Source organism: Gopherus evgoodei, chromosome 10, assembly GCF_007399415.2.
Source record: "Gopherus evgoodei ecotype Sinaloan lineage chromosome 10, rGopEvg1_v1.p, whole genome shotgun sequence".
Taxonomy (NCBI): domain Eukaryota; kingdom Metazoa; phylum Chordata; order Testudines; family Testudinidae; genus Gopherus; species Gopherus evgoodei.
This window is the reverse complement of record NC_044331.1, coordinates 84,427,938-84,568,749: the sequence shown is the minus strand read 5'-3', so window position 1 is coordinate 84,568,749 and position 140,812 is coordinate 84,427,938. Positions and strand designations below refer to the sequence as shown.

Sequence of the window (140,812 nt, the reverse complement as noted above, 5' to 3'; positions counted from 1 at the left end):
AGGACCTTCTTTATTTTTTCAGTTTACTTTGACCATTTGACAGCACTTTGTATATGGTTAGTTTAATTGTTTCCCTTTATAGTCAGTCATTATCTCCCGTTATTTTCACAGGTGTTTCACAGAGCAGAGTGGAAAACTTAATTAAAAATAGAACTGCACAAAAACAAAAATTGGGAAGAGGACTAAGGCACAGGTGTGGAGCTGTAACTACACTGAAATTGTTTTTTAAAAATATACTATATTTCAGGTGGATGGTATACCTTTAATTATCCAAGAGAAAGAGTACAGATTCACCACTTCCACTGGGAATCACTGTTTTAGCAAATATAAGTGGGGATGAGGTCTTGCAAAATAAATCTGCACCATCTTCTCACTTCATTGTGATTAAACATGCCAGGAAGCTCTTACTCCAGACCACTAACTGACTTTCAAGTAGCTCCTCCAGAACCTTGGGGATGTCAAATTTGGCAGAACACTGTATGAAATCTCTGTCTATAACATGTATTCTCATTTTAAATATGCTATTGCATGACTAATAAACAATCAAGGGCCACCATTTTTAAGATTACACAGGCAAAAATGTGTGTGTGTTTTACACCTTCAGTTCCCAGAAATGTGCATGCAACTACAGTAAATGACTATGCAGCCATGGATATTATGCTAGTACCTTCTTGCATTCACAGGTCTAAAATCTGACTCTCGGCATCTTTTCGTATTGGTATCAGAGTGCTGGGTATTGGTTTCTTTCATTTTATATGAACTTGCAAAATTAACATGAACATGGTGCATCCGATGAAGTGGGTTTTAGCCCACGAAAGCTTATGCCCAAATAAATGTGTTAGTCTCTAAGGTGCCACAAGGAATCCTCGTTCTTTTTGCTGATACAGACTAACACGGCTACCACTCTGAAACATGAACATTTACTAGCCCAGACAGAAAATCTATTCACATATCTTCTACCATGATCATTTATGATAATAAACAAATTATATTTTATTTATCCACCTAAACAAATTATTTGCCCGCATTTGTAGCAACTAGAAATTTGCAAGGCTTATTCTATACATATTATTCCATATTCAATAAAATCTCAATTTCAAAAATGTTCTGGAATCATAAACCGCCCCTAGCAGCTAATGAGATTTCTTGATGAGCATGATTAATTTTAAGGTCCTGTCTACTCTGTAGAAACTACCATGCTAGAGGAATAGATTGCAATACAGTAGTTCCCCATTGTGATTTAAGTAAACAGGGCCAAGCCATGCTGAACTTTACTAAGGCTGAAATACAGCTCAGGAATAGAGTTAAAACAGAATTCATTCCCAACTACACTACAAAACCAACAATTTTAACCCGTGTTTGGCACTACCATGCTGCAATCTGGTGCTCCACTGCAGTCACTTTTGGTAGTGTAAATGTGATTAAAGGGCAAACAGACCCCTAAAATGGCAACTCCTTATCCTTTCACCCCAAATAGTTGGAATAAGGTATCTGTTCAAGCAAAAGAGGCACCACCATTGTCTGGTTTCAAGGAAGATTTCTCTCTTCTGAAGCCTTGTCAGTACAAAAAGGAGTGAAAATATAACAATGTCATCTGCTTCTTTCAGACTGAGCATCTTGTCTTATAGCCAACTAAAATGTCACTGAGTTAAAGTTCCTATCCTGCACCTACAAAAACAGCTGTGAAAAACTAGGATCAATGTCAAAACTGTTTTTATCCACCAGCTAAATGTAAGGACCACCTGATATTTTGGATATTCTATAGATTAGAGAGAGAGAAAATAGTCAATTTCAATGTTAATCTGTCTTGTGAATCTCATTTCTCAGCTGCATTTAACCACTGACTACAGTGCACCTTAGTAGCACATGCAGTTATGCAACTGCTCTGCAGGGCATTGTGCTTGCAGGAGATTTACAGAGCATTCTTCAGCTGTATTTTTGACAGGAGGCTTTTGCTTATGGGATAAGCACCTTTCTGGTGAAGTAAGCGAAGGATACAATACAAAGGTAAAGTCAGATTCAAGGTCAGTGTGCTTGGTTGGCTTCTCAACTGATTTTCCATACTAAATAAATGTAACCTGTTCTGTTCAAATTATTAGAACTGCCAGTGTGTAGTTAATAGATATTGTTCTCCAGGGGAGTTTATAGTAATCAGAAGGCAATTATTTTGATAGGATTTTGGTCAGAATCTGACCAAGTCTTGGTCTTCACCATCAAACCTGCTTATTCTAGCTTCATTTGAAAGCACTGTTTATACACAATCCTGCATTCCTTTTCTGACATTGGGGCAAGGGGAGCATTTGTGCAATTTGAGATTAAAAAACCCTTTTGTTCCCAAACAAAATATAAGGACATCTGGGAAAGTCTGAGAAACTCTTGAATGAGAAAGGAACTTCTAGGCTTAGCTCTCCCAGTGGGAAGCAAGATTTTATGCAGTGATTAGCTCTTGTGCAGGGCTTTGCATTTCCAACTTGCTTTACAAATCCTGTTAGGAGTAGTTAAGGGTGCTTAGCATTTCACAGAATCAGACTCAAAATGCTCCAAATTAATATGAGATGATACAATTAGCTAACATTTGTACAGCACTTCAAGGATGCAATCCCACAGGATGCTGACCACTCTGGCCCTGATTTAGCAAAATATTTAAGCATGTGCTTAATTTTAGACCCATGAGTCCTCACAAAGCTAATAGCATTATGCACATGCTGGAATGCTTTGCTAGTTAAGGCCAGAATGCTCAGCGCCCTGCAGGATCAAGCCCTAGAAATGGAAAACATGCATAGAGGGTAAGCACTATATACAACTTTTGCCTTCCAGCTGCAGTAGTAACTATAGAAGTATCTTGTTCATTAAAGAGTTTTTCCTCTGGCTTTCCCAGATGCCCTTATGTTTTGCTGTTTGTGAATTAAAAGGTTTTCTTGCTGTTTACATTAATAGAACCAGAGGTTATTTATCCCCTTACAAGATGTGTTCATCATCTTTCAGGCCCCATATGGCTGGCTTTATGCCACTGACACAGACCCCTAAGCCTTCCACTGCTAAATGTCAAGATTTTCTGAAGTATGCACTCACGAGATGTACAATATACAAAACATTCACAGAGAAACCAAACCCAGCAGCAGTCTTGATAGTAAACCCAGCTGCACAAGCAGAATTACAGATATAGCTTCTGTAAAAAAAAACAACAAAAACCAGACATATAAAATGTATTGCTGAAAACTGCCTTTAGCACAACTCACCTGAAACTACTTCATACGTGTTGAGACTCAATTTTAAAGCACCATATATGGGTGTTAAGTTTCAGAGAGGTAGCACGTTAGTCTGTATCCGCAAAAACAACAAGGAGTCCTTGTGGCACCTGTATTAAATTGTGGGGAGGGGCAGAATTAGCAAACTAAGGGCCAGTATTCAAGCTAAAACTTTTAAATAAGGAGCGGTCCAATCATTTGGAACATTTAAAATGTACGTACAGGTGCATTTTCCAGTATAAATTACCATAGGAGCAATTACTATAGGGAGTAATGTACGAAATGGACTGGGGTCTGTCTGTTGTGTTAATTTAGATGGAATAAAGGTGGAATAACCAGCCCAAGGAGTTAAAGGTGTTAACATGACCCTGAAATGTTCCAACATTAAACAGTTTTAAACAAGGTTTGGGGTTTGGTCAACAGAGACCTCAGTCTGCTTAGTACCCTGGCAAACACGTTAGGACATTCTTGCTAAAGGTTAGAAATGTATTGATTGAAACACATACATGGAAAAGAATCAAAACGAGGCAAAGAGCATTGAAACTGAAATTGAGTAATTATGCGAAACAAACAATTAAAGCCTATCAAAGTACCCAATATTCACTGTCTCCAAAAAGGGAAAGTCTCTTATTCAGTCAAGCAGACCTTGTTGGTGGGGAAGAAAAGATTATTTCTGTTGTTCAATTCTGCGACTGGAATGATAGTCACACTTTGCTGCTTTAGATAAAACAGATAGACCCAGAAGGGAGAGAAGAGATAGGATAGTAAAGATGGAGGTAATATGGCTTTTGCTGATGTTCTCCAGACACAAGATGGCTTGTGTCATGGACAGATGCTTTGGGCTGGCAGACAAGCCATGACAGCCGGCAGTCTGGACTCTGACTCACCTCCTGGTCAGGGACATCAGCTTTACTATCCTATCTCTTCTCTCCCTTCTAGGATGAAGTAGGCAGAGTTACAGAGTTACAGGGATTGGAGATGTGCGAGGACAAACATTTGGTTAAGAAAAAAATCACATCCTTGGGTATTCCATGGCTTCAGAAGCATTCATTATGCTTATACATACTAGCTTCTCATCTAAAACTTTGCTCCCTTATAGTAAGACTGAACTTAACTTCTAATATGCTTCCATTATAATGAGGATCTAGTTCAGAAACAAACCACAATGCACAATTTTTGCAATTACAGCTGGCTGCAATACAGAATACAGCAAACCTTTCTTTCCTTACTGCGATACAATAACCTCCACCCTGCCCTTTTGAAAGCAGAGCAGCACCTTGCATCATAGATCTTAAGCAAGGTTTAAACTCAGTTTCTTTCCGTCTGAATAATCAGCCAGCAGCTGATTAGAAAGGGAACAGGAATGCATGACGGAAGACCAGAACACCACATAAGAAGGCCTGATCCTGGCTAAATTGTGTTGCTTCACACACTCTGTATATTTCCTTTGTGCTCAGTGGAATTCCACTGCATGTGAATGAGAGCAAGAGTTGTCCTCAAACTAATAATTCTCTACGTACCTGAATTCCTCTTGCAGTTTCAAGTTAATACAGGGTTCTTCTTCATTTCCCATCTTAAACTATTCAGTAGCATTGTTCCTTATGAATAAAATGTTGAGTTTAACTTGTAAGTTTGGGTTCTCCAAAACCCTGCTGATCTGCTTACAGACTCCTCAGGTAAGAGGCTTAGGGTGATGGTGATCAGGATGCACTATGGTCTCTCCTCAGTTAAGATGTGGGGTGTTTTTTGAAGGAGGTATGGGCCAAGGCATCTCACTTTGAAAACAACTCTGGCTGCTGGACCATAAGGTGGATGGCAAGGAAATCATTAATGTCTGATAGATTGGGAAGAGGGGGCTTAGAACTGGAATAAGGTGAGGATCTGAAATCTGTACATTCACCATCTTAATAAGGGACGTTGTCACAGTGCAATATAGAGGCTGTGTCTGAGTTTTGACCCCCAGGTATCAAGAATAATCTTGATTTGAACCCACATTATCAATCACTCAATATCCACTCAATCATGTCCATAATAATCAGAGAGGTAAAATGTCCTTTGTTCATACATGGCAACCGATTCACTCGAATGTTCATAAAGGAAACAAATTGTAAATTTCAAGGAAAACAAAGCTTAACAAAAAACTACTTAACTAGAGATGCTGAAATATTCAATGAAAAAAGTCTGAGTTATAATAGAGGCTCCTTTCAGAAAAAATCCACATTTGTCTCTGTTTCCAGCCAAAATCAATAACCATAAATATTTACGATCAAGAGAAATTATCAACTAAACAAACTGATTTACAATCAATACCATTAATAAACCATTCTGCCTAGTACTTAAAGTATAAATTAGAACTCTTACATGTTGGATGAAATATTTAAAATGTGATAAACACCATCTCCATAGAAAACACCTGTCATTCCAGAGAAAACACCTGTCATTCCTTGCCTTTCCACTGCAGTGCGGCATTGGCCTGAAGGAGCCTGCCCTGAACTGGTTATGCATCTGAGTGGGGAATATTAGTTGGGATGGGAGTCACTTTGCTGATAAACATTGGCAGTCCGTGCTGCTGGCACATCTCTCCATGGAGAATGTTGTCATTCCACCAAACACAGCTGTGGCTCCTTGTAATTCCATGAGATATGGGTCTGTCTTGCGATTAATCTGGTTTGTTTCTTTAAAAGTTTTGTAGGAGTCCATCTGTTTTCTGTGACAGTCAAATGTGTGGGCATCCCCCCAACAGCAGCATAATTACCTCCCTCCCTTCAGTGTAACCACAAGTAGGCAATCCTCACCTCCCACACTGTTACTACAGCTAGGTAGTTCCCATCTCCCACCACGGACCACTGGCAGTCTGCCTCCATCCCCAATTGCCACCTTCAGACACTGTCGTCAGACGTTTTGGAGCATGAGCTTTTGTGGGTGAAGCCGTGTTAGTCTATAAGGTGCCAGAGGATTCTTTACTGCTTTTACAGATCCAGACTAACATGGCTACCCCTCTGACACTGTCGTACCAATACATGGCTCACTGATGCTAAATACTGGCAGAGAGAGTCCTAGAGTCTGAACATCAACTCCATTTCCTCCCCAGCTCCCTACACACGCCAGGGTCTTTCTGTGCAAACACTACTTTGCTGGTGCCCAGGGGATGCTGTGATAAGGGAATACCTGCCAAGTGCTACCCCCTCCCCACAAAGAAGGTGCCACTGGAGACAGGAGGGGCAGGCCCAGCTGAAACCTGCAGAGGGAAAGGGGTGAGGGTTGATGAGAAAAGAGGCTGCAGGGGAAAGGAGAGAAAGGGTGTTCCAGGGGAGAGGGCGCAGAGCGCAAGAGGGAAGCAGTGAGGGGGATGGAGGTGTGGAAATGGGGTGCAGAGGGAAAGGGGTGAGGGTTGATGAGAAAAGAGGCTGCAGGGGAAAGGAGAGAAAGGGTGTTCCAGGGGAGAGGGCGCAGAGCGCAAGAGGGAAGCAGTGAGGGGGATGGAGGTCTGGAAATGGGGTGCGGAGGGGAAGGGGTGAAAGGAAAAAGGTACAGGGGGAACCGGGGAGGGATGAGGGGAAAGCAGGAGAGGCAGCTGTGTGAAAGGGGGAGGTTGGGGGTCTGAGGGAGGGCAGCAGGGTGTGTGAGGAGGGAGGTTGACATCTGAGTGGGCAGGGGGCATGAGGGGGAAGAAGTTGGGGTCTGAGGGGCAGTGTGTGTGAGGGGAGGATGGGTCTCCGGGGCTGGGGTGAGGGAGAGGCAGTTGGGGTCTCTGGTGGTGGAGGCTTGGGAGGGCGAGGAAAGGAGTTTGGGACCTCCGGGGGGGTGAGGGGAAGAGCTTGCGGTGTTGGGGGGCAGGGGGAGAGGGGGAGGAGGTTGGTGGTCTGTGGGAGGAGGCTGGGGTTGGGGGGTGAGGAGATTGGGTTCTCCAGAGAGATGAGGGGGTGAGGGGGGAGGAAGTTGGAGTGAGGGGGAGGAGGTTGTGGTGGGACGAGGTTGGGGTGAGGGGGGAGAAGTTGAGGTGTGAGGGGGTGGAGTGTAAGGGGGCAGGGTGAGGGGAGGAGGTTGGAGTGTGAGGGAGTGGGGTGAGAAGGTAGGGGGAGGAGGTTGTGGGGAGGTTGTGGGGGGAGAGATTGGGGTGAAGGGGCGGGGGAGAGGGGAAGGGGTAGGGGTTTGGGGGGTGATTGGGGGCAAAGGGGCAGGGGGAGGAGGTTGGGGTGAGGGGAGGAGGTTGGGGTGAAGGGGCAGGGTGAGGGGGGAGGAGGAGGTTGGGGTGTGGGGGAAGGGGAGGGGTGTGGGGGTGATTGGGGTGTGAGGGGGTGGGGGGTTGGGTGAGGAGGAGGTTGGGGTGTGAGGGGGCAGGTGAAGGGTGAGGGAGGAGATTGGGGGATGAAGGGGCAGGGTGAGGGGGATGGAGCTTGGGGGTGAGGGAGCGGGTGAGGGAGAAGGAGGTTGGGGTCAGGGGAGGAGACTGGGGGGGTGAAGGGGCGGGGGAGGGGAGGAGATTGGTGTGTGAGGGGGCAGGGGTAGGGGCAGGGGGAGAAGATTGGGGGTGTGAGGAGGCGGGGGAGGAGGTTGAGGGGAGGGATGTGGGGGTGATGGGGGTGTGAGGGGGCAGGGGAGGAGGTTGGGGGGAGGGGCGGGGGGAGGAGATTGGGGGTGTGAGGGGCGAGGGAGGAGGTTGGGGAGGGGGGAAAGGGGAGGGGTGTGGTGTGATGGGGGTGTGAGGGGGCGGGGGGAGGAGGTTGGGGGAGGGAGGAAAGGGGATGGTTGTGGTGTGATGGGGGTGTGAGGGGGCGAGGGAGGAGGTTGGGGGAGGGTAGGGGGAAGGGGAGGAGTGTGGTGTGATGGGGGTGTGAGGGGGCGAGGGAGGAGGTTGGGGGAGGGTAGGGGGAAGGGGAGGAGTGTGGTGTGATGGGGGTGTGAGGGGGCGGGGGAGGAGGTTGGGGGAGGGGAGGAGGAAAGGGGAGGGGTGTCGGGGTGATGGGGGTGTGAGGGGGCGGGGGAGGAGGTTGGGTGAGGGGAGGGGGGAAGGGGAAGGGTGTGGTGTGAGGGGGGTGTGAGGGGGCGGGGGAGGAGGTTGGGTGAGGGGAGGGGGGAAAGGGGAGGGGTGTGGGGGTGATGGGGGTGTGAGGGGGCAGGGGAGGAGGTTGAGGTGAGGGGAGGGGGGATGGGAAGGGGTGTGAGGGTGATGGGGGTGTGAGGGGGAGGGGGGAAGGGGAGGGGTGTGGGGGTGCTGGGGTTTTGAGGGGGAGGGGGTTGGGGGAGGGGAGAGGGGAAGGGGAAGGGTGTGGGGGTGATGGGGGTGTGAGGGGGCGGGGGAGGAGGTTGGGGGGAGGGGGGAAGGGGAGGGGTGTAGGGGTGATGGGGGTGTGAGGGGCAAGGGAGGAGGTTGGGGGAGGGGAGGAGGGAAGGGGAGGGGTGTGGGGGTGATGAGGGTGTGAGGGGGCGAGGGAGGAGGTTGGGGAGGGGGGAAAGGGGAGGGGCGTGGGGGTGTGAGGGGGCGGGGGAGGAGGTTGGGGGAGGGGAGGTGGGAGGGGCGGGGAGGGGGGAGGGGGCAGGGGGAGGAGGTTGGGGGAGGGGAGGGGGGAAGGGGAGGGGTGTGGGGGTGATGGGGGTGTGAGGGGGCGGGGGAGGAGGTTGGGGTAGGGGAGGGGGAAAGGGGAGGGGTGTAGGGGTGATGGGGGTGTGAGGGGCGGGGGAGGAGGTTGGGGGGAGGGGAGGAGGGAAGGGGAGGAGTGTGGGGGTGATGGGGGTGTGAGGGGCGGGGGAGGAGGTTGGGGGAGGGGGAAAGGGAGGGGTGTGGGGGTGATGGGGGTGTGAGGGGGCGGGGGAGGAGGGGGGAAGGGGAGGGGTGTGGGGGTGATGGGGGTGTGAGGGGGCAGGGGGAGGAGGTTGGGGGGAGGGGGGAAGGGGAGGGGTGATGGGGGTGTGAGGGGGCGAGGGAGGAGGGGGGAAGGGGAGGGGTGTGGGGGTGATGGGGTGTGAGGGGGCGGGGGAGGAGGGGGGAAGGGGAGGGGTGTGGGGGTGATGGGGGTGTGAGGGGGCAGGGGGAGGAGGTTGGGGGGAGGGGGGAAGGGGAGGGGTGATGGGGGTGTGAGGGGGCGAGGGAGGAGGGGGGAAGGGGAGGGGTGTGGGGGTGATGGGGTGTGAGGGGGCGGGGGAGGAGGGGGGAAGGGGTGGGGTGTGGGGGTGATGGGGGTGTGAGGGGGCGAGGGAGGAGGGGAGAAGGGGAGGGGTGTGGGGGTGATGGGGGTGTGAGGGGGCGGGGGAGGAGGTTGAGGGGAGGGGGGAAGGGGAGGGGTGTGGGGGTGATGGGGGTGTGAGGGGGCGGGGGGAGGAGGTTGAGGTGAGGGGATGGGGGATGGGGAGGGGTGTGGGGGTGATGGGGGTGTGAGGGGTAGGGGGTTGGGGGAGGGGAGAGGGGAAGGGTGTGGGGGTGATGGGGGTGTGAGGGGGAGGGGGAGGAGGTTGGGGGAGGGGAGGGGGGAAGGGGTGTGTGGGGGGGGTGATGGGGTGTGAGGGGGCGGGGGAGGAGATTGGGGGGAGGGGGGAAAGGGGAGGGGTGTGGGGGTGATGGGGGTGTGAGGGGGCGGAGGAGGAGGTTGGGGGAGGGGAGGGGGGAAGGGGAGGGGTGTGGGGGGTGATGGGGGTGTGAGGGGGCGGGGAGGGGAGGGGGAAAGGAGAGGGGTGTGGGGGTGATGGGGGGTGGGGGGGCAGGGGGAGGAGGTTGGGAGAGGGGAGGGGGGAAGGGGAGGGGTGCGGGGGGTGATGGGGTGTGAGGGGGCGGGGGAGGAGGTTGGGGGAGGGGAGGGGGGAAGGGGAGGGGTGTGGGGGTGATGGGGGTGTGAGGGGGCGGGGAGGGGAGGGGGAAAGGAGAGGGGTGTGGGGGTGATGGGGGTGGGGGGGCAGGGGGAGGAGGTTGGGAGAGGGGAGGGGGGAAGGGGAGGGGTGTGGGGGTGATGGGGGTGTGAGGGGGCGGGGGAGGAGGTTGGGGGAGGGGAGGGGGGAAGGGGAGGGGTGTGGGGGTGATGGGGGTGTGAGGGGGCGGGGAGGGGAGGGGGAAAGGAGAGGGGTGTGGGGGTGATGGGGGGTGGGGGGGCAGGGGGAGGAGGTTGGGAGAGGGGAGGGGGGAAGGGGAGGGGTGTGGGGGTGATGGGGGTGTGAGGGGGCGGAGGAGGAGGTTGGGGGAGGGGAGGGGTGTGGGGGTGATGGGGGTGTGAGGGGGCGGGGAGGGGAGGGGGAAAGGAGAGGGGTGTGGGGGTGATGGGGGTTGGGGGGGCAGGGGGAGGAGGTTGGGAGAGGGGAGGGGGGAAGGGGAGGGGTGCGGGGGGTGATGGGGTGTGAGGGGGCGGGGGAGGAGGGGGGTAGGGGAGGGGTGTGGGGGTGATGGGGGTGTGAGGGGGCGGGGAGGGGAGGGGGAAAGGGGAGGGGTGCGGGGGGTGATGGGGTGTGAGGGGGCGGGGGAGGAGGTTGGGGGAGAGGAGGGGGGTAGGGGAGGGGTGTGGGGGTGATGGGGGTGTGAGGGGGCGGGGGAGGAGGGGGGTAGGGGAGGGGTGTGGGGGTGATGGGGGTGTGAGGGGGCGGGGGAGGAGGTTGGGGGGAGGGGGAAAGGGGAGGGGTGTGGGGGTGATGGGGGGTGGGGGGGCGGGGGAGGAGGTTGGGAGAGGGGAGGGGGGAAGGGGAGGGGTGCGGGGGGTGATGGGGGGTGAGGGGGCGGGGGAGGAGGTTTGGGGAGGGGCGGGGAGGTGGCTCGCGCCCCGAATCCGCTCCCTGCGCCGCGCGCTCCCGCCGCCGCTCGTGCCCGCGCCTGGAGGGAGCCGCCCGCCTCAGCCGCGAGAGCCGCCCGGCCGCATCCTGCGCCGCAGCCCGGGTAAGTGCGCGGGGCGGGGGGCCGGGCCCCCACCCCGCGGGCGGCGCTCGGGGCGCCCGGGGTCTCCTGCGGCTCCGCTGAGCGCGGGCACCGCTGCCGCGTGCCTCAGTTTCCTCGCCGCGCTGCAGCTCGCAGGGCTGGGGGACCCCCTGCCAGCCCCATAGCCGGGCCGGGGCCGTGCCGCCCCCACCCCCGCTCCCGGGGTCCTCCCGCTGGGCATTTCCCGCAGTGGCTCCTGGACAAAAACCGCTGGATGAAAGGTAACCAGCTGCGCCCGGCAGGGACTGAGCAGGGGGCTGTGCCCTGCTCCAGCAACCTGCAGGCAGAAGGTGCTGGCTGAGGGCCTGGGTGAATAATCCCCCAAATCCCAATTCCTGCAAGAATGTTTCTATCCACTCTTAGAAAATGTGCAGAGATGAAATTGGCAGAGTGACTGATTGTTCTTTGGGAGTCACTAGCTCAGCTGCGGAGCTCGCTCACCCTCGGGAGAGCTCTGAGATGAGCAGGAAATTGAGCCCGGATTGACATGAGCTGTCAGCACTGGGTTCCCTTGGACCAGGACTGGAGCTCCTCTAAACAGCACAAAACTGTCAGCACCATTACAAGAAGCATGGCTTGGAGGGAACAGCCAGCTTGCAGTTTGTATTTCATACACACTGGAACGTGACATGGTTTTTTCTGGCCAGGTCTGTCAGGCATGAATGATAGAGGATGTTCTCCATATTGGGTTTTCTGGTAAAATGTGCAGCAGGCTGAACTCCAGCACACTGACATAGCCTGAGCAGATAGCTTTGTGTAAGGTGAGGCAGGGAGAAGGAGGCCCTTATTGGAATGACAGGATGTATGAGATCTGTTCAGGAGCACAGCAGGTGTGACTTCTCTAAACACTAGGCAGCTGTCTAATGATTAAGCATGAGTGAGGATTTGTGTGCATGTCTTGCTTAATTAAGATGAAAAACTTATTAGCTCCATGTATAAATGAGGGCAGAGTAGGGGTGTAGCATACAGAAAGGAAACATCAAAATTCTAGGGCAAGGAATTAGTCCTAAAATTGATTGGTATCACTAGAAGAAACTCCCAGTATGGAAGATTTCTACAGGCCATGATGAAAAACCTATCTATATAAGAGGAATACATTTTAAAAAGCCATACAAAAGGCATGAGGTAGTTATCATTAAACTGGCAATAGAAAACCTCAATTTGTGCAAACATTCTGGAAATACTAATGCAAAATACAAGTTTTCAGTACTTTACATAAATCAATAAACCCCTAACTCCGGTGTTCACAACATCCTTAATATGTCCCTAATGGATTTTATCTTATTATAAGACAGATCAATTTCACAGGAATAATCAAAGTTCAGGATCTCAGTGGACTAATTTGAACAAATAAGATGTGTGTTTTGTTTTTGCCTCTGTCAGCAAATGATTTGCTTCACTAACATAACAAGAAAGAATCACTTATTTTATCTCCTTCTGTAATATGTATATACCAATGTTTTTGGAATAGAAAACTTGGCACTCAGGCATGGTGCTTTTTAGTGTTTGATCTGCTGATGGGGACTTGAGGTCTTTCAATTCTTTTACACTTTGGCAACACTTGTACGGGCTGTCATGCCAGTAGAGTATACTGAATGTGTGTATAGTGCAGTAGGTGTAATGTTTCCTATTTAATTTGTATTAACCTCTGGGGTTTTTATATTTAAATCTCTGTGACTAAAGGAATGAAGTTAGAGTTTTGGTTTTCCATATACATCAGTGGCCATGTCCTTTGTTCCACGTGTCCCATCCATCCCCAAACGGCTGTCACTTGGATTTTTCATCAGAAAACTATCCCCCTTGGGGATGTATGATGTGTTATCTGATATATCCCTGATATAGTGTTACGGTAAAGCACTAAGAAATCCAAACTTGTGAGGGAACTGCAGGTTAGAGCTCTGGTTGCTCTAGTTACAAGTCTTCTCTTCACACTAGCATGTGTCTGTTGATATGTATGATACACAGATGTAATTCTCAACATCTTCCTCCTCACCAAAGCTCACAAAGAATGTGGTTCCTTGGCTTGTTCTAAGTGATTGAAAGGCCACTGACTCTTACAGAAGAAACACAGGATTTGTATGTCAAGAAGGGACGTTTCCAATAGTTGAAGAAGAAAGGCCAAGGCGCTCCCCGCTCTCTGTGTGGAGTTAAGCGTGCTTAGAGCACACCTACTGGATGGGGCCCAGCAGGCAAGAGAGGCAGGGGCATTCCTGTGTTGTCCTAGTTTGAATATTATGCGTTGGGACTTAGGCAAGAGACAAGCATCCAAAAGCCTGGTTGAGGTAGCAGTGTGCAGGCCCACAGGCCGAAACTTAGGTGCCTAGGGAACGTTTATGGCAAAAATGTCGGTGCCGTGACGCCTACGGGGTTAGATGGCAGCTGAGTGGGGGAGTTGTGGATTGCAGTGGTGCTTAAATCTTGGTGTTAGGTGCCTAAGTCCTTATGTAGTTCTGGTTCTAAAAGTACGGTAATTTTTCATATTGGAAATAGACTGTTGTTTTAAAAATGTGATCCTTTTTTAAAGTCTTCTAATGACATGTAACACACACAGCCCATCCCCCGTTAGCATTAAGCTTTGTGTCTAGGAGAACAGACCCTACTACAGGGAGGTTGGATCTCATTCAGAATTAGCCAAGATATACACAATAATGGAAGCAAAACCTTTACTGATCAAGTTACACATCACACGGGTTCAGTAAATGTTTTTCCTACCTGTTAAGAGTATGTACACTTCTGGTTCCATCTTTGTTACACTGCCTGTTCATCTGCAAAGTGGTACTGAAATAAAAGTGTTTCTACCTCTAGTTGCAACAGTTAAATCAAAATAGAGTAAAATCCTTTCTGTAGGAAAACAAGGCTACAGGTGATTTCTAGCCACATTTTGTCTTTGGTTCAGGCAGTGAAAAAGGTGGCATGTGATCAGATGAAGATTGGAGAGGAATTGTTGTACATTTCAGCAAGGAAACTATAATAGAGGATATTCCAGGCCTGTCCTAGTACTGGAATCATGTTAGCAGCTGGTTATTAAACAAGTCATTACCAACAGACTTTTTGTGTAGCCTCCCTAATCAGCGTGGACTGGGACTTTTTAAAAATGAGAACTCTGCTAGCCAAACCCTATTGCAGACTAATAGGTAGTCTACAGCATGATTTTATAACATGGAGTCTGATCCTATGGGCATCATCAGGCACAGGGATGTCCCCTGGGACTTCAACAGGAGCAGGACTGGATTATGGGTCTCAGGGTACGGTGGGAGCAGCCTCTCCATAATGCTGAGGCAAACCATTCTGGGACCATACACACAGATAGGGCCTCCATGAATGTGAAGTGCATACGGCTCCTTTCGTGCTACAGAAGCCCAGCATCCAGAACTGATTTTCAGGGTCAGTTATTGAACGTTATTTCAGATCACACATTTATGGTAGCAGATGCCAGCAAGAGCCAAACTTTTAACTGTGTCCGGACAATGCTGGAGGTATCATTTGGTGTAGACAACTGCTCCATTGCTGACTGAAGGCGTCCATTAAAGTTTGCTTTGTGCTTTGAGATCCTCAGATAACTATAAAAGGGCAGAGTATTGTTACATTGTTGAAGAAAAATGAAACTAATTTCTTATTTATGTATTAGAGAAAAATCCTTACAACCCGGGGCAAAGTGAAGATCAGCAGAAGAGGAGGAGATAAGCATCTGGTAGACACTTTACCCAACAGTGCCCAAATCAGGGGTGGGGAAGGTAAAACAGTAAAACAAGAAGCTTCTGGAAGCAGCAATAGAGCATCATAAAGTGTCCCACATGGCTGCAGCTATTGCTGCATGCTGCAATTTTGCTAACAGTGCGATCTAAGGGAAGCAGCAGGGACAAATACATGCATTATCCCATGTTCATCCGCTACTGCAGTATCCTGTGTGGAGTTCTGTCTGGCTCCTGCCACCTTCAGTTCTCAGCCCTACCCTCCATTTGGATGTAGGCCGGGGGAGGAGAAGAGTATTGTGCTGCTATGTTCCCTGATTCAGGGTGTGGGGTTAGTACATTTATCTGTGCAGTAGTGGTGGGTGGGTGGGTGCCAGTTTCTCACTTATCACCTGTGAGCTTTGCACTACATGGTACATCCCAGCTAAGGGCAGAGCCGGGCAGCCTGAGGGGTTCCCAGAGAAGCCGTTGACGTACCCCTTTAGAAAACATGAGCCACTTGAACTCCTCCGACATTCAGCTCAAGTGAGCACAAGGAGCTGTCTCAAGGATTGCAGGCGTGACTGCAGACCTGTAGCAAGCTACCCTGGCCCAACCCGGCTGCAGAAGTAAGGAAAGAGTAAGATTTCATCTTAGAAAAAAAGCTTGTAGAAATTAAGGTAAGGAAATGTGTTAAAGTTGTTGGAAAGGTTAAAAACAAATGTAAGGTTACTTTCCTTCTGGAAAAGTGACCATTTGTGTGTGTTAAAGTGCAACTTTTCTTTTTCTCAGCCAGCTTTGCCCTTGGAAAGCCATGCTTACTCTGGCCAGAGGGAGGGAGCTTGGCTCTTGGCCTCTTGCCACATTAGAAAATCCCTTTAAAATGGTGTTTGTTAACCAGTCTATTGTGCTGCCAGCATTGGGCAGAACATTGTTCAAATGTGTTGGTTTTTTGGGTTTTTTTAGAGCCCCCAGTTGGGGGAGGGAATATCTTTTATTGGACCAACTTCTGATGGTGAGAGAGACAAGCTTTCAGGCCACATGGAGCTTTTCTTCAGGGCTGGGAAAGGTTCTTTTAAATCAATTTATGGTCAGTTTGCTAACCTAGCAGCCAGTTTAGTCTTCAGTCCTGTAAGATGCTGACCACTTTAGCCCTGATCCAGCAAAGCTTTTAGATACATGCTTAACTTTAAATCTTTGAGCAGGGTCATTGAAATCAGTGTGCCCAGGGTAAAAAGCCTGTTTGCCTCCTGTGGGATTTGGTTCTTAGAATATGAGTCCCCACTAGTATGTTATAAAGTGATAAAGTGAAGGCAGGTTATGTTAAACTCATGCAGGTAAAGACTGACTCCCTCTGCACTGGGGATAAAACTTTTTATGAACCGTTTTAAACACTGTTCAAAACCAGTTTGGGCTAATCTTCTTTCCTGGTCAACATGGGCAGGGTTAAGTATTTCACAATCATGTTTAAAAAGCTCCTGGAGACCAGTGTTTAGGCCTAGTGCACATAAACCCCATCTTCGCGAATGGGTTGTAAAATGGGATTCAGACTGATTTGACTATAGAAAGATCTGCTGACTATATTCCTGTATAAAGTCTCTTGAAATAACAGCTGTTATGATTATTTTGTTTTGGATATTTACCTGACAAGGATTTAACCTCCCATGTAAATAGTTTTTTTAAATGATTTGGATAAACAGTAATCTCCAGTAGCCTGGTTTACACAGCATTTTTTGGTGCGGGTAGAGAGGAGATTTCCCCACCCTTGTATTACTCTACCTGTTCCGCTCCATTGGTGGGTGCTTTAGGGTATGTCTACCCTGAAACCGGACGATGTACTTTCCTGCTCAAGTGGACGTGCCAGCTTGATCAGTGTTGGTGCAGCCATGCTAAAATAGCCGTGTCATCTCGGTAGTGCAAGCCGCTACCCTGTCATCCCCTCTGAGATGTTAGGTGTGTACTTGGCCAGCCAGCCCTCCTGCTGCTACACTTCTCTTGATGGCTACTCAAGCTGGGAATTATGGCTTCCTCCTCAACAGGGCAGAGCCCTTTTACTACCATGCCATCCAACTCAGCTCAGAGCAGGTCTTGATGATAGGAGGTAAAAATTCCTCTGCTTTGCCTCCAGTAGCTCTCCCACCATTTCTGTCACCAGCAGAGGTGCACCAGTGGTTCTGCAAAGATGGGTAGATTTCCTCAAAATTGTTATTGAAGTCACAGCAGATGTGGGCAGAGCCTAACTCTAGGCTGGAGCCAATTCAGGGCACTTCCCATGTCCAGAACCAGGGCATGTCTCCTCAGATGGATTTAGAAATGTCAGTTGTGTTAAAATCTATAAAGGGGCATGGTCAAGATTAGTCCTAATTAAAAATCCTCTATTAATAATGTCTTAAATTATGAATATAAAATTCTCATTTCATTTTCACCTTTTATGCTGTTTGTTTTTTCTCTTCACGGATGGTCCAACCCTGCAAAAGTTTACTCACATGAATAATTCTCTCTCAGGCAAGCACGTCATTTGACATCAGTGGGATGTCTCTTGTGAATAGGAATTGCAAGATAGTGTCCTTAGGTTGAGCAATAAAACAAACCTGGTCAGATTAGCTGGTTTTGTTTATATTAGTAGTTATTTTTCTGCTTCTTGTGGGGTTGTAACTAGTATAATATAATGGAAATGAATCCCAAAGAAAATTTTAATTGAATATTTAGAAAATAATGAAAAACATTAGGGTAAGTAAATAAACAATTACATGTTGTGTTTGAACTACTTGACATGGTTTTAAATAACAGGAAAACATTATAAAATAAGTCATCTGAATCTAGGATATGATGGCTAATTCTGTGAAAACAACTAGTTGCAAGAGAATACAAAAGGGTGCTGAAAGTACTGGAAATATGAGCTACAAAGTCACTTTTAAAAGGGCCGTTTGTTAGATGGATAAATACAAATACATTCAAGATAATGACTGCTGCAAAATTGTGAACAAAGAAATATAAGTAAACACTTTAGGGGTTTTAATCTGAAAAGGATAAGTATTCAATGATGTACATATGCTGCATTTTAACTGATTGTAATTTTGTAAATGAAAAGGTTTAAATATTCAGAAGACTATAGAAACATTGTAGTTTATTTTAAAGAGAATACGTTTGTTATGAAACTTCTGCTTGAAAAGAAACAAGAGGAAACCCTTCAATCCTGGATGTAAGAAACATAGGCTTTATGGTATTGCAATATTAGAGTTTATGCACGTGTTATGAATATGAATGGTGGCTGTCTGGGTAGTAAAGTGAAAGGCTAATTAATGAACAGTGATGTTCCTGAGTGTATCTGCAATTTCAGATTACTCAGAACATTTTTGAAAAGCACCTGTAGTTCAGAAGTCTGTGCCGTGATCCTGGCTGACTAGGATGATTGGCAATAAGGAACCTGCTGTTCACCCAAGTCACTGGTTCTTGATCCAGTCCTGTTCAGTAGTAACCAAATATTACGAGTGCCTTAGTGGAAAGAGGTTGGGTCTCTGACAGTTCCCAGTCAGATGTTGACCTAACTTTCACAATAGAAAGAAAATATCTTAGTGTCTCACCAATCTCATGTTGTTAATAGAAAGAACAAGGTGAGCACAAGTTCAGGCAATGAGTGAACAACAAAACTGCCAAACCAAAGATGTGAGGGAGAAGAAACATTTGAATATAGTTGGGGCAAGCCATGGGCATCTAGACCAAACTATTAGCCACCTGATTGGGTAAATGATTCTGTGAAACCCTGAAAACATTCCCACTTGTTGTGCAAAGCTTTCTGGTTTATATAAACTGTAATTTGCTTCCCTAATTTGAAAATGTTGTTATTCCCATATCCTGCAGAGCTGTGAACATGTTATCCATGTGATGGGCAATCACTGTGTTTCCGGCAGGAATGGGGTAGCTCACGTTCTAATTGAAGTGAGCTAACAAGGGGTTGAGTTGTAATTTGATCTGTTCTTAAAGCCTTCTTTACCATTTATTTTCAGAGTTCAGAGCATTATTTCTTTCTGGATGGAACTGTCTGAATCCTGGGTCTTAGTTCAGTGTGTCTGATTGAACCCTTCCAGGAAATACCCACAGGAGGGGTTTGGGAGAAGAAACTCTATTGTGTGTCCTCCCAAGGTTTTCACTTGAGAAGTGTGTGTCGGGGATGGGGAGAGATTTGTCCCCACATGGACCTAACACCAAAGCAGAAGGTTTAGCCCCCACCCCCCGATCTGCTCTCTGCACAGAGACGACTCTGCACTAACTCCTGTTGTTCTCTCTGGTGGCAGAGCTCTGCTGAAGTTGTGCTGACAGGACTCCAACCAGCTTCTTCCACTGAGACCTGAAAGAGGAAAGTTCCCTTGCACAAAGAGGACTAGCTAAAATGTTCGGTTTACACTGCAATAACTTTATGGTAGCCTCACTGCTGGTTTGATGGGCTATAGGGGGAGGAGGTTTAGAGGAAGGGCTGTGGATACATTTTAACCACGGCAGCAAGAGGAGTGAAAATATCTGGCCAGGAATGTACAAGTTACTTGAACAGGGAGAAAGCATTGAAAGGAATCCATGGCCCCTCTTACAGTAACAGTTATCTCAGTGAGCTATTCCAAATAGGTGGCCAGCAGAATGCATTTCCCATCAGTGCACACACACACGAGAAAGTAGCAGAGTTGCCATGTGCGTTTTTCTTTTTTAAAGCTTCTGGGGATAATTAGGAGCAAACTTGCACAGCTTTGCCCTTTTTCAAAATGGTTGCCACTCTATTGTTCTTAATGAGGTGAAGCCACAAAACTGTCCTCAATTAAAATAGCCTTTGCAGGCAGCAATGAGGCTGCCCTTAGCAAAGATGGATGCTACCTCCCATTGTTTCCAATTGGACTAATGCCAGATTGGGCTTAATAAAAACGGCCCCTCCTTTGTGCTATCAGGAGGCAGCGAGAGGGATGAATGGCAGTGGGACAAGGAGTGACAGTGGGAGAAGCAGGTCATGGGGGGGGCAGGGAGGGTGCTGCAAAGGGCACATGAAGGGGGCCAGCACAATCTAGTAGAGTAAGGAGGGTGGGCTGTAGGAAAGAGGAATGGGGCACCAGGGAAGACTAAAGGGGGCAGAGGAACCCATGGGGTTAGGATGCAGTAAGGTGCAGCAAGGAATGGGGGGCAAAGAAGAATTCGAAGGGTGGGAGGCTGAGGGGGACAGGTGGGAGTTGGGAGACTCTGGTGGGGCACGGAGGAGAATGTGAGTGGGGCAGAGATCAGGAGGGAGAAAGGACAGTGTATGTGGGGAAAGGAGAAGGGGAATCTCCCGTCAAGCAGTCAGGAGGGAGGACAATTGTGTGTATGTTCATTTCAGGGTAACGTTTGAATCTCAAAATTATCAGACACAATTGGGGTCAGGCAGCTTCCCCATAAAGCTGAGCCCCTCAAGTAAATGAGCCATTGATACACAGAGCTGTGTGAGCTCAGGATCCCCTTCAGTGGTAGATTTTTAGAACTGAAACAAGACCAGACTCTGCACCTCTCAGTTTCAAATTCTTATTTGATCAGTGGGAAGAGTGAATAAACAGCGGAGCAAACGCAGATCCCAGGGCATCCAGCTAGTCTGGTCTATCAAGTATGGATTGGATGAATGAACTATAAGGTGGACAGAAAGCTGGATAGATTGTTGGGCTCAACAGCTCAATGTCTATAGTTGGCAGCCGGTATCAAGCAGAGTGCCCCAGGAGTTGGTCCTGGGGCCAGTTTTGTTCAACATCTTCATTAATGATCTGGATGATGGGATGGAGTGCACCCTCAGCAAGTTCACAGATGACATTAATCTGGGGGGAGAGGTAGATACACTGGAGGGTAGGGATAGGGTCCAGAGTGACCTAGACAAATTGGAGGATAGGGCCAAAAAAAATCTGATGAGGTTCAACAAGGACAAGTACAGAGTCCTGCACTTAGGACAGAAGAATCCCATGCACTGCTCCAGGCTGGGGACCAACTGGCTAAGTGGCAGTTCTGCAGAAAAGGACCTGGGGATACGGTGAATGAGAAGCTGGATATGAGTCTGCAGTGTGCCCTTGTTGCCAAGAAGGCCAGTGGCATATTGGGCTGCATCAGTAGGAGCACTGCCAGCAGATTGAGGGAAATGATTATTCCCCTCTATTTGACACAGGTGAGGCCACATCTGGAGTATTGTGTCCAGTTTTGGGGCCCCCCACTACAGAAAGGATGTAGACAAATTGGAGAGAGCCCAGCAGAGGACAACAAAAATGATCAGGGGCTGGGGCACATGACTTACGAGGAGAGACTGAGAGAACTGTGCTTATTTAGTCTGCAGAAGAGAAGAGTGAGGGGGGATTTTATAGCAGCCTTCAATTACCTGAAGGGGGGTTTCAAAGAGGATGGAGCTCAGCTGTTCTCAGTGGTACCTGATGACAGAACAAGGAGTAATGGTCTCAAGTAGCAGTGGGGGAGGTTTAGGTTGGATATTAGGAAACACTATTTCCCTAGGAGGGTGGTGAAGCACTGGAATGGGTTACCTAAGGAGGTGGTAGAATCTCTTTCCTTAGAGGTCTTTAAGGTCAGGCTTGACAAAGGCCTGGCTGGGATGATTTAGTTGGGGTTGGTCCTGCTTTGAGCAGTGGGTTGGACTAGATGACCTCCTGCAGTCTCTGCTAGCCCTAATCTATGATTCTATGATCAAAGTTGGAAATTACCCAGTGGAATTCAGGTGTGTTTTAATTTTAATCTAATCTAATCAATCTAAATCTTTTAATGGATTTTTTTAAAAGAGGGGGAAATATTTACTAGTTTGCTTTTGCCAATCTCTCTGGCTTCCAGTGTATTTTGGTTATGCCAGTTTGTGAGACAAGGGGTTTCCTGATCCGGGATTTAGCAAGCAGATGTCTAACTGGTGGCAGGACAGCAGAGGTGAAAAGGCCACATGTAATAAACTTCCAGCCTTTCTCTGTGCCACAGGCTTGTTTATTCCTCTGGAATTGCCTGCTCAGAGGGGACCTTCTGCTTGGACCTCTCCTGTCTTCCACAGGGATGAGTTGGGATTCAGCGAAGAGTCATTGCTTCTGCAGCACCCCAGCCCCTGCAGAGGTCTTCTGCAGGGTCAGGCATCGATGTCTGGAAAGTAGAAGAGATAGGCACGAAAAGTGCCTATTGCCCGCCCTCATCCTCACCACAGACCTGCACAAAAGCCAGTGGGAAATTAATCAAACCTAAAGGCCCCCTTCATGCTGAAGAAACTCTTGAGAGCGGGGGGCTCGGAGAGTCCTTCCTTGGTATTGTAATGTCATTGGAGTAATGCTGTCAGGGAGGCAGAGAGCTGGGGGCCCCAGGTCCCCTTTGTAGATTCCATGAAATCTGCTGGGCGTGGGGACAAAACTTCCTCCTGTTCCCAGGAGGAAAGAATCTAAGCCCTGTCCCTGACAGAACAATCCTAGGAAATCTCTGGAATGAGATAGTGCTAAGGGGGAGGGACGGGAGGGTTCCTCCCCTTCAGAGCTCCTTCGCATGGGTTTTCCTTAGGGAAGAGGTAATCTGGGTCTCATGACATTTGATATTGGGTGATGAGGAGCTGTTGGGGCATGGCACAGGATTATGGGGCTGTGAGTAACTGGAGACAGATGGGAGTTTGACTCCCGCTCAGCATGAAGCTGTGAGACGTCACAAAGTCAGTGAATCATTTTCAATCTTTATCAAACTCATTGCACTTGTAATCTAGGCCAGATTTGGAAGGTGTCCTCACCACTCCCATAAACAGCTGAGCCTGTGTGAGTACACAGTTACTATCCAGTTCCTCGGCTTGGCTAGGTGAGGTTTCAGACTGATGCAGTCATCTCACCAAATAGGCCCAAGAGAAAAAGACCATCTAACCGAATGAAATCAGCCTGCATTGCCTTCCCATTCTAGAGGTGTAAAGAGATCTGAGTGCCTGACCTACACCCCAGCAACCTGTACAGCAACTTTCCTTTGATATTTTATTTACATGGGATTACATTTAGTAAGAGTAACATTGCATAAAAGCAGAATTTGTTCTTCTGAATACTGAAACGTTTCTAGTTTTACACCTTCAGTATTACTGTTCCCAGTATGCTTCATACCATATTTAACATGGGTCTTCAATCCTGACGTTCTACATTTTAAACCTCTGAACGATTTTCTACTTAGCTAGATCTCTCTTTTGTTGTGAAATTCTGCTCCGGGATATAAAGATTTAGTAACATGCATTCTCAACTTACAATAACAGCATAAAATGTACCATGTACTCACAATACCAGTCCAAAATATGCAGCATCCTTCATATCAGCAGCACAAAATGTACTGATACTATCTTAAAACAAAGGAATCTGAAAAAAATAAATAAACCTACTGTTCCTTCTCTTGCAGGCACCCCTTGCTACTTTGATATTTTTAGTCTTGAAAAAGGACACTTTGGGTCTTTTTCTTATATAGGCTCCTATTACCCCTCACCCCCTGTCCCAATTTTTCACATTTGCTGTCTGGTCACCCTAGGTCCCTTCTCCAAGGATCTTACACAGTGTAGGCTGTAATAGGCTCAGAATGGGTTTGCAAGTATGACTTGCCTTTCAATAACTGCATGTTTTCCGTTACCCATGTCTAGGTGGGAAGGATTTTCAGTATTGCTGGAGGAGGCCCAGCTCTGGAGCGGGACAGTAGGAGGTTGAGAGGTCTCTTTCAACACAGGTAGTGAGAGGCTGAGAATCTCATTCACATTTCCCTCCTGGCAACAAAGACCACAACTGCTAGGGCATAGGTGAGATCACTACCCTGTGATCTGTGAAACCCACCTGGAGAGCTCCCATGTGAAGGACTCCTACAAGCAGAATACAGCAAGTAATTTAAATCCCGCCGCCTAAGATTAACCAGTTCTGTTTCCCCCGCATGTTCACAGGCATTACAATGAACTTTAAAAGGTATTTCATTAGAGTGCTGCACCGTCTCCAGAAGGGGCCGGGATACACATACAAAGAGCTGCTGGTCTGGTACTGCGATAACACCAACACACATGGACCCAAGCGCATCATCCGAGAGGGGCCAAAGAAAAAAGTCATCTGGTTTTTCCTGACTCTGCTCTTCGCATCTCTCGTCTTCTGGCAATGGGGGATCCTCATTGACACATACCTCTCCTACAGTGTCAGTTCATCTCTCTCTATAGGGTTTAAGACCATGAAGTTCCCAGCAGTCACGGTCTGCAATGCCAGCCCCTACAAGTGAGTCCCCTGTCTGCACCAAATGTGAAGCTGACTTGATCAGAGACATTTCCAGGGCCTAGCACTATAAATCTTTTCCATCTCAAATTGCAAAGATACGGGATTTCTGAAAGTGTGCATTGTCATTCAGCAAGCCCTTAAACAAATGAAAACAAAAGAAATGAATGAAAACACTTTCTGCAACCCAACCCCATTATCTGGGTGCCACAAAAGGCCAATATCTGCTCTCGGTTACTCCAATGTAAATTCAGAGTAACTCCTGTGAAATCAGGCAGTCCAATGACTTCACTGGACATACTTTAAATTTACATCAATATGACAGAGCAGAGGCATGATCCTAAGTGTAAAGGCCAACCCAGTCTATCTCGCAAAACTCAGAGCAGACCCACAATGAGTGGGTTGATTTTTGTATCTTCTCCTTCCAGAGTGGCTTCTGGGTATGTTAGCCCACTGCTGACCCAGAAACCTGAGTTATTTGAAAGATGATATTATTTCTGTAAACACAGCAAGTCATCAGTAAAACACTGATTGTTTAGCGCCTCGCTAATTCTATATCTGGTTCTTGCTCCAGGGTCTGGCAGGTAGGATACATATTCTAGCATAGATCACACTTCATGCATGGACTTCATTCATTTTTCAGTAACTCTTTATGAAGCTACCTAAGGCCCGTGTTCTCTATAGAAATTCAATCTACTGCAAGCCACTGCCATCTTCCCAGCAACTGCTAACTGCTCTTTGTCCTTCAGATACTCCAAGGTGAGGCATCTATTGAAAGAGTTGGATGAGCTCACTGAGGCAGCCCTGGAAAGGATCCTGCAGTCCAAGCATGGGGACGCAATCTCAACTCCCCCACTACACTCCAGTGAGACTGTTTCTCAGAGGTTAGACTTGAAGCTCTGGAACCAAATCCCCTTGGTTCTGATTGATGAAAGTGACCCAGACCATCCCGTCATTATCGATCTCTTTGAGACCAACCAAAGTGGCTCAGGAACCCAGCCTAACAATTCCACTCCCGCCCTGTCCAACGTGACGTCAGAAGCGAAGAAACACAAAGTGGCAGTGAAGCTGGTAAGTGGAGGTTTATGGCTCCCTGCGGACGTGCTCTGCACTTCGCTCGAGGACACGTTACATTGTGAGCTGCTTGGAGTAGGAATTGTCTTTTTGTTCTGTTTCTGGACAGCACTAGCACACCAGGGTCCCGGTTGAAGACCCGGGCTCCTGGGTGCTATGATAGTACAGAGAATAAATAGAGTTAGACCCTGGAAGCAAGGCAGATAGGGCTTGTGATGGGGGCTCCACTCACCGCTAAGGTGGCATCTCCTGGCCGTTCCAAGGAATAGCTCACAAGGTTACTGCCGCTTCCCACCATTACACGCCATCTGTCCGCCTCTGGGTCTGAGCTCCACAAGCTGCTACTGCCTCTTCGTGACTCAGCCCTCCAGCCAAGTCACTATACGTGTGTTCCCCTTCTGGGATATCAAAGTCTTTCCTCGCCAGCAGTCCTAGGCAGTCTTCCCATTCGCTGCCTCAGAGTGCCACTTCCTCTGTGGCTGGCAGGGAACCCAGGCCTACCCTCTTGCCAGCTGTCTAGGTCTGTTCCCTTCTAGATCTTACAGCCTTTCCATGAGTCCTGTCCTATGTTCCTAGCTCCCAGGTTTGCCAGCCAAAACACACCTCCCTTCTCCCAGGGAGCAACTGCAGACTTCCCAGGAGCCGCCCCTTATGCTTCCAATTTCCTGCCTTTATAGTCCCAGCTCAGTTCATTCCTCCTCAGCTGGGCTCCCTCCCTCAGTCAGGGGATTGCTTAGCCACATGATTCCCGTCAGCTGTGGCTTCTAGGGTTCATTAGTCCCCCCATCCCCCCCCCGCTTAGTCTTCACTAACCCTTTCAGGACAAGTGCAGGGTGAACACCCCATCGCAGGGCTCTCTCCATCCAAGAGAGGCTTCAAATGGGGCCTCTGGATTTTGTTTCTCCACCAGGGTTCTCTCTTGAAAAGCTGCATCGTGTGTTCTGGGCTGGCTCACAAAGGGGCCTTGGCACAGCTCCGTGCATCATTTCCAGCCATTTTCTCTCCGTTTAGAGCTGGTGGGAACTGAACACTGACCCCATGTCAAATGATTTCCCGCACAGGGACACACTGGGTGCATGGCTGGGGGCTGCTCCGTCAGGCTGGTGCATCTCTAAAGGGTTGTTCCATAGGACTCGCCGGTGTATTGGGGGGCTGCTACGTTTGAGATTTTTTAATCACACCAGCATAGAACCAGTTTGTTTCACTTCTAATCTTTTGGGCCTGATCCTGCCCCAGGCGACACACCCGGGACACTGGCTGCAGTCATTCATTAGGGATTCTGAGGATCCCCACCAGGATTGAACACTCAGGGCTTGTGTGGATGAACAGTTAGTGCACAGAAAGTTGGCATGTAAATCTCTCTCATGCTAGTGCGCTGCATACTGATGGTCTGCTTGGACTCTGCTCCTGCACCCGGAAAGCTCCTGAGTACACTGCTATCCACCCCATGGCAGGAGTGCAGGGCCACATGGTAACTGAGCTAGGTGCAACCGACAGCAGATGGGTTCCAAGGTGAAATTCACCTGTGGTGTTAGGGCAGTGTTAGATACACCAGTCCACTGAAGCCTTGCCCTGGGGACCATGGGCAGAGCTGCACTTAGATGTCCTTGCTCTGCAGAAAGGGCCTCCATGCCAACCATGCAAATGTCATGCGGGCAGTGGCGATGGAGTGGGCTGGGGGGTGGCCACAGGATTTACATTCATGTATGCTGTGACCCCAATACCCTGTGAATGCTACAGAGGGCCACAGTCACTACTCCAGCCCATAGGTTATCCCATCCCTCTGAACATAAGGCCAGCTGCCTGCTGGTTGTCTGTTAGTTACACATTAAAATCTAACTCCATGTGTCTTCAGTGCCACCACAAGGACACCCCCCAGTGCATCTACTGGAACTTCACCAGCGCCGCCCAAGCGGTGACAGAATGGTACATTCTGCAGTCCACTAGCATCCTCTCTAAAGTCCCGCTGCAAGAGAGGATCAGGATGGGCTACCAGCCAGAGGACATGATCTTAGCATGTCTGTATGGGGCAGAGCCCTGCAGCTACAGGTACGTGGAACCCACCGAACTTTTACTTACTCTCAGGGTCGCTTGAAACTATACAGGGCAAAAGAAGTATGAAGCTCTTCAGAGCAGGGACCACTTTCTTCTGTGTCTGTACAGTGCTGAGCACAATGGGGTCCTGGTCCATGATGGAGACTCCTAGATGCTGTGGAAATAGGAATAATTACTACTACTACGAATTATTAAATCACGTACAAGCCAGGGCCTCACACAGATGTGTGATTCCTGCTCTTTTTATTGTCTTTCTAAATATTTTCATTGTACAGAATCAAGTCCGTAAAAGGCAAAGAAAAATGTTTAGCTAGAAGTCTATATTAATCTGTAATAGAAACAGCACACATGTCTCACTCCTTTCAGCAGTGAATTGCAATTCGGCTTTAATCCATTCAGTGTTGCTGGGTGCTTGTTAGCTTGAATAGAGCAGGGATCTCAAAACAGAATCTCAAACCAAATTATGAAATGGCCTAAACTGGAACTAGGTATGACCATCGCAGTTTCCCCATTCAGAGTGTTACTGGATCTCACTTGGTTTAAATTGTAACCAGTCCCTGTTAAAGCCTCCAGCCAAAGTAGTTAGTTATTTTAAAAAATAAAAAAGACACCTCAGTTCGTGCTGCAGCTCTGTCTCTGTGATCCAAGCTAGTGGAGAGTCTCTGCTTGAGCCGATTTCACGAGAGTGAAGTGCAGCAGGGGAAACAATGCATATAATCAGCTTTATGGCAGAATATTTTTTAATTAAAAAAAAAACCACCTCAGTTCAAAAACTTCAACCTCAAAGACCATTCGCCTGACTGGTAATTAGTGATAGACAAAGCTACTGCGATAGGCTTCAGCAGCTCAGGGGGTGGCTGCTTTTCTTAAGCTTTTCTCAGTGAATCATGAGATTGCCAATGCTCCCTAGTTAACACTAGAGCAATGTATCCCGCAGGATCTTCCCAGCTGCAGTGGCAGAGTAAAATATTCTCAGGGCGGGGTTGGTTTGAGTTCTAGAAGCAGGTTCAGGTTGGTCTTTATTTGATCTGAGTTTGTTCACTTTCCCTGCTTATAGTGTCTCATTCTTGTCCACAGGCTCCAACACACAATTAGAAAAACCCTAGTGGTGAAATCTGATAGTGCTCTCACTTTAATTCCATGTATAGATTGGCATACTGAGAAGTGAACACTTACGGCTTAGCTGGTAAAGTCTGGGTAACTGAGATCAATTTAATTCTGAACAGGAGCATTGCAAAGGAATTTGTTGGCAAATATTAGTTGTAATATTTATATTATGTGTAATATCTATATTATGTGTAATATCCACGTCAATCAATAGAAATGACCCTAAGGAGCAAAAGAGCTGTTATGTCCATGGGCTGCAGGGTGGTTATGGATTAGTTAATATCAACACTACTCCAAGCTCCCCTGCAAATGAGTGAGAACTATGTGCTCTTCACAACTGCAGGATTAGACCCATAGCCATTTCTCATCTTCCGTCTTCCAGCTGTACAGACTGAGTCACTGAAAATGCACCTGCGGTTACTGGTGGAGGATCATTTTGGATGATTTGGAACTAACATAAGCTCATAGACTTTATTACTCTTCGGTCATGGTCTTATTTGTACCAAGTGTCCCAATATAGAACAATGCCAGTGTGTCTGTGTACCAGGTAGAGAGCCTGGGCAGTGTCACTCTTTCTTCCTGTCAGCAACAAAGCCAATTGCCCTGGGCATATTCCCAAGGCTGCTGATTACCATTTGGGTATCAGTGGAGTTCGTGAGAGCTGCTACTCTGCAGGGCACTTGGGCACCAAATGTCCGCTCTGCAGTCTTCCAACGCTCATTATTATCCCCCACGTGCTCTCAGAGTGGAACCTATATTGACAGGAGTGGGGGCGCCACCTGCTAACAGAGGAGAGACTATACCAATGCACATGACAGATGTACTTGCCCATCTGTGTTTGAGAATGTACTAACTTCCCTTGGTGCCAGGAGACCTCCAAGAAGTGCTCTGCTCAGCTCAGCAACTTTTAATCGTCCAGTCATCCCTTCTCTCTGACCCGCTACTGGTGTGTCTGGTGATATGCGCACAGGACAGGGGATAAGAAGAGTCCCTGTCCCAGCTCTGTCACTGACTCCTCATGACCACGGACAAGGAACTAAGGCCAATCTTTAAACTTCACACCCTAAAGCCGAGCACATAAATAAGTGACCTGACTTTCAGAGGCACCTAGCACCTTCGGAGCCCAACTGGCTCCTGGGAGAGTTTGTCTGAATAACTAACCCTAGAGCACAGCACGTGGCCTGGTGTACTGGTCTCAAGCAAAGGCAAGCTCTTGGTTACACATGTTTTCCTAACAGGTTGCTGGATAATACACTTCTTCCCTCATCACGCCTTGTGACTGACAAACCCTTTGTATCTGCAGAACGGAGTATGATTCCAGCCTAGGCTGTAACGAGCCCTTCCCACAGTACTGCTCTGTACAGGACATTACAAGAATTACCAATAAACAAACAGTTGGGTATTTATCCAAACTGGGCAAGTCAGTTATCACAGCCCTAGGGGCAAGTCAGTTATCACAGCCCTAAGCCAGGCACTTATTTGGGTGTGTCACACTTATGTCACACTGTAGTATTCAATAGAAAATCACAGGCAGGCTCCTTTCCATCATGGTACAGCACGTACCTCTGAGATGCCAGCTCTGTGGGCAAGACTGTGTCTATACCCTGCCCAGGTGAGCAAGGGGGGTAGTGCTACAAGAAGGCTTTGCCCTCTCTCTTTGCAAGGTCAGAGCTGGTGCTCCCCTGATGCAAGCACAGCCAGTGGCACTAACCTGCCCAGAGGAGATGCGCCCTGGCTAGCCCCATGCTGTGGGCTCATAATGGCTGTGCTTCTAGAGGTACTGGATGCACCTTAGGCACAAGTGAGGCTCAAGTCACAGCATCTCCAGTGCAGTTTGTTCCCTTCCCAGAAGAAACACCTGCATTTTGGTTCTGTGTTTAAATGTGTGACATCCCCTTCTCCCAATCTGCCTTCACTGATACTGGAAAATACTGTATTGACAAGGCCCTTGAATACCATAGTCTAAGTCAGGGGTAGGCAACCTATGGCACGGGTGCCAAAGGCGGCACCTGAGCTGATTTTCAGTGACACTCACACAGCCCGGGTCCTGGCCACTGGTCTGAGAGGCTCTGCATTTTAATTTAATTTTAAATGAAGTTTCTTAAACATTTAAAAAACCTTATTTACTTTACATACAACAATAGTTTAGTTATCTATTATAGACTTATAGAAAGAGACCTTCTAAAAACATTAAAATGTATTACTGGCACCCGGAACCTTAAATTACAGTGAATAAATGAAGACTCAGCCCAGCACTTCTGAAATGTGCCGACCCCTGGGCTAAATTCTCTTTGGGTTTTTGGCTAAGTATAACATATCAATGACACCATTTAAGCCTCCTCACAGCACTTTAGGGTCCTGTACGTGAGGAGCACTGAAAGAATTCACACCATTAAAGACACTGCACCTCCACCTACCTGCAGCTCTGATCTAGCACCTAGGGCATTGCTCCCTTTGCCAGCCAGCACCATGCTTGTCTCAGACATAGGAGGGATTTCTATGGGACAATGAGTCTGCGACACTGTCAAATTCAATTGGAAAAAATGAAATCTTGCCATTAAAATTAATGAAAAAAAACCAAAAACTTCAAGTTCTTCTGAAGTCCCACAAAGAGCTGCTGCTGCTGCTATTTTTCAGTGGAGCAATTTGGCTGAAACTATGCCACTTAAAAACTGAGCATCACATCCCAAAAGAAACTCTTGTATTTGTGTGTACAGCAAGTAAACTAGCTAACTGTGCATCTCTGGCATAACTACAGGATATCAAAACGTGATCAATTAGTTCTATTCTTTTACCACCGTAGAGGGTCACACCTTATTGTGCATGATTCTTACAGAAATTTCACCCAGATCTATCATCCTGACCATGGCAACTGCTACATCTTTAACTGGGGAATGGATGAGGAAGCCCTGATTTCTTCCAACCCGGGAGCAGAGTTTGGTAAGTACTAAAACCCCAAGGAACAAAGGAAACAGGAGGGCTGGGAAAGGTTTCATCTGCAGCAAACAAGTTCTGTTACAGGTTATGAAGAAGCCAATTAATGGTATCATCTAGGGCCATGACGGGATGGAATCACTTGACGACTGTCTGTTCTGTTCATTCCCTCTGGGGCACCTGGCATTGGCCAGTGTCATCAGACAGGATACTGGACTAGATGGACCATTGGTCTGATCACATATGGCCATTATGTTCGTATGAATGAGTTCTTGGGGGCACAGGGAAATGATAACTGACTGCCAGGATTAGAAAGGGGGTAAACCCCACAGAGGGATATGGATTACATATGGAATGGCAAAAGATAGAACATGGAATAATGGGATGACTTTAAGAAAAGTGCATCTCAGTTGAATACTTGGGAAAACACCCACAGAATCAGGTGTTTCCTTCCCACACATTGAAAAAGGCTCTTGCACTCAGCCAAAGCATTAACAAGTGTAACAATGGTCAGTCTAAGGATGAAGGGTCTGTTCTCCTCTCTCAGCAGAGAGGGGTTTCCCTGCATAGTAAGAGAGTTCTCCTAAACAGTCATGTTTATATATAAATGCTGCACTTCATAGTTTGGGTTTTTGAATATTGTGTTTGGTGCCCACAGGGCTGAAGTTAATTCTGGACATCAGCCAACAAGACTACATTCCCTACCTCACATCTACTGCTGGGGCCAGGCTTATGCTGCATGAGCAGAAGAGTTTCCCGTTTCTTAAAGACCAGGGCATCTATGCCATGTCTGGGACAGAAACCTCTATCGGCGTATTAGTGGTATGTGTGACATTTCATCAGAACAAACCATCGGAGAACAATACTCCTGGTATCTGATGGGACAGCAGCCAAGTTTGTTTTCAGTCTTGGCTGAACTGGCTCAATCCAAAAGAGTCAAGTTATCTACTAGCTACGGCTTGGAACATTGTTTATGAAAGATTGAATGCAACTTATCCGGAAAACTGCTTTATCGAAGCCAAAAGCCGCAGCTTAGGTAATTGTTGCCTCTTCCCTCCATGTGTCAGCAGCTGCAGGGCTAAGCGAGTCCAGTTACATTTAACAGTGCAGCTAAGGTAACTGGATGGTGTCTCTGGGGCAGGACAGCTCTTCCTTGCCCCCTGCTTCTCACTAAGGTGCAGTTACCAGAATGTTACATGCGCTGACTGACCCTGTCATTAGTCTTAAGAGCTTTGTAACATTGTCATTATCATCGTAGTCTTCCTAGAATTATACAGACAGCAGGTGTCATGTTTCTTTCTGTACGGTCAATGAATAAGGTACTGGGAATAAGGTACTGGTCTTGCTGGCTGTGCCTCTGTCAGCCTTTGCCATGCACTGACTGTGGCTAAGACAACCCCCTCATCATAGATCTCAGCTTTTCATTCAATCCTCCCCTTCCCATCTGTGGGCAATAATGCAGTTGTCACTGGAACCTAGAACCTGGGGTTTGGGACAGGGTGGAACCCATGGATCTGCCATTAATCCTCCCCAAGAGACAATCAGATGGGGTCACAGAGCAGCGGGCTCTGAGGAGGTCCTCGGGGTGTAATCCAGGAAGCCCCAGGCTCCTCCTGAGCACCAAAGAATTCCAATTCAGCTCCATATATTTCCTAAAGATGATGTTCCTTGACTATTGTAACCTGTGGATATTATAGCCTCTCCAGCACTGCAAAGATCGGGGAAATTGCAGGATGTGTGAGTCTGAAAGGGTCTTGCACCAAACAAACATGTGACAGAAAGGAACTATGACTACAACGTACAAATATTTGGTGGGTTTGGTTTTCTTTCAGGATGAACTTGAGCGGATGGGTTATCCCTACAGCGACTGCACTATGAATGGGTCAGATGTCCCTGTAAAAAATCTTTATAACGAGTATAACATCTCCTACTCCATACAGGTAAAGGACATTATTCATTAAAACAATTTTTAAAAAACATTTTAATCAATTTAAATTCTTAATTTATATGAACGATTCTAGAGAATAAAAAAGTTAAACATAAGAGATCAGAATCTCTAAAATAACCATTAAGCATGAACTAAGCACAAGAAACACATTTTAAAACACAAATGAGAGCCCTAATCTTGCAAACACTTATGCATGTCCATAACTTCATACATATGAATGTTCTTACTGAGGTCAGTTGGAAAACTCATGTGCATGTTTGCAGGATCAAAATCTAACAATTTATCTATTCAAAGTCATATTAAGCCACTAGCAATTTTTAAATTGCTCAGACAGAGAATCCAGTTCAGTGTAATTCTCTGTCACTCAATCTTACTACACAGATTGCTGAGCAGAGTGAAGACATGCTAGAAGTGGTTCTTTTCACTTTATCCAGTCGGAAGCTTTATTTTTTTGCTTTTCTGTAGCTTTCTGCAAAGTGGTAGCCTAGCAAGTTTCGCGTGCAACATTCCTTATGGTTGCACAGAATTCCAATCAATGCAATTCACAAGCAAAGCAGAAATTTATAAACTGAAAAAGCAAAATGTTTCTGTTGTGCTTTTGGTCCCTGGAAGAGACTGTGGGAGCTCAGGTGACATGGATGATTATTATACATGAGTCTAGAATATCTGTGCATCCTCAAATACATTATGCTCCAATACATCTGTTAGTCTATAAGGTTCCACAGGACTCTGTTTTGTCAGCTTTTTACAGATCCAGACTAACATGGCTACCCCTCTGATACTTGTACATTTTCATTGGATCCCTCCCAATTTTCCTCCCATTTATTTACTTTCAGACAAGCATCCAAAGGCTTGCATGTCTGTCTCTGCCAGATAAAAGCTGTTAAGAGGGTTGGAGAGAACAGAAAAGGAGTACACAACATAAACTGATTTCCAGTAGAGTGTATTTTAGAAAAACACGCAAAGTGTTGGGTGAACTTGAATGGATGAAGGGGTCAGACCGTAAAGGGGAAATGGCAGAAGTTCCCAGATAAATTGCAGGGTTCAACAAAATGTGATGTATCAAAATAAGTGCATTAGCAGTAAAGTAATGGGAAAACTCAACAATGGATAAAGCACAGGGCCTTTAGGGCCTGTAAACGAGAGAAATACCAAGAGGGACAAGGACTCCACGTGAGACGTTCTCACCCAGTGAGAACTTGTTGGCCAGAACAAAACCAAAATGAATGTGGTGAAAGTACCAGAGCGCTTTTTTTGTTTGTTCGCAGGAGGTCCTAGGGCCTTAGGAAGGCTGGGAGCCCTAGGGGACAAGTGTCCTTGCAAAACATCAGAGCACAAACTCAGGACACTGGTGCTGGTGAAGAGCAGGGTCCAGCCGGGCAGCGCTTGTAAGCTTTGTCGGTACAGTACTGCCCAGTTTCTGTCTCGGGGCTGAGTGTCCCAGAGTAGAGTCCCCACTGCGGGAGGCCCCCGTCCACCCTGAAATCAGAGCAAAGGCAGCAATAGGGTGGCTCCAGCCACAGTGTTCAAAGTGTCCCTTCCTGTTCCGGCCTAAACGCTGCGTCTGCCATACACCCTCCTCGAAGGCCACTGGGTGTCCACGGCCTGCAGCACTGGGCACGACTCTATCAGGGCCGAACAAAAGCTGGGCAGAAATGGCCCAGAATCTCTGTAGCTATAAATTATCTCTACAGCTACCATAGGAATTGGGCCCTACCAGATTCACAGCTGTGAAAAGCAGGTCACAGATCGTGAAATCAGACCTCTCCCATGAAATGTAGCTGTTGGAGGGGAGGGGGAGGAACGGAGGCGTCCTTGCTGGAGGCTCCTACTGCCAATAGGAAAACCGATGATTCTTTCAAGGAACTGAACATCCTTGTGCCTTATCTACAGAGAGAGTGAAAGGGGCTTATCTTTCAGTAATCCCAAAGTCAGACTTCATTAGGGGACACCCCTCCTGGTGGAGCTGTGCATAGGACAATATATAGCTTGTTAATCCCACACTTTACTGACCTTTTGTCATTATAAAGCACCAAAAGGCACAAACCAATGTTTGCTTTTGCAGGTCTCCTGTTAAGGAGCACTGTGATATTTACATAGTGTCAATAAGGAAAGAATTTCATTGTTGGTCTTGAGAGGATAATTGATTTTTGTGTGTCTGATGATTGACTGAAATCCTTTTATTATAGAACAGTGAGTTAACTAGCCAATGGGCGTGGAGTTGTAATGTAATCCTTAGGCCTGTGCACCAGGGATGTGCTTTGAACTCAGAAGAGATTATTGAACAATCAGTGGATACTTCACATGCTATTTCGGCTAGAATATTGGAGGGTAGTCAGGCTAGAATAACTACTACAGTCTTGGGTGGATTGCAACATAAACCCCTACCACAATTCTGAATGGGAAAATATTTCGAGAAACAGCAGGATTACTGCTGTTTTATAGATATTGAGAGGTTAAAGGTATCTCTGCTCTACGTTGCTGTATAAATGTTATCTTTTGACTTAAGTGTGCTACAACTTTAAACGGCTAAGAACACTGCCTTCTGCAGATGCCTCTGACAGGAACTAAACACAAAACGTGACTCTCTCATGGAGGCTTCACTTTTGTTCTTTCATTATCTTGTTTTCCTTAAGTGAAATAAATTCTTTTGAGATTTGAGATTGAAAGTAGAGGTTTGGCTTTCACTATATGGAAATGCAGATTCGCCCCAGGCCTTTCTTGTGCTTCAGAATCAAAGAAGGGAGAGAAACTGGGACTGTTTGCTTAGCCTTTATATTGTGTTTTTCATAGAAACAAAGGCTAACATTCCCAAGAGGCTGTAAGGAGGCATAGTGGGATACAAGAGAACTGTGGGATATTTCCTAATAGTGATAAAGGGCAGCCTGCTGTGGAACAGCTTTCTATGGAAAACAGCAGAAGGCCTTTTGCTTGAGGCACTTGCAGCTGGACTGGCGACTAACACACCCATCCTAAGCAGGGCCATGGGCTAGATGGAGGAGGCGGCATTTCACATTTCTAACTTCACATAAATGTTTTAATTAAACCCCTTGACATTCATTTTAAAATATGTATTCAATGTTTAACTAAGCAGATACTTTAAATGACACCATCAATACTTAATAAATAATACTTAGCATAAAGGTTTCTAAATTTTGCCTCAGTCCACCTGTAATGCACATCTCCCAAGGGACGTTTAAAGACCTGTCATCAAAAGGGACCTTTTTTATTGCTCTATGACTAATTTCTAGTAAAGTCCTCAGCCATTTCCTATTGCATGGGAGATATGACCCTTCATTCAGCTGGAGCTGTTGGATTTTTCTCTTTTCTTAGTCTCCACTTTCTTCTCTCGCTCCTTCATCAGTTATCCCAGTCCAATGTCTTATGGGCATCATTCTGCTTCACAATGGGCTGAGACTGAAAAGCTAATCAGAACATTGCAGCCCTCGATCATAGGGTAAGCTACAGCCATGACTGTCTCAAGGGAAGGATGTGGATGGGTAGGGAAGAAAATTCAGGTTTCTGAGAGCTGCTCTCTGTAATAAGAACTTTTAAATTGTTCACATTTTAATAGAAGTTAAAAGGATTTTGAAAAATGGAGTCCAGCGCCTAGTCAGGAATATTATCCATGTACGTTCATAAATCAAAGGAAAATAAGAATATGCCATATGAGGCCAAGAAACAATGTCAAGGTCCATAGGTTTAGTTTAACTTTTTATTTGAGTTTGGAAACCCCACATAACTCCCCAGCAATCCTAAATAATCAGTTTTTTTTGTGACTAGAGGCAAGGTGCTTAAGCTCTCTGAGACTCAATTATTCCACCTGTTAAATGGGGTTACTACCATTTACTCACCAGGGTAAAGAGCTTTGAGATCACTAGATATCAAAGCAGTAAAAGTGCAAAGCTGAAGTTCTAAAGCAAAGATTTAACAGTTGGGAATTGTAAACCAAACAGTTCCAACGTCTGCCAGTGCATTCTGATTTGTACACCTGCAGTTTAAAGACAAAAATCCCTTGTATCACGCTTATCACTCCACCTGTAAGAACCATCAGCCTCAAGTCACACAGTGCAGTTCATCTTGTTAAACCAGCAAAACTGGCTCCCTGAGTTAAATTAGCTTTTCCTAACATGAGTCTCCAAAATCTTCCATTCATTGCAGGAAAAATAGGCCCTTTGGGAGCCTGGTAGGAAGGCATCTGGGAGCGGTGTCTGCACTCTTTGATGCATTGATCAGTGTGAGAGCATGTCCCAGTTCTAAATGGCTCCTTGTCCCCTCTTTGCAGGCTTGTCTGCGCTCCTGTTTCCAAGCTCAGATGTTTGAAAATTGTGGATGTGCTCACTATCTGTTTCCTTTACCTGAAGGGGTAAATTATTGCAACAATGAAGATGATCCAGATTGGGGTAAGAACATGAAGTAACGAGGCCCCATAATGCATCAGGGAAGGGATCGGAAACGCACAGGGCTCTGTCAGGAGCAGGGCCGGCTCTAGCAATTTCGCCGCCCCAAGCACGGCGGCACGCCGCATGGGGCACTCTGCCGCTTGCCAGTCCCGCGGCTCCAGGGGACCTCCCACAGGCATTCGTGTCTGCGGCAGGTCCACCGGAGTTGCCTGCCGCCCTCCCAGCAACCAGCAGAGCGCCCCCCCGCGGCGTGCCACCCCAAGCATGCGCTTGGCACGCTGTAGCCTGGAGCCGCCCCTGGTCAGGAGCATGTTAAGTAACTGAATTAAAAGCTTTGCTTGTATGAGTTCAGCAGTGACTCTGTTTGCTAACCAGGTGGATAGTGAGGAGGGAGGCAGAGTTCTTAGCTCTGGCATCAGATTAAGAAACCTCAGCTTCCATAGCAGCTTAGCTGAAGGCTGCTCACACAGAGGTGGCCAGCTGGTAACACCAACACCACGTGGGATGACAGGGTTTTCTACTCCAGTCTATGGAGTGAACAGAAACCACCAGCTTCAGCATTTCAGGTCTCCTAGCCCGGAAGGTCAGCACTTCTCCATGGGTTTGATACAGATCCCCAGATAAGTTTTCCCTCCTTCAGTACAAGGTGGCACAGAGCTGATGCAATCCTCAGCATAACTGTGTCTGCTCTGAATGTTTCCGAATGCTGCAGGTCTCTTGTGACAGACATTCACAGAAAAGGGACTGTAGTAAAACAAGGTGCATTAGTATATTCAATGAGGTTCTGTTTCAAGTGGCAGCCCATGATACCTACTGGGGTGATGAAGATCCATCTTACGTAGCACAGTGCTGCAGAATCAATCTGCAAAAAGTTACATCGTCTAAGAGTTGAACTGGTTTTGCTTATATGGCTTTCCAACAAAGCCAGAAGCTTAAAGGGGATGCAAATTTGTGTAGCAGCAAAGTTCTCATCTGAAAGGCTTGTTTGCTTTTTGTTTTCACCAAACAGCATATTGCTATTCTTCACTGAGATCAAGTATAAGACACAGGCAGTTTTGTATTGACTCTTGTAAGGAAACGTGCAAGTAAGTATGTGAACTCTCTTTGGCAGCTTTCAAGGTGGCGGGAATCCTGCGTTTCATCGCTTAGTGAACACTGATCATCTTAAAATCTAAAATCCTTTTTGGGGGGTTTGAAATCAAACTCAAGTTCTGGTGATTTAAGGGAAGTGAGAAATTCTGTGTATTAATGGTCTTGTGTCTTCTTTCCAGTGACACTCAGTACAAGATGACCATATCGATGGCAGACTGGCCGTCTGAGGCTTCCGAGGTAAAGCCAAGTTCTAACTTTAATATAGATTGATAATGAAATGTTCTTACCCAAGTGAATCCCTCCGTGTTTGAAGTTAACATATTCAGCTAGGCAACCTCCCTCTGTTTGCTAATCGACACTTTGTCAGCACTCAGCAGAGAAGAGACTCTCCAGGATGTGAAATACGAACAGGGAGGGAGAGCTTTTTCTTTAACAGAATTGGAGCCAGGAATATTGTATCTGGTTATAAAAAGCAGATAAGGCCTCAGTTCTTTCACATAGGTGAAAATCAGGAATAGTTGATAGTTAGTTAGAACCATGTAAAATTGGTGTCAGTGAGAGGAGAATCCGGCCCTTCATTATTTTAGATGTTCTTTAACTACAGTGAGAACAATGGCCACCTCTTTCCAATCAGTACTGCACTCCCCTCTGTAGCTCACTGCACCACGGACAGAGCTGCCCAGCTAAAGCTATACAATAGGAACATGGTCCAGGTTTCCCAGCCGTACCGGAAGGCTACTGTGTTTGGGCTTGGCCTTGCCATTTCACCATAAACTTCCTGTCTAGCTTACGCACCTCACTATGATCTGCATAGTTCACTTACCCAAGAACAGCTGGAAGCTACTAGAGAAGCAACATGGAACCTATTGGATTTCACCCTCTCTCAATAGCAGAGAACAACAAAAACTATCCACCTTTGTACTAGATGAAAGAGTTGTCTGAAGTGGAAAAATGTGATAAGATCTCACGGAATAGCCAGTGTGAAAGTACAACATTCCATAAATATATTCATTAAATAAATGTTCAGGTTTCATAGTTAAGCACCCAAAGATCAAGAAATGTCAAAAATAAGGTTGCACACAAAGGCTTAACTCTGCCTCTTTATGTATACATGTAGATCTGCAAATCTGCGGATAGCGGCTTTATATCCGCGGACTGTTTGCAGATTGCAGATCGGATGCAGATACCAATTTTGTATCCGTGCAGGGCTTTCCATATACGTGACAAGTCTTTAATTGTATGACCACATTCTATATGTTTAATACATCATCATCATACAAGATTTTCGACAAGATTTTAGATGAGTGTAATATCCTCTAGTCTGCGCTACTTTGTGTACATTCAAGACCCAGGTCTGTTCTCGTTAATAGAGACCTTTGATCAAAGTAAGTTTTAAAGTATTTAAAAGTATCTCTCGCTCTCAGCTGCTGTCAACTTCCCTACTTCATTAGTCACGGCTGACTTACAGGGAGTTTTAAATGTGAACAGGATTTAGCAGGGATCCAGCAGGTTTCTGAGAGCAGCAGAAGGTAATGGAAGAAGTGGTGTCACCTCCTCTGGTACAAACCCATGTTAATAGCTGCTGCTTATCTAAGAACAGGTTAAAACAATTATGCAAACCTGAGAGAATGACTCAGGGACTCATTCCATAGTTGGTAAATGCTTCTGCAGAACCGACAGTTGCCTTGGTGTCATCACTGGTAAAAGCCACTAACTATGTCAGCTCACTCTGGATCAGCACAGTACAGAGTCGATGTTGCAACAATGAACAGCGCTCCGGGCAACCAGGCAATTACCTGGAGACTAAAAAAGCAGGAGCTAAACTGACAGCAGATCTATTAGAGCTGTGAAGATAATATTTGTTGAATACGTTATGCGTGTAGTCACTTTTCCCCATTTTTCTAGGTAGAACATCTGAGTAATAAAAGTGATTATTCAGAACAGATACAGGTTCTATGACATCTTTCTAATAGTACATGGAATAGTTTTTATATTTACTCAGCTCTAATCTTCAGAACACTCTTGCCTCCTGTTCTCTAATTTTGCTGACTTCCAATATACTTAAAGATTCTTCTATTGTTTCTCCTTCTACTGTACTTGGGCTTTATTTTCTCTTTAAATGCTCTTCTCTAACACTGATGCAGATTATCCTCCATGTATTTTTAGAGCTCTAGTTTTATTTGAGGTTAACTTGTCACTCATCCCCACTGGCTATCAAGTTTTAGTTGAGGTTTCTGTGAAGGGATATGCTTCTCCTGGCCTAAGTCCCCACCTGTTCAAACTCTAGACCAGGGGTCAGCAACCTTTCAGAAGTTTTCATTTATTCACTCTGATTTAAGGTTTCGCGTGCCAGTAATATATTTTAATGTTTTTAGAAGGTCTCTTTCTATGAGTCTATATTATATAACTAAACGATTGTTGTATGTAAAGTAAAGTAAATAAGATTTTAAAAATGTTTAAGAAGCTTCATTTAAAATTAAATTACAATGCAGAGCCCCCCGGGCCAATGGTCAGGACCCAGGCAGTGTGAGTGCCACTGAAAATCAGCTCACGTGCTGCCTTTGGCATGCGTGCCACAGGTTGCCTACTCCTGCTCTAGACAGTTCTCATCTACTGCCCCACTTGCTAACACTGCCACTCTCTATCCCATAATAGGCAACTCACTTAAACTGGCCCTTTGAAAGGTTTCATTTACTTGAGTTCAGACCCCAAATCCTTCCAGTGATGGAAATTTGACTCTGCTTCCAGTCTGATCTCATCTTCCCAAACTCTCCCTAAATCACCTTACCACATTCTCTCATAATCAGCTGAGAATAGTGAAGCTAAAATTTCAGGGCCGGTAACATGGACTGATAGAAAATTGGAATCTCTGCACAATTACTCCTCTTACCATTTCAGCAGGAATTTTCTTGTTGATTTGCTTCCGTGGCCCCTGGTTCTATGGCCTGGAGGAAAGTCAAGTATCTGCAATTGCTATTGACTGAATCACAAATTCCTTTATGTAGTGTAACATCAATGGTTATTTAGCATGGGCAAGTGCCAAGGTTCCAGCTTTCTGTGTACGATTTGTGGACCTTGGAGGTGTATTTTACCTCCCCCAGAGCACATGCGGCCCAGAGAGAATATTTCCCTTTTCAGTTATGAATCGATTTTCATTTCCTAGGACTGGATTTTCCATATTTTGTCCTATGAAAGAGATCTGTCAACAAATGTGACTCTGGACAGGTGAGTAAAAACAGATCAGAGAAAATTACAATGGACATGAAATCATGCCATTGTGCAGAACGAGATCATGTGATTAGGTTCTGAGTGGGAAGTGGACTAGAGGCAACCGCCTGGAGCAGACCTGTGACCCTAACTCTTCCCCTGTGGGGTCCCAGTATTAGGAGCTGTTAGCCTGGGGTTATTTGCAGACTTCAGTGTTTTAAACTGAGGCAGGACAAGGAAGTTCTCTGCAACTGAAGTCCATTTGCCCAATGGATGATTACAGATAAAGTTGCAGGTTCTGTGCTGATTAGAGAATGAATGCGAGGCTGGCTGGCCATAAAAGGTCTGGCAAAAATGGACAGAAGTAGCACAATAATAATGCTTGGCGGAGCATGAAAGTAAGACCAGCTAGCACCAGGTTTGGTGATGTGCAAGAATCCACGTTCTGTGGCAAACAGCAGAGGAACATTAACAAGGCATTCACTGGAGTTAGCCTAACTCCATAATAATGTGAGTCATAAAATAGATTTGAGAGACTGAGGCAGAAGCAAACAGGAAGTGCTGCCATGACAGAGACTTGGCAGAAACGAATAAGTAAAGATGATGGCCAAAATTTTCTTACTTCAATGTTAGGCAGTTCTGGAAGTGGCGAGAGCCCACGTTGGCTTCAATGGGAGAGGGGCTGCTTGGCCTCTCTGAAAAGCAGGCTCCTATTTAGGCGCTTAAATAGGGATTTAGAAGCATAACTTTACCACGTCTCTTTTAAAATGGTGTCAAATGGCTACAGAACTAAGCTCCAGAACTTTCTCAGGAACAGCTCTAAAAACCACCAGAAAATGCTAACACGGGCAAAACCAAATGCCTCCCTAGCACACAGTTTATGCCCATCCCTTGGCCGCTTCCAGAACAGTCAACGGGTTGTTCGGATATGTCAATCAGAGCAAAGGTTGCTAATCAGCTCCCAGAAATTTGCTTCTGGCAAGTTCCCCCAAGAGTCTCAAAGCACTTCCAATACAGTCACTAGGCTGCTCTGTTTTTAATGCACCTTTGACCCATTAAGGGATTCAATTTATAAGGTGCCTGAGAACAAGATCTCTCCCCCAGCAACCAGTCTCACCATTTCTACCTCCTCTACATGCCAGACTGTATGTTTAACAGAAAGAGTATTACAAATGTCACCCCCAGTGCTGCTTTGGGAAGCTTGATCCCAAATGCAAGCCCAGCCCCTCCCAGGGAGCACCAGAGTCCAGCTGGAACTACAATTGAGTAAATGCACAGGGCTAGAATTTAGTCTGAATTAATTCTTGTGTCCTACAGAAATGGGATCATCAAGCTAAATATTTACTTCCAAGAGTATAACTACAGAACCATCTCGGAATCTGCGGCTACAACCGTAAGTGCAGTATCAGGCTCCTGCTTCTAACACACGTGCCACAGCATATTTCCGTAGCCTTTTCCAGAAGCCAAATACCTGCAGAGTTCCCACTGAAATGACTCTGCCAGTCTCAGTCTCCGAGCTCCCCAGAGATTAATCTGAAGTATTCAGAGGTGTCTCCGTCACCTGGACTGGGTGGTAAATTCACCTGCGGTGCTGCTCAATGTAGCTGCTGTGTGGGACTGAACTCCTGGTCGTACTACTCTCTAGAGGCTGGTTCACAATCCCTTCTTCATCCCTGTTGCTGACCCACCTCCTCCTTTATGTTTGGTTGGGGCGGGGGAAGTGATGCTTAGGAGCACTGTGAAATCTCCTTTGGGGGTGCAGCTGCCTTCACACACCTCTGTGCCTGCAACATGAGGGCCTGAGCTAAATGTTGCAGGTGTGATCTAGGTGTGGCTAGTCACCTAGTTAAACTTCACCCCCCCCCACTCACTCTCTCTCTCTTGGGGCCGGTGGTAGGTGGGTCCTGACCTTGTTTTCCTATTTCAGATTGTGTGGCTCCTGTCAAGCTTGGGCGGCCAGTTTGGGTTCTGGATGGGGGGCTCAGTGCTGTGCCTCATTGAATTTGGAGAAATCATCATTGACTTTCTGTGGATCACCATAATTAACGTCATCAGCTGGTGCAAAGGCCTGAAGCAGAAACGAGCCTGGGCCCAGTACCCAGACACACCTCCGACTGTGTCAGAGCTGGTGGAGGCGCATACCAATCTTGGGTTCCAACATGAGGACACCAACATCACCCCCCGTGATGAAGTTCCTCCCCCTGGAGCACTCCCACCAGAGCCAGGCACCCCACCCCCTAAGTATGACTCCCTGCGTGTAGACCCACAGGCTGACATTGACTCGGACAGCGATGTAGAGGCCAGTTAAGAAGCACAGAATATTGCACTGCACTTGGCCACCTGACCCTTGTAACTGACTTGGCACCATGCTCTGCTCATTAGGAGAGCTGCAGGGGCTAAAAAGGCCACAAAGCTCATTTTAAAGAAATTCCACCCATAAAGCATGGGGGGGGGCATTGACTTTACTGTATAACCTGCATAATTCAATACTGCAATCTATTCCAATCTAAGACACACTACTGATTTTTTTCAGCAAGTTCCTCCCCCACGCACACTTGTATCTAGAAAGTGCTTATTTGCATGCTGTTTCTGTGATCAATAGCTTCTCATGGAATGACTGTGATAAACGAATCATGCTACTAGGTATACGAGTATGATACCAGAATAAAGGCTATCGCAATGACAACAGGAAATTTATTATATGGGAGGAAAGTCACAAAGGAAAGACTAAGGCTGGCTTGCCGTAGGAAGAGACTGGGACGTCCGTGACATGACAGGGGCTTTGCTCTACGGGGTAGAGCTTTAGAAACTGAAAAGTACCAACTAGAGCTTGTTCTACACTCGTCTGTTTCTGTACAGCTAGCCTGCAAGTAACAAAACTGAAGTGACCCTCCCTTTTTATCTTTTTCTAAGGTCTTCTCAACTCTCAATATTTCTGCCTCCAAGTAACCAGCAGTATAAACAGTGACTACTCCAGATACAAGTTGTGTTGGCTGCTTGCTGGAGCCCGTATGCTTTTTGTTTGCACTCCTATGCTCACTGCTCTGATTTTTTGTAATTAGTTTCCTGCAGATGGGCACATTTGTTAATATATGTTAGAAGTAAACAGTTCAGATTCCAATAAAGATACAAGCACGCCTACCATGGGTGGAGTGGCAGGTCACCTAACAGTATCATTCTTGGCAAAAGCCATCAGCTATCATTGCTGAGTTTCCTGGTGGCACAGCAGGTGACATTTAGTCTTTCTGAAAAAAGAGACACTGCTAGTACAGGATAGGACTAGGTCAGGTGCAGCTTTGGGCAGCTTCCCTAGGCAGCCAGCTCTGCTACCGCAACACTAGCCCTGCGATTCCATTTTGCAGACTGCCTCGGGGAGCAGGGTTGCTGTAATATAGTAAAATCTCCATAGGGCACTTGGTAGGTGAGCGTAAGACCTTGGTCTTATGGCTGATATGAACCATGTCTTTGCGAGAAGGGAGCAGCTCCATGCCAAGGCTGCTGTCCCACTGCCTCTCAACCATGCTGCAGCTCTAGTTTACAGAAGTAGTTTTCAGAACTTCAGGAAGAAACAAGATTGTATGGTCAAGTCATGAGAGCCCTGGAGATTATCCCCAGCTCAGCAGTTCCTGGCTGTGTGGCCATGGATGAGTTCGCTCCCAGCCCCTTACCTGTAAAATGGGGCTAGTACATTTTCACATATCAGAGGGGTGGTGAGGCTTCATGTTGAAATCCACAGCTGAAAGCTGCTATCAAAGTGCAGTGCTATTAATTGGACACAAAATTCTCAAGTCTCAGGCTAGCTGAAGACTCTCCATTCCTCCTTCACACAGCCACAGAAGTGATCGTCCTCACACCCAGCAGCACTACTGAGGTAACAAAATTCTAGCGAGACACACCCTAACAATCACACAATCGGTTACTAGTGCTGCAGGCCCTGGTGGCTGCAGTGCCCTGCCATTTGTGGGTCCCCATATTACACCCAGGGCTTTGCACTGGAATTTTATTATAAGAAGCCCTTGGTTTGGAATTCTGAATACTTCCAGTGATGTTTAAAGAACTAAGCCTTGCGCGCTCTGAAGATCGCTCCATATCGCTAATACACACAATGGTAAGGAGCTGCATTCTGCACAGGCCTGTCTCCTCCTCCCATTCACATTAACCATTTTGGATAAAGCATTAGGCCGTCGGCACCACATTGTAACCCAGGACAGCCAAGTCACAAAGACCACTGCATGTCTGCCATTCTGCCCCAGGCAGGGGGAGCCCAAGGACAGCTTTGTCATTAGCTGAGGGCACAGCTCCTGAGAGCAGAAATTGAATTGGTTTTCCTTTCAATATGAAACAGGATGGTGTGAATTATTGTAAGTAGGATAAATTAGGGATAAGTGACTCATTCTCTAAAGTCCCAAGGCTGCCATGAGCTCTAGCTGGGCAGATGTGTCCCCACACACAGCCCGGGGTTCAGTGCAAGCATCGCCCCCCTCAGAACTGATTACAGGATGGGATTCTAAGGGAAAAGTGCATGGCTTTCTTTCCACAGCTGGGGAACGGCTCTCTCCCCATGAGTGTTTCTTCGATGGAGCCACTTGCAGTCTACATTTTAAAAGTTTCTACCAGTTGGAAAGTTTTATTTCCTGCACCTACAATGGGGAACACGGGTAAAAACCAACAACAGTTTTCAAAGAAGTAGAAACTTTCTGAGTGCACTCGCTGAGAGAGGAAGAATATAACAAGTAACAACTCAACACAGCCCAGAACACTGAGGACACCTTTTTCCTCATTAAGACATATCAGCCCTGAATTTGATTAATTTACATAATAATTTTGGGCAGATTTCTTGTTTCAAAATCAATGCCACTAAAGGCCTTTTACTGTATTTATAATCTCAATTTGTTAAATACCTGAGAATTCACATTACAGACCAAATCTCTAGTACATCCCTCTATTAAACCATTACTAGGGGAGAGCTGATAGATGGAAATCTCTCATTTCACAGATTGCAGGGATAAATTTACTAAAAATGAATGGGAGCTACACTTTAGCATCCTTTCCTGATCTTACCATTTACAGCACCCTGAATCCTTTCCCTCCTTTTGTTAAAGAAAGTTATCTAAATTAGCCACACAATGTGTTTGTTTAAGCAAATGCCCTAAAATCTGCAGAGACTATCTACATCAAACAAAGCAACCTCATGAACTAGGTTCTTAAGAATTTGAATATCTTTTTCCTTACATAAATGAACATTTACTACAGTCCTATAGCTGCAGTTTCCAGCATCACAGAAGTGAAAGCGAATTCTCTTATTCTATCAACCTGTAATTTCATTTGTTCTGTTTACACCAAAGAAAGCTTTTATTTACGAGAACAACCCTTATACCTCCCATTCATTAAATATACAGAAAAAACAGCCTCTCAGTTATCCTTCCGCATTCCCACCCTTTCCTTCTATACTAGGAATACTTATGGTTCTTCAAATAATTTTAGTTATTGGTGAAAGACTGTTTCTTGGGCTACTGAGGAGGAGCCGGCTGGGGGAGTTTGGCAGATATTACCAGCAGCCCTTTATAGTGTGTTTTCATTTATGGGCTAGAGGCTGATCCTATACTCTGCGCACTAGAGAGATTTCTACAAAGAAAGAAAGAATCAGTGCCACATATTACCAGCAGATTTGCAAACGATACAAAACCTGCTTGTTGCCACTAATGCCACCTAATCAATATTTTAATCTCAAAACGCTGGTTGCTCACTCGAAGACAGCATTCATTTTGTCAGGTCTAGGAAAAAGGGGCAGGATCTAAGATGTATCCGTTAGAATCTTCTAACTGTCCTAAAATCAGGAGATAACTAGATTAAGTAGTAGACTAATTTTCCAAATACTGGTCTAGCATTCCTCTATTTGCATATCTCATCTAATCACTACATACTTTAAATAATCAGCATTTCAAAATGAAGCTTCTTTAGGTCAGTAAATGGAGCCACTCTGTCAAACTTTTGCCTTGAAAATGTGGCATTTTCGCTTTGCATACACAAGGGGAACAGCATAGCTGCCTACCACACTTTACTGAGTAAAGGGCTGAGGCTGCACCTCACTTCCAAGGATCAGATTCCCTACTTACTGCTGAACCAACTCAGCACCAGCCAGGACCATACCCCAGAACTCTCACCATGCAGGGATGAGCTCACGGCAGTCAATGAGGGAACCCACCTACCCCAGCACTCCAGAGGGTTTGAGGCACTTTAGGTCCCCAGTATCTGCAGCAGATGCTTTTAGGGGTAATAAAAGGGGAGTCTGCTGTCCTGTGCAATAAACGGACACACATGAACCAGCTTCTCACTTAAGTTCTTCTACTATTTCCAGTTCATGTGCTTCTTATTCAGTTTGTTAGTGTTTGTAGAAGACAGAAGCTAACAGCGGATGGAGACCAGCCTATTCCAGACAGCCAATTATGTTATCTGCGCAGGTGGTGGTGTAAGGAAGAGATCGCCTAGGCCTGAGTACGTGGAGAGCGAAACCATGAGCAAGTAAAAATAACCAGAACTGGTGACAGGGCAGGTGAAATGCAGTTAGGAAACCTGCTCAGGACAGCAAGATCCAGTTCTTACAAGAGCCGTCCTAGCCCTTTACTGTTCAACTCCTCACTCCCCTCCTACCCAATAAATGGGTTACTTCCTTAGGCAGAGGATGACTCTATACTGCACCCGCCTTCAAAGAGTTTCCCTAAAGCCTGAGCGTGCTTCACTGTGCAACCCATCTGGCCGTTGCGTGAGAACTGGGTACACGAACAAACCTCTGGTTCTGAGCCAGTGCATTCTAGCACAGAGCAGCTCCTCAGCCACAGACCCCACAGCCCTGTGCAGCAGCGGGCACACATTGCTCTCCTCATTTTACAGGTGAGTTAGTCTAGCCACAGAGAAGCGATTTGCTTAAGGCACCAAGCAAGACAACAGGGAGCTGAGAATAAACCCAGGTCTCCTGATTCCACCTCTGATGTCCTAGCCACTGGACAATGCCTCCTCAATCACTTGCAACAGCTCCGATTTCATAGGAGCACAACAGCTGTTCCAGCTCAGATCCAGGGTGGATTTAGAAGCGTGTCAAAATCTCGTTTGGCCCCACTATTGGCCCAAGCCTTATGCAGCGGCAAGGCAGAGTACATAACCCTGGGAGGCCAGCTGCAGAGAGAGGAGACAGAGTCTGTTCCAAATCCAGCCCTCACCAGAACAGCTGATGAATCAGGTCCCCTCCAATATAGCAACCTCTAGCTCAGGGATTGGCAGCCTTTGGCACACAGCCCAGAAGGGTAAGCACCCTGGTGGGCCAGGCCGGTTTGTTTACCTGCTGCGACCACAGTTTTGGCCAATCGCAGCTCTCACTGGCCAGGGTTCACCGCTCCAGGCCAATGGGGGCTGCGGGAAGCCGCAGCCAGCACATCCCTCAGCCCGCGCTGCTTCCCGCAGCCCCCATTGGCCTGGAGCGGCGAACCCTGGCCAGTGAGAGCCGCCATCGGCTGAACCTGCAGACATGGCAGGTAAACAAACCAGCTCGGCCCACCAGGGCCTTACCCTGGTGGGCTGCAGGCCAAAGGTTGCCAATTCCTGCTCTAGATCACTAAGGCCTGGCCCAGAAGGGGGCCTCTGGGCACTACAGCAACAGAAATAACAAAAGAAAACCACTGAATCATAGAATATCAGGGTTGGAACAGACCTCAGGAGGTATCTAATCCAACCCCCTGCTCAAAGCAGGACCAGTCCCCAGACGGTGCAAAAATGCACCATCATGTCTAAGATCCTGTCTAGGAGTAAACATCTGCCATGTTCTCAGACCTTTATTCCTAGCTGGGTGCCTGCACGGTTATTCACTCTGCGAACTGCAACAGCAGCTACAACCTGGAAACAAAAGGCAAAAAGGAGCCACTAAACTCCTCACTTTCGAGTTACAAAGCAGAGAAAAGATGGGAGAGGCTCAAATCGTGATTCAGCCCCTCGCAGGGTAAATTGGAACAGCATGTTCTCTAGCAGCAGGTGGAAAGTTTACAATTCTAGGCATTGCTGGTTTATAGAGGGTGTTTGACAAACTAATAAAATGAAAAATGTGCCTTAGGTACTTGAGTCAGGGTGTTTACTTACTTGATTATTTCTCTCAAAGTGATCAATAAGAATGCAGGACGTGTAGGTTTGACTGCCCCTTGCCAATGGGGTATTCTGTTGGCTCAGCAAGCAGAAGAGTCTGGGCCCCATGGAAGGATACAAGCTAACCTCAGACAGTCACATACTGCCAGCAGCTAGCAGCTCAATGGCCTCAGAGAGTTTAGAAGAAAAATTTGCACATCCCTGCTCTTGGGCAGGCTACAAAGAACAAATGAGTTCAAAGCTCACCAGAGACTGGAGAGTCTCCAGTGTGCTCCACAAACAGCTTCGTTCCAGCTGAAAGGAGAGGCTGCACCATGAGACAAGTCCCATACACGTCTGATGCCCAATTCCTACTGTACCGGGAAAGCTGCTCAAGTCAACTTGACCCTTATGCAGATGTTGCCAATCAGCAAGGCTTTGGGCCATTTACAACATATAGGCCCATGATTTGAGGCCTTACCCATTAGATGGGCCAATAATGAAGCAAATAATGAAGGGCCAATCTGCCTGAGGAGAACCTCAAAGTATGAGATTGAGAGGGCAGGAGATAGGGTCACCAAGGTTTGCAACACTAGAATTCCCTCCTTGGTATACACCAAAGCACTTATTGATAGATTCATAGATTCTAGGACTGGAAGGGACCTCGAGAGGTCATCAAGTCCAGTCCCCTGCCCTCATGGCAGGACCAAATACTGTCTAGACCATCCTGGATAGACATTTATCTAACCTACTCTTAAATATCTCCAGAGATGGAGATTCCACAACTTCCCTGGGCAATCTATTCCAGTGTTTAGGAAAAAGTTCCTGTCCAGGGTAGTTAATGTCCCTTGCTGCAGTTTAAGCCCATTGCTTCTTGTTCTATCCTTAGAGGCTAAGGCTGTCACGGAGTGTGGGGGAGTCAGGGCCCCGCACCCCCTACTTCCTGCGATTTACTGTGACTCTCAGCCAGCCAGTAAAACAAGGTTTATTAGATGACAGGTACACAGTCCCAAGCAGGGCTTGTAGGTACAACCAGGACCCCTCAGCCAGGTCCCTCTGGGGGGCAAGGATCTTAGACCCCAGACTTGGGGTTCCCTGCCTCTTCCCAGCCAGCCCCAAACTGAAATGAAAAAAACTCTCCAGCAGGCTCTCTCCCTCTCCCCCTCCCCCTTTGTCTAGTTTCTCGGGCAAAGGTGTCGACTTACCCCACCCCTCTTCCTGGCTCAGGTACCGTCCCTCACCTAAAGTCATCCCCTGCTCTCCCATCTCCCCACGCAGACAGTCCCAGTAAAACTAAATGACATTCCCAGGTCAATCTATGCCGCTCCCCACTACATCACAAAGGTGAACAAGTTTTCTCCCTCCTCCTCCTGACACCCTTTTAGATACCTGAAAATTGCTATCATGTCCCCTCTCAGTCTTCTCTTTTCCAAACTGAACAAACCCAATTTTTCAGCCTTCCTTCATAGGTCATGTTCTCAAGACCTTTAATCATTCTTGTTGCTCTTCTCTGGACTCTCTCCAATTTCTCCACATCTTTCTTGAAATGCGGTGCCCAGAACTGGACACAATATTCCAGTTGAGGCCTGACCAGTGCTGAGTAGAGCGGGAGAATAACTTCTCGTGTCTTGCTCATAACATACCTGTTAATGCATCCCAGAAGGTTTACTTTTTTTGCAACAGCATCATACTGTTGACTCAGATTTAGCTTGTGGTCCATTATAACCCCTAGATCCCTTTTTGCCGTACTCCTTCCTAGACAGTCTCTTCCCATTGTGTTGTGTGAAACTGACTGTTCCTTCCTAAGTGGAGCACTTTGCATTTGTCTTTGTTAAACTTCATCCTGTTTACCTCAGACCATTTCTCCAATTTGTCCAGTTCATTCTGAATTATGACCCTATTCTCCAAAGCAGTTGCAATCCCTCCCAGTTTGGTATCATCTGCAAACTTAATAAGTGTACTTTCTATGCCAATATCTAAGTCGTAGATGAAGATATTGAACAGAGCCGGTCCCAAAACAGACCCCTGCGGAACCCCTCTTGTTATACCTTTCCAGCAAGATTGGGAACCATTAAATAACTACTCTGATTATGGTTATCCAGGAGCATGCTGAGGTTTTGTTTCTGCTCTGTGACACCCCTGAATGTGTTGCCTTGTTACATAAACTGATGGGGTGTTTTAGTTGAGATGCTCAGTCAGCTCCGGGTGTATAAATGACATTATTAGAGTCTCAGCAGCCAGGGACTGCTGCAACAGCACTTCTGATCTAGTGCACCCTTCCCTGTGCAACTCCCCATGAGAACTGGCATCTCCTCTGGAAGGACACAGCACCTCACCCCTGCTGAACTACAGGGACAGGAGCCATGAAGCAGTAAAAATGAAGCAGTGTGAAATTTTGTTTAGAGACTAATATCCTTAAAAGCCACTTGATTCCTTTGTGTGTCTTCTGATTTTCCCCCCATCTTGAGAGGTTTATAGGTCTGGTGCATGCTTTTTACTGATACTGAAAACTGCATGGGGAATGAGTGGTGCAGAGGAAGAACAGACACATGGCTGAAGATCGGGTCACTGCTGCATACACATAGTCCAATGGGGATTAAGCGCATGTTCTCATCTGCATGAAGGAATCTGGCACAGAACTCAAGACAAGGAGATATCTGTGAAGATGCTCCATGATGAATGGGTGCCTCTCTGGCAGAGCATTCAGCAAATCCAGAGAGGACCAGCTGAGATCAGGACAATGCCTCTGTTCTAGCTGGAAAAAGAGGGAGAAAGGACGAAGTGCTGGAGCAAAAGAGAAGAAAATCAATTCTGCAGCAGAGAGGTTTCATTTTTATTTGGTTGTATGGGCTGTAACTGCACGTTTCTTAAGTACACACCAGATAAAAGGTACACTCTGCAATTCAGAGGAGGGAAGTTCACTGTCAAATAGATTATTCCATTCTGATAGGAGAGCAGTAAAACCTCAGGGCTGCTGCTGCCAGCAACCAAGAGTCGTAATCCCTTTCAGGTACAGCCTGTGCTCAGAATCAAGACACACCTGAATATTTGTGTTGGTTTGCATTCCAGATCAGGACTCCTCTCTTGCCAAAAAAAAGGGTTAAAGTAATGTTGCAGATGAAGTATCAAATTCTATAGGTAGCTTGGAAAAGCAGTTCAGACTGACACTACACTGGAGCAGATGTTCCAGGGAAATTCTTCTAGTACCATCCCCTTCTTCCCCCTCCCCCCAAAACCAGACATTTGAAATTTCTAAAGACTTAATTCACCCAAAAAAGGTTCCCAGAAGCTGAACCTTGCAGTTACCCCCAATGGCATTTGTATCAACCATGATCCCACACAGCCAAAATCCCCACAGTGGGATCAGTTTATACTTTCCCCGAGCCTATACCCTGGGAAGTGTTCCTAGATTAGATAAGCCTTTTTGCAAAAGCCCGCACACCACACTTTCATCCATTTCACAAGAAAACAACACTGCTACATCCAATTCCATAGAAGCTTCCCAATAGCTTCAGAAGGAAGAAAATCTCCTGAGAAACAACCTACTAAACTGGTTTTGTTGTCAGGGCTTAGTTAGGTCCTGCCTTTTCTGCTAATTGCCGAGACACTACCTTCATGAGATTGTGGATAATGAAAGACTTGAGCAATGGGCATTGCCTGCAGGTAGCAGAGTCCTCATTTCAGTTGATTCACGCTGCACATACCCTGTAATTTCAGTCTGCATTGATTAGACTGCACTAAAAAAGCCCATCATTTCATTGTCATGCAGCATGTACTCTCCAGCTAGCGTCAGAACACTTGTCACAAGACAGCTCTAACTCACCCAGATGGCTATAGGGAAATGTGGTCATTAAGACATTTTTCTTTTCCATTTCATAGTTCAAAACACTTGGAGAGCTCTCTCAACATTTCCAAATGAAGAAATGTACTGAATGAGTCACAAATAAATTCCTCTTTTCCCCAACCACATTCCCATCATCCTTGGAAAGTTTATTAGAGAAAAAATTCAATTTGGGAAATTTAGCCTTTAGTCAAGAACTCCTCCGCTGGTGTTTTTCGAGGGCTTGGAGTTAATAGTCCACACTTCTCATGGTGGCGATGTTGCTTGCTAGCCTGCGGGGCAAGCTTTTGGCTGTTTGCCTGTAGTCTTCTGGTTTGGTCTTCAATAGAGTAACAATGTTTTGTAGTGTCATCGAAGGCTGAAGGCCGAGGGCATCCATCACATTTATTAGATAATCTACAAGATTGAAGGACAAAATGGATTTAAACAGGCAACAGTTACTATGTCAAACAGTCCCCAAAGTAGTGTCATGGCAATTCTGCCCCAGAGCACTACACCAGATGTCCTCTGTCCATCAGCACTAGTTCAGACTAATTCACAGCACCCAAAAAACGGTTGGAATCTAGTTACGCTCCCGTCTTATATTTTGGATCTTTCGTTACTGCTTTACGTGATTAGTGGTTTTGGTCAGAGGAATGGGGCACATGGTGCTACATTTCAGTAACTGCACAGACTAACAGGAGAGGATTCAAGCACTTCTCTCCCCAGCCACTCAACACCTGTTGGAAAGGCCCAGCTCCTCCAAGTGTCCAGGAGACAAGTCTTGCCAAAACAAAGCTGTCGTGTTCTAACTCTGACCACTTGGTTTATATCTGCAGCTTTACTAGTTGATATTTCACTCAGAGAGGGTCTTGGCACTAAGGACATGTGCCAGACTGCAGCCCAACAGTGGGGAACAATGGGCTTTGGGACTGAACCACTAACCAGCCACCTCAGCTGTTAGCTGCAACATCGTCAAAAGCCTTGATATGCAAGATATCGAGCAGCTCCGTTAGGAGCTCTGATCTCCCAAAAAGCCCACTAGGAAATGGCAGCAAACCACATTGTTTGGGAGGTTACTGGCACACTGCAGGATTGAGTCTAGGAGAGTAAGGCCTGCTAGGGAGAAGCAGCTCACTAGACAATGTATGTTCTGCGCTCACCAATGTCCGTGGCAAGCTGCTTCGCTGAGTGAAGGGTGAGCGCTGGAATCTGTAGGATAACTTCACAGTAGGTTTGCATGGTAGCTCTGGCGATGGAACCTAGCCAGTAGTCAGCCATGTTGTCTAGCTCAGGTAACTCGTCACCTGAACAGAAAGTTCTCATTAGCCATCAGAACCCCAACTAGCCTGCGCTGGCTCAGTCTGTAGCTGGGGGTGAATTTTGTGCTAGGTAAAAGAAAAAAAGTCAGCTTAATCTAAAAACTTAAAGACAAAATCATTATCATCAAAAGCTAAACCACACATCGTATTCTTAGCAAGCTACAGGAGGAAAAGGTAAAGAACAGAATTATCAGACACAGATGAACAAGATTTGTTGGGGAAGAGTCAACAGGACTTTTGTAAAGGGAAATCATGCCTCACCAATCTATTAGAATTCTTTGAGGGGGTCAACAAACACGTGGACAAGGTAATTCAGTGGATATAGTGTAACTGGACTTTCAGGAAGACTTCAATAAGGTCCATCACCAAAGGCCCTTAAGCAAAGTGAGCAGTCATGGGATAAGAGGAAAGGTTCTCTCATGGATCAGTAACTGGATAGAAGACAGGAAATAAAGGGTAGGAATAAAGGGTCACTTTTCACAGTGGAGAGAGGTAAATAACAGTGTCTCCCAGAGATCTGTATGGGACCAGCGCTGTTCAACATGTTCATAAATGATCTGGAAAAAGGGGTAAACAGTGAGGTGGCAAAGTTTGCTGATGATACAAAATTACTAAAGATAGTTAAGTCCAAAGCAGATTGTGAAGAGTTACAAAGGGATCTCACACACTGGGTGACTGCATAAAAAATGGCAGAAGCAATTCAGTGTTGATAAATGCAACGTAATGCACATTGGAAAACATAATCCCAACTACACACATAAAATTATGGGTTCTAAATTAGCTGTTACCACTCAAGAAGGATCTTGGAATTATGGTGGATAGTTCTCTGAAAACTTCTGCTCAATGTGCAGCGGCAGTCAAGAAAGCGAACAGAATGTTTGGAACCATTAGGAAAGGGATAGATAATAGGACCGAAAATATCATTATGCCACTATATAAATCCATGGTACGCCAACACCTTGAATACTGCGTGCAGCTCTTGTTGCCCCATTTCAAAAAAGATACTTCAGAAATGGAAAAGGTACAGAGATGGCAACAAAAATAAATAGGGTTATGGAACAGCTTCCACATAAGGAGAGATTAAAAAGACTGGGACTATTCATCTCGGAAAAAACAACTAAGGGGGGAATATGATAGACTTTATAAAATCATGACTGGTGTGGAGAAAGTGAACAGAGAAGTGTTATTTACCCCTTCACACAATACAAGAACTAGGGGTCACCCAATTAAATTAACAGGCAGCAGGTTTAAAACAAACAAAGGAAGTACTTCACGTACTACACGGACAACCCGTGGAACTCACTGCCAAGAGATGTTGTGAAGGCCAAAACTGTAACTGGGTTCAAAAAAGAATTAGATAAATCCATGGAGAATAAGTCCATCCATGGCTATTAGCCAAGATGGACAGGGATGCAACCCCATGCACTGGGGTCCCTAAACCTCTGACTGACAGAAACTAAGAGTGGATGATGGGGGATGGATCACTTGACGATTGCTCTGTTCTGTTTACTTCCTCTGGGGCACCTGGCATTGGCCGCTGTCTGAAGACAGGATACTGGGCTAGATGGACCTTTGGTCTGATCCAGTATGGCTGTTCTAATGAGGAACGCAAAGCATCAAGCCATACGTTGCTTCAATTGTCAGTGGAAACAAATGTCCATAAGCGATTCAACACCACAGACCAAGCCACTTTACAGTTTAACACTAAGGGGATGGAATGAGGAAATCAAGTTACAGGTGCTTTCCTTCAGCTCTCACAGAGGTCTGGGTGATCTGAACAGCAACAGCAGAAGGAAGAGCCCTTGATAATCCTTACTTACGCCAATCTGGATACAAGGGCAGGTTGGAAACATGAACATTGTGTATAATTATTGTTCTTTACAGTATGTCTAGTAAACTGCTCGGCAACCCAGGACACCCCCACAATATTGCCTGCCCTGTGTATCTCAGTTGGGAATGCACATATATGCACTGGCATCCATGTCACACGAGCAGCTATCCAGGCCAGCTTTCCATGCCACGTCAGGGTACAAGCACAGAGGTAACAATTGAAGGATCTTCTTCCCCCAGCACTCTCTCTCCACTTTAGTGTCACTATGTACTACTTAGGTATGGCCTGTTGGAGTGCCGAGATCATACAATCTTTAAATAGCTAGACAAAATGATCCGAACAGCTTCCCTGTGGACAGTGGTTCTGTCAAACATCAGTGGTTTGGTGCCAGCCAAAGAGTGGTGCTCACAATGGACATTTCCACACTGACAGCACAGCTCCAAGCCTTTGTCCCAAATAACAAATACTTAGAGCTAGAAATAAGTGAAGGCATGAAGTGCAACTACAATTGTGACTGAACTCAACACCCACAGGTAACCACACAGCATCTCCCAGGAACTCACACTCATGGTGAGAGAGTTCCTAGAGAACCAAATAAGGAATTGGCGTTGGCTCGTTAACCGACTCATCTCTTCACTCTCACACATATCCTGCCATGGGGGCTCATCCCCTTTGCAGAGCAACTTCCCTCAATACAGACATCAACACAGCTTGACCTAACGCTTCCAGTTTTGTAAAGGTGCTGAAGTTTTCCTCATTAACTATGGTCTCATTGTAACTATTAGCGAGGACAACTGGAAGGCACTATCTGGTTATACAGTAAGCTACCACATCAGCAGGGAAATCAACCTCATATCACCTCATCCCCGCAACTCATCTCTCTGCAATGCTAAACACACACTTTCTTCCAGGCCCCTCCCTCAATCGGTCTTGTCCTACCTTGCTCTGGCGGATACGGCAGTTTTCCAGCATGTAAGGCTAGTTCCAGAGCGGAATCTTCCTGAGTAACAAATGGCTCGAGGTGAAGTGGGAGGGACATGATATATTGTCCAATCTAGGATAAAAAATAAAAGGACTGTACGTGTGACACTGAGTTATTAAGGTTTGTGCATTAAGTGGGCACTTCACTGAATGGGACACCAGTGAGAGGAATCCCCACCTACCAGTTCTGAACACAGACCGTGACAGCAGCTCACCAACATACACTACGCCAGGAAGTGATGTCCATCTCCCATTGACCATTAATTCCCTCTATACAAACAAAGTTTATTTTCCAAGAGTTCAAGGCCCAGTTATAGGAGCAACAATGGCAAGAAAAACTGGTAGACAGATTCACACCTATAATTGCATCCTTGACCCCTGCAGGAATTATTGGCGATTCATTCTGTAGATGGGAATCAAACAGTCTGCTCTGAGCAAAATCAGGGAACAGGAACCTTAGGATCACGTTACACAAGAATAAGTTTACAGACATTATCCTTCCCAGAATGCCACTGAGGCCACACAAACCTAGGCAGGAGTCATGTGACCCCATGCAGCCAACTGCATGGGCCTTGTCTTTTGCACATCAATTGCCTGTATGCCCCGGACAGGCTGCTCTGGGCAGGGGTACGACTCAGAGCACTCTGCCTTCACCCTCTGGTCCTCTGGAGAGCTGACTGAGTCTCAGTAACATCTCTTTTACTGAGCTCACGTGGCTCTCTCTCTTCTACATATGAAGTCCAGTTATATGGATTTGATTTTAAAAAGCACTTGTAGCTTTTTGGCCATGCAGCAGCTTGGTCTTGGGGCCACCCAAGGAGAGTCTCAGTCGTCTCAATCCATAAATCACGCTCCCTTCTCAATCATAGGTTAAAGGGTGGCTTGGGAAAGGAAGCAGACTTTCTACATCTGAACAAGTCCCAGAAGCCCCTCCTAGGCCCAGAAAGGCTCAAATTCCCTTTGATTCCCTGTAGAACGTGACCCAAATTGATACCATGATGTGCTTGGTTTAAAATTGCACTCAACTGCTGCCAAACATATCCATCACTCATCAATCCCACCAGTGTCTCTCTCAGGCAGTCTGCATCAGCAGCTTGCTTACAGGAATCTGGTGGCTGAGTGGCCTCTCTCTTTTCTTCCTGCTACACTGCCCAGGAACCTTGTGTTGTAAAAGAAGCCTCCCAGGTAGCTGAAGTTAGAAATAAGTGGGAAATGACCCCAAAGTTCAGCAGGCTACCAACTCTTGGCATCTGCATGCAGTGGGGAGAGGCAAATTTCAGAATGCCAACACCAGAAATGAACTGACCGCATCCTATGGCCTCAGGCCCTCCCGTCAGCGCTCAGCTGGGGCATATCCCTCCGGGTCTGTTCCTTGTGCATGTCAGAGAGGGAGACATGCAGAATGAAAGCAGTACTGCCCTGGGCACATCACAGTGAAGAGCACACATCCTCCTGTTTGTCAAATTACACATGGGGTGGAGTGAGCAATCAGCAGCCAGTAGGTCAGAACAATTCTCCTGAGTATCGGACTGATCTTTGCTCCCTGGCGCAGGCTTCGGAACTACTGCCCCGGGCCCATTTAGAGGTGATAATGAGAAGCAGAAGCAGCACTTGGAAGAGGTTAGGGAGCAGTGCTCAAGCCTCTGCTGGTGAGCAAGGATTAAACAGATAAAACCAGCGAGAACTATCCAGCGAGACTCCTGGCCCCCGTTCACTCTTGGCATCCCACCACCAGAAGATGATCTCTGCGGCAGAAAGGGAGACTGGAGAGGCTCCCAGGTACTGAGGAGAAGAGAGATCAAGCTCTTTTCAAATCAATAATGCCACAAAGTCATGGCAGCATACAGCTGGGACTCCAGCCCTATGTGCTCGGTGTGATTACTCTGCTGAGTTAGCCTCTCCAGGAGCTGCACGACTGAAGAGATGCTGACAGATGCCACTTTTCCAGATTTACTAGTAAGCAGTGGGCGGTGCGAGGACTGCGGCAGCGTAACCCACCCCAGTACAAGTGTTATCACAACTCAATAGAGAAGTTCCATCACCTTTCCTGGGATCTCCAGAAACCTCAGTGCTTTCCTGGCACCCTTTACAAGAGGTTCCTTTCCAACAATTGCCTAAAATCCTCAGAGTGGTGAATAGAAATCCTAGGGATAGGGAAACTGAACCAACAAAACAGCAACTCCTGCCCTCATACAATGAGCAAAAATACTCCGACAGCCAAATTACAGAGTGCCCCAAGATTCAGCCATTTCTAGGAACTATCCTCGTGTGCTCTTACATTGCTGATGTACTCAAGAGGAGTCAGACTGAAGTTTGGCAGGTCATCTGTTAGTGTCTCACCAATGCCAGCTGAGCTCCAGCCCTAGGAAGGAATAAAGCAGAGAACCAGTCAAAGCTCTCTTCAGCCAGCACGAGTAGCAGCCCCAAAGAAAGGGACTGGGGTCACACGGTAACAGGGTTCGTGATTGCCAGTGGACTCCTAAAGAAACCAAGGACTGTGGAAAGACCCCTCCTCTAAAACATTCCTCACAGTTCTTTGTACATAGGTTGAAATTAATTATTTTCACAGAAATGTTGGATTGCTGGAGACACAAACCCCAGCAGATGATGCAGTGGTGGTGGGTCCCTGGGGACTCTCCACTGAAGTTCCAAGAAGGGAGTTTACATCTGAGTAAACAGAAATCCCCACAGGCGTGAGGGCATTCAGTAGAGAGGCAATGAGGGCTTACTAGTCCCAGGCTCCCATAAAGTGTGGGGAGATATCCATGCCAGGTTTTCCCACTCGCTATGCTGGATCAGTGGAATCATCCAGGGAACTTACCTCCATCTTGGAAATCAATAAGAGCTGCTGTTTGATGCGAAGGAAAACAGAGTCAAACGCCAACTGGTGCGCTAGCTGGTTGAGGTGAGTAAGGGCAGACCGAGATGCAGACAACAGGTTATGGTTACTTGTCCCTTTCTCCTAACATAGAAAGGAACAGTTACATACAGATGCCACTAAACTGGTCATAGGAGGCCTAGGTTAAAATATTAGAAAGAAAGGTTTTGACTGGGCTCAGCACAAAGGATCCTTGTCTCGAAAGGGTCAGACATTACCAATGGAGAGCACTACCTCCTCTTCCTACTCAAGGCCCTAGGGAGCAAGGTCCCTGAAAGGAGGCATGGAAGGGTGGCACCCTTCACCACCACATCCACTCCACACCAGCCAGGTCAGGCACAGAGGGGAGCACAGCTGTACCTGCTGAAAGGGTGGAAGAGCTGCCACTGCGGTATGCACTCCCCACAAGAAACTGTGGCTGAGTCCTAGAGCGCCACCCAGCAGCACACCCTCTCCACACCCCAGGCAGTACAAACCAAGGCTTAATAGTCACAATCCAACCAAAAGTTTTTCCCTGGTTCCATATAATTCCGTTGGCCATTTGCAGGAGGGGCTGGCAACAGCACAGAGATTTTATTGCACTCTGCCAGGCAATCACTAAAAGAAAACTTAGCTCATATAATCCATTTGCTCACTAAAGCTATATTGAAGTTACAGAAATAAAGAGGAGGAATACAAACATGACCTTTACATGACCATGGTCAAAGGGCACAAGCAACTGGCCTGCTGTGTGGAATCAAGGAACAGCTTTGCACAAAAAGTTGGTACAGAGAAGGCTGAATACAGAGAGGTGACTATGTTATTTCTACACAAGTCAAATGCGTAATATTGAGGGTAGCGAAGCATGAGTTATATGTAATTTAAGTACCAAAAAATTCAGAACACCCTGGGAAAATAAGGAAGACAGAACAAATAACTTAGCTTTATTATTACAAACGATCTAATGAAGGCAAACATACATAAATTAGATCAGTACTGAAGATAAGGGGGGTTGCTTTACCCTGTTCACAGATGCACGCATGAATGCATGTGCAGAATTACATTCCAGGATGGGTACACCAGCAGAGTGGAACCTGCTGAGAAAGTCCTGGAAAGACAATGACCGGACTTGGAGCTCAAGGTGGTCCTCAAATACAAACTTTCCATTGCCTCTTGCCTTGGGATCTCTCATCTGAGCTACACCCAACCAGAGCTCCGTGCTTCAGAGAGAGGGAGTGACCCCAGAGCCTAACAGCGCTGAACATTTCATTCTCTTGGTACTGGGTGTGTCAGGAGAACTTGGAACGCCCTTCCCAATCAACAGGCTGCTGTTATGGAGGCATGTGACCAGGCAGTGGCCCCAACTGCCAGATGTGTCCTTGGCAGCACTGCAGTCCTACCTTTAGGGTATGGAGTGTTTCCATGAGGCTGGCATACTCAGACGGAGTCTCCTTCAGGAGGTAATTGTATTCCTGCCAGGGGTTCTTGACTGAGCTCTTCTTCTCTGCAGAGCTGGCATCCTGAAAGCCAGACAGACTACAAGGGCTGTAGGAGTCCAACAGATACTTCCCAGCAGTGGATAAAATCCTGAAACCAACCAACATGACTAACAAAGTTACAACCAAACTCCAATGAAGTTGGCACTGGGTTGCTCCAAGAGAATTCCCTGAGCTTCCTCATGGCCCCTGCCCCAGCCCTGCCTGGAATTTCCCCCGTCCCTTCTGGGAGGCCCCATCTCAGCATCACCAGCTTTACTGACACACAAGGCTCCAGCTTGAGCAATAAAGCAGAGAACAGCACTAACAGGCCCCCTGCCCTCCACATGTTTTTTTTAACTTTGACAAACAAGTTAAGCAGCCTCTACCGGGCCCTGTGGTTAGTCCACTCTGCCCTATCATGTTTCACACCCTCCCTACCACAGTTGGCAGAAATGGTGCCATGTGTTGCTCTGTCGTGACCTCAACCTCACCCCAGCAGCCAATCTTGGTGCATAAGTCCCAGAGAGAGCCCTCCAGGGCCAAAGGAATGTCTCCAAGACAAAGTGGCCATTCCACAGATCTATCTGCATCAGAAACTTGCTCCCATGTGACAATGTGAGGACACACTGCAGCTACAAGTATCAGAGGGGTAGCCGTGTTTGCTGCTTTTACAGATCCAGATTAAGAATCCTGTGGCACCTTATAGACTAACAGATGTTTTGGAGCACGAGCTTTCGTGGGTGAATACTCACTTCGTCAGATGCATGTAGTGGACATGCATCTGACGAAGTGAGTATTCAGCCACAAAAGCTCATGCTCCAAAACATCTGTTAGTCTATATAAGGTGCCACAGGATTCTTTGCTGCTACTGCAGCTACAGATATCTGTAGGGACTCTAAGAATAAGCTTGCAGCATGCCAGAATCTCGCCCCCAAAATCAAGATGGGAGACAACCCAACCACAAAACCACTCCTAGGTTTAAGGGGTTAAGAGTTGGGGCATCCTCTGTAAAATGTCCCCTTACCTGCTCTCCCAGTCACCCCTAAAAACCACTCTTCGTACACTGCAAATGAAGTTCCCATTAGCTGGTGATTTACAAACTCTTCGATGGAAGAGCAGAAGCCTCAGCAATACAGGGCATGCTCCTTTTGTCTGGCCTGATTATTTACCTAGCTCCTGAATCTCCTAGAAGTCACTAAGATGGCTCCTGATAAGAGAGATGGGCTGTATGTGGGCTGTGTCATTAACCTGCTCATCAGAATTTCCCAACAGCAGCAGCAGGTGGAAACTTTACTGGCTGCATTTCGTGCCTTCCCAGGAACAGAAGCGAGTACCTCAATTCCACACAGCATAGCATCCACGCTGTCTCGCTCTGCCAGTGCATGCTCTTATCTCTGTCTCTAAAAATCCCTCATTAGAAAGCCCAGCTTCATTTTATAACCCCATAATGTTTCAAGCTATTGCCTCCCTTATTTCCCCTCCCCTCCATTTTATAGGCCATTATTACACATTTGGGTCTTGACCGGGGAGACCTAGGTGGACAGGCTGCATACACAAAGTCACTGCTTTTTCACTGCCATTAACAAAGTTCATAGGCTCTTGCGTTCCTTCTGTAGCCTCCATACAGACGGAGCACCTTGGGGTTTGGTTCCTTTTAACTGGATAGACACACATACGGATTGCATGCCAACCCCAGCATTTCCTACCTGTTTGCTAGCTGCTGCTCAAAGTCTCCGCACTGCCGAAGGAGTTCACCACAAGTAGCTATTATCCTGGTAGGGAACAGAACAAAAACACACCACACTGTGAAGCTGGGGTAGGCAGCACAAAGGTTCCCAGACTCTCCCTCATGCGATCTAGCCTTAGTATGCAAGTCTCTGGGAATAAAGTTCCTCACCGGTTGATTAGAGGGAGCTCTCCCCATGGTAGGAATCACTTTTTCAGCTTGGCAGTTAACTTGATGCTCATACCTTCACTCTCTCCTGCTGATGTCGCACTGTAGCCAGGTCTGCACTATTCCCACCATGGCTAACACCAGCTCAGCTCCAATGGTGGGAGCCCTAGTGGCTGCTGCTATTTTAAACGATGTGTCCTGCTCGGAGCAGAATTAGTCAACACGGTACTGAAAATGCCAACAGACACCTAACGCTTAATCTCCACTAACACTTCCACATAGACAGAGCCCTGTGTGAAACTGAACTAGCAGGGCCCCATCAGAGCCACATCTGTCTGATATCAAACCAACTTTAAAGCAGATCATACTGGAGGCCTAGATTATGGAGTGTCCTTTTCTAAAGCATTCAGATGGTTACGGCCTGAGAGACAAAGGCGCCAGGGTTCTAACTGCCTTGGGGTTTGTTAGGGTTTTCAGAAATTATCACTTTGCTATCCCACTAATATTTAAGAACAAAAATTAAGAACAAAAATCCCTCTAGTTTTGCAGCCACTATTACCATAGAGTGTCCTGCCTTCCCTTCTCCCCAAGCAGCCTGAATCTGAAGAAGCAGTCAAATTAGAAACACTATTTTCCACAATAGCTGACAACACTACCACACAGGCTTGTTTGCAGAAGAAGATGTCAGAGAGCTTTCATTCAGTTGTTGCCACAAAGAAATCCATTAGTTAATTTCAGCTCTACTCAAAACTGAAAGTATGGGTGGGCAAAGAGAATCAGAATTAGCCAAAGGTACCAAAAAATGGTGAATAGGAGTAGAGATTCTTCATACTTCCAAAAGGGAGTCTCAAGCAATAGAGAAAAAAGGAGCTAAAAGATCCAGGCCAAAGAAAATAAAATGACCTTTTCCCCCTTCCATTTTCACCTAAAAACCAGCTCGACCTCGGGACCAAATACCACGTGCCGTATCTCAACAGCCCTGCTTTCAGTGTTTGCTGCACTGTGAGCCTGGCTCACACTGGCACATTACCTGATAGAGTTTTGGAATGCGGTCCAGTCCTCCTGGAAAAGGGAATCCGAGGCGATATCATCCAGTTTGCACTTCTTTCTTATGGACTGCAAAGTAGTAGTGAAGTCAGACACATACCTGTGTAAAGAGATGGAGCAAGACCTCAGACTACAGCAATGGCACTTGCTATGAGCAGTTCGCTTCGTCTCAGGCAAAGAGCCAGAGACACTTGCACAAGAAGAGGAGCACAAAGGAAGTATTCCTTGCTCCAGCCCAAGTCCCGACATTTGCAGGCTAAAGGTGGCCAGCAGTAGCAGGTTCAGGCCCAACTTGGAGGCCGAGGGGGTAGGGCGGCACCCAGAGCACCAGCCAGAATAGCTGAAATAGTAATACTGCTTTGCATCTAAGTGACTGGAAGCCACGGTTATCAAGCAGGTATGAGCAGAGCACTTCTAGTGTCACGAGCATTACTGCTCTCTTCTAGAGCAGAAGAGCCAACGTCAGACGCTACTGCTGCTCGCAGATCTCTCGTTCCCTCACCAAAGAGCAGTGCTCTGCTTTAACCTACTCACAGAACAGGGCTCTCCCCACAGAACCAATAATGCACTGATGCCAAGGCTTAGTTTATGTAAGGTTAGCAGCTGCGTTGGCCCAGGGAAAAAAGGGTAAGTAGGGGATATCAGTACTGGAATGCTCTCTTCAATGGGAGTATGTAATAGATTTAACAGGAAAAAATACATTGCCTCTAATTAGTGCCACTCATTCTACAGGGAAGTTATGCAGCAAATATAGTAAGTGGAAGGTCACTTGCACACCTTAAAGTACATGTTTCCCTCTGAGGTTTATGCTCACCAGCCTACCACGCCTCTCTTCTATTAGGTCCTCTCAGAAGTGGTTCTTTCCCAGAAGTGCTTTTAGGCATTTATCAATGAAATTTCAGGCATACTGCAGCTATGAGAAGCTTTACCTCCAGTCATGTTTAATTTCCACTTTTCATGGAAAGCAACAAGTCGAGGGATCTTTATTGGCTGAGCGGAGTGGCAGATCACAAGGGAAGGGATTATGCTAAATACTAGCTGTGTCTATAGAAATGTGACAATATCACAAACCATAAAGTCCTCAGGCTTCCCCCCCCATTGCATTCAGAGCCACCTGTTGAACACTCACTCACTCGCCAGGGATAAGTGTATTAGAAAGGCAGAAAATGCTTTACTTTTTGAACAGAGCTTTCAGTGCCTTCAGCAGCCCACACCCCCCCAGCCCATCAGTGAGTTTAACGCAGTTGTCGATGGCTCCAGAAGCCAGACTGAAGAGTTTGTTCACCGAGTGGCTCAGTTCCTGGACGCAGTCAATTACTTCCCAATGCTCCTGGAGAACAAAAAATACACTGGTTGATCCCAACCCTCCTTCACCACGCGTCCCTGCAGTAACTACACTGTACCAAGTCTTTCTGTAGCTAACACTGTAGTTGCTGTAACACCCAGATGGGGAAGGAAGAAGTTTAACCCAACAGGCAAACCTTCCCGTCAACATCTAATTGTCTCGTGGAGTGCACTGAGGGCTAACAGTCTCCTTTGTTTTCATCCTCCTACACCACCATCATAGCACATAAAAGTCAGATTGCCCTCTCCTATTCTCATCACTGCCTCCAGACAGAACACACTGACCTAACCTTCCTATAGGACAGTGTTTCTCAACTTTTTTTTTGCTGGTGATCTCCTTTGGACTTTAAAAAAAATGGTGAGCCCCCTCCTAAGCTGGAGTTTGAGCCCCGCTGCCCTGGGCTGAAGCACGTAACTTAGCCTTGTAGGGCCCTCGGTAGCACAGGGCTCCAAGCAACTGCCCTGCTTGCCACCTCTTAACACCAGCCCAGCACTTGCAACCCTCAGGTTGAGAAACACTGCTACAGGAGATTCCCTCTCCCACCCACTCCGTCTACGGTAAGAAAACAACAAAGGAGGCAGGAATGCACATAGCTAGTCTGTGTAACCATTTGTCATGGTTATGCCATCCTCCCTGCAGTGGTTTGGTATATCCACTTGCAGCATAAGACTTTGGGGCAGGGACTATCTTCTAGTCTGTACAGCGCCTAACACAATACCCCACCTCCACTTATCCTGACTGAAGGTCACATATGCAAAAGATTAAAAGACACAATGCAAACTCAGAGGTTTCCTTCCTTGCTTCTAATAGTCTAAGCGTCCAAGAAGTTTTCTGCTTATCCCAAAGGTTTTCCTTACATCAGTCAGATGCATGTAGCACCAGTTACTGAAGGATTGCCCAGAAGCAGACAAAGCTGCTGGAATTAATTTTATAACTTAAGTAAAAAAAGCAATATTTAATTAAAAGATAGATATCAACGGAAATTGCACATGGAAAATGCTAGCTAAAATCTAGGGTCCAACCACCGTAACAAAGTTCCTTTAAACTACTTATAAATATCAGCCTCCAATTACCTGCTGACTACTACTGTACAGATGGAGCAGAATACATTACATTACCAAGGGCACTGCACTGATCTGGATGAGGAGATTTTCTTCTTCCAGGTCTCCGTACCGCAGCTGGTAGGGCTTATACGGACCATACACTACTTCCACCAGTTCCATCACTTTCACCAGGTTATGCTCTTCTAAAAGGAATCAGAAGTGAGTGTACAAAGAAATAAACCAACAGCTAAAAGGTGGCCTCAAAGCAGCATGTTAGGCTCTTTCAATGAGCTGGGCCTATTGACAGCCACTACCATGTGTGCATATACCTTGGGACTTTGCCCAGCAGCTTTAAAGCTGAGCTGCAGACTTTTTAAACAAATGGGAATATCATCACTATCGGCTCCTTAATATCCAGGTATTCTATTTCAACAAGCACAGCAGGAATATTAAGCCATATTCCTGGCGGCTCAAAAACAATCTGGGCTCACAAGATTTCCAGCCAGCTATCACCCATCCCAGCCTGCATAATGAGAGATGAAGCAAGGAATCTATCTGAACTGTGCCTGCCTACAGAGGACAGTCTCATTTTATGTCCCATCAAAGATTCTAAAAAGCAAACTACACAGTCTTCATCCATACCTAAAATAAACGATGCCAACTCGTTTCATGTAGACTACTACACAGCCACAGTCACTCCTGACCCGGCCTGAAAGTGAACCAGCTGACCCAATGCCCCACTGCCAATCTGCTTAGTCACCCAGCTCCTCCATTCCTGTGATGCTTCTGCTTGTGTGTGTCGCTTTTGGAGCATGTCACCTTGTTGCAGGGTAATATGCAAATAAAGAATGCAAATTTTACTCTCAACAGTTCAGTAACTGGTTTCCTGGTCTCTTATTTTACAGACTCGGGCTTCTTCTCTCCAAATTCCTTCTATACAGTGTCTATAGTATTTGTTACCTACCCCAATTAAGCCAGACCAGGGTGTAGCAAGTGTTCGTTAAGAGTGCACAATGACTTCTAATGAAAAGCAGAATACAAGCACAGAACAATAGCCACACTTCCTGGAATGGCACAGCTGTTAAATGTGATCTACTAAAACTGGGTTTAAATAACTGAGGAGTATGATGCAAAGCAAACACAGGCAGGAAATGCAGCATTAAAGATAACCCATCAACCTTACCCTGGGAATTTCCTGAACGCTCTCTTTGAAGGGACACTATGCCAAATTTAGATACCTATAAATACCTATAGATGTTCATCCATTAAAACTGTGCTGAGCCTATATAATCATATGGGCTCATTACTGTTAATTCACCTTCCTTCCTTCCTTACCTCCAAAGGTTTGCATCAACCACTCATGGATTTCTGTCTAAAATTAAACTGCAAATGCTTTAGGGCAGGGAGAGGGTCTTTACTTTGTTCTGAACAGCACAACACTTTTAGGCACTAAACATAAGCACACATCAGAAATAATAAAATTTGACCCAGCAGTTTAATTTGGTTAAACATTGTTTTCATAAAACCTAAGAACAACAGAACAGTTTCCACCATTTTTTTTAAATTCCAGTGAAAACCATTTTGGCAAACTTTCCCTTGCAGAGTCTGAGAAAGCAAATGATCAGGAGAACTTGTTAAGGGAGGTGCGGTCTAAAACAAGAACTCCTGAGCGTTTATTGCCATGTGATCTCAGTCAAGTCAAGTATCTTCTGACTCCATTTCTCCAGTTATAAGACAGGAATAAAACTGATCCACCTTATAGGGATGTTGTAATTCACCCACACAAATGTTGTAAAAGGAAAGTGCTAAGTATTATTTACACAAGTAGTATCAAAATAGCTCTGCTTCAGTAAACATAGCCAAGATTGTGTCAATATATTCGGGATAAGTTCAATATATATTTCAGTACAAATATTATGTAAACAGCAAACACTGCAGATGAAATCCAAATCCCTTACATAAAAACCAAAACAAACCACAGAACCCAAAGGCTGTACAGAGGGTTACATAAAAATACATCATAAAATCAGGGATATATTTGAAATAACAGTCCCTACTTAAGTTAGACAGCATTGCTACTTCCAAGCCTCTTGCAAAGTGGGCAGTGGTGTCATGCAGCTCCAGCAGCTTCCTTAGTTTGGTTTCCTGGCCGGCTCTCTCCATTGCAGTGCTGAGGCAGACTGGGATTGAAGGCACCAAGGCACCTAATGTTTGGATCAGCAGCACAGTCACAATTTCATGGGGGTTCTTAAAAACCTGCATGAACAAGAAAGCTGTTAGCATGAGCATGTTAGCAGAAGCAGCCCACTGCTTCTGTGTAAACTGAGCCCCAGAACAGGAGCCCCACGCTCCACCACTTTAGCAAGGACACCAGCACAATGACCTAGTCAATAGAAACCCCCAGAAACAATTCACAGGGCAGAAGAGACTAAACTGCCCCAAAGATGAAATTTAAATTCTGTTCATTAAAAGGCAATTGCGTGGCACATCAAGAACACCGCACTCAGGAAACTGCCAGATCACTGGATCCTCTCCGTGCATGAGCAATCCCACCTAACACTAATGGGAGCACATCTGAAAACGCACAAATGTTACCAGATTAAAAGCAGGGCCAGGTAAGAACCTTGCGGACTCAGCACGCAGAAGAGGCTGACTAAATGGTATGAAAGCAGAGTTAATCATTGTCGCTTAAAGAGCCCAGACAAAGAGAGCACTTTATCTAAGGCAGCAGAGAATCTATGAGGCTGAGCAGAGGCTGGATCCAAAGGAGGACAGGCAAATAATGGACAACAGAGTAGAAAAACAAGGTAGAGAGCATGCTGTGTCTTCAAACAGAATTTAAACAGGTACCTTTGAAAGACATGAGGAAAGGGATAAAGAATCCCATGAATAAGCAGCTAGGTGACTAGTCAGGATGGACCGAGGAGAGAGTTGGGAAGCACTACGTTCTAGCCCCAGCGAGAATGTAACCAGTTGGCAAATGTTATCCTGAGATCAGCATAAGGCTAACTTCACATTCACATCCATCACCCTCATCTTTGTTTGCGGTGGCTTTTATCATCGCCACTTTTGACTGATTGGTCAGCTATTCTCTCTAGGTATTTATGCTGCCCCCACCACTGCAGTACCAGAACATATACTCCAGTATCCAACTCGCAGCAGTAAAACCATGATCAGCAAGTAGAACAGGAAAAAAAAATGGGTTTCCTAACACAGGCAGTACAGGAGGACTAGGGAGAAAAGCCCTGGGTGACATGAACTTTGGCCCACATAGCAAGGCCCCTCACAATACCCCGGTCCTAGAGCACATGCTAGTGAATAAGCCAGCATCTGAATTGTGATTCACAACTGCTATGCAGGAAAAAATCCCAAGACATTATTTCAAGGTAAGGCTGGGTATCCTTGCAGGAAAGGCCTCAGCCCTTGTTACAGACTTCATACCCATAAGATAACGATCTCCCTTACCCTTCACGGGTGAAAACGCTGACAGACTCAACAATGTCCAAACACAATTTGTTGGGCTAAATGAAGAGAGGCTAATTCTTTTTGAGGTCAGGTGTAAGTATGGTAAGCTCTGCATTTACAAATTCAAATGCTTTTCTTGGTACTGCAGAGTCCTGAGGGGTTCCAGAGGAGTTCCCCCAGAAGTCAATACAAACCACCACAAATCAGTCAAGCAATCCCTCCAGGGCCTCCTCCAGGTCAGGCAATAATGAAATTCAGGTATTTCAGATGTTTTGCAACAGAACAAAATGCAACACTGACAAATTAGATTTCATGTACGATACAGATGAAAGAGATAGAGCAGCTTTAACAGCAGCAATGCAGAGATACTGCCACTGGTCTTGAGTCAAACATTTAATCTTTCTGTGGCAGCAGAGAAGCTAGATCGGGGAAGGCAACCTTTCAGAAGCGGTGTGCCGAGTCTTCATTTATTCACTCTGATTTAAGGTTTTGCGTGCCAGTAATATATTTTAACATTTTTAGAAGGTCTCTTTCTGTAAGTCTATATTTACATACAACAATAGTTTAGTTATATAAATAAATAAGGTTTTTAAAATGATTAAGAAGCTTCATTTAAAATTAAATTAAAATGCAGAGCCCCTCAGACCGGTGGCCAGGACCCGGGCAGTGTGAGTGCCACTGAAAATCAACTCGTGCCATAGGTTGCCAACCCCTGAGCTAGATCCTCAAAGCAAGAGCCAAGACTTTAGTGAAGACAGTGAGCTGATCAATTATTCTGCGCCTTATGGGAATTTGCAATCTGCGTTCCCACGCATTGCACTGATGTGATTAACTGACAGCAACAGTACCTGCATGACCCACTGGAGTTGTGAGTGCCACGTTCCAAGCAGAGTATCATACAGTTCAGTCAGCTGCCGATTTAAACTTAAGTCGCTTTGGCAAAGATCCTGCCAGACTGTCACCAGCTGCACCTGCAAGGGTAATAAAAGTCATGCACGCTACAGAACTGGGCCTTGTTAACTCAAACAGAGACATGTCCTAGTGAAACTGCTTTTCCTCAAAGGCAACACCCCTCAGATTTGAACGTACCACCCTGCGATCATTCAGCACCCAAGAGGACTCAGACTTTAAAATGTGAAGCTAAAGGCTTCTTGGCTTATCCAAAGATTTAATTAACCTTGGTATTTTGCTCATAAATGAGACTGAAACCAATACTATCCCATAACAGTTGAAATATTTGGCAGGCCCCAGCCCTGAAGCTAATCCTCACAAGGCCCATTGATAATAGGGCTTTGGAGGATCAGGTTAAGGGCAATGAACCATCCAGAATTCCAATCCCATCTGAAGAGAGTTTCCATAATTCAGCAGCAGCAAATTACAATAAAGTTTATAACAACCAGAAATCATAAAAGAAGGAAAAGGCAACAACCAAACACCTTCTCAGGGCACAGAGGGATGCACAAGTACATTTTTCATTTGGCCTACTAGCTGCTGTAGGAAGGCACAAGAAGACTCCTTTGGAGAGTTATTCCCCAACCCCCCTTGTGTGAAGTAATCACAGCCAGGAAAAGATTCAGGTGGATGAACCGTGGAAGAGAACAGGCACCATCCTCAGTTTAAATTGGACAAGTGAGATGACCAGGGTGGCAGCCCCCTCTACAGGCTAAACCAAGAACTACTCCACATTTCACTCCCCCAAATTAAAATGTGACCATGACAGAGACTAGATACCTTGTGACATTTGTAGTAATAAGCCAGGAGTTGGGGCATCCGATCAATTTCATTGAAGACTTTCACAAACACTTTTGCCTGGTCTAAATACAACAACACGGAACATTAGTTAACAGGTCACTCTCCTAACTTGTGTGACAGAGATACTGCCCTGAGCAAAACAAGTCTTCTGGATTAAGCAGGAAAATCCACCCTCTTCAGTTTGGAGAAGAGCCTGGATACACTGTGTGGGATGTAGCTCCACAATACATGAAGAAAGTGACAAGGCCTCCCTGTGTTCCCTTCCCTTCACTTAGGGCAGTGCCTCTGAATCCATGGCCACAGAAATTCCAGAGTGGGTAGAGTAAAGTAATGATGGAAGAGTTTTTAACTTCCCTTGGAAAAACATTTCTAACTCCAGACCCCCTGTAACAGTACTGAGTCCCAAAAAGACTAGATGCTTTTTTCAGACAGAGCTAGTGCCCTCCAGCCCAGAGCATGTGTCAGTAAAACCAAACTGCATGCCTCAGTTTTGCCTTCCTCACTCCCTGGTGCCAGGACCACAACTAGCTGTCTCTTCACCTTGACTAAATGACCCAGCTATCATTCACTCAAAGCCTGAAAGTCTCTCTGCTCCCTTTGCATTACAAAACACACTTGGATTCAGAGATGTTAGTAATGACGTATTTAGGAACTTGTTTCTAGTTTTGTGGCAGGGCCCTGCTGGCTTCCTGTAAATCTGACACACAACAAGTAGCTAGGGTTGCTCTAGAGCAGTATAAAGGAGAGAACAGCACTTCCCCCCACCCCAAGGACATATTTGTTATCCTGTTTTCCTATCCACTGGGTCAGATCTAAGCAAGAACTCTTGAAGAACATGTGAAATACTGTCAACAGAAAAGGAAAAGTATGTTTGCGAGCTGCTCCGGAGGAAATATTAAAAAGGTCATAGACTCAGGACTGCATTTATCTCAAAGTGAGCCAGAACATTTTGAATAACTAAGCTAAGGAATGGACCCATTTCCAATACACAAGCGCCACCTGCTGTCAGTTTCTACCACAGCTACATATCAGAGGGGTAGCCGTGTTAGTCTGGATCTGTAAAAGCAGCTACATGGCATACCTAAAGAACTCATATGGGACACATTAACATCATGCAGCATCTATGAGGCTCTCTTCTTACAGGTGGGAGAAAACATTCTCAAACATCACTGTGTGTCCTGCATCTGCCTGCAAAAGAGCCATACAGCCCAAGAGCAGCAACAAGACAAGACACATATACTCTGAACAGATGCAAACAGAGCCAGTGTGATGGACTAGAAGACCAGAAATGGGAAGAGAAAAGCAAAGAAGAGAGGAGTAAAGGAGGAAGAGTGTGAAAAAGAACACAAGCACATAAACCCTTCATATTAACCTCTTCCTTCCTCCCTCTGCTTGTCTCACTCTGCATCTGGTCTTAAATTAGAAAATAAGCTCACTGGGGCATGGACTGTCTCAGTCTGTGTTCGTGCAGCACAATCGCATGATTGTTATGGAGGCCTCTAGGTCAGGGGTTCGCAAACTGGGGGTCAGGACCCCTCGGGGGTTGCAAGACTATTACATGGGGGGGTCATGAGCTGTCAGCCTCCACCCCAACGCCCGCTTTGCCACTAGCATTTATAACGGTGTTCAATATATTTAAAAGTGTTTTTAATTGATAAGGGGGGAGAGGATGTCACACTCAGAGGCTTGCTATGTGAAAGGGGTCACCAATACAAAAGTTTGAGAACCTCTGCTCTAGGTGCTACCAAAATACATATAATAAACTGACAGTGTAAGGGTGGGGAAAGGGAGCAAGGCCAGACCAAAAAACCCAAACCATTTTATAACTCTCTCCCTTGTTTCAAATGCAACTTTTACAAGGCAATAAAGAGTCACAGCATTTCCCAATGAATTTATCCACTGATTACAATATCCAGTGTTGCTACATACGCTCAGCAGCTCTTTGATATAGCAGCTACAGGGGTCTTAAACACACTCAGGAAACATTTCCCAACCTGGATCACATCCAGGGGTGGAAAGAAGGCTGCAGACTATGGGAGAACCCAACACATAGTGGGCTGCAGACCGCTGTCCCATGCATCTCTTTTCGTTTGGTTCTGGCAAGAAAGTGCACGTAACCCAGCCCCCGAGAGACCCAACAGATACACTCCCAACCCAGGCAGCATTTAGCTTTCTGGTGAGCAATCTCCAAAACAAACAGAAACAGAAAGCAAAAAAGACAAGAAAGAAAAAAGGACAGACACAATATGAAGAAAGGACAAATTAAATAGGAGATAGTGGGAGGTGTACAAGGCTTGGCAGAAGGAGCACCAATCTGCCAGTCCATGGCAAAGAGGGCTCCAACAGCAGCTGGGGGGGCTCAAAGCATGCTACTCACTCTCCTGATGAGGGCACTATCTGCATATAAATACATCTACTCTGGAGACAAGAGAAAGAGAGCCGTACTGACCTACAGACTGAGCATTGAAAGTGGCCACAATCTGGGGGCTGGCCATGGCCTCTAGTCGGTTCTTCAGAGCCTCTAGGTGCACACATTTCTCAGAGTAGTCTGGAGTGTCCACAAGCATCGCCAGGCTGTTCTGCATGCCTGTTAACTTGGCAGAGATCACAGACACATCCTGCCACCAAAGGAAGTTAGGGGGTTGTTAACACAATATCAAAAATGCCAAATCCTAAGCTCCACAGTGACATCTGGGAAGCAGAGGCATATTTCCATTTGAAAGGTGACTTGAAAAGACTTTTTTTAAAATGTGGTTTCTCTATGATTGACAATTTTCATGCCTTTGTCTTTTTCAAGCAGGTACCTACTTGTGTTTTAAAAGTTTCCTCAATATCTGCACTCAGTGTGCTCCACTTGTCTGCCTCCTGGAGGGACTCAGCAGCCAGCTGCATTCTGGATTTCACTCGATCAAGCTCTACCAGGACCTGAAACAGAGATGGAACTGCTACCCATCAGAACTGGGGACAAATGTGCAAGCTGCTTGATTTGGTGGGGAGTGGGGTGGGGGTGGGGGGGAGGTTATTTGTTATATTTGGGTTTAAGAAACAGGGTGATAGCAATTTCAGGAGGAAATTGGCTAAAATCAATTTTAGGGATTTACACAAAAGTGGGTCATCTCTCCGAGGAGCTGAAGAAATTAAAATCAATTTTAAACTTGAACTAGCTCACGAGCATCATCAGTAGAGATTTGAGAACATAATGAGGAATGTTGCTTTTATTCAGGGTCTACACTCAACTCTAAACAATAATTAGGATGTGTGATCCGAGGGGAAGGGGGATGGGCTCTGATGGCAGCTAAAGCTCCAGAAACAACTTGCAAAACAGTTCACCAAAGATCTGCACTACTGTGGGTAAACCAGCAGCCCCTTTGCTTGAGCAGCTCACTCCGAATTATCACAAGAAAACAAGCACACCTATAAACTGGTTTGAATTGGGATTCAGTATAATCAGGGTCCATTTTGTCTGGAAAATGTGAAGCAACTCTACAGCATGGAATTAATACACCACCACCATCAATACGCTCAGACAATAAAGGCTTCTGCATCGTGCTGCCTGTCATGAAAGATGGATCACTCACATGAGGAGAGTTATGAGCTCATGAAGGCCTGATCAGAGCTAGTTCTAGTCTGGGTTGCTAACATCTATGTCCTGGTGGTAAGATGGGTTACTGCATTCGTTTTTCACTTCTGAGTACACAGTGCTTGGCTGAGTTAACAAGGAAAATGCTTTTGGGGATTTCAGCCTAGTCTTCCAGCTGTCCACACATAAAACCACCATACAGCATCACTCTCTGCTTAAGAGAGGCTTTGGACTAGAATATCAGGGGTGCTATAGCCAAGAACCAAGCCACAATCTGTAGGGATGTTTGCATTGAGTCTGCCCATGCTGAGTCCCACTCTGGACACTTCTATTAGTTCTTCAATTTAATAAGCACTACCATTCATTCACAATAAGAAAAAGTCAGTATCTCCAGAACTTTTTACTTCTTCACAAAAGTATGAAAAATCTGAAGCCGCTCACAGGGCATCAAATTGCTGAAGCCTAGCACAATCAGACTGTAGTTCAGAAAAGCGACCAGATTGTAGGAGTTTTCAGTGAATGTTCTGCTTGAAAAAAGCATAGAGATTCCTTGCATCTAGGATCTCATAGCCTCAGAACTTGCTGAAGTGCATCAGGATGACAGTAGCAATTTTAAAAGGACACAATATCAGAGCAGGAAATCAGTCTCCCTTACTTGTCAACATCTACCAGAGCTCAAACTGCTACAGAGCGCTAACAGAGCCCCCCTGGGACTGCACAAACCAAAACAGTCTTCAAAAAGAACAGGAGTACTTGTGGCACCTTCAGTAACTTTGGCATCTACAGCAAAAATGGAAATCACAGGCAAATATTTAGTGAGGAGAGAAGCTACCTGCATTGACTGAGCTGTGTCCTCTTCAAATTTCTTAATGTCCTCCTTAACAAGGATCATTTGTTCCTTCAGGAAAGTTGCCTCCTGTTTCAAGGCTTCCACATCTCGAAGGACTCTGGGCATGTTCTGGAGTGCTTGGTGGCTTGTTTCTGCAAAAACAAACAGCAATGGAATGACAAGGGACTCAACCCTCACATAGAACAAACTTCCCAAGGAGCATGGTTTACAACAAATCTTCATTGCTGCATTCAAACTACAGCAGAATGTCAGAGTTACAAACATCTTGGGAATGGAGGCTGTTCGTAACTCTGAACAGAGCGTTATGGTTGTTCTTTCAAAAGTTTACAACTGAACATTGACATGAGACAGCTTTCAAACTTTACTATGCAGAAGAAAAAAGCTGCTCTCTTTTCTTTTTTAGCAGTCTACGTTTAACATAGTACTGTACTGGCTTTTGCTTTTTGGTTGGGTTTGGGGGGAGGGGACTGTCCCTGCTGCTGCCTGATTGTGTACTTTTGGTTCCAAATGAAATGTGTGGCAGACTTCTCAGTTCATAACTCTGAGGTTCTACTGTATATTTAATAAGATCTTCCAGATCTGGAACAGCAGGGCATGCTGCGTATTAGGGACAATCCTCTGAGCATTTGGCAAGTGCCTATCAGCATATATAAACAATACTAAGGACAAAGCATATAAAGCAATGCTGGCAGGGGGACTGGTAGCAGGGCAGAAGAGAAAGGAACAATCAGGCTGGAATACCAGAAGATGCTACAGGTCAGGACAGAGATGGGCAGGAAAAGACTCTCTCATCCTGCAAGAGTTTTCGAAATTTCAATTTTTTTTCCTATTCCAAATCAGCACAAAAAGTCAAAATCCTCAAACTAATAATCTAAAAAAAACCCCAAAACACACAAAAATGGGTCAGGTCAATTTAATTTCAATATTGCCTTTTTTTAAGAACAAAACAATGGACATACCGGGTCAAACCAAAGGTCCATACAGCCCAGTATCCTGCCTACCGACAGTGGTCGATGCCAGGTGCTTCAGAAGCAGTGAACCTAACAGGTAATGATCAAGTGATCTCTCTCCTGCCATCCATCTCCACCCTCCGACAAACAGAGGCTGGGGACACCATTCCTTACCTACCCTGACTAACAGCCATTAATGGACTTAACTTCCATGAATTTATCCAGTTCTCTTTTAAACTCTATTATAGTCCCAGCCTTCACAATGTCCTCAGACAAGGAGTTCCACAAGTTGACTGTGCGCTGTGTGAAGAAGAATTTCCTTGTATTTGTTTTAAACTTTTTATTTGTTTTGGCTTTTTTAAAGAAAAACTTATTTAGTATAAATTAACATTTTAAAATGAAAAGTTGTTTCAAAATTAAAAACAAAACTTTGTTTCAAAAATATCAACATGGGATGTTTCAACGATTTCAACAAATAAATTTACCATTTTCAAATTGGGAGATTGGTCAAAACTGACCCCGTCTCACAAGCAATTGTGGTTTCTAGGAATCAACGTTTGTTTGGTTTTTTTTTTAAAGTGGGGGGAAATTCCTTTAACCCGTTCTCCTCAGCAGGGCGGTGCTGCTGGCAGCGTTCCAGGAGGAAGCCAGCACCCGCCCTGGCTGCAGCGAGCGCTGTCCCCTTCCCACAGGGTCACAAAACCTGCTCCCGGGTTTGAGAGCTCCGCGCAGGGAACCCCAGAGCGGCACCTTCCACGGCGTTGTTGACCTCCTGGATGAAGAGCTGCAACTTCATCACCAAGGTAGCGGCGTGGGCGTCCACTTTGTCGGGGGCATCCTGCTGCTGCACAGCCCGGAAGGCTCCGTTCACCCAGCCCTTCACCTCGAAGTCATCGGCCAGGAATTTGGAGAAATCCATCGCGGGCGCCGGGGCCGCTCCTCCGCCGAAGATCAGAGCCGGGCTCCTAAAGGCCGGAGGGGGAGCGGGGCTGAGCGCAACACCGGGGGTCACCTCCTCTCACCAGCCTCCACTCCGCCGGGGGGCAGCGCAGCCCGCCCCACAGCCCGGCCCCTGCCGCCCGCCTCCTGCCCCCCAGCTCCCGGCCCCTGCCGCCCGCCTCCTGCCACCCAGCTCCCGGCCCCTGCCGCCCGCCCCCCCGCTCCCGGCCCCTGCCGCCCGCCTCCTGCCGCCCACCCCCTGCCCCTGCCGCCCGCCTCCTGCCCCCCGGCCCCTACCCACTAGCTCCCGGCCCCTGCCGCCCGCCTCCTGCCCCCCAGCTCCCGGCCCCTGCCGCCCGCCCCCTGCCCCCCAGCTCCCGGCCCCTGCCGCCCGCCTCCTGCCGCCCACCCCCTACCCCTGCCCCCCAGCCTCCTGCCCCCCAGCTCCCGGCCCCCGCCGCCCGCCCCATGCCCCCCAGCTCCCGCCTCCTGCCCCCCGGCCCCTGCCGCCCGCCTCCCGCCCCCCGCCCCCCAGCTCCAGGCCCGTCCTCCCCGGCCCGCAGCCGCTGGTCTCACCGCTCTCCCGCCCCGCCTGGGCCCGGGCAGGGGGAGCGGGAGTCACGGAGGCCCGGACCCTCCCGGGCCAGACGCCCCCGGCCCACGCAAGGCGCCGGGGGAGGGGCAGGAGGCCGACGGGGGGGATGGGATGCCCCCGACTCACCGTCCCCGCAGGCGGCGGCAGCCATGTTGGTTGGGTCACGAACAACAGAGCGCAAAGGTTGCCGGGAAACGCCAAGTGCCCGGCTCAGCCGGCCACCGTACCCAGCCGCCCCGGGGATTGCTCTGCGATCGGCCCCGCCCGGCCACCGTAGCGGCCCAGCGAAGCCAGCGGCGGACTCACGGGCCTCGCCCGCTGCTCCTGCCGAGGGGCCGGGCCGGTGGCGCCTTCCTGCGAGGCTTGGCCTGGGGGTGTCGGGCCGCTCCGCCCTGCGGGCGGGCGGGGGACCCCTCCCGGCGCCCGGCCCAGCTGGGGGGTCCCGGTTCGCCCGGGGCTAAGGCCGGGCGCTCGGCCCGCTGCCCTGGCTCCGCGGCTCCCCTTGGTCAGGAACCATATGGGGGGGAGGGGGCGGTAATACATGGGACAGGGCAGAGGTGCCTGACTGAATGGGAGAGGCTCGGGGTCAGCCGGGGTCTGCATGGGGGAAGCTCCCTGACAATCCCTCCCCACCCCCCAAAAAACCTGTTTCCCACCCCTACCAACAGCAGGAATCCCAGAGCAGCAGCGGGCTGAGCGGCTCAGCCTGCTGCTGCTCTGGGGTTTCCACCACCAGCTCCTGCCAGCTGGGGTCATAGCCCACTGCCAGCCCGGGCTTCCTTCCCCCAGGCCCGCAGCAGGTGCTGGGTGGGACCCTGGCTGCAAGGGGCCAGCAGCGGGAACCCCAGAATGGCAGCAGGCTGAGTGGCTCAGCCCGCCCCACCTGCCATCAAAAATTGGCACACGTGCCGTAGGTTGCTGACCCGTGTTAAGTAAAAGGCAAGTTTAGTATAGCGTTAATAGCCTCAATGCCATAATTGTGATAATAGCCCTGGGCCCACAGAAGAGTTAATCCGGTCCTGACGAGGAAATACTTTTCTCGCACTTGTACATTGGATAGTGGAGTAGGAAGGGTTTGTGCCGCGCACACACACACTTAAAACATGGCTGGACAAATGGATACGAGTCTGGGGTCAGACTAGATCATTACAAAGGGCCCTAAAAGCGATGGAAGATTAATGTAGCCCGACAATTGTGACATTTTTTCCAACGGCCTTAGAGAACGTTGGCAAAATTTGAAGAAAGCTGCTCCAAGTGTTACTTGAGTTACAGTGTTAAAAAAAGACCCAATTTAAATTGTGTGCGCGCGAGAGAGAGAGAGATGAACTTGGCCCTTCCTACCCAGTGGCCAGGTGTGGCCTTCTGCTCTGGCTATACATTAATTTTATGATGGTTTCTAAGCCCACAGGCAGCAGCCCCACCCAGCTTGTGCTGCTGTCCCTCATTCCTGGGTGCTGGAGGGGCACAAGCTTGCTTTGGGGGAGTGAGAGGCAGGACACCGTGAATGGCACATCTGGGAACAAGCCCTTGGTCTCCTGAATCCTAGCCAGGGGCTCTATCCACTGGGCATCACTGCCTTATTGAAATAACCAGCAATGGATCCTATTTCAGGGGTCCTTGCAGCAGGTCCAGAGCTGAGGGCAGGGTGGTGGTGGGTGTTATCCCATTCCACATTTTCAGCACAGTGGGAGTCCCTGGACTAGCTCCTGGGATTACTCTGTGACAATAGCTCCTTTCGGGGCATTAGGTAGCACGTTTCTCATTATGAAACTGTTTAATCTTGAGCTGCGGACCAGCCCAACCTACCTTCTGACTGGGCTGCACAGGGCAATGCCAATCTGGCTGGCAAAGCTCAATCTCTGTTTCTTCCAAGGGCTGTAGTGATTTCTCAGCTATTCTTGGCTTAGTCCAGTTCTGTGTGAACCCAGCAATGACACTGATCAGCAATTGCCTTGTTTCGCTGGAGTCAGCTATGGAATGTATTGGTACAAAACTTGCATCGAGAGGATATTCACTGTGATTATTTCCATTCTCCTTTACCCTTTCTGGAACCCCCCTTTAAAACCTACCTGTGGTGTGATCCCTGCCATTCCCTCCTACCTGCCAATGACCAGCCAAGAGGCTAGCCAGGACATCGGCTCTTCTCCTACCTCTGCTCATTTTACTTTTCCAAACCACCCCACTCTGTTGTCTCTTCCATACACCTGTTGCACCCTGATGCCCAAGCCTAAGAGGATGCTGAGGCAGGACTGCCTTAGCTGTTACTTCTCTGTGCAGCACCTGGCTCAGCAGGGCCCTGATCCTTGATTGGGGTTCCCAGGTGCCACCGTAATATAAATAACAACAAACATATGGACAGGACATCCCCTCTTTTGCATCTTCTTGTCTTCTGGAGCCACATGCTGCCAAGGAGTGAAACTCTAAAAGCCGTGTGTAAAGGCAGTTCCAGTCAGGGTGAATTTAGAAGCACGTGTAGGGTTTTCATACCTGCCTGTTACTGCTCTTCAGCAGTGACAATGAGAGCAATTGCTGAGCGCTGGCTGCCCAGCCACACAGAGACAGACAGGAGGCAGAGTTCTGCTCTGAATTCCAGTGGCTCAGCTTCCCCCCTACCCCTGCCATCATGGCACCAAAAGAAAAAAACTACACCTGCAACTCCATGCCCAGTGACTGGCACAAGCACCAAGTTCTGGGACCTCTCCTCCTAGCTGGGCACCTGCCCCGAGTTATTTGCTCTGTAAAAAGCAGTAACATCTGTGCCCGGAAAAAAAAGGCAAAGAGCAGCCACTCTCTAATGTGGTTAATGGGGGCAGAAGGATTGAGTTGTGAAGTGCTTGTGCCTTAAAGAATTTGGTGACAGAGGAAGAGTCAGGTGGAAAAAAATGCTAGGAAGTTGGGGGAGGAGCATAGATCTTCAGGCCAGAAGGAACCAGATCATCCCGTCAGACCTCTTGCATAGCCCAGGCTACCAGCAGCGCCCACCACCCGCAACCCAACAACCAAAGTCAGACCAAACTATGACAGCCCACAAAGGATGAGACTATGATGTACCACAGGGATAGAGCAGGAGGGGCCAGGGGCCCCTGAGCCCAAGGTCCCTGCAAATGGCAGGGAAGTGATTGAGATAGACCCAGATAATCCTGGCAAGTGACCCACACCCCCATGTCACAGAGGAAAGCAAAGCCCCCCAAGGTCACTGCCAATCTCATCAGGGGTGGAGGTAGAATTCCTTCCTGTCCCTACACATGGTGATCAGTTAGACCCTGAGCATGTGAGCAAGAACCAGCCAGCCCAGCACCTGAGAGCGAGCATGCTCAGAGCTGCCTTGGAGCCCTGGCCCTCCCAGTCCAACCTCCCATCTCCAGCTGTGGCCATCAGAGGAAGGTGATGACAAAACCCCACAACCAACCCAAAATATAAGGGGAGAGGAATCCCTTCTAGACCCAGGCAGGTGGTGGCTGAAGCCTAGCTGTTGGCCAGGCCAGAAGTTGGCTGGGCAGGGCCTGACCCAGTGATCTGGGACAACTGCACCTTTCACAGAGATTTGATGGGCACTTCAGTGACAATATTAACACTGACCTCCAAAAAGGGAGGGCCTTGCAAAGTGGTGGGGGGGAGTGGCACAGAGGGAGGAGGTTGGATATCCCAGGGATGCGCTGGGTGTGAGACCTGAGACAGACCCCAGGCTACTTTGGAGAGGGGGCGTGAAAGAGGCCCAGGGCCGTGAGGGAGATGGCAAGAGAGAGGACAGGAGGGATATGCTACACAGGAGCCGGGGATAGCATGTCCTCTCCTCCGAAGGCCCTTCCAGCCCTAGGGATGGCTTAACAGGATCCGTACTCGACAACCACTGCTCAGACACAGATCCTGTCATGAACCAGACATCTGCTATCTGCTTCCAGCTTCTCCTCCGCCCGTTCCTAGCTACAGCAGATGATCTCTGCAGCAGGAGCCTTGTCTTCAGCTCTGGCTATGAAGTGCCACTGAACGTGTTTGAATAAAAGGGAAAGGCTAAAGCCCAAGTGCCCCTCATCCCCCTCACTCAGCCATTCTCCTGAGCAGCGGAGACACCTTGCATGCAAACTCAGGAACCACCAGCAAGTAGCACCTGTCAAAGCAAATGCTGTTTATTATGACTGTACCTGGGAATCCAGTGCTCTGTACAGTATAAAAAGCTCTAACAGCGCCCCTGTGTGGCCAAACTCCACTGAGCCGGGGATAACTAATGCTAGGACATTTCAGTCACCAGCAGCAACAATGACAACCAGGAGTCAAAAATTCTTTGATTAAAAATGTGCAAGTTCAGCATCATATAAAACCTGACCCACAGGATGCTGGATTGGCTGGCTGGACACGTTCCACTAATAACAGTACAGGGGGTCCTTTCTCCTCTGCTTCCCAGCACAGAGGGAACAAGGGGAGAGCAGGCCGAAGCAGAGGTTTGTCTAGACACAGATGTACAAAGTGATTTCTCCAGATAAGCTCTCCCCATGGAGCACCTCAGATGCCTTAGTACTTGAGCCATGTTTCCACTTGTGCAGCAGTGAAATTCTTTATAGATTTTTCCCCTTAAGTTTTGATTGACCAGGAAGGAAACAAGCTCTGCATAGACACAAACCCCTATGCTGCAGGGGGCCCTGCCTGCAAGAGCTCCCTGCAGGATGCTCCCCAGCGTGGAGGCTGCTTCAGGAATCATGGTGAGGCTGAGAAGGCACCGAGGATCCCAGGGTAAGGGGCAAGGACCCAGGCCCTTGAGGTGCTGAGGCTGTGGCAATACCCAACGGGTTTGGCTTATGGATCCAGCCCTGTTTCAAGCCACAGTCATTCCTTTCTATACCCAGATGCTCACACCACACCCATCACTGCAAGGTCAGAGCACTGATCCCCAGACACTGCGGACACCAGCATCAAGAGCTGGGAGCAAACAGGGCCCGAATCAGAGAATTGTTTTCAAAGAGGCCAGAGGGCAAAATGGCTCAACAAGCAGGAGAAAGCAGAAAGGCTGGTAGAAAAGGAGCATCCAGCCACTGGAGGGATGAATGCTGCAGTAAGGCAAAGAGCAGGAGCAGCTGGCTTGCACTCTCTCCTACCAGGTACCTGCCAGGAAAACCGGAGCAGAAGTGAGAGACTGGGCCCTGGGGGACAGCAGCCAGCATGGAGCCCACCCCGGCTTTCTGGGTGCTGGGCGCATCCCCCAGCCACACACACACAGTGGAGGGGCTCTTGCTGCCCCTCCCAGGCGGCACCCCACAGGGCTGTGCTAAGGCAATGCAGCAATGTCCACGTTCCATCAAAGCAGCAGTTCAGCTCCCAGGCCACAGTTCGGCTTCCGGGAAGCCAGTCACCTCCCCCACTTGGCTGAAGGGCCGCCCGCCCTGCGTGAACATTAGCTTGTACCGTAATCGGATGGGGTCCTGGACAGGGGAGAGAGGAACGTTACATGGGCAGGTTACGTGGTCTGCTCCCCTCCCCCTCATCTCAGCTAGTACCAAGGGACTGACGGGTCGTGCAAGGGGAGGGAAACACGCTGAAGCAATGAACACAGCAGTTGTAATGCTACTGGGGGGAGGGAACTGTGTCACAGGCCACCCAAGGGAGTTCCCAGACAGCTGCGCCTGGCCACATTCCCTCTCTGGCTGCAGAGATGGCTGAGGAACCCACAGTCTACCCCATAACCATTAACTGCAGAGTCAGCCTCCAGGGCCTGGACAGCACGAAGAACACATCTAGGGTTGCCTCATGTTCCAGCAGGAAGAGCCACCAGCGTTCCCATGCCATGTCAGCACCAGGGAGCCCACCAGGTGCCACCACTGCATACAGGCTGCAGCGGGGTAAGGCAGTGAAGAGCTTCAAGCTGCAGCCCGCAACAGCCGGCTTCTCCCCCGCCCCACCTGGAGATCACCAAGCCCACCAGCTGGAGTCTCCATTCTCACTTGGCTCATCCCCCCCATTGCCCTACAAAAAGCTCCACTGTCATTGCAGCTTCAGATATCACCGATTTCTCCCAGGATTCGGAGCTCTGCACTGCCAGGAGAGCTCCCCAATGCTGCTGCCTTGCTGGCAGAACCCAGATGGCCCTGCCCCTCCTAGCACCAGCTCCACATACACACATCCAAGGTGAGCACTTGGCAGAGTCACTGCCACGTACTCTGTGTGGGTTGGCGAGCAGCAGAACCTGGGATATCACAGCTGGAGGGAGCAAAGGGCTGAAGGCAGGAAGCTCAGAACCAGACGCCGGCTGCAACTTTACTCTCATAACCTGCCAGGAGAGAGAGAACACAAGACATGTTCTAATCTCCACTAGAGATGGGCTGGGAGCACTCAGTGCCCCAGAGCCAATGCTGGGTATGCCACCCACATGTCTTGTCATCAACTACAAGACTTATGCATCACGAGCGAAGAGTACGTGCTGAGAGGAGCATGCAATGGATCCATACAATGCAAACCACCCTCAGTGTCCAGAGGAAGGAAAGCTGCTACTATCGCCTGAAAACCCAGGGGGCAGGGGTGTCCTGGTTCTGTGCCTGGGTGCACACAAGCTCAGGACAGAGGCGTGCATGTGGTCTCTGGAGGGCATGGTCAGTGCAAGGGCCTGGCTGTACGTGGGAGCAAAAAGCTACAGGAGTCCAAGGGCTGGGACATCTCAGTGATACTGGGAGGCAGCACGATGCAGAGAGAGCCAGAGGACAAAGGTAGAGACTCCAGGGGTTTGGCACAAGCATAAACCTGGTGAAACTGAGCACAGACCCAGTGTGTCAAACCCCTGAATTCTGTACACGGCTCTGTTCACACAGGTGTATAATATGCCTGGGCTTTCTCCAAGGCCCAGTACAGCGAGGGGGGCCTGCAGAGGCTTTAAGCCAATGCATGCCCCTTCAGTAGGATTTTAATTAAAGGCTTTTAATTGAGCATAGGTACAAAGACAGAATGTGTGGCTTCCTCACAAGGTTATTATCCTCAGTGCTAAGTAATGCACCCAGGCCAGCCCTCAGGCCAGGTCTCCTGCAAAGCAGGGGGCAGGGCTGCATATTAAGCAGCTAGTGAATACATTACCAGAAACTAGCAACTTGGTTACTTTGTTATTTCAAGTGTTCGAGGACACCCCTAAGCCAGAAACGACAATGCTTTTACTCAGGATAATTTTCGCAGGTCCCGTTCCCACGTTCTCACCTTTGGGACCGCAGCCTGGAACACAATGTCCTTAATTGGCTGAGTGGATGTGCTGATCATGGAGAGCACCATCACCAGTACATCTCGTTGTCCGGGGGCTGGGTCTCTGGAAAAATGGATCATGACCTTGAAACCATCTTTATCATACACTGTAACTGGAGGGATACTGCCTGTCAAAGACAAAACCAAGAGTCGGGAGCTGCCCCTTCCTTCTGAGAGAGAACAGGAAAGAGCCAGAATGAGGAACAAAGAAAAGGAAATGTTCTCACAAACCGTCACCTTCCGCAGTAACATCACAGGTCAGTGCCAAGCCCAAAGGTGTCTGTGTGCACCTGTCCTGCTGCTCCTTTGTGACAGAGCACAGAGAACCTGAGCCTGCCTAATGTCAGGGCAGGGAGAGCAGCAGCTCCTATTTTACCATCCAGCTGGGACTTCACTGTCCAGGCCCTCCAAAGTCTGCTGAAGTCCTCCACATAAAAGAGGGAAGGCAGACAAGGAGGTAATGAAGCCTCTGAGTCTACCTTCATAGCTCAAGGAGCAGCAACAGACAGGGCCTTTAACATGACATTGATATGCTTCGGCTGTACCTTGCTTTGCTGGGCTCAGTATCACAGGGAAAAGAACAGAGTTCTCCTCAGGGAAGAGAGAGGACCTGCCAATGCAGGTTAAGACAAACTCTGGCATAGCCGGAGCCCAGGCCTGGCAGAGAGCTGCTCAGAGCTAGGCAGGGGATGATGCCACCTGTAGGTTTCAAAGCCCACTGTACAGTTCACGTCTCTGTATCGTGAGAACAGGAGGTAACCTGGCCATGGGTAGGGAGGGCTAAGTACATCTCCAGGGCCAGGCTCACACATGATAAGTACTAGGCAGAGTCGTCCTAAAATCTGTCCAGCTGCCCTTCCCTACCCTTTGAGCAATCCCAGCCTTTAATGCCATAAAGAAGCTGAGGTGAGCAGAGCTGGGACACAGAGACCAGTGCACTTACTCGGTGTAATTGAAATGAGTGGGACAAAAAGGTTTGCCAAAGCAGCATCACTGGAGGCTGGCTGCGAAGGAGCAGCAGGTTTCAGCTCATAGGCTGGGTCAGAGAACAAAGCGTCTGCAGCTAAGCTGCTCGGAAGGCTTGCCGCGGACAATTGCACTGGTGGTAAGTTCCTGGAAGGAAAAACATTCAGATAATTGACATTAACTTGAAGAGATCACATATGGGATCTCATCCTGTCTTCTCCAGCATCTGCCCTGCCCTCAGAATCATTTACCACCTTTAGGGTACAAAGAACCTACTGTCCGAAGACTTACGGGAGTTGTCAAGTTTGGAGCCAAGTAGGCAGGCAGGCAGGCAGGCAGCACTATGTTACACTGAAGATGCTGCTGCCTCAGTGTTCGTAAGGCTGAACTTTTGTCTCTGTCGCAGGGAGTAGATTTCATTAACAGGGTGCTGGCAGTGGCTCTCCCTGACTGCTGCAGCCAGACTCCACTACAAACCCTCCTTTCAGTCTCCCTGTAACGCTGGAGCAACATTAAAATATGCTTCCGCTCAGCCACAAAGTAAGGAGTTGAGGCAGGAATCACTGTGTGGAATCCCCTGGCCAGGGATCAGGCTAGATCATTACAATGGGCCCTTTGGGCCTTAAAATCGATGGAAGATTAATTTAGTCCGACAATTGTGACATTTTCTCCAACAGCCTTGGAGAACATGTTGGCAAAATTTGAAGAAAGCTGCTCCAAGTGTTATTTGAGTTACAGTGTTAGAAAAAGACCCAATTTTAAATTGTGTGTGCGCATGTGTGACCGACAGACCACGGGTCCATCTAGCCCAGTATCCTATCTTCCAACAGCAGCCAGTGCCTAATGCTTCAAAGGAAATGAACAGACCATCCCTGACCATCTTGGCTACTAGCCATTGAGGGACCTGTCTTCTATGAACTTATCTCGTTCTTTTTTGAATTGGGTTATACTTCTGGCCTTCACAACATCCCCTAGCAAGGAGTTCCACAGGTTGACTGTGCGTTGTGCGAAGTAGTACTTCTTTTGTTTGTTCTAAACCTGATGCCTATTCATTTCATTTGCTGACCCCTGGTTTTTGTGTTATGTAAATGACACTTCATATTAACTGTCTCCACATCAATCATGAGTTTACAGACCTCTATCATATCTCCCCTTAGGCATCTCTTTTCCAAGCTGAAAAGTCCCTGTCTTTTTAATTGCTTGCTACTAACCCTTGGGATTGTCCATCAAGTTAGAACTCCTTGAAAATGTGGCGCTGGTTATACCTGAAGACCCGAGCTTGCAATTCAACAAAGCTAGAAATGACAGTTGTATCCAATGATAAGTTACAGTAAGCTGCTAAACAGCTTGCCCTCTACTGGCAGGTTGCAGTTTAACAGATGATAAGGGGTTTCCTGTACTTCAGTGCCAGGACAGAGGCCTCCCCTTTTTCCAAACCAGTGCTGTACAGTTTGCTTACGTTGGAAATGGCCGGGTCATAGGAGGAGGAGACAGCTGCCCTGCCAAATCCTGAGGCACATTCCTCTCTGATGAGCCACCCTGCCAGCTATCCCCCAGCACCACGGTTTGATGGGTATCAGCATTTCCGGTTTGATTATATCCATTGTGCCCAGAACTCTGCCAAATAAAGAGGTTCTTATTCATCAAGCAGCTACAGAACACCAGCAGAAGCCACACACGTCCTGCTGAAACAAACCGTTTTTAAACACAGGTTGAAGCAGGACAATTATAGACAATGTAGTGGCAAGTCTCACCCCAGCAACACTGCCACTCTCAGACTGGGGCTGGGGGACACATGCCTCCCCAGCCTGTCATCCTGGTGGCTCTTCATCCACAGATACCTACAAACCCCAGGAGTGTCCCTTGACCTCCTGTGTTACAAGGCATAGGGAGCACATGGCACAGCCTTCTGCTATAGAAACCGGGGCCTTTATACCTAAGATGAAAGAGAATCTCCCTTAGCTGTCTACAGTACTGGGGCTCGGAGCATCTTCTAATCTCTCCAACCCTTGCAGGAAGATCAGAGCACGTGTCGATCTGATTCTGTCCAGTAGGGTTAAGTGGTGCTCATACCAAATCAACCCTCCCGGTGGCTGGACTTCCATGAATATTGATCAGCACATTATTTCCAGCCTCTCACTGGGGGAATGGGGGACAGCCATTATTGTTTGTAACTCTATGCCCCAAAAAGCATGTGTGTGGGGGAGAAATGAAACCTACAGCTAATGCATGTTGGGGCAGGCTAGATCAGCAGAAAACTCTAGATTGTACATGGAGAACTATGCTACCAGGCCAGGGGACCACTCACCTGTACTGAGCTGAAATCAGGTGACGGTCTCTGTCCAACAGGGGAATCATTGAGACCTACAGTAGGTAACCAAAGTACAGACCAATCAGAGCAGGCAGGGCACTCCCATTTGCCAGGCACCTACGAGGTCTAACAGCAGAGCAGGACTGTGCTTGGACTCCCTGAAAACTCCCAGCATTTGCCCTGGCTCAGAGGGCTCTGGGTGGGTCATGACAAACATTAAAAAGAAAGCTACTGAATCTGTAATATACACTGTCATTCCTAAGGATCAAGGACAACCCCATCCCTGCGCCCCGAGGACGGACCTAGTGACATTAGCTCTTCGTCGAGCAGGCAGGCAGAGGTGCTGCTGTGCTGAGCGGCGGCTGTCGCATTCACGCCCTGCTGCGTGAGAGACTCGAACATGGAACCCAGCTCGGAGAAGTCGATCAGTGTGTAGCTCTTCGTACTGCCCCGCAGGGACTGAGGTGCTTTGGGAGTGAGAGAGCATGTTAAAGAGCTGCCACCCAGCCATTCTGCCCCAGGCACTAGCTCAGAGATGGTCTGACTTTTTGTACTGGTGACCCCTTTCACACAGCAGGCCTCTGAGTGTGATTCCCCCCTTATCAATTAAAAGCAGGGGGGTAAATTTAATTTAATAGGGGCTGTCAGTCACATGGAGCTAACAGCTCATGACCCCCGTAACCACCTTGTGACCCCCTGAGGGGTCACGACCCTCCGTTTGAGAACCCATGCTAGCTGATCCACAATGAGAGGGGAGTGCTTTCCTGAACATTTTTTAAAATATGTTTGTTGAAAATCCTATGGCTGGAAAAATCCTAGAAAATCTCAACTGGACCAGCATTTTCTTAGGAGCTCAAGGCCTCTTTCAGCTCTTAGGCTCCATCAATACTGGGCTTTGAACTGTATCTGAAAGCAGGATTTGAACATGGTTAACACATGGCTCAGATTAGCATGCTTTCACAAGGGACCAGACTGGCCAGGGAAGACGGAGCAAAGCTTATTTCAAACTCTTCTCAAGAGCCAGGCACGAGCCAGTGACACCCTTGAGTGCAGTTAGCCAGCTGTGTTAACACTGCTCCCTCTATATGCAGTCTGTCTCATTGTCGAGAACTGAAATAAGTGGCCTGTGCAGCACTGTAACAAGTCTGCGAGAATAGGGGGCCACTGGGTGCTACTCTACATAGTCAGCTGTCTTTTCAAAGGCTGAGCCCAGCTGTTTAAGAGTGTCCTGCAAAAGACTTTGTAAGAATTGGGATTGGGCCCTTTTCCGCTTCTTTCTGGTGTAGAAGGAAACCTAAAAGGGTTTCCTGATTGTTTTATACCATAGAAATCTCAGGAACATCTAGTCAAGTTCTCCCTGGTTTTGCTGGAGGACTCTGAGCAGGTTACTTGCGTACTCTCACCTTAACAGAAGGATAGCTCTTTAATAAACACTTCCTTTCTCCTGGGTTAGTCTTTGATGTTAAAGAGATATTAGCAAACCAAACTCTGTCCGAGTCTAACTAGCGATCCTTTCCCCTCTCAAGGACTCAGCCTTCACTCTCTGGGCAATGGTGATGTCACCATCTGACTATGTCTCCAGCCATCACAGAGTCTGCCAGCCTGGACTTTCTACTGTAACACACAACGTTTTAAGCCACTTGGATACAGCAGAAAGATGCAGAAGGATTTTTTTTCCCTTTGCAGGTCTCCTTAGTAAATACACAAAGAGCTAGAGTAGCTACCTACACCTGCTTAGCCTGAGGCAAGGAGGAGGCCTAATATAGTCACACTCCAGTAACCTCCCTGTCCCCCAGCAGACTCACTAAAAGGTTTGGCAGTGGAACCCCAGGTGCCATTCTGTGCATTTCAGGGCCTTCCCCACATTTGGTCTCCAAGGCCCAACCCTCCTTCCTTCCGAGCCCCATTCAGACACCATAAACCAGCCAGAAAGCAGGTTCCTTTGCAGCTGTGGGGTACCCTGTGGGATCCTTTCTACCTGAAGCTTCAGTGGAGCTGGTCACCGACCTCCTCCTGCCCTGGTCATGGCCCACTACAACCTGCCTGTACAAGCCGAGCGCCTGAGTGAGTTTGTCATTGGCCTGGAGAATCTCCGCTGTGGAAAGAGGAAGAGAAACGAATTATTAATATTCTAACGGGAGGGTAACGGACTGCCACATTCTGCATTGGTCATGACAGAGCCAGAGTCTGCGTCTGGGAACTTGCCATACACTGGGCAAAGCCCAGCTGGCCACTCGCCTTTTGTTGTAGGGGTTGAGGATAAGTCCATTTAATACCAGCTTCTCTCTCAGACTGACCTACGTGTATCTAGCTGAGATGCTGTGATGTGACACACATGCCCTGTGAGCCCTGCCTAGAGGCTGCAGCCTGGAGCTGGGTTCTCAGCTTTGCCACTGGTTAAAACAAACAAAAGGAAGTATTTTTTCACATAATGCACAGTCAACCTGTGGAACTCCTTGCTAGAGGATGTTGTGAAGGCCAAGACCATAATAAGGTTAAAAAAAGAACTAGATAAATTCATGGAGGATAGGTCCATCAATGGCTATTAACCAGGATGGGCAGGGATGGTGTCCCTGGCCTCTGTTTGCCAGAAGCTGGGAATGAGCAACAGGGGACATGTTCCCTTAAACTGCCACTTTCTTTGTTACTATTTGATTTGCGTAGATCTGAGCTGACTGAAGTGCTGGGTGCGTGGGACACAGGGATACAGTGCCTGCGTCTGAGACATGGGGGCAGGGAGTCAGGATATCCTTAGGTGGGAAGGTAGAGGATGGACGGAGCCAAGGGCCTACTCTCCTCCTGACTCCAGGGGGTGCTATCACCACGACCCAAAACGAAGGTGAGAGACATTAAATGGAACCCCCAAGATGGAGATGGCTCTTGGTTAGATCCTGTCCTCAAAAGCACAGGGAGTTTGGGGATCTTGATCTATTTGCTGGGGGGGATAGTTTACACTTCACCAAAATCGCAGCCTTTGATATGTTTGCTCCCACGCTCAGGGGGCTGAACAGCAGGGGCTGGTGCGGCAGGTGAGGAAGGAGGTGCATTTCCAAAGCTGGGGGGCTCTGAAGTGGAACAGCAGGGATGCTGCTGGTTAGGAATGGGTAGGCCAGGTCAGTAACGTCAGAAGAGCCACACAGACCCTGCTTGCACTAATATCCAGAGTTCAGACAGTAGGATGGGAAGTGAAGGAGGTGAGGAAAGAACAGCAACAGTGTATTTTGTTACACACCTAAAGCCTCATCATCGTTAGTAGTCTCGCTGGCAAGGCGGAAGAGCAGTGCTCTGAGCTTCTCACAGCGTTCAAATAGGCTCTGGAGAAGAGTACAAGAGTCAGGTCAGATCTCAGGTCCTCAGAACCCTGGCCCAGTCTCTGGGGCCGCAGAGGCACACTACAAAACCCACAGAGGAAAGGAAGTTAGCTATACAGGCAGCCCTAGTAAAATGCGACCAAGCTTTCTGCTCAGTTTCAGACGGTGGCTTTGTCGACGCCAGAGAAGATAGTTCAGCTACTGACTGCCCCATTCAAATGTGCAATAAGTAAGGCTACGATTTAGTCACGGGTATTTTTAGTAAAAGTCACGGACAGGCCATGGGCAGTAACCAAAAATTCATGGCCTGTGACCTGTCTGTGACTTTTACTAAAAACACCCCTAGCTAAATCTTAGGTGCTGGGGTGGGGGACCACTCCCGCGGAGGGGGTGGGGGAGGGCACGCTGCTGCTGGGGGGGGGGGACGGCCTAGGGCCCTGCCACTGCTGCTGGGAGGAAAAGGGGGGCTTCACCGCTGCAGCTCCGGGCCCAGCTGCCTGGGGCCACCCAAGCAGTGACTGGTGCGGCTGGCTCCGGGACCACCCCAGCTGCTCGGGCAGTCCTGGGATCAGCTGCATCAGCCACTGCAGAAGTCCCGGAGGTCCCGGAAAGTCATGAAATCCATGACTTCCATGAAAGACTTGCAGCCTTAGCAGTAAGTCCCAGGTGCAGAGACTGACATGGATGGGAAATTTCCCATCCGACCTCCCAACTAGCCTCACCCCTTTTACACACACAGATGGGTCTTGCAGGACAGATTGCACTGTGCAACGTTGTCCAACTTAAAAAAGATGGAATCCAGGAGTTTGTGGATTTATCTTTGAATTCAACATATAGTAAAAGCATCATGGCCACTAAAACTGGCACTCACCAAAAGAAGCAAATGTGCAATTTGTAACTCTCCTCCCAACAGCAGCACCATGCCCAGCATTTCCACTCTGAGGACAGCCCTCACTGCAGTCTGAAAGTGCCCCACCAGCCCAACACAATGTCTCATTGGGTTGCTCTCAGCCAAGGGAAGAGATCTTCCCACTTACCGTAAATTCAACCCCCCAAAGGGTTTTGCTTTTGGAATATGTTTGTAGTGTTGGTGGATACTTGGGGGCCATGAGCTGGCTCAGATGTTTCTTTAACTTAGAACTATTTACACTCAGAAGTGAAATCCATGTGGCCAATAGGCCGAGAGAGGAAGACTGCAGAAACAACAGCAGGAGCTGGGGAGCTCACAGCCATCTCCAGCTTTCAGCACATCCAGTCAGGTCTTGTAGTATCTGGCTAACTACACCTGGCCTGGAGGGAATTCCCTGGGATTTACCCCACCCCGAGGGAGGGGGATCTACCCCCTGCCAGTGCCAGTCACAACACTCACAAGTACAGATTAACAGGCAGCTCTGCCCCCAGTTCTCACATCCCATCACTGCTAGACACCACCAGTGATACCAAATCAATGAGCCTCCAGGCAGGAGGAATCATTCACCTGCAGAATCTGTAGGTCAGATTTGGATAACTCCTGCCTCTTGTAGCTGGTCAGCATTTCACCCAGAAGCTTAACGCTGCTGTGAACCTCATCAATTGCATTCAGTCTTTTGGACACTTTGGCAGATTTTTCTTGTTCCTTTGAGACAAAATAAAACACAAGGCAAAGGGGATGAAATCCCTGATTTAGCCAATGACTTCATCACACATTACGCCAATAGCTTGGACTTCCTCAATATCCCATTGCCTGGCCAGTAATTTCTACCTGTATTCCATAAAACAGAGAACCATGCTAGAAAGGAGACACAACACACCTCCGTGCTAGATGCTGTGAATGAAATTCACCACATCAGAGTGCAGCACAAAGCTTGTGCCTCCTTGAAGTGCCAAGGGTTGAGCCAGACTCCCCAGAACTCATGGGCCTTGTTCTGGTCCTCTGCATGGGGCAAATTTCATCCCAGCTGCCCCAGTTTGTGCTGCACAGTCTTCAAACTCTTCTCTCTGTTATAGCTAAACAAGTTGTTTTCTGACCAGGCAAACCCGTGAGCTGCCAACGGCAAGCTGAGCCAAGCTCTGCCTCATTGTGAGCAGAGACAGACATTATGCACACAGTGCTTCAGAGGGTCACTGTAAAACCAGACTGTGAAACTGCCTTGCCTCCCCTCCCCTCCCGCCTCTCCCCACACCTGGCAGCAGCAGCTTCTTTGACACAGGGAGCTGTGAGCTTCTCATGGTGCCTACCTCTTTAATCATGCTCTTGATCAGCCTGTTGGCTGCCTGCAGGTCCTCAGGGTGGTTGCTCTTTAGAAGTCTTGCTAAGAGCTGTGGAGTGGAGACCATTAGAAGATAGACAGCGTGAGCAACAGCCCCAGGCACCAGAATGCAGCCACTCACCAAATAAATGCAGATGTGTCCAGGGCCCTACTGCCATAGCTGGGATATAGGCCTACAGACATGTGGACTCAAGTCTCACAATCTGGTCAGGGTCACACTGCTGCCTCACAGGCTGCCAGCCTCACTGAGCTTGTATTGCTGCCTGCACACGTCAGCAAGAGGACAGAAGGAAACTATGGTCAACAGTGCATAAGGAAAACAGGTGACAAACACAAGCCAGATGTTTAGAAAAATGAATACTGGTTCTGACACAGACTCTCTCTGGGGGATAGGGCAAGTTACATAATTCTCGGTGCCTGTTTTCCTTGTCTCCAAACAGAGATAATGATACTCACCTGTCTGACTAGGGGGTGATAGGGTTATTTATTAAACAGCACATTTCATGCTGCACAAAGGCTAAGTATTAGCATTATTCTAAGGAGATCTTCTCCCTGGAACTGTAAAGGCCCAAAATACGACCACACGCACTTTCCTGACAATACAACGTAGCCAGAGGAGGACACAGATTTGAAAACCTGAGAGTTACCTTGGATTTCTCTTCATCAACATCAAAAATAGAATTCTTTGGTCTCGGAGAAGGAGGTGGTAAAATTTTGTCTTCTAGGAGTTTGGGGTCTTGTTTTATGACTCCTGAAATGAATAGAGAGAGGGAGAGAGAGATTCTACCAGCCCCCATGCAGCTTTGCACAATGTTCAGCCGGGTACCGGACCCTGCTGACCTCTACCACGTCTGCTGGCAACTCAGTGGCCCAACACGATTTTAAGGAATGAGGGGAAGCAGCAACCAGTGGGCTTAGCATGTACCCCAAAAGCAGGTACATGCTAAGAGAAGAAACACACAACTCACCCAGCTGTCTGAGACCAAGCGAAAGGGTCGGGGAGGTTTTCAGGACACGAAGCTGGGGGAATGAGGAATAAGAGCTTGGTGGTTTTCCTAGAGGGGAATCTGTGTCTCCATCTCCCAGAAAGGGCTTTGTTCTCCATTAGTTCAGAGTTAGGCAGGTCAGAAATCCTTTCTGAGCCTGGTTAGCCCTGCAGGGTCATCTCCCAGAGCCATAAAACACAGGCAGCTCACTAACATGAACACACAGCAGAGGCAGCCTCAGAGTTTCTGTGAAATTCTCCTTCACTCCCTCCTAGACACATGCGTGACAGGCTGATGTTGTCAGACGTCACCAGTGTGGTGCTCTGCTCTGTTTAATGTTGATAACAGTCGGCCGCATGTATGAGTTCTCTGTGTGCTGCCCCAACTCTGCAGATCGCTGGCACAGCAGACCCAGAGAGAACCCCCAGTGACCACAGACTCCAATAACGTACGAAGGCACCTGGCCAGGTTTATTGTCAAACGAAGCACAGTAATAGTTCTCTCTAGAGTCTACTCTACAGGACATACTACGAATATGTGCCTCTGACAATGGACCCGGCTCAGTCAGTGGCTGGATTCTCCACTGCCCCCCTGGGCTAGACAAAGACAACGCTTCAGGAGTACATTTTTATACAAAAGTACAAACAAGTTACATATCACTCCTGACACACAGAGGTACAACTCCTCTATGTATTAGGTTGCCACCTCTCACTTTGTGCATGTTGGTTTGAACAAAACAACTCTATCCATCATATTACCCTCCTGCCCCTCTCTTTAGGATGGGTCAGCCTGCTCCTTGTTATCTACGTGCAATGTGCTAGTACCATTCTAGCATGTTTATATTACTAGTGTTTAATACCTTTTAGGTATGTGTATATTTGTAACATCAGCCCTCTCCCTGTCAGTTTCTGTGAGCAGGACCTGCCTCTGGCTCACAGCTTAACTTTGCTTTATGTTAGCAAAGTCCTGACTATTACTTTAGTTCAGGCTTTAGGTCTCATATCAGGCCTCTGATACAAGGGCTTATGTTTCAAGGCCTCATCTTACCACAGCTGAATCCACTGCTGTGTGCAGGAGACATTGCAGCCAGTCACACACAAGGCTGCTGACTGGTTTTGTGAAGATCTGTGCTGTCCAGCCAACTGACTGATTTACTCTCCACCTGACCTCTGCAGGCCACCAATTTGATACCTCTAGGTCCTGCCTAGCGCAGGCTTCCCAACAAATCTAAACCCTCCCCATCAAACACTAGCCCTGGCCTCTGAATAAATACTCTTACAAGTCGGGATTTGACAAAGAGTCCATGCAAGCTTGGTATAACCAGCCCATCTGGGCAGCTACTATATCCATCAGTGCCAGCCCTGCACTGGGATAGACAATCCCAAGCTTTCGGCTGCTCACACTCCCATCTGAAAGAGGCTTTGGTCGCCACTGGCAAATCTGGGTTATTCTTATTCTCAGGGCTGGCCCTGGGTGCAGTTCCTCTGGTCTTCCCACTGCAGCTCTGTGGACAGACACCTTGTCTGCCCTATGCTTCCCACCCATCTAATAAGGCAGCACTTTCTTTACCCTTGCCTAGTCTTGCAGCACGTTTGATACTAACCTACTTCTCTCTAGCCCTACCAAATAGCTAACAGTTGTGGGTTCTCCGATCCCAGCCACCCCAATCCCTGGGCATTTCCACGCCCTCTTCATCTCATTAATATACAAGCTTTCCTCTGACTGCGTTGTAGTTCACTGAAAAAGAGCCAGGGAATCTAGCACATGACACAATCACACAAACGGCTTCACAACAGGACAGCATTTTAATGTGCCTGTCAAGCGTACAAAAGATGTTTGTTGCCAGAGCACAGGACCAACCGGTAGCCAAATATTTACAACTAAACAGAAGTTTCTTGTAGCAGGAGACAGGGCCAGATTTACAGACCCGTGTAGGCACAATGGTATTTAGGAAGATATTTATTTAGGATGGTATTCAGCTACGGAGAAAGGATGGGCATGGCACTAGCCTAATATTTGGGAGACAAGAACTTCACTTAGATTTCCTGCTCTGCCACAGACTTCCTGTGTGCCCTTGGGCAAGTCATTTAACCTCTCCGTGCCTCAGTTTCCCATCTGTACAATGGGCATAACAGCCCTGCATTGCCTCCCAGGAGTACTGCGAAGATAAACACATTAAAAGACTTTGAGGTGCTTTAAGATCGACTAATGAAAAGTCATTATGTAAGAGTTAGGGATTTATTATTATTATTCTAAGCTTGCAGGTAGGCACCTAACAGGATTTAACTTTCAGACGTGCTTTTATTGATCCCACTAGTTGTTTATTGGCATCTTTAAATGCCTAAATCTCTTTGTAAATCTGTCCCTTAAACCTTCATCTTGTACAAATAATCATGTATGGAAAAGTCAAATCACATGGGATGAGCTTTAAAACAATTACTCAGCTATTCATGGTTTGAATCCACATGACTTTGATGTGACAAAAGGAAACTGAAATAACCGAACCAAACCTTGTTTCTTCAGCATCTGATAAGCGTTCCGGATTTTAACTTCCTGAGGAAACCAAACCGTCCAACTGAACATTATTTCTATAACTCTCGATTTGACCTTTTCTGTAGACCAGGTTCCAAGATACTGAAAACAAAAGAGTAAGTGATTACAACCAGCAAGTTCCTGTCAGACAGGAGTCAGGGATACTGCCCAGAACATTCATGCTGAAAGACTGGGGTGAAAATGGGTTCTCAATGCATTATTCAGAGCACTGTCAACTGTACACCTTACAGAAGAGATAATTCCACATACAGTTACAATGCTATATGTGTAAGTGCTATATTATTAAATGTGTAGAATTTTATATAAATAATCTATCACTACAAAAATGATGGCACATTCAGTGCTGCTTTGGTCAGGTTTTACCAAATCCAGGATCGATATAAAGTATTCTTTTTCATTTGTTTTTAATTACACTGAAAATAATTTCCTGCTTGGATTTAAACATCTCCCCTCAGCATTATAACCAAGCCAGAGCAGAACTGGTCTGGGCCAAAGCTAGAGCGAAACAACTGAAAACTGACCACAAACAAAAGTGAAACTGCACAGTATGTTTTCAGTGCCCAAGTTATATCTTTCTAGACACTTGTCAGTCCCGATCACCATAGTATCCAAACACCTTGTTGAATAAAACGGAAAACCAACCAGGATGAATGGTGAAAGGTAAATGTGAGTTTTAAAATTCTTTTAGTTTTAATAATCTCAGACATTACTATGAACCCAGAGACAGATACCTGGTGTTTAAAATACGAGGCTTGATTCTTCATGACTTTACCACAGCTCTGAACTGGTGCAGCACCACTAAAACCAGGTTTTCCTAAATCCAAACTCAACAGAAGCATTTGCTTTAACCTATTTGGTTTTTAACAACAATGAAAACAGCTTCATTAGATTTAACCAATGGAGGTCATCCTCTGCCACAGAGTTGGGGTAATGCAGAGCAAACCAAGCCCATGATATTTAACCTGACATTGTCCCTGTAATTATTAAATAAATTACCAGACTGAGAAAAAGGCCCCAGTTTCACTAGTTGAGCCAGAGAACTGAGGTGATGATCATGCACAGTGAGTGATGTAAATTGCTCTCAGTTTCCCACTATTACAGGAGGTGTCAGAGCACTGGAAAGCTTATTCTCTCTGCACATTGAACTTTAGCATTTCAAGCCAAAATTCCTATTCCCAGCAGTTACTTTTCCCAGGAGACGTGGAGACAATACCCAGGAAGCTGAAGGGAGCCGGGTGTAGCGCACACCCCAGAAAGTGAGATAAGCAGCAGAGACAGCACACTGCAGAACTCAAATTAGGTCCCTGCAATCTCTCACTTGAAGCAAGTCAGGGCAGAGTCTCCAGGTGCCTACTGGGAGTTCACAGTTCCCAATCTGGGCTTTCGGGATGTTCCCAGGGAAAGGGACCCGTGGGGCTCTCATGGGCTTGTGCTGTGTGTAGGCACTGAAGACAAAAGCCTAAGAACAGTTCCAAAGGCTGGAATTTGAAGAGAGAGTGGAAGTCAGGGGAAAAGCCTATGATACAAGGCCAAAACATGGCCCGTGAGCTACTTCTCCCACTGCCTCCCTCTTACTGTGCGGGACGAAGGGTCCAGCCTGGCGAAGGGCAAGCTAGGGAATGACAATGGCTCTTCTAGGGTCACTGACACATTGCAGTGGAGTTCAGCCAGTAAACAGGAGGGGGAACAGACAATCAGAAATAAACCAGACAACCAGGAATAAAACCTACTGTATTGACCAACAGTTACTACCACAGGACCTGGGCCCTGGCACAGCAAGCACCTGCCTCACACTGGCCTTCTCATGGCGCCCGCCAAGTTGTTCAATGCTTTTAGATTTCACCCCAACTCTGTACCTTCCCCCTTTGAATTCAAAAGAGACATTTCAGTTATTATCCTTGTTGCTGGGAAATTCATGGCCTGTCTCCTGCCATTCATTGTCCCAGGAAAGCACAGCAGAACAGTCACACTCTGTGCCTATGTGGAATTGGTATGAAGTTCACATTTTCTCATCTGAGATTAAAAGTGCACTTTGCCTGCTAGACCAGGGTGGCTGGGCACATACCTTCGGGGACAGCACTTTTATCAGTTCATTCAGAAATCTGAATTTTGCCACTTCGTTGTAAAACCTTTCGCCACAGTTATTCACACATGTCTCCAGCACCTGGGAGGAGGGGGGAAAGCATGAGACATAAAACAAACTTACCAGGCAATTTAAAAACCTCTTCCATCAAGACAAAGATCTAAGAACCTGTCAGCAGCACAGACACAGATACAGCATAGTCCCCTAGGTGAAACTGCCAATTAAGCAACACGAGTCATTTTTACCCAAATCCATCACTCATTTTCACCTGTTTAAAATGAATGAGCAAGAGCAAACTGGCAGCGCTTCATAGTTATAAATACAGACACTGACAATGGCTAAGACGTTTCCTGTCATAATCACCACACACAACATTCAGGCCATAAGCTTCAGGGACTGAGTGACAAAGGGAGCTGACGTGTGATGGCTTCTACCTTCCAGGAGCCAGCCTCCATATCTGAACTTGGCCACCAGTAGGAAAGGAGGGCGGGGCCTCAGTCTAGTCCCTATCAGACATTTGTTCACATGAGAAAAGCAAAAGACATTCTGGCAGAACCAGAAATCTCCGCTCAAGAGGTGCCCAGGAGTGGAATAGCTAGAGGTGCTGTAAATCAGGAACGAGGGGTGAGAGGAGCTGGGACAGATCAGATGGTAATTTGGGAAATTATATTTGATATGAAGGGGATTATTGAGGCATATGGAATCACTGGGATGATGGGAATCTTACAGCTGTGAATGCACAAGAAATCCTGGTGACCATGACGAGCGACAGGAACAAAGTTACAAATCTGAACGCAGTGAAGGGTTAAAAGGGAGAGACACTAATTTTTTTTAAAAGAGGCAGATAAAAAATCTACCACAAGAAGTACATTTCCAGCTTGTCCCAGCCCATGTCTGTGTGCTGATGAGAGCACTCACTGTTAAGGCATGAAGAGCTTCCATCTCCTGAGGCGACTGTATCTTATGTGCTAGCAGCCTGGGTGCAATGGATGGGCTAGGGAGAAGAAGCAGCAAGTCAAACAGGAAGTTTCAAGAAAAGCACACTGCTACTTTTCCTGCAAAGAGAAAGGCAGTTACCACGTTCACAGATACACCACATCACAGCAAGCCTCCCCTGGCACAATGCTGGGGTCATACACACAAGAAGTAAGGAAGAGTTTAATGCAGGCAAGGAAGCCAGAAGTGTCCCACAAGTGCTGGTTACAGCTGCTCTAAGAGCAGTCCCCTAGAATGGAAAAGGGGGGAGGGAGAGGGCCTTGTACTCTTTGCAGAAGCATCACATCAACTGAGTCACTCAGCATTTAGCAGAAGTGCTCCACTTTGCTATTCATCATGGCTGACTCTTTGTCTCAAAAGTCTCCCACAGCAGGAATGTTCATTAGGCAACAAGTGCGAGTTCTATAAACAGAAATCATGTGTATCTGCTCAACCTCAGGGACCTTTACCAGCCCTTACATTTAATCTGCACATATGCTTTGCTGCATGTATCTGAGACAATCCCATGAGCTGCAGGGGTGGGAAAAGCCCTGGTGGAGACCTCACCTCCCAGAGAACAGCAGCTAAAGCCACATCAATAGCTACAGATGCTCAGGTCTTCTCTGCAACACAGCCCAGAAGAAATCAGCATTCCACCCATGGCACAGAGATTCTGAACAAAGAGTGGGATCTGACCACCTTTGAGACTGTGAAGTCTCATGCTAAATGAAAAGTCCTTTCCTCTAGATCTGCCATGTTACCACAATGTCACAATAATCTGGCCACTCTTTATCTACCCACTTCTTGCACAGGCATCTCCAGGACTCACAGTAATTAGCCACTCCCTGCCATTCCTCCTAAGGTCTTACAAAACTGCAATTTACAGATTATCCTTCCCCCTCTCAGGTCAGATGCACAGCGCAGACAGAATACAAAGAGCCCTTCTGTCCAGCTTACCCTTCTGGGTCTGCGTTCACTTGGTCACAGAACCGCTGGATACATTCCCAGTTTTCTTCAGGGATGCTTGGGTCCGTGGCTTTATCTTACAGGGAAGAGACGAAAAGATCACCTCAGTGTGAAATGCATACAAGTGACTGAGTGATGAGACAGTTCCAAATACATTCTTCCCCACTGCAATTCCACCAGGCTCCATACTCACTCCCACTGCATTGTACCAGCTGCTCCAGGACTGTTATCAAACAGGCAGAGCTGCTGATTAATACAGGGCCGGACTCCCAGAGTTAAGAGTACAGCATCACTGAGACTAATACATTAACTATGAAGCAGGTGTTAAAGTCGTGGCAGGAAGTAGTGGGGGCTGTTAAACTCCCAGAGGTTGTTGGACAGGCTTCTGCCCCCTACCTAGGGCCCGTCTATGGACAGTTACATTACGTACAGCTATGTGCCGTTAGGGCAGTCTAGGCACCTTCCAAGTTCATCCAGACTGTTCTCCTTTCTCTCTTTGCCTGATTTCCCCCTGGTGTGAGTGGGTGCCACCCCACAGATATCAACTGGGTCACATCTACTTACACCAGTGATCAATCTGGTCCCATTGTTTAGGGGAATGCGACAACAGCTGGATTCCAGCTGCCCCACAATTTCTGGGAGATGAAGTTTTGCTTTAATTAAATTTCCAAAATTCATTGCAACAGACGTGAACCAAAGACAGGACAGATCTCTAGGCTGAGGAACATTCTCTGGCTAATCATGAAGCCATCCTCTGCATTTGTCCCAGAAACACCAGATTGTACACTCAGCTCGATGGCCCTTCTCTTCCTGTAATGCAGCAACTTTTGAAAACTGCATCTGATGACTTAAAACATTTCAGAGAATACTCAAGTATCAATGGGCAAAACCCTATAAATTCTGGTGAAAATCTGGAAACCAGAAAAGCCTGATTTCCACTCAGCAAACTGTTTTGATTTCCTCTGGATCCAGGCGTGAAGCAGTGACCTCAGGGTTAGGTTTAGGGCTAAGGCCCCAGCCTCCTCTGCCTGCAGCAAAACACAGGTATTCCATGAGCCTGATTCCAGTGGACAGCAGGCTGCTGAAAGCCTCTTGCATCCCTCCACCAGGCAGGCCTGTTGCCCCCACTCCGGTCAGACCCAGGGCCGGCTTCAGGGTTTTGGCCACCCCAACAGGTAAAAATATTTTTTTAAATAAATAAATAAATAAATAAATAAATAAATAACTGTGATTGGTGGCACTTCGGCAGCAGCTCTACCGCCACCGCGTCGTTCTTCAGCGGCAATTCGGTGGCAGGTCATTCCCTCCGAGAGGGACCCACCGCCAAATTCCCACCGAAGAGCTGGCCGCCCCTCTCCACTGGCCGCCCCAAGCACCTGCTTGCTGCGCTGGCGCCTAGAGCCGGCCCTGGTCAGACCACCTTCTGGGGCCAAGCCAGGCACACAGCTCAGCCTACATAAACTTGGTTTGAGCATTGGGCTGCTAAACCCAGGGTTGTGAATTCACTCCTTGAGGGGGTTACTTAGGGATCTGAGGCAAAAATCAGTTCTTGGTCCTGCTAGTGAAGGCAGGGGGCTGGACTCTATGACCTTTCAGGGTCCCTTCCAGCTCTATGAGATAGGTATATCTCCATATATAAACAACCAAGTGTGAGACCTTTTCATTTGTTATGTCTCCTCGCAATCTTTCCAGTGCAGACTGCTCACAGCTACACTTTGCAGGGCTCATGGGTGACTCAGGTTACTGGGGGATGTGTGTGAAAACAAAATGGCTTAAGATGACCAAGCAAACACACATTGCCCCTCATTACAGCAGCAGTCCCAGGAAGCCAGGTATTTGCAGAATGGCCTTGCTAAGTGCCTTAGCACAAGGCTGCATTTTACAACCTGAAATCAGGGTCCCTTCCAGCTCTATGAGATAGGTATATCTCCATATATAAACAACCAAGTGTGAGACCTTTTCATTTGTTATGTCTCCTCGCAATCTTTCCAGTGCAGACTGCTCACAGCTACACTTTGCAGGGCTCATGGGTGACTCAGGTTACTGGGGGATGTGTGTGAAAACAAAATGGCTTAAGATGACCAAGCAAACACACATTGCCCCTCATTACAGCAGCAGTCCCAGGAAGCCAGGTATTTGCAGAATGGCCTTGCTAAGTGCCTTAGCACAAGGCTGCATTTTACAACCTGAAACTTAGTGAGACAGGCAATACATGCAGAATAGCACAGCCTCTGGGTAACACCACTGTGACTACACTTTGATTAGTAGTTGCTTGAACAAAACTTACACACATAGGTCTCACTCTAGCAGTAGTTTAAAATGCCGGCCTTTCACCTTCAAGGTCTGTGATAGGTGCTACAGGAAAACTAGGCCCACAGACAACTAATGGAATTTTAAAAGCAAATATTCAGCTGTAGCTGCTGTTTGACTGTCTGCTGTGACGTGGGCTGTGCAGCCGTTTGCACCTCATTCTAAGCTATCCAAAAGCCCAAAATGGATACATCATTAGCTTACTAGTTCCCCCTGGGTCCTAGTATTTAATTCCTGGCCCTAGGTAGAAAGTTCAGGGCAGGTCTGAGAAACCTTTTCCCATTACTGAGCTGTTCCCTGGTCACCATGAACCAAAAACACAAGACCAGGAGCTACTTCCTCATTCTGCTCTGGGCAGCCTGCTCAGATGGTCTCTGCCTGGGCAGTTACTTGCTGTTTGGAAACAGTGACCCTTCCAGGGGGCGCTGCACCGGCGCCTAGCTGAGGGCTAGTCTACACTACCACTGGGGTAGCGTCTGGTGAAGATGCTCTGTGCTGACAGGAGAGCACTCTCCCCATTGGCGTAATTACTCCACCTCCATGAGAGGCAGAACCTTGGCAGTGGAGAGCATCTCCCGGCAACGTAGCACTGGTGTGGACAGCACTTAGATCACTGTAACTTGTGTTGCTCAGGGGATGTTTTATTCACACCCTGTGCAAGGTAAGTTACATCGACGTAAGCGGTAACGTAGACAAGCGCTGAGACTGTACCTGCTCCCCCAGAATGACACACAAGAGAGAACTGCTATTTGTCTCCTGCTATGGAGATGAGCAAAGAGGGAGCGAACTAGGCTAACTTCATCCCATCATAACTCCACTGAAGCCAAAGGGGTTTACCAAGGAGTGACTGACTGTCAGGGTCTGTTCCTCAGGAGGAGGCTCTGCCCAGCCCCTTCTTGGTGAGAGGTACTTGGAGCCCTACCCGCTGCAGGGCAGCGACCGTGAACCCCCTTTGCCAAGCCTATTTTGCCCAGGCCTCCCGCTCCTGGCCCGCAGCAAGGGACGTGGGGGACAACAGAAAACCAGGTGGGCAACCAATTCTGTAGGCAGCCGGTCCCTCTGTCCGACCCCTCCCCCGCCCGGGGCGCCCGGTCCGCCTGTCCGACCCGCCCGCCCCACTGCCCGGGGCAGCCGGTCCCTCTGTCCGACCCCCCCCCGCCCCACTGCCCGGGGCAGCCGGTCCGTCTGTCCGACCCCCCCGCCCCACTGCCCGGGGCAGCCGGTCCGTCTGTCCGACCCCCCTTCCCCCCCTGCCCGGGGCAGCCGGTCCGTCTGTCCGACCCCCCCGCCCCCCTGCCCGGGGCAGCCGGTCCGTCTGTCCGACCACCCCCCTGCCCGGGGCAGCCGGTCCGTCTGTCCGACCCCCCTGCCCGGGGCGCCCGGTCCGTCTGTCCGACCCCCCTGCCCGGGGCGCCCGGTCCGTCTGTCCGACCCCCCTGCCCGGGGCAGCCGGTCCGTCTGTCCGACCACCCCCGCCCCGGGCGCCCGGTCCGTCTGTCCGACCCCCCCCCCCCTGCCCGGGGCGCCCGGTCCGTCTGTCCGACCCCCCCCTGCCCGGGGCGCCCGGTCCGTCTGTCCGCCCCCCCCCCCTGCCCGGGGCGCCCGGTCCGTCTGTCCGATCCCCCTGCCCCCCTGCCCGGGGCGCCCGGTCCGTCTGTCCGATCCCCCTGCCCCCCTGCCCGGGGCAGCCGGTCCGTCTGTCCGACCCCCCTGCCCGGGGCGCCCGGTCCGTCTGTCCGACCCCCCTGCCCGGGGCGCCCGGTCCGTCTGTCCGACCACCCCCGCCCCCCCTGCCCGGGGCAGCCGGTCCGTCTGTCCGACCACCCCCGCCCCGGGCGCCCGGTCCGTCTGTCCGACCCCCCCCCCCTGCCCGGGGCGCCCGGTCCGTCTGTCCGACCCCCCCCTGCCCGGGGCGCCCGGTCCGTCTGTCCGATCCCCCTGCCCCCCTGCCCGGGGCGCCCGGTCCGTCTGTCCGACCCCCCCCTGCCCGGAGCGCCCGGTCCGTCTGTCCGACCCCCCCCTGCCCGGAGCGCCCGGTCCGTCTGTCCGACCCCCCCCCGCCCGGGGCGCCCGGTCCGTCGGTCCGACCCCCCCCCCTGCCCGGGGCGCCCGGTCCGTCTGTCCGATCCCCCTGCCCGGGGCGCCCGGTCCGTCTGTCCGACCCCCCCCTGCCCGGGGCGCCCGGTCCGTCTGTCCGACCCCCTCCCCACACACACTGCCCGGGGCGCCCGGTCCGTCTGTCCGACCCCCCCGCCCCACTGCCCGGGGCGCCCGGTCCGTCTGTCCGGGCCAGCCCGACCCGCTACTCACGGAGCCAGCGCTCCAGCGCCCCCAGGCCCGCCTCAGCCATGGAGACTCGCCCGCCCCAGCCGCAGCCAGCGACCTGCCCCGGCCCCGCCGCTGACGCAGCCGCGGCGCAGGGAGGCGGCGCCTGCCGGGCCGGGCCGGACCCCGCCGAGAGCCCCGGTCCCGCCCGCGGGCGCAGCGCTCAGCTCCCGCCCGGGCCGAGACGGCGGGGTTACAGGCGCCCGCCCCCACATGCAGCCCCCTCGGGGTGCGGCACGAGCCCGCTGACACAGCCCTCCTGGGGCGGCCAGGCAAGGGGCTGTCAGGGTCCCAGACCGGCCGCTGCAATGTGGGCTCCGCGGAGCAGAGGAGCGCCTTGTGCAGAATGGAGGAGACTCCCTCGCCCCTCATCTCTGGCACACAGGTGCCGTCTGTTAAGTACAGGCCCCCACTGCAGGGCTTTATCCCGGTCCACCGGTCCTCCCCTGGCCAGCATCTGCTGGGAGCTGCACTCTCCACAGGCAGGGCTTTAAGCCGATTCCCAGGAATCGGGCCCCGTGCCCCTGCCTAAAGGGGCCCCGCTCTGGGGGGGGGGTGTCTTCAGCGGCATTTCAGTGGTAGGGGGTCCTTCGGAGCAGACGCCCCGCCGCCAAGTATTCTAATCAGGCCCCACAGCCGGCCCTGGCCAAAGGCTCCAGCCACACATGAGCTAAGGTCTGCACTTCCGCCACCCTGCCATTACAGCAGGGAGGGCACAAGGAAATTTGCAACACTCCCCAAGCTAAGGATTGCAAACCACAAGTAAAAGATCTGTCAATGACAGCATACATGGCGCACCTTCCCCAGCGCAGAGCCCCACCCTTTGAACATGGAACATTCCCAACCATCTCGACTTCATGAGCCCCCTTTCCTGACATGACTAAAAGTGCGTTTCTCCCAAGGCTTAACACAGAATAGATAGCTCAGAGCTGAGCTTATGTTTGGAACATGTTTGAGTGGCCATCAGTTCTCTAAGGAGCAAGTGTTAAATCTGTGGGATACACCCAACCTTGTTCCAGACTTTGCATATCACTATATTCAGTTTGTCACACTTATGTTTGTGTTGACTTCAGAACAAAATGGGGCCCATCATTATTTATCCACAAGTAAACTCGCATATGTTTAAAATGCAACACTTGGACACTGAGGGGGAGCACACAGTAGCTTGATGTTCCCTAGAAAGCACCTATCCCTGATAATTCTCCCTGGACGTATTGGAAGCTACTACCTACACTTCTGAAAACACCTGATTAACAAGAATCCCCAGAGCCTTCTGGCCTCATCATCCAGTATCATATTCACATTTAAACATTTTGCAGGTCAAATTTAAAATCAGGACTTCAAGCAGTATTTTTGTATAGTCTCTTACACAACACAATATGCATTCTCACTCGGATCGCTCAATTCCCAACCTATCCCAACCAAGCAGGGACAACGTACAGTTCTTGAAAGACCTGGACACTTCCCCACCTCAAATGCACTCCAACTGTTGAGAGAAGGCCACAGTAAAACATTTACAGATTTTTATTATACGAAAGAGTTACACATTCACTTCACATTTAGATATAGCTGTACAAATGTGCCTGATTTCTCTGCCATGTTAAGGGGGGGCGGTGGGGGATGGTGGGAAGGCAGGTAAGATTACCTGCAAGAAAAGGATCCTGCATCCCAATTTCATGTCAGAATGAAAGTGCATTTGTTCAAAAAAAGCAATTTGATTTTTAAAGCTCCAACTGGAAATGATAATGTGCACTGTGATATTCTAGCAAAGAAACTGCTGTTCGTTATCTTTTCCTGGGTCCAGTTCAAAAACATCAGGGACTTTTTAAAAAGTAGAATTAAGTATTAATGAAAAACGCAGGTTACAGTGCTAGAAAGAAAAGTCCTCGAGTCATCCACAAAACAGAGGCAATGGAAAGTGTACACTTCTTTCACACAACAGTCCCCACCAACATGTATCAAGCCAGACTGGAAGGGCATTTTGTATGGCAAAGGGGATCAAATCTACATTGCCCATTTACAAGTGATCTCTCTGCTCACATTGCCAACTGGGGGCTAATTAGCATCAGCTATGACAGTTTCTGGGTCATGTGGACACAGCTCCAAAATGAGATCACCACCCTGGTGGCTTATGGGAAATCAAACAGCCATCAGAAGTAACCATTTTCAGTCACTGCTAAGCTAGACTTGAACATACAGTTAAGATGAAGGACTCCATATCCCAATCTGAATGCCAGCCTGGTCCCATGAAATGAAGACAATGAAGCAAGTTTGAATCTGAATTCAGTTGCACCTCTTATATGAACTACGTTATGCCTCATGAAGACACACAGAGATCTGCAAATGTGCTGATGGCACTCTCACAAATTCAGCATGATATAAGGCCGAGTTCCTCTGAAACACTGTGACCACAGAATTTAGGCCGGGGTACTGAAGAATACATGGGGCTCAGAGTGTCTTAAGGGAAGTGCTGTCTGCTGGAGCCATTCCCTCTAGGAAGCTTCTTGCTAGTTGGAGAGTGCCTTCTTTATCCGTTCACACACTTCTCTAGGTCCCAAGGAAACCATCATCTCAGCAATGCTTGGTCCGTGCTGAAAACACACACAAAAGACACTGCACAAGTGAAAGCCAGCACTCTGTTGTGCTACTCACATTCCCACACTGCGCTCATCACAAGGCTATCAGAAATTGGAGTTTTTTATGTTTTTCCCTTGGTAACATCCAGTGGGTACAAGTCTGTATCACTCTATACTGGAGATGACTGGAGTTGTCAGTCACCTGCGATTAACATATCCTGAAATTTCTAATATAAGACTCTGGTTCTGTAGTCTGGGAAGAAAAGTCCCCAACATCAGGCCAACTTCTCTGCTGGGGTGGCATTATCAAACTCAGAGGATTTATGCCACAAGAGAACTCGCCCTGGTTTTTATTCATTTTGGACTAAAGGAGGAATTTATTGTTGGTTACATTATGAACCATGACACACACAAGAACCCAAAAGCTGACAACGCCCCTTACAGAAAAGCCAGCTGCCTTTCCAACCACAGGTTTGCAATTCTAGGGGGATGGCTTGGTACCTCTTATCTTCCTTAGCATCCCTCTCTGCCAAGGAGATTTTTTCACAATAGCACATTCACTTATTACAGTAACTGAGAAAAACACAAAAAAGATTTAGCACTGAAAAGCCTATGTCTTGTGACCAGAGAGCAGGCTGTTATTTACTGGATCCTAAGGTCTCAACTTCAAATGGCTTTTACCTGCTGTCCACTGAGGGCCAAGCGGAGGAGTTTCATCATGCTGCTGTACTCGGTCCCTCTCATCTGCTCCTGCAGGCCTCTCAGGTCTTCATTTAACCCTTCCGTAGTCAGAGCAGCAGTCTGCCCTTCCATCAGCCTTTGGGAGAGAAGATGCCCTCTCAGTCTAGTGACACATGGAGGTGAGGAATTCCCACTGACAGTAGGAGCTGCCCCAAATGACGCTTTTGCATACAAGCAAACTATTGCTTTTAGGAGACTAAGCACTACCTCAGGAGCACCAGAAAAACAGTAGCTCAGATAGGCAAGGGATTATAAAATGATGCCAGAGATCTGAAAAACTTACCCTATTACTAGCTTTCCTATCTCATCTACTTCTGATGAAATGGTTTGCAGCTGCTCTCGGGACACTGAGGGCCTGACCCATAAGTAAGAATATTCAGGCGCCACCAAGTTCTTCAGGCGGTTTATGTGACCCTGCGGGATGGAAAGAAGGGCTGTCAAGGCAGCTGAGGGAAAGAAAAGATAAAGTCTATTTCCAGTTAGATGTCAGGGTGGCAAAGGGGTCATTCACCACTGCTCTGCACTCTCATCAGTTCAGAGGGTGGAATGCTGACACTTGGCTTGGGTAGCATTTTACACCCACTTTCCACTGGTATAAATGACAATGTAAGTGCTGGGCAACAATGAGTCAGAGCCATTGAGCCTCTGTAGGAGGCCAGCGGTAGAGCAAGCAAGCTGAGTCAGAGCAGGACTCTACAAATGGCTCCCCCTACATTGACTCACTGAGGGCAGAAGCAGGAAGTCACATGAGTAAATTTGTATTTGCTGCCATAGTGAAACCACATTTTCAAGAGCCATTTCTGCCTTTCTAGAGCAAGATGTGCAGTGACCCCCAAACCCGCAGTGATCTCATGGGGCTGGAGTGTAGGAAACCATGTGGCCTTGTTCATGTAACATTAGGCAGGGCCATCATCTCCTCTTCTCCCACCTCAGCCCTTGCTTTGCCACTTCCTTTAAGATGAGGGCTCTGAATTAAGGAACCCCCTTGATTTAACCACAAAGTACCACATGTGACATCACTGGAAACATGCTCTCCCCATTTAGTCCCAGAACAGGCAGAAGGTAGGCAAGCTTCTCCAACAGCCCAGCCAACGTGCTCCGGAGATAATCAATCTCCTGGGGCAAGAGAAGGCCCATTCAGTCCTTGGACTCTCTGCTAAGACCACCATCTGTGATGGTGGGTTTGGTGATACAAATGACTGCTCACTACCCAGTAAGGTCATTCTGCATAGACATGTAGGTCTCCAAAGATAGTGGAGATGCTTGGAGTGTCATACCTGCAACCTGGACTGACTCCACAGCTCCATATTCTGGCATTAAGCAGGGATGCAGGTGTCTGGAATTGGCAGAATAGGACTTCTCACTGTTTCCAAAGCCTTGGAGCTTTAGAGCTCAAGTTCTAGAACTGCCCAGAACCCAGCTGGGTTACCTGTAGAGCTTCTGCCCTCCCCACTCTCTACTCCTCTCCCAAAGGGCACTACAGCTTTACTGCTTGTCATACTTTTCTCAGTAGGAGGACTCGCTCCACATAATTCTTCTCTAGAACCTCTCTGTCCACAAGCCGATCGCCATAGACCTGCTCCACCTGCATCTGCAGCTCCATCACCAGCTTTCGTCGTAGCCTCTCATCTCCAATCTGCTGGACCAGGTGAATCCTGCACAGAAGACAGAACCATCCCAATGACTATAAACCTCTTTGGCTTAGACTCAGACTAATGAATGTCATTATACAGTGTTTACAAAATAAACGCACAGAACCCTATGGAAAAATCCACATTACAGTGAGTGTAAATATTCAATAGTCCTCAATACACGGCTCTGGGAGAAGGTGGGGCACTTCACAGAGGTACACCATTAATAATGATAATTTTTAAAAAGTAATTTCTCACCCAGACTTAAGTCCTTGTATTCTCCTTGCAACATGGCCCATCTAGCTAGGCTTTCCTACCATGACCACCACCATAGTATCCAAGCTCCTGGCATATGAATGCTAGTGTGATTAGGTGGCTGGGTCAATTCCCCTCATTTGGTTTCGATTCGCAGAATAGTGGATTTCAGGGCCTTGCTCCATCAGGTGAAAGAGGAAGGGAGCAATTGCGCTGAACCTCCCATTGTGTGCAGTGGGCAGGATGCTTATATGGAGCTGCTGGAAAACTATTTGCTTTTCAGTAGATGGAGGGGCGCCCAAGGGAGAGAGGAACCCCAACAGTGGAGAATACAGAGAAAAGGTCATGAATGGGACAGCAGGCCAGGGGACCAGGCACACTGCGTCATCAGGTGAAGCTAAGTACACGAAGGGCAATTTTTAGAGTTGGTTGGAGACGAATAAGGTGCTACATCCAACTGTCATACCTGTTGTATTCTGGGAGTTTATCCAGATCCAGCAGGGCTGAGTGGGTGGTAATTCTGCCCACGTCAAACTCCAAGATCAGCTCCTCCAGTGTCCTGCCCATCTGATTCCCTGCAAAATAACCCAACAATGGCATCATGCATTCACTCCCAGGGAGAGCTAGTATCAGTGCTGTTTATTGTAGCAGGGAAACAGTGACACTGGAGGGTCCCTCCACACCTGCTCAGTGCCAACACGGAGCAGGGTACCTTCTTAAAAGAAAGGCAGAGCCCCCATGCCAAGACTTTGTGCAATACCAGTCTCATCCTGAGAACAGACTCCGCCAACTTTCTACCAAGTCTCAGCTATAGGCAGTGCCCAGGGAGTTCAGGCTGTTTTAAACGGGTGACATTGAATGAAGCATTCGAGTAGAAATGCCATTACCTAACTAATAATTTCGCCTGTATCTCTAACACCTGCCCATGCAGCAGTCAGCCCAGCAGCGCCAGTGCAGGGTACCCAGGCCATGTCACAGCAGCACTGAATTGTTACAAAGGTTGGGGGGAAAACACTGATTCAGAGCATTACTGCGAAGCTTCAGAGAACAATACTGCATCTCCTAAGCACCAGACAGCTTGGAGAGCCTTATGGCTGATTGGAACCTGGGACTTTTCCCTCTGGCTTTTGCCATTCTGATTCAGTTCTTAAAGAGAAATCATCTTCACGATGCTCAACCCATCAGCAAAAGTGTTCAGAGGGAGAAAGTTTCATCCCGTGGGAAGGGGTTAATTCACAGTGGGGTTCCTGAGCCACATGCAGGAAGCGCTGTCTTGCTAAGACATGAGACTGTTTGAGACTCCTGCAAAACCAGAGTCCGAAGGAGAGTGACTGGCCTAGCTTCCCATGGACTTTCAGGTTAAGCAGGCAGGGGAAAATCTTTAATGTCGTGTTTTAAATACTAATCAGAGAGTGGAAGTGTCCTTAACGGTCCCCAGAGGAGCTGCTGCTCCCCTGCATCCCACCTCCAGCTCTTTTCATTTTACAGTGAAGCTGGTGCTGAACAGACAATCTTGGGGACTGAAATCCTCTAGCATGAGCAGGGCAGCAGGACGGCAAACTTTCCCCACTCCACCCCACCTGCGCTCTGGAGGGGCCACCTCCCAGATGGGGGGAGGGAGAGGGTTAATCTCCATAATCCATTCCCTCTCTGCTGAGATTGTCACTAGGTAGCCGTTGCCCACTCGGAACTGGACTCAATTTTAAACAGCTCCCCAGAGGTATCCTGACCCTCGGCACTCTTGTGGGGACTTTAGAGGAGCTGGCAGCATTTTGGTTGTAGAGACCCTTTTGACCCCCTTCGAAGAGAGTTCAGACAGTGCTGAAACATTAATACACCAAATCTTTCCACAAGCAGCAAACGTGTCAAGTAGCCAGACCTAGGGGCAGCTCCCAGTGTGTTGGGCCTCTCTCCAGTACCTGCAAATCCAGAGCCGCAGTTGGTGATGATGTCCAGTAGAGCTTGTGGCAAGCAGCCATCTTGAACAAAATGTTCTAGAAAAATGTCTCCCTGCCTTTTGGACAGTTTACTGCCATCTTTGTTCAAGAGCAACGGAAGGTGGCCAAACCGAGGAGGGTCCCAGCCAAAGGCTCTGTAGATAAGAAGGTGCTTGGATGTTGAAGTAAGCCACTCAGTTCCACGCAAAACGTGGCTAATTCCCATGTGATGGTCATCCACCACATTTGCCAGGTGGTATGTGGGGAAGCCATCCCCTTTTAAGATCACTGGATCACCTTCCACGGTAGCTACTTCATGCTTGCTCCATCCATAGACCAGATCATGAAAGGGCTCCATACCTTCCTTCAGCCGGAAGCGGACCACGTAGTCAGAGCCCTGTGTCAACTTCTCAGCCACTCGCTCTGAGCTCAAGTGTCGGCACCTGTTGTCGTACCTTTTGGGACAGGCGAGCAATGGTCTTGGGTCAGTACCACTGGCAAAAGGTCAGCTTTTTCTATTCTAGCCTGGATCCTGAGTTCCAATCTCAGCTCTGGCAACAATTCACTTGGGGCTGGGTCAAGTTACCTCACCTCTATGCCTCAGCCCCTCGTTCTGTGAGGTGGGGATAATGTTGATCTACTTACACACCTCACTGGGAGGGCGGGGGATTGAGAAGCTTGGCCAGTTAATGCGTGTAATGCTCTTTAGAGACAGTATGTGCTATATAAATGTTAAACATGGTCATTTAGGCTAAAGACTGGGACTTTCTCTTCAACAACAAGATACATTTGGAGCTAAAGACAAAGTGATAAGTAAGAGCTCTAATTATTCTGAGCTGTTAATGTCTTCAGTGCCCCTGTAGTTGGGCAGCTGGTGTCTCAGAGTCCAATGCCAGAGATTTCTTAACTGGTTTTGCATGCACGCACTCCACAGGAAGCCCCCTACCGTGGTGTCTGCCGATTCCGTAGCGCATCCTTCTTCAGCAGTTCCAGGCGCTGAGGGGTGCAAAAGCAGCGGTAGGCAGCACCATTCTCCAGAAGAACCTCGCTGGCTTTCTTATACAGTTCAAGTCTGTGAGACTGCTGATAGGGCCCAACTGGGCCTCCCTTGTGAGGACTTTCATCAGGTGGGATACCTGGAATGCCAGAGTTTTGGGATTTAACAAGCTCTCAATCCAAGGTAAAATTTGATGGCAGAGCATTCAACAGGGATCAGAAGGCAAGATTTTACTTTGGAGTGTGTCCACAGAGCACACTGCTCACACGCAGCATGGGACTCTACTTGGTGAACTATAGTGGAATCTTCCATAGTCATCAATAGTGTTAGCATTTATAGCAGGGGTGGCCAAACTGTGGCTTGCAAGCCACATGTGGCTCTTTTACAGTTAAAGTGCGGATCACGGACTCCCACCCCATTCTCCACCTACTATTCTCCACCTACTAGACTTGGGTGAGGAGAACGCTCAGGACCTCTGTCTTGCAGGAAGATGGTGGAGTAGGGGCTTCTGCCCAATGGGGAGGGGGGCCTTGGGGAATCCAGTCCTGCAAGGCACACCTGCTGGGGCTCAGGGCTTCAGCAGGAGCGGGGCTGAAGCCCTGAGCCCCAGCAGGTGCCTCCCACAGGGAAGAAGCCCCAAGCCCTGGCAGACCTACTCTTGAACTTCTGAAGATTGTCAGATTCGGCTCAGAGGGTCAGTAAGTCTGGCCATCCCTGGTTTATAGTCTCTTCAGGTTTTCAGCCACTGGCAGGTGAGACCATCACAAACTGGCAAATACTTGAGCAGGTCTAATACATTTCAAGTAGCCAAGTATGGCGGTATGTAAGTAGGGGCACATGCACACACTTTCCTCTGATAAGTTACACTATCTTCATAGAAATACAACTGAGATTTTGAACCCATTATTTTCTCTACTGTAAAGTTATTTGATTACCAGAGTACTTGGAATTCTATCTTTAAATATAAACATGCTAAACAGAATTTACAGTAACACCATCTTCTCAAATGCTCACCATCAATGTAGTAGCTTTAAAACTCATCCAAGCACAAAAAGAGGCAAAGGATGCAGCCCGGGGACTGGTGTGTACACAGATGAACGGCCACCTCTGAATCTTATAAGACATGTCATAGAACCCTTTTTTGCAAATTACATACACACACAATTTTTTTAACTCATGCTGAGTTTTCTTAGTTCCAACTCCTGGCCTTTTCACCAACCTCCCACACACTTCTTTAGTAGGGATGCATCTCTTTCCAGGTAAACATGCATGGGTCCTTCTGCACAGGATAACCAAAGAACACTCACCTAATCATTAGCTAAAGTCTTACTACAATAGGACCCTTCTGGCTCCTAGCGCTTTATGATAACCACTAGATCAATATATTGAATAGCAAGGGACAGTGCTGCCAGGATTTTGAATTTTAGTGAGGCTCTTTTTAATGGTAAAACTCTTCATGGTGTAGATGTTTCAGTAGTTAAGAAGTGAAGTGTATAAACTTGGAAGTTACCTGCCCAATCCAGCATATCCTCTATTCCTTCTGCAGCCCCAGCCACCACGCGACTTTGATCCGTATCTTCCAGTCTCAAGATAAAAGACCCTTGGTGTTTTCTGGCAAAAATGTAATTGTACAAAGCAGTACGAAGGCCACCCAAGTGCAGAAAGCCTGGGTTATCAGAGCGAAAACAGAGCAAGTCAGGCCAAATTAAATACAATCGACAAAGAGGTTTTTCAACAGGAGCTGTAAACTATTGTTTATGATGGCATTTAACACATTCTTGCACCTGAACAGCACAGTGAAACAACAAATGGCTATGCAGGCGATTAAAGCTCTGTCTACTAGGAAACTGAAGCACTGATGACTGTTTTTCAGAAATGGCTTCCCTGAGCTGGTGCTGAATATGGTTTAAATGACAGTGTCCACTGTAGAAAGCCAGTCTCAAAACTCTTTCCGAAGGCATAACTAGCTTCTGTCTTCCTCTCTGAAACACTGAAGAGTTTTGTGTGATCTGCCCTAGCACTTACACAAGTCCCAGTACTGGTTATGGGGATCTCATATGGAAAATTATCAGCAGCAGTTCAATTTCCTATTACAGACAAGTCTTCAAAGAGTAAATAAGCAAACTGAAGGTCAAAAGCAATGGCATACTAAAGACAGGGTGGGCTGTTAGATCACAAGAGTCTGCACGGATTGCCAACTCTGCCCAAACATTGGCCAGTTTGTAACGATCCCATCCTCTAGCGGAGGCCATTAGTCAGTGCTTCTAGTTACAGAGGAAGGAAATTGCCCTCTATCTTATTTATTTGGGAGACGTGTATCGCTGGGGCAGAATACTGCAAGATTTTCTCCTGACTCAGCATACAACATACCCACATGCGGTTTAACTGATCCCTAATGCAACTAATTGCAAAATGTGATAAGACAGAGAAGGGATAATGTCAGTTTGGTGTAAAATGTACATTTTTTAAAGGTATTTAAATGTTTTGGGAGCCTTCACAGATGAAAGGATGTAAACGTCAGGTATCACAGAAGTGAATGTTCAGTTTCAGTTCAGAGGGTTTCCCCCGCAACCCACATTAAACAAACCCTTGTAGCAAGCTACAAGAGAGAACCTGAAAACAAAAAGGACTAAAAATAGACCAGTGTATTTTCACTGGGAGAGAGTGCTAGTACTGAGCATGCAGAACTAGCCATCTTAGGCTCTGTTATTACAAACCACTCAGCACTAAGACACCGAAGTCCATGGGGCTCTGTACAGGCTGAAGGGCTCATACAGATAGAACAATTTGTCAGATTGTGTCCTTAATTATTTTTAAGGCACCTATTCCTGTGACATAGAAGTGGCAGCTGGTAGTTGGAGTTCCATTCTCAGATCTGCCACAGGAACAGGCCTTGTTTAGATACAAAACTTGTATCAGTTTAATTTTTTTAAATATATCTATTTACTTAAAGCACTGCAAGTCTGTGTGGATACTCTTAAATCAGTTTTCTGTTGCTTAGATATATTGCAACTTAAATTGAGAAGGAATCAGCTTAAAACTATATTGACACAACCCAGCTGTAAACATTGGTTTAACTAAATTGATTTAAGACATTTATTCTAGCTCAACTGATGCAACTTCAGTGTGTATACAAAGCCTTTGTGTGTGATCCTGGGCCTTTAAACTCAGGAGAAGAATGATATAATAGAGATCTCTCTCATAGGGGCATTGTGAAGCTTATCTAATTGTTTATAAAGTACTTTGAAAACTTTTAAATAAAACGTTTCTCCAAAAGTGCAAATGCCAACAGCAGGCAGATTGGGAAAAGAGCAAAAAACATTATTGATGGGGAAGGGTTACTAAATAGCAACTTTTAATTTTTTAAAAATTATTTCTGGCTCTGTACTAGATGAGTAATTTTTATAGTTTAAGTTAATATTTAGATTCCAAAGGAGTTTACATCCCCACTCCTGAATCACGAGAAATGAGGCTCATTTTTAACTCGCATCAAGTTTATCCTCTCGAATATGAGCTACATTTCGGTAGGTTTGGTTTAGTTTTCGGGCACTTTTTGAAAGTCTCAATGGGCGTTTCAAGGAGACATTTACAATTGACATTCAAATTATACCCTCCCCCCCAAGTGTCCCTTCCAGTAGGGCAGAACCCCCCGCGGCCAGTAACGTGCTATCCCCTTATGGGTAACTTCAGATGTCGGCAAGGACAAAAAACTCTAACCCCAGCTGCTACCGCCACCCTGTGCTGGGACTGGAGTCCTTTACCTGTGGGGCTGGGCGCGAACCGCACCCTCACCCCAGTTCCGCAGGGCACATCCCCCGCTTGAGACGACACTCTAGCGCCCCGCGGAGACAGCCAGCAAGGAGCAACCCGCAGGAGGGCCCCAACGCCCCGCAGCGCAGGGGCCATAGAAGAGCCCGTTCCGGCACAGCCAGCACGGAGCTCAGCACGCACGTGGCTGCGGAGAATTACATCCGGGTTTGCACAGCCAGCCAATCGGCGGCACCCTCACCCCATAGGGCGGGGGGGGCCCTTAAAGGCGCAGGTCCCCTTTATCTTACTCCTAGGCTCCAGGCATTGTTGTCGGGCACTTCGCCGTGTCTAAACGGGGGCCCGAGCTACAAGTCACTCCGCACTGGCCAATCATAGCCCCCCCACCCCGACTAACTCCGGGCCTCTCAGGGGCCGCGGGCGTCAGGCTGGAGAAGTGGCGCTTTTTACCCTCCGCGCCAATAGCACGCGGGTGTTTCCCCACCAGCGCGCGATTTCCCGGTGAGGTGTCAACGTCACCTCTCGACGGGCACCGCCGCGGCCTGGCCCCGTAGCGAGCCATGCCCGGAGAGCGCGGAGCCAGCCTGCTCCGGGCAGGGCCGGTGGTGCGCGAGGACCGGCCAGACCAGGGGGTAACGCCGGGCCGGGCCGGGCTGCGTGCGGCCCGAGCCCTCCCGTCCCGCTGCCCAGGGCGGCAGCTGGGGTTTGGCGCGGGGTCTGTCAGGCGCCCGGCACGTTTCGGGGCGTGGGGGGCAGCGGCCCCAGACCCCGCCGCCCCGGACCCATTTCCTGCCCGCGCGCCAGGGCCGAGGGGAGCGGGCCCCGTCTGGCGGCGGGACTGCGCTCTGAAGCAGCGAGCACCACAGAACGGCTCCTGCCCAGCCGCCTCTGGCGGTGGAAGCGGGGTACGGGGACCAGTAGGAGCCAATCCTGGGCGAGCGGGGGCGGGGTACGGGGGCCAGTGGGGACCAATCCCAGCGCACGGCGTTTCCCAGCACCCCCCGCGGGCGGATTGTACACAATCATCATGGCCGCTGCCTCTGCCTCCCCTGATGGTGAGAGCTGGTGGCAGCCGGGGCAGGGACCGTGGTGGGACGGGGCCTCGTGCCGGGGTCGGAGGGCTGCCCCCGAGGCTGCCATGAGAGGATAGAGCCCTGGGAGGGAAGGCGCAGCCCGGGCAGCGGGGTGCTGAGACCCGGGATCGGGGGGAGCCCTGGCAGCTGCCCCCCGCCGTGGGAGGGGGTGTCTGAGTCTCACGGGCACCTGGGCCCTGGTTCCTGGCCGGAGGCAGCAGGAGCAGAGGCGGAGGAGCGAAGCGGCTGCCTTAGTGCCAGTGTGTCTGGCCCTGAGGAGCACGGGGACGGGGGAGAGCGGAGCCGCCGGCGGGAGACCTCAGCAGCGTTAATCGCCCAACGTGCCTCCCTCTGGGCTTGTCTGGGTCTGTTTGTTTTCTTAGAAGTTGATGAACCTGGTATGGAAACAGAAGCTCAGAAACTGCAGCTTAACTGTGGAGATACCGGGGAAAGCAATTCCGCTGCTGCTGGAAAACCCTTGGAAATGGACCAGCTACAAGAGGATTCAGCCATTTCACAGGCTTCAGTCAGCAACGGTGGCGATTCCGAGACTGAGAAGGATCTAGTAGAATTAAAAATCATTTGGAACAAAAATAAATATGATGTGAAGTTCCCGCTTGACAGCACAGGGGCTGATCTGAAAGAGAAAATTCACTCTCTCACAGGTAAAATCTCGAGTATGCAGCATGCAGATATAATTACTTACGACATAGGTTTGTTTGTCTTCTGACCACAAATATACTCATGGGGGTTTAAAATGCTCTTTAATTCTTGCCTCTTAGGCCTTCCACCCACTATGCAGAAAGTCATGTTTAAGGGGCTTCTACCAGAAGAGAAAACATTACGGGAAATCAAAGTAACAAATGGTGCAAAAATAATGGTTGTTGGTTCAACTATCAATGATGTGCTAGCAGTAAATACTCCCAAAGAAGCTGCTCAACAAGAGGTGAAATCTGAAGAAAATAAAAAAGAGCCGCTTTGTAGACAAAAGGTAAGTGCTGTCTCAATAACTGTTGGCATAGGACAAGGAAATTTGGGCTCCTACAGTTCTTGTGTAACATTATGTTCTAACCCTTGGGTTCTATTCCACTCTGAAGTAGACTATTTTTCTTACAATCAGTATTACAAGAAGGGGCCAGCATAGGTCAGTTCTAACAGAACATTCTGTGATATTGATATCTATCTAGTCCAGTGGAAGCCCTGGATTCGCAAGGTCAGTGCTGCTCTAGTGACTTATGGACCTCAGCAACTCAATAAGACAAATGTTAATAGCAAGGATTCACAAGAGACAGGCTTCATATTTCCATTTTTAGTCTCCTCTTTTAGGTCAGGTGAGCACAAATTGGTGGCTGTTCAGTCACTAATGTGAAACAACATAATGATCTTAGTCCCATTCCTAGCAGTCTAGTTGCTATGTCTCCAAAACTACCTTCATAGTTGGCACCTAGTGGTCCCTTTTTTGGCAGCTTCAGCACAGAGAACACTGAACTCCTCACATCTAAAAGTGTTTTCCCCCCATAAGAAAGTTCAGCTACAGTGTAAGAAAGCATGCTCTCATGGCTGTGCTGCATCTGTGGTAGAGCTGAGTAAAGGGCTTTTAATTCGAGTTGTTTTCAGCCACGAATCTTTCATCAGCAACAAATTCCGTTAAAAGTTAATGTCCACTGTTGGTCTGCAATTCTTTTATGAAATATGTTTTTGTCTTTTTATAATCTATCATAGTTCTCATTTACTGTAAATTTCATCATTGTTCAAAGGTACTCAGCAAACTTGTCAGTCGCAAGCATGTTTTTCATAATTACTAGTGCTCTAATTTATTCTGGTTTTGTTGCTCTGTTACTTTATTAAATCTAAGGATTGTATTTCTGAAAGTCATTGAACATAACACCTGATTATTACAATTGTCTTGCTAAGGGATAACTCGTCTCTGATATTAAACTGGTGCCTGGCTTCTGTACACAATAGAAGACGTTTTCCTTTTTTGCATCTTCTTTAGGTTTTGATTCACAGTTTTTCTTTAGACAGTCATAAAAAACCAGTTAACTTTTAAAACTAACCAGTTTCTGTATGATAAATGACTTTTACCCTATTTAAAAAAAAAAAGTTACATAGATCTATTGCATGGTATTTCAGGAAGTGGTCTGGAGTAAATTAAAAGCTTTATATCACATTTCAGTAGTCTAATGTCTGTTTTTCATTATAGCAACACAGAAAAGTATTGGATAAAGGAAAACCTGAAGACGTGATGCCTTCTGTTAAGGGTGTTCAGGTAAGTTAAAATAACCACTCGGACCACTGTCCTGATCAGGAAATATGCTACCAGCCTATTGATCATGCTCCCTTAGACTTTTTCCAGATTTGTTCCCCCTGCTATCTTAGTACTCTACAGCTTTTTCTTGTGCATTTTAAGTCTTGCATTTTCACTTTTCGTATTGCGTATTTTTAGGAGCGCCTGCCAACAGTGCCCTTATCCGGCATGTACAACAAAACAGGGGGGAAAGTGAGGCTGACCTTTAAACTAGAGCAAGATCAGCTGTGGATAGGCACTAAAGGTAAGTGACTAAGATTATTACTCCAGGTATTGACTAGTTGTGTATGTACAGACTAGACCTTAAGGTCAGAAGAGACCATCATGATCATCTAGTCTGACCTCCTGCACATTGCAGGTCACAGAACCTCGCCCACCCACTGCTGTAATAGACCCATCACTTCTGGCTGAGTTACTGAAGTCCTCAAATCATGATTTAAAGACTTCAAGTTGTGGAGAATCTACCATTTACACTTGTTCAAACGCTGCAGAGGAAGGAGAAAAAAACCCCAGCCTCTCTGCCAGTTTGACTTGGGGGAAGATTGCCATATTTGAAGTCAGGAAGGAATCAGTTAGACCCTGAGCATGTGTGCAAGACCCATCAGCCAGACACCTGGGAAAGAATTCTCTACTGTAACTCGGAGCCGTCCCCATCTAGCGTCACGTCTCCATCTGTTGGCAATATTTGCTCCTAGCAATCGCAGACCGGGTACATGCCATTGTTGGCAGTCCCATCATAAAGATCAGTTTCAGTCAAGAATAAATGTTCTTAAAGGAATAGCTCCTGCTCTTTTTATATGAATCATTCAAAATCGGATGTTCACTGTTTCTTTCCCAGATAGGCTTTCTTCAGGAGGCTGAATATTACAAAATATTTTACATATTTGTACTTGGAAAGCTTGAGTTTATTTGTATTATTTTGCCATAAGTAAGGTTAAGATTTTGTCATGTTTATTTTTAGTAAAAGTCACTGACGAGGGAGGCAGCACCCACCACCCGTGGGGGCTCATTGCTCCGGGGTGCCCTGCCTCCCACAGCAGCTCGGAGCTCCAGGGCCGGCACCTGGGAGATCCATGACCTCTGTGAAATAATCTTATTCTTAGCCCTAACTCTCAATTGTGGATTATAATACTTAGCATTCATAACATTTGTTATCTTCAGAGCACTGCATAAGCAATTTAATCCCCACAGCACAGGGAGGCTCAGGGACTTATCTAAAGCCACAGAGGGTCTCTCTCAGAGCTGAAATACTGCTAGGAATACTGGCACCACTCTCATTATCTGTTCTAGGAACTGAAATGAGTTGGGTGACTTGTTTCAGGGCTGTGCAATTGCAATCTAGTTTAGAGATGACAGCATGTGCCATGGCAGGGAATTCAATTTATAATCTTGAAGACAGGCCAGCAGGAGCTGAAAGTACTGTGGAGATAGCACAGTGTGTGGGGGACATCACTCTCAAATTAACTCCTTTGCTTCCAGATAACTAAAGGAACCCATGCCTTGCTCCCCTTCGCCAGGACAGGATGATGCTGCAAAAATGGGGGAGAAGAATGTGGGGGACTTGTTGTCTGAGTAAGAGAACTTAGCTGGACTGTTCTGTCAGCTTGGATAACAATTTCCTGCTGCAAGATGATAATAGTTAATACTTCTATATTGAGCTTTGCAAACATTTGCAAACCTTAGCTCCCATGCAGCACAGGTCTTCTTCCAAAGCCTAGCAGAAATTGCTGGCTGGGTTCTGTGGGCCTATGATGTCCAGGAGGTCAGACTAGATTACCATTATGGTCCCTTATGGACTTAAAATCTATGAATCCTGCGGCAACACCCAGTACGGTGACTTCATTTTTGTTAGGCTAAATGGTTGTTGGAGAACTAGTCCTATTACAGCATGGCCTGGGTGTTGGTGCCGTCAAGTCAGAGTTGCTCTCCGTTTCATTATTGATAGGTGTGTTCTATTGGCTAATTAGTGTTTGAATAATTACTTACCTTTCCCTCTGCTACAGATTTTGAGAATTAATATTTCAAAAACACCTTTTGATCCTAGGGTGAACAACTTCCTCTGGCTATGCCTCATTGACCTATCCATTTCAGAGATGTTATGAGAAGTAATCAGTTAATATTTGGAGGATGCAGAATAAGTGCCAAGTAATTTGCTCAGTAAATGATCATCTTCCCATCAATTTGATTGGAATTGGTCTGTGACAGCCATAGGGTCAGAGTAATTATTGCATTAAAATGGAGATGATTGGTTTACATTTTTACATTTTTGTCTTCTCTATGGTGTAACAAAATGCCTCTGCTGCTGCATTTTCTTATGTATCTTTTCCGAGCAGTTGCTGCTTTCTGCGTGGCACTTCAAAGAGTGTTCCTCATTTAAGGTGTGCATTGCTTGGCTTATCTTCTATAATTAGAGCTTGTTTTTATCTGTGTTTTCCTCTCAAGAAGAGGAACTTAGAGTGTCAGACTAACATGGGTGATGGAAGTTGAAATTAAGAGGAAAGATTTTAGTTTAAAGTCTAAAGGAAGAAGTGAGGACATACGTCAGAGATAAGGAATGGAAGAAATCTATCGTTGAGTCCTATGCTTTAGTAATTCCTCTTGATCACAGCTGGCTACCTAATCCATTATTTTGTACTGTTATCATAGTCATTTTTTTCAATATGTCTTGTATTTTCTCACCCTTCTATACTCTTATTAATATTTCCCTTCCTATCATTTTACTACCTTTATAATAACCACTACATGCGGTCTTGTGCTGGAGACAGGACTAGATCTTGATGGAGAGTTGTACACTTTTCCATAGCTCAATTCTGCAGAAATTGGAAGGATGAAAAGAGGTAATTGTTTTACACACTTAGACCCTGATCCCACATACATATATGTACGTGCTTCACTTTACAGTTGAGTCCTATCAATTTTAATGAGACTGCTTACAGTAGTAAAGCTAAGCACATGCATAAGTGTTTGCAGGATCAGGATCCTATATTGGTTGGTTGAAGAAATTAAGTTGTCTGGTATTTAGAGGGGCTACCTGGCACAATATGAGTCATCAAAGTTTAGGTGGCAGGGACTGGGATTACTCTGAATTGCTTGCATGCTGCTGTCCCGTACCTCCCCCAACAGGAGTGTGAGAGATGGTGTTTGAAGTCAATATGAAGCACTGTAGCAAGGCACTGCTGATATATCAAACATTATTTTTATCCATTTTAATGTAGAGAGAACAGAAAAAATACCCATGGGGTCCATTAAAAATGTAGTGAGTGAACCTATTGAAGGACATGAGGATTATCACATGATGGTAAGTAATTCCTCTGCTTAAGTAATAATGGACTAATAACTTGATGCTAATACATTGAACAGGAGGTTTAAGTTAGAAAAAGGCCAAGGTTGACAGTCTTGAAGGTTTTAAATGCTTCTAAAAGGCTTCCCCTTCAATATTGTCTGCTATTGCAGAGTAAGTATTCTGAGCAGTATGAGCTGAATGCTTGCCATGACTTTGAGATACTGAACAGTGTCTACCTAAGATTTAAAGCCATTTAAAATCCTGTGGCTTGAAATGAGAGCACAGCCTCTGTCAGAAATGTTTAAATTTGGAGTATTTCCTAAAATGGTGTATCATTATACTTGGGGACAGACTTTCAGAAGAGCTTAGCTTGTTGTGTGCAGATTGGGTGCTGAACTCTTCTGAAAACATGGCCATAATCCTATCTGATTTTATTATAGTTAACATTTGTCTTTTCAGTTTCTTCCTTTGTATCAACATTTATGTCCCTAACATTGGGGCCAGTAAGAATTCCACATTTTCAGCATTACTTTCCACTAAAAAATTCTTCCAGAACAATCTTTAGCTCAGTAAGAACTTAACGAACAGTTACAATACGAGAAAGTTAGTAGTCCTAGAGCAGGGATTGGCAACCTTTGGCATGCGGCCCACCAGGGTAAGCACCCTGGCAGGCCGGACAGCACATCTCTCAGCCCACACCACTTCCCACAGCCCCCTTTGGCCTGGAGCGGCAAATCAATCGACCGAACCTGCGAACATGGCAGGTAAACAAGCCGGCCCGGCCTGCCAGGGTGCTTACCCTGGCAGGCCATATGGTAAAGGTTGCCGATCTCTGTCCTAGAGTGAACTTCTTCTCTCTGATCATTTTCTCAAAATAAACACTTTGTGGTGATGTTCCTTTGTCAGAAAAGAGGTTAGCTCTTAGGTTACTGCTGGTATTATTTCCCCATATCTGGTTCTGCATTAATTCCTGTTGCATTCATCTTCTCTACTTGCCTCAGTGGAGGTAAAGAATTTTCCCACCCTCCATTTTAATGTACTAAATCTCTGAAAGGTTGGTAATGTGTTTAGGAAAGTGATACATATCAGGCACGGGTAATGTCAATTCTGCTATGGGGCTTGTTAAAGTCCAAGAGTTCTTTTTTTTCCAGTTCAGGTCTTTCTTTTAAAGAATATCACTGTAACTAAACTTTGTAATGTTGAGATAAGTTTTAGACAGAAATTCCACTTCTTTCTTTGTGGGAGGAAAGGGGAAAATGCCCTGAGCAAAACATTATCTGCAAGAGGAGGCTGTTCCATGCCTTTTCCAAGCATTCCATTTGTGATCACTCAGATGGAAGAGCAGCTCTTCAGATTAGGGCATAAACTGTTGCTCAAACCACAAGGATAGAAACTGTTGCCACTTCGTAGTTCTCTCTCCTATTTACATCAGTCATAATAAATAGATAATGATATTTAACATTTAAATTCAGCAAGTATTTTGTAACTTCAGCTGCTGCAATGCCGCCATCTGCCTCAGCCCTTGGTTGGCTTCTCAGCCCTGTGCCCTGAGTTAACTGGTTAGATTTTTTTCTAGCAGCTGTGCTGCAGATTCTGCACTGAGTGTGAGGTAGGAGCATTTGGAGGAGGCAGTAGTCACAGTAGATTAGATTAAATTAATTTCAAAGTAAATGAATTGGCCATCCAGATTGTCTGACACGACTTGTTCTGTTTGTTTCCAATCTGTAAATGCTACCTGTTGTCCTCTTAATTTTGCAGGCATTTCAACTGGGCCCTACAGAAGCATCTTACTACTGGGTCTATTGGGTACCTACTCAGTATGTTGATGCAATCAAAGACACAGTACTGGGCAAATGGCAGTATTTTTGAAAGCACGCTCACCTCTGGCACAGGAGACTGGCACAAAACAAAGGACACTGCTGGGAGAGGCCTCCAACATCCCTGGATGTGACAGTCCTGGAACTTTATTAATAAAATACGATATAACGAGGCATTGACGGAAGCCAGAGGTGATGTTCTTTCACCATTAGTTTACTTTTAACTTAAAAATTTCAGCATCCCTTTTCTGCAGTCAGCTTCAATCATATTTAAAGTAAATACAATGGAAATTAATAAATCTTAATTAATAAAACATTGTGTGTAATACACTTAAATCTGCTGAGAGTAGATCTTCCAATTTAGTTTTCAGAAGAAAATATTACGATGTATTGTTGAGGATTTTTTACTTGATTTGAACAAAAGACAAATATTTTCATAATTCTTCAGTTACAAACACTTAATTTAGTTATTTGGTTGTGATTGAGAGTTTGAAAACAGTTTTTAAACATTTTTTAAACAGTATGCAATATTAGGGTTTAGTAAGCCATATTACGCTGGCCCTTGTATTTCAGGTTTGACTTCTTTTAGTAGCAACATGTTAACTTTTTTTTTTTTTTTTTTAAACCCAAAGATGCCCACTTACTCTGTTTTTTATACCAGCAGCTCTGGGATGATGCTTGCAATGTTGCGTATTGGGAGCAGGAAGATGCCACTGTAGACTTTCTGTAGCCAAGATGGCTTGGTTCTGCTTATATCCCATTTTATGCAATTTCAGTCATTCTTTGTTGCTTGCATAGCTCTGCCCCTGTGTCTCTTTCAGGAGGATTCTGTTTTTAAGGGCATCTTCTTTACCTTTTATGTTGAGGTCCAAAATCATATTGCAGCAAAGTCCTAACACTGACCTAGCTGGCTGAGTTAGTATTGATTTTTCAGTCTGCACTCTGCAAAGGACTCCTGGAGTCAGTGCACTGCAATTGTAACAAAGATGATGCTAAAGGAAGTGAACCAAAGAGACCTTCCTATTAATTATTGGGATAAGCTGGCCAAGATGCCACTTGATTTGGCTACTGCATAAGTAGGGTAGAATAATCAGTCCTATGTGATCTGGATTTGAAAAGTCCTAGTAATATAGTTCAGTGAATCTTATTAAGTTTTGTACCTGCACCCAACCACTGGCCTTTATCTTTAAAGGGTAAAGATGGTAAGGCTACATTTCAGCTTTTCTTTCCTCAAGTTTCCAACAGATTTTTCTAGTTCTTTACCTGAGTTCTTTCTGAAGTAATGTTCCTCATCTGTGGCTCATGACATTTTGCCTGTTAACTTAGCAGTTAAGTTAAAGTGCCATTTATCTCAGGTTTTCTGAGTGGACCCTTTCAGTCCTGGAAAGGTTCACACCCTTAACGGATTGTATTGCACAGCATGGCTGAATCAGTCCTGCTATCCGTTTAACCTACATGTAACAGATCACTGTTCTGATTTTTATCTCCTGTTTTTAAAAAACAAAAACAAAAAAAACACACACACACTGTAGACTCCTTAGTATTGTTTTACATGTGTAGCTCAGAATGTTGTGAAATTGGTTGGGAAACATCCCTCTTTAGCAAAGGCTAAATTTAACATATTCCTTGTCTATATTTCATTTTATTTGAAATAACCATGCTGAAACTCAGCAGATACAAATTCCTGGATGAGTATTTTTATAAAGATAGATGGGGAGGGAGTCAGTTATGGTGAGGGCTTTTTTTTCTCCAAAATATGGTGGTTGAAAGTCAATTTGGATTAGGGTTCTCTATCTGCCTGTAGACTATTGGTGGCAACATAATGTTGGTTCTGATTTGTCTTTCCAATTTGAACATCCTTGCAGTATAAATCAGTGTTAAAGGTGTTCTACTCCCCTTGTTTATAAATTGGTCACATGCTTGTTACACTTGTAGCTTGAGATACTTCCTTTTCATATGAAAACCGGTACTAATGTGTCTTGCCATATAATATATACATTGTAACAGGGATAGTTTTGAAGTAGTACAACGTCAGTTTCCTAGGACAACCTCTGAAAGTTCTTAGCAAGTACAGTAACTCCGCACTTAACGTTGTAGTTATGTTCCTGAAAAATGTGACTTTAAGCGAAACGATGTTAAGCAAATCCAATTTCCCCATAAGAATTAGTGTAAATGGGAGGATTAGGTTCCAGGGAAATTTTTTTCACCAGACAACCCCCACACCCACACACACACGCGCTATAAGTTTTAAACACACAATTTAATACTGGTACACAGTGATCATTGTGAAGCTTGGTTGAGGTGGAGGAGTCAGAGGGTGGGATATTTCCCTTACTGTTAAATGATGAACTAGCAGTTGGCTGAGCCCTCAAGGGTTAACTCTCTCACCCTACAAGGCAGCAGGAATGGAGGGAGGGAGTATGTGTGAGAGAGAGAGATGCATTTCCCCTTTAAGTACACTCCCTTGTTAATTAGATCAGCTTGCTGAGACCAGCTGCTGCAAGCTCCCTCTGTCCTGAGCCCCGGTGTGTCCCCCCTGCTCTATGGAAGATGGGGTAAGTGGGATGCAGGAGTAGGGGGAAGGGGGACACCCTCACATTAGCCCAGCTCTTCCTTCAAGCCCTCCACACAGCAAGCAGGAGTCTTGGGGAGCAGCTCCAAGGCAGAGGGCAGGAGCAGCACATGGCATTGGGGGGAGGGACAGCTGCAATTGCTAGCCTGCTGGGTAGCTGTAGCACCCCAGGGAACTTAGGAGGGCTGCTGGTCCACCCTGGTTCTAAGCCCCCACCAGCTAGCTGCAACAGGCTGCTCTTCCTGCAAGTGACTGCCAAAGGACGGTAGAAGGGAGCATTGCACAACTTTAAACAAGCATGTTCCCTAATTGGTCAGCAGCATAACAACAAAACAATGTTAACTGGGACGACTTTAAGTGAGGAATTACTGTACATTAATTCTGGTAATAGAGTTGCTGTCAGTTCCATTACCTTTGAGCGATATGTAAAACTTAAATGCAGATATCATGCTTTATATTTTCTAATGTCCAATTTTAGTATTAAGGCTAAAACTGCAATGTATGAAGGAAAGTGTATGTGCTGTACCTACACCAGGCAGTACCGCACTGTACATCAGTGCACAGCAAGAGGCAGTGACGCACGTGGAGCATTTTCTGTCCCTCATACTCATTCATGTACACCATCCCCCAGCCTTGCTGATTCAGCGATTATCAGCTTCCACTCACTGCCTCACTTATCCCTGAACTTGTCCATAAAACCACTTGTGTTCCCTTTCCTGTGCTTTCATTGACTTCATTTGAAAGGCCCCACTGCATTCTGTCCTGTTTTGCAACTCCTTCTAAACACTCCAGTGAACTCGGCGTTCACACTCAGTAACGTGGCTGAGCGCACTCTACCACCAGTGCTTGTAGTTCTGTGATAGTGTGGACATGCGACCTCACCACTTTCAAGAGAGCAAGGGCACCCAGGACACAGAATCCAGTGTAACATTTAATGTTCCTGTTTGCTCCTTCCCTGAGGACTTTATTGATTCTACATCCTGTGCCTGGTAAAATAGATCACTGATATTTAAAAGGACGCTGTCAGTTAAAAAATTCTGATTTTTACTTGTTACAAACATTTTATATTATTACAAATGAAGAAAAATATTAAATTCAAATGTACTTGTCCCTGTTTATGTACCTTGTTTCCTTTTTACCTTCATTTGATTTAGAACATGAAATCTGTTTAATTTTTGTTCACCCAATTTTACGTTGATTCTAAGGGCAGTTGTTTGGGTTACAACGCAGCAAGGGGAGATGTCTAACCTTTTTTCATGTTTTTTGGCTATGTTTATTGGTTTAGGGTTTTATGAAAGTTTATTCTTAAATTCAACCTGAAACATTCATTTTAAAGTTGACAGTGCCCCTTCAAGTTACAGGCGAGTTTCATCTTACGCTGGGGTTACGTTCCGCTATCAGCATGTAAAGCAAAAATCATGTATAGTCAAAATTACATTGAGTGTAATGGCGGGCAGAATTGCCCGCACCACAGGTGCAATATTTAAATTGTTATTTTTCTTTCTTTGTTTTTTGTTGGTTTTTTTTTTGTTTTTGCCGACCGCGCAAAGCTGAATTCGCACATGTTAAATGCGTGTAAGATGAGACTAGCCTGTATCTCAACACTGTTTGGAGTGATATGAAGCTTTGTGTCTTCTGGTATTACCTAAAAAAGTAACTTAGGCTATGTCTACACTAGCAGTTTTGTCGGTAAAACTTTTGTCAGTCAGGGGCCTGAAAAAACACCCCTCCCCCCGACTGACGTAAGTTATATTAACAGAAGTGCTGGTGTGCATAGTGCTATATCAGTGGGAGATGCTATCCCACTGACATAGCTATCACCGCTCATTGGGGGCGGTTTAATTATACCGGCAGGAGAGCTCTCTCCATTGGCATAGAATGGCTACACGGGAGACCTTACAGCAGCGCAGCTGTATCAGTACAACAGTGCCGCTGTAAGCTCTTTAGTGTTAACATAGCCATAGTTAACTTTGTTAATAAAAACCTAGGAATACACAATAACTTCAGCATACGTTCTGCAGTCTGCTGAGTCCAAGTCTCAGAGCCCTGTGTCTTTACACTGAATTCTCTTTATGTAAGCATGGGAAATTCCTTGCTGGATCCAGGATATCCATTTGTCCTAAGAGCCCAAGCAGCACATGGGCACTGATGGAGTAAAGAGTACATTAATATATCCTTAAGTAATAGAATCATTTATTACAAAATAAATGTTAGAAGTAAAAGTACTAATAAAATATATATTTTTAAATTGGCTGAATAAGATTGTTAAAGATCTTTCATAAAATCCTTTCATAGGGAGTTTGCCAGAATTCTTAATTATGCTTATGAACAATACAGAAGTTGAGTTCCTTATTTTCACATTAAACCCTTTTAATAGGGGGTTCTGTTCCCTAGTCTAAAAGAATGTAATTCCCAATGAAATGGGATGTAGCACCCCGTTATTAAGTAGTAGTGTAGGTGCTTTGCCCCACTGTTATGGTTACTGGCAAGCAGTGAAAGTATTTGGAATGCAAGTGAGGATATTTTTGGTGGAAATGAGGAAAGTATTTCCATGCACACAGACCCTAGATGCTTTTCATATGTTGTCTGGCCATAGTATCCATTTTAGCTATTCTAGGTGCCAGTACTTCTTTGAAGTACACTAGCACCAACTCATGTAAGTGAGGAGCCTCACTGAAGTCGAACACCTCATGGTGCTGGAGCTGGTGCTACCGTTACCAATGTAGTAGCAAGCCCTTCACTGTATTAGTTTTAATCTTTCCTTGCCTGGATTTCTCATTTATCTCTGCTCGTTTTGAATGTAATATTCACTCCATAACTCTCTGCATCCCAAGTATAAACACCTTCCTGATAGTATTTGCAAATCAGTACAATAAATGTTTTTTTACATTTTTGCTGGGCACAAATATCAACTGCACCAACTCTTATGCTCAGTCATTTTTGTATGAAGAATATTTAATAACTGTAAGTTTCCCATGTTAAGTTCAACCTTAAAGGAAATCATGCATTTTTCTTAGCACCAGTAAGTACATCTCAAGGTTAATGTATTACAAGCTAGGATAAGGATGCTCTTGTGGTTGTTAGTTGGGCAGTCACAAGAGAAAAAGAAAAAGTGGTTCAGGGGAAGGATTAGTTAAGAAACTGATAACATGCAATACTCTAACTTGTAGCACATGCATACAACACAATAAATTATGTAGATGTTTCCACACATTGTATCCACCATTTCATATGATAAGGGCCAAAGATAAACAGTTCATTTGCAATGCCATTTATCTCAAAGGTGCCATATTTTGGTGGGGTTTTCTTCCTTTTTCTCTTTTACCGGACTCCAGCTTTCCCTCAGAATAATTGTTGATGCAGCTATCAGGGCACTGGCGTGTTCTCTTCAGAGCACATGCTCTGTACTCTGTGATCCAATTGATTGGTGTGCCAAGTCAGTGGTAGAAGTTTTGCTTTCAAATTCTCCTTTCACTGTTTCTCCTCTCTCTCTCTCACTGTGCTTTCCCAAGGCACCTGTTTCATTTGGAGATTCATACTCTAGTCTTTCACTGCCTGATGAGTTGATTCTTTATTATGTTTATTGTCAGGGTCACTTTTATTATACTTGAGGGAGGCCAGGATCACTGTAGCAAGTCATTTTACTTCCAGCAAAAGATTTCCTTTGTGTGGCTCGAAGTTTACTATGTCTTACTTGTATTCTAGGCAATTCATTCTTTGGTTCTGTATGTTTAAAAAAAATAGACCATGTTTAAGTTTTCACTGCAGAATTATTATAAAATGGAATATGTAAGTACCATATTTATGGTATTTTAAAATCTATTACCTATTTTGGAGGAGGGGAAGATGACATATTTAGACTTAGATTTGCACTGCTGGATTTTTTTAAGCGTAACCTTGACTGGTTATCCTATTGTTTTATTCTGTAAAATTAGTCTTATCTATTAAAGTTTGATAATTAAGCATTCTGTGTTTGAGTGATTTACATTCTACACACCCTATTTCCTATAGAAAATAGAATTCAAAAATCATCTGTTAGAGAATGACTTCATATGTACCAGAGACAGAAGGGGACCATAGTTATCATCTAGTCTGACCTCCTGTATAACACAGGCCATAGAGCTCCCCCTTCCATATAGATTGAGATGTGGGTGCTTTTTGTTTTTTCCTCTCTCCCTTACTGCGCTCTCCTTTTAAGTGTTTTCCCTCTTCAGGTTTTTTTGCTTGCATTCTGTTTTTTCATTTTTTTCTCATGTCCTATCCTCACCCTTTTAATTTCATTAAAATAAAATAAAGAAACTGTATTCTTACCCGTCACTGATAAATTCATAACCCTTCCAAGTTGATCAAAGAAGTAAAAATTGTCCTGGTACCAAGAATCAAGGTGTAGGTAATTTATAGATGCCAAAAGCATGCTTGTGGTCCACAGCATACTGGTCATCTCACAGTTTCGCTTCTCCTCCTGTATTCCTTTATATGATGCCCAGGAAGTCAGGATTCCAGTGATACCTGTTGGCACTTCTGTAGACTAGAGTGTCTGTGTTGGATGCTGGCTTCCAAATATAGATGAATTAGCTATGTAGTTTGTTCTCTGTATTATTATTTAAAAAAAAAACAAAAACCCAAAAAACTGACTTATGAGACCCGAATATCTGCATTTATGCTTAAAAGTCAGGTTAGGTTTTGTTTTAAATGATAGAATGTGTGTGTTGAGTGTGCACATACTAAAAATGTAAATACATAGAAGTATAATCTAAAATACGGTCAAAAGTCCCACTTTAACTTCCCAGTCCACAAGAAGGGAGATGCTGAGGAAAAGTTTGACTTTGTGCAAGTCCTGTCTATCTGGATTTGTACAGTCTCTAAACAGCCTGGGGTCCTAGTGTGCCACTTGCTAGTCACACAACTTTTCTGCAGTTCAGTTTTCCCCCTATGAAAAATGGAGAAAATTACTGCCTCTGAGATCTGTGATTGAATAGTGCTGTCAGTGCTGTCTACTGTGCAGTAAGTAAAAACTTAGAGTGCATCTTAATAATTTCCAGTGTGTCCGTGCATTCTACCTCCACCCAGGAAATAAAATGTTCATTTCCAGACTTTCTAAAAGCGGCAGGCTTTTGTTTTTAAAGTATAATTGTTGGGGGGAAAAAAGTATAATTGTTTGGGTGTGAGCTAGACCTCATTAAAATCGCTTTGAACTTGGTTGCTTTTTACCAGATATGTTTATGGATATCCATGTGGGGTTATTTTTAGGAGGCTAAAGTTTATTTAAATAGGGTTGATGCAGGAAGAGATCTCTACTTTCTGAAGATGTTAGTCTATAGGAAGGGAGTGTGCTGGAAGTTTATACGTGTCTGGACTATAGGGCAGTGGAGGTGGAAGGACGCAAGGTATTCCTGAGGGCATTCTGCACCAAAAATTTTAAAATTCCGTGCACTATATTTTAAAATTCTGCACATTTTATTTGTCAAATGTGAAGGCTCCAGCATGGCATTGGGGAGCATAGGCCCCTGGGCTGCACAGAGATGAGATCACTGTGCAGCTCCCACCTGGGACACAGATTCAGCATTGAGGCTGCACCCAATCCTGACACAGCACAAGGACCTGGCTTGCCCCAGAAACACCCTATGGCCCTGCCCCTCTGTTTGGGCTGGCAGGCTCAGCAAGGCAGGCTCAGAGTGTGGAAGGGCTTAATGTGGGGGGATCCAGGTGAGAGGGTTGTGTGGGGCAATCTGGGTGTGAGCGGCTCCGGGGCAGTATCTGGATGCACAGGGTTCTGGGTGCAACAGTAATGGGACTTTGCTGGGGGTCCAGGTGAAGGTGGTTGGGGCTCAGCAGCAGGGGGAGTTGAGTGTGTGGGGGATAGAGCTTGGCAGATGGGTCTAGGGGGCTCAGTAGGGGATTCAGATGCTGGGGGTGGAGATTAAGGGATAGCTGGTTAGGGCTCAGTGGGTTGGGGATCTGGGTTCATGTGGCTAATCTGGGTGGTCTAAGTGCAGTGGGGCACATTGGAGTTCTGAGCGTGGGGGGGTGAGGTTCGGCAGGAGGATCTGGGTATGAAGGGGTCTGGATGCATGGGGGTTGGGCAGATGTGGGAGCAACTCCCTGTACAGGAGTCCCTCCCTCTGCAGCTGAAGAGCAATGGGAGCAGGAAGTGGCAAGGGGGAGTTTGCAGAGCTTCCTGCAGCTGAGAGAGAAACCTGGGGGTGCATCTCACCTGGTCCTGGATGCTGCTGATGAGAAGAGAAAGTCCCATCCTGCCCAGCCAGCCACCTAGGAGCCACCAGCTGGGTCTGCCCTAGTCCTGCCTCCTGCCCCATAATGATTTATCTCTCTGCCAGCTGCCCCGGGCACCCGAAACATACTGCTGGGGAGGGTCACATGATTGCTCTTGTGGCTTCCCTGTCAAAGTCACTTTTCTGCAGGCAAGCAAAGAAACCTGTGGAGGACATCAATTCTGCACCGGTGCAGAATTCCCCCCCAGGATAGTGTTTTCCCCAGGAATTTAAATGGGGGGGCAGGTCAGGGCTGATATGGGGTAAGACTGTGAGGGTGACGGTGGGCTGTATTGCACTATAGTAAAAACTGAAAAATGTTTCATGACCATTTTATTAGATTTAACTCATGTTTTAATATCATCACATAAATTAAAGTTGGCTATTCAAGCCTTCTGTGATGCTCTACTTCCCTCTTGGTTCTTGTTATAATTGTACGCAACTCTGTTAATGAACTTCTTTAATGCAATGTGTGCATCTTTGGTGGCTTCTCATGTGTCCAGTACTTCCATTCCTTTAATTGATACGTTCATTAGTTCATTCACATGATCAAGCAGAAGGCAAGTTCTTTCAGAACACAAAATTCTATTCAATGAGGCAAAAGAACACTCAACTGTAGCTGTTGTGACTGGGAGTAGCAAGAGATGAATTCCTACTTCTTTCATTCCAGGAAACACAGCACAAAGATGGGTCAGGCCACTAGTGATGATAAAAAAGAAGTTGAAGTCAAATCTTCATTCATTCGTCATAGGATATTCCACTCTCTGTTCAATTTCTCTATTCTGTCCTGAGCACATACATGGCAGCCCCATTGCTGGCAGTGCCTCACTCCACTCAGCTGTCAGTGTTTTATAGGACAGGGATCTGTAAAAGCTATGTAGAGGTTGAGTAGAATCTAGAAGCCTCTGTTGTAGATTTTTAAAGAATCAAGTCTCTGTACTTTTTCAGTTGTCTTAACACTTCCTGTCCTCTTCACTTAAGGATTCAATATAAATGCCTTCATTAGTCAACTTCTGGACTGAAGTCTTAGCTATACATTGAAAAAGTACTGAAAGAAGCACAGTGATTGATCCAAATGTAGCTTCTATTGCTGGACAAAGATCTGCTACTGTTGTAGCAAATGCCTGGATGGCATTGTTTAATGACCCAAGTGGTTTCAACAGTAGACTTCAGAGAAGACTACTGCCATTCTCTCTCTTGTAACATAGTAGAAAAAGTAATCCACCAGCCTCACTACTTAGATCCATCCCATCTTGGTAGATACTATCCAAAGCCAGTAATAACAGCTGGAGTAATTTTAGGACAACAGCCAAGGATCGCTCATGAGAAAGCCAGAGGGTTTTCCCAGGTTGGACTAATTTGAACTTCAGTCCCAGTGTATCTTCTATATTTTCCAAGATATTCAGTCTTTTTGGACTCTTGCTGAAAAAAAAAAAGGCATTAAATGTATAGCTTTTTTAAATGTCTTTTGAAGAGTCTGCAGCTTATACTATCGCTAGTTGGAGTTGATGGCCTCTTAGGGTTACATTTTTCTCTAAGCAAAGCTTATACTCCACCATGTCTTCTAGAGAAGTTTGCTGCTTCATCAAATGCAAAAGCAGCCATCTGTTTGGGGTCCAATTGACAAGCACTTAACTCTTCTAAGATGTGGGTTGTCACAGATGCAGCCGATGTGTCTTCTATAACTTGAACATCTAGAAATGCATCTACTGGTCTGTCACCAGGGCCAGCTCCAGGGTTTTTGCTGCCCCAAGCAGAAAAATAAAAAAATGTGATTGTGATCAGCTCTACTGCTGCCGCTTCAGTCTTCGGCGGCAATTTGAAGTGGGCCTCTCACCCACAGGCTCCAAGAGGGAGTGAGGGACCCACCGCCAAATTCCCACTGAAGAGCTGGACGTGCTGCCCCTCTCCGTTGGCCGCCCCAAGCACCTGCTTGCTGGGCTGGTGCCTGGAGCCAGCCCTGTCTACCACTGACATCAAAATAACGTACACAATGACTTAATACTTGATGCCCATTTGCATCGGTGCATTCATCAGCCATGTTTGTGAATTTTTTGAATGGGGTGAGAGAGTGCTTCACTTTTCAACTGTTGAGTCTTTCACTCTTGCACCACATGCTTCTAGCCAGTCACTTGAGTTTCTTGCAGAAAGATAGTGAGCATTTGCTGGTCTTGTTTAGAACCAGTGTTCAACTTCAGGATGAACAAGTGACAATGCCCTTAACACTGGCCTCCAGTTTGTAGTGTGTGGTATCTCTGGCTTAAATAGAAAGTATGATGCCACAGCCATGTTTGTTTGCATGAACTGTGTTATGTCTCCAGCATTCTTAACACTCAACAGTGTAGTCCTTGATCAGTAGAGACTCAGTGTTCAGAGGTGCTTTCACATGAGTTCACCTCCCACGAGAGGGACAAGAAGGCACCTTGCTCATTCCTCCAGCTGCTCACTGTTATTCATTGTGCCACCATTCACTCGATCACTCTCTTGCCAATGGCCCTGTGCTATTAGCTTCTGCTGCCACTATGACCTCTGCTAGTTGGTCTCTTGAGGTTCCACCCAGCTCTCAGTGATTTCAGCTGAGCCCTCAGTGGGGGGACCTCTCTACTAGTGCAGACTAGGCCCTCTCTTCCAAAGCAGGTCTAAGCACTTAAACCTGATTATCAGTGATTTCAGCTGTAGTGGTCACTTAACAAAACAAAAGATTATCTATGGAACCTAATCATCTCTGTCTTTAAACAGTGGAGAGAGGCAGGTCAAATAGTACTTGTGACTCAGGCAGACCATCAAGCAAAACACCTGTCCCCACCCTCTCTCGATGCTCTCCATCAGCACAGGCTAAGTACAGTTCTACTGCCCTTTACTTGTACAATAAGAAAAACAACATTTCATTAACCCCCCTGCATTCAAGTGATTTGTAACCCAACCCCAGCCAAAATCTATCACTTGGGCAACACAACTCTGTTTGCTGGATACCTAGGTAGATTAGGTGTAACTGTAAATATAATTTGGTCCTGAAGCCTTTCCCCCCAGCCCCTAGCTCATCACTAACTGTCAGGGAGAGCTCATTTAGACTTTTGATTACAAATCATAATTTGATATTATTAGGTTGGCCAACATCACCAAAATTAATGCAGTAACATTGTCATAAAAATAAGAGGTGTATAAGGAAGCTAGTCTATACTCTTTAAAAATCTGAAACACATATTTTATCATATACTGTATATGCTTTTAAAGTGTGTATTAATGTTTCAGTTTAAATTTCCAAACAATCACTAAATTGGCAACACTGCATGTAACTAGTTCACAGAAGTGGGGTGAGGGTGCTGGGGAAATTCAGGGGGGTAGGGAAATCCCTAGCCCAGGAGTAGCACGGGGAAGCCGCCTGCGTGACCCAGCCGGCGGTAGCCTGGGCTAGTAGAGCTGAGGGGTCCCTGCCCCATCTCCCTGCAGCTCCAGGGGCGCTGGGAGCCATTGAACCGAACTGTAAACGCTGCATAGGCTGGAAACCACTTCACACCACGGGGTGCAGCGTCCCCCCCCCGCACCTATGGGTGCTGGTCGCGCCGCGCCGGGCCGGGCCGCTCCTGCCATGCGGGGCCGGGGTGGGCTGACGT

The 140,812-nt window shown here is 47.1% G+C and overlaps 5 protein-coding genes across 17 annotated transcripts; 2 read left to right on the top strand and 3 right to left on the bottom strand.

Moving 5' to 3' along the window:
* The first annotated feature begins 11,056 nt into the window (after positions 1-11,056).
* SCNN1B (sodium channel epithelial 1 beta subunit) lies at positions 11,057-49,163 on the top strand. Of its 3 annotated transcripts, none has more exons than XM_030577901.1 (13): positions 11,057-11,100; positions 23,728-24,046; positions 24,793-25,114; positions 26,973-27,166; positions 31,116-31,219; positions 31,872-32,035; positions 33,046-33,153; positions 37,447-37,564; positions 38,574-38,649; positions 38,836-38,893; positions 41,820-41,881; positions 43,181-43,256; positions 43,791-49,163. In XM_030577901.1, exons 2-13 carry the CDS (start codon positions 23,736-23,738, stop codon positions 44,169-44,171), a joined length of 1,974 nt encoding a protein of 657 aa, XP_030433761.1. In that variant the 5' UTR covers positions 11,057-11,100; positions 23,728-23,735; the 3' UTR covers positions 44,172-49,163. The 3 variants fall into 3 exon arrangements, with proteins under 3 accessions (XP_030433761.1, XP_030433762.1, XP_030433760.1); XM_030577902.1 differs by lacking the exon at positions 11,057-11,100 and adding an exon at positions 15,407-15,490; XM_030577900.1 differs by lacking the exon at positions 11,057-11,100 and having other exon boundaries at positions 21,452-24,046.
* A 3,618-nt stretch (positions 49,164-52,781) lies between these two features.
* On the bottom strand, positions 52,782-79,950 carry COG7 (component of oligomeric golgi complex 7). 4 transcript variants are annotated; one of them, XM_030578490.1, is made up of 18 exons: positions 79,848-79,950; positions 78,938-79,152; positions 77,220-77,368; positions 75,616-75,732; positions 75,257-75,425; positions 72,787-72,869; positions 71,904-72,026; positions 69,648-69,846; positions 67,666-67,793; positions 66,378-66,532; positions 65,186-65,302; positions 63,968-64,033; positions 62,184-62,370; positions 60,748-60,888; positions 60,205-60,288; positions 57,885-57,999; positions 54,956-55,099; positions 52,782-54,209 (listed from the first exon to the last, which is right to left on the bottom strand). In XM_030578490.1, the coding sequence occupies exons 2-18, from the start codon at positions 79,104-79,106 to the stop codon at positions 54,043-54,045; spliced, it is 2,313 nt and encodes a 770-aa protein (XP_030434350.1). In that variant the 5' UTR covers positions 79,107-79,152; positions 79,848-79,950; the 3' UTR covers positions 52,782-54,042. The 4 variants fall into 4 exon arrangements, with proteins under 4 accessions (XP_030434350.1, XP_030434352.1, XP_030434351.1 ...); XM_030578492.1 differs by having other exon boundaries at positions 67,666-67,790; XM_030578491.1 differs by lacking the exon at positions 79,848-79,950 and adding an exon at positions 79,765-79,787.
* A 3,879-nt stretch (positions 79,951-83,829) lies between these two features.
* GGA2 (golgi associated, gamma adaptin ear containing, ARF binding protein 2) lies at positions 83,830-108,032 on the bottom strand. 5 transcript variants are annotated; one of them, XM_030578495.1, is made up of 17 exons: positions 107,954-108,032; positions 103,325-103,409; positions 102,311-102,386; positions 101,375-101,473; positions 99,267-99,390; positions 96,418-96,521; positions 95,739-95,819; positions 94,999-95,136; positions 93,443-93,524; positions 92,189-92,305; positions 90,513-90,677; positions 90,208-90,263; positions 89,359-89,516; positions 87,877-88,046; positions 86,892-87,061; positions 85,828-85,980; positions 83,830-85,135 (listed from the first exon to the last, which is right to left on the bottom strand). In XM_030578495.1, exons 1-17 carry the CDS (start codon positions 107,991-107,993, stop codon positions 85,025-85,027), a joined length of 1,929 nt encoding a protein of 642 aa, XP_030434355.1. In that variant the 5' UTR covers positions 107,994-108,032; the 3' UTR covers positions 83,830-85,024. The 5 variants fall into 5 exon arrangements, with proteins under 5 accessions (XP_030434355.1, XP_030434357.1, XP_030434354.1 ...); XM_030578497.1 differs by having other exon boundaries at positions 85,870-85,980; XM_030578494.1 differs by having other exon boundaries at positions 85,048-85,980.
* Positions 108,033-109,474: 1,442 nt separating this feature from the next.
* Positions 109,475-120,450, bottom strand: EARS2 (glutamyl-tRNA synthetase 2, mitochondrial). 3 transcript variants are annotated; one of them, XM_030578279.1, is made up of 9 exons: positions 120,393-120,450; positions 117,616-117,771; positions 116,055-116,244; positions 115,091-115,563; positions 113,638-113,746; positions 112,787-112,940; positions 111,569-111,699; positions 111,226-111,361; positions 109,475-110,559 (listed from the first exon to the last, which is right to left on the bottom strand). In XM_030578279.1, exons 1-9 carry the CDS (start codon positions 120,433-120,435, stop codon positions 110,476-110,478), a joined length of 1,476 nt encoding a protein of 491 aa, XP_030434139.1. In that variant the 5' UTR covers positions 120,436-120,450; the 3' UTR covers positions 109,475-110,475. The 3 variants fall into 3 exon arrangements, with proteins under 3 accessions (XP_030434139.1, XP_030434137.1, XP_030434138.1); XM_030578277.1 differs by lacking the exon at positions 120,393-120,450 and adding an exon at positions 119,867-120,124; XM_030578278.1 differs by lacking the exons at positions 109,475-110,559; positions 120,393-120,450 and adding exons at positions 110,566-111,117; positions 119,867-120,124.
* A 366-nt stretch (positions 120,451-120,816) lies between these two features.
* UBFD1 (ubiquitin family domain containing 1) lies at positions 120,817-128,682 on the top strand. Of its 2 annotated transcripts, none has more exons than XM_030577324.1 (7): positions 120,817-120,928; positions 121,330-121,611; positions 121,729-121,937; positions 123,150-123,215; positions 123,393-123,498; positions 126,470-126,552; positions 128,296-128,682. In XM_030577324.1, the coding sequence occupies exons 1-7, from the start codon at positions 120,901-120,903 to the stop codon at positions 128,404-128,406; spliced, it is 885 nt and encodes a 294-aa protein (XP_030433184.1). In that variant the 5' UTR covers positions 120,817-120,900; the 3' UTR covers positions 128,407-128,682. The 2 variants fall into 2 exon arrangements, with proteins under 2 accessions (XP_030433184.1, XP_030433183.1); XM_030577323.1 differs by having other exon boundaries at positions 120,862-120,928; positions 121,333-121,611.
* The last annotated feature ends 12,130 nt before the right edge of the window (positions 128,683-140,812 follow it).

What these genes read in the sequence shown, in the direction of transcription:
- SCNN1B (XM_030577900.1), top strand. Translation starts at nt 23,718, where the DNA reads ATGTTCACAGGCATTACAATGAACTTTAAAAGGTATTTCATTAGAGTG. An exon ending in CAACCCGGGAGCAGAGTTTG is followed by an intron (nt 31,220 to 31,871) that starts GTAAGTACTAAA and finishes TGGTGCCCACAG; the next exon opens with GGCTGAAGTTAATTCTGGAC. An exon ending in TCTTGTAAGGAAACGTGCAA is followed by an intron (nt 38,650 to 38,835) that starts GTAAGTATGTGA and finishes TCTTCTTTCCAG; the next exon opens with TGACACTCAGTACAAGATGA.
- COG7 (XM_030578490.1), bottom strand. Translation starts at nt 79,106, where the DNA reads ATGGATTTCTCCAAATTCCTGGCCGATGACTTCGAGGTGAAGGGCTGG. An exon ending in ATTACTACAAATGTCACAAG is followed by an intron (nt 72,027 to 72,786) that starts GTATCTAGTCTC and finishes TTACCCTTGCAG; the next exon opens with GTGCAGCTGGTGACAGTCTG. An exon ending in GCAGCTTGCCACGGACATTG is followed by an intron (nt 54,210 to 54,955) that starts GTGAGCGCAGAA and finishes TCAATCTTGTAG; the next exon opens with ATTATCTAATAAATGTGATG.
- GGA2 (XM_030578494.1), bottom strand. Translation starts at nt 107,993, where the DNA reads ATGGCTGAGGCGGGCCTGGGGGCGCTGGAGCGCTGGCTCC. An exon ending in CGAAGAGCTAATGTCACTAG is followed by an intron (nt 90,264 to 90,512) that starts GTCCGTCCTCGG and finishes TACCTACTGTAG; the next exon opens with GTCTCAATGATTCCCCTGTT. An exon ending in ATGACCCGGCCATTTCCAAC is followed by an intron (nt 88,047 to 89,358) that starts GTAAGCAAACTG and finishes TTTTCCTTCCAG; the next exon opens with GAACTTACCACCAGTGCAAT.
- EARS2 (XM_030578277.1), bottom strand. Translation starts at nt 120,011, where the DNA reads ATGGCCCCTGCGCTGCGGGGCGTTGGGGCCCTCCTGCGGGTTGCTCCT. An exon ending in GGATATGCTGGATTGGGCAG is followed by an intron (nt 116,245 to 117,615) that starts GTAACTTCCAAG and finishes CTGGCATTCCAG; the next exon opens with GTATCCCACCTGATGAAAGT. An exon ending in TGGCCCTCAGTGGACAGCAG is followed by an intron (nt 110,560 to 111,225) that starts GTAAAAGCCATT and finishes GTGTGTTTTCAG; the next exon opens with CACGGACCAAGCATTGCTGA.
- UBFD1 (XM_030577324.1), top strand. Translation starts at nt 120,901, where the DNA reads ATGGCCGCTGCCTCTGCCTCCCCTGATG. An exon ending in AGCCGCTTTGTAGACAAAAG is followed by an intron (nt 121,938 to 123,149) that starts GTAAGTGCTGTC and finishes TTTTCATTATAG; the next exon opens with CAACACAGAAAAGTATTGGA. An exon ending in GCTGTGGATAGGCACTAAAG is followed by an intron (nt 123,499 to 126,469) that starts GTAAGTGACTAA and finishes ATTTTAATGTAG; the next exon opens with AGAGAACAGAAAAAATACCC.